This window comes from Apteryx mantelli, chromosome 2 (genome assembly GCF_036417845.1).
Source record: "Apteryx mantelli isolate bAptMan1 chromosome 2, bAptMan1.hap1, whole genome shotgun sequence".
Classification (NCBI taxonomy): domain Eukaryota; kingdom Metazoa; phylum Chordata; class Aves; order Apterygiformes; family Apterygidae; genus Apteryx; species Apteryx mantelli.
Window position 1 is genome coordinate 1,511,801 of NC_089979.1, and position 121,896 is coordinate 1,633,696.

Consider the following 121,896-nt stretch of genomic DNA (forward strand, 5'->3'; position numbering starts at 1 on the left):
TGCTTCCCCTGCGGGAGAGGCTGCAACCCCTGCTAAGGCACCTCCCCACCACCAACAACAACACCCTGCAACGCTCCGGACCCACTGAGCATGTGCCTCCGTGACACCGGCAACACAGGGGCTCACCAGCCACGCCTCTGCCTCTCCAGCAAGACACCAAGCAAGCAAGCGGGCAAGGCGCACAGCCTCACCTCTTGCAGACACGCACAAGGCACCTCCTGCTCTTCTCCCACTTCCTTCCTGGCATCGCCCCTTCTCCTGCTTCCACCGCTCTCCCGCAAATGCACGTGCTCCCAAGGCTAAGACCGTGACGGACCACCTACGAGATACTTCCCCCACGCCCCATGAAGACCTCTGAGCTCTGCCAGTATCCGCTGCGCACAGCCAGGCCACACTGGTGCTCCTCCTACTTCCACCTCACGCCGCCTCCCGGACACTTTCCCATCCTTCCTCTCACTCTTTTCCAGCAATAAACGTCTGCTGCATCCCACATGGAGACGCCTCCTCTGCCTTTCTTCTCACAAGACTCTTCCAGTCTCTCCACACACAAACACAGGGCTCTCGAGGACAGCGGGGTGCCCGCGTGGCTGCCTGCGTGCCTGGCAGACAAGGGGCCTGCCCTCTACCCCCTTCAAGATGGCCACAGCAAGCCCGTCCCAACACAAGCACACCCATGCGCACACACAGCCTGCCAGCGGCCACCAGACACCTGCCCCACCAGCGCCAGCACCTCTCCCTAGAAAAAAATCACCAACAGCCATGCTGGCCTCCACGGTCCCTTCCAGCGCACGACACAACACCCTCCCTTCACCAAACAAGGCCTTGCACACACTAAGGCCCCTCCGCCCAGGGCTCTCACGCAACCCCACCCTGCCTCCACACACTCCACCAACTCTCCGCCTCACCACCACTTTCGAGCCCTCACAAGCAACACTCCCACACAAGCCCAAGGAAACGCTGCACAGTAGGGAAGACAAACAAAGGGCCAATAAAAGAACAAAGCAGCAAACACACCTCATTTCCCCACAACTAGCGGCGTAACTGGCCTCACTTACACAAGGCAATTGACACAGAATCACAGAATCGCTGAGGTTGGAAGGGACCTCTGGAGATCAGCTAGTCCAAGCCCCCTGCTCAAGCAGGGTCACCTCGAGCATGTAGCACAGGATTGCGTCCAGGCGGGTTTTGAATATCTCCAGAGAAGGAGACTCCACAACCTCTCTGCGCAACCTGTTCCAGTGCGCTCTCACCCTCACAGTGAAAAAGTATTTCCTCATGTTCAGATGGAATTGTCTGTGTTTCAGTTGGTGCCCGTTGCCTCGCGTCCTGTCGCTGGGCACCACTCAAAAGAGTCTGCTCCCATCCTCTTGACACCCTCCCTTCAGATATTTGTACACATTAATAAGATCCCCTCTGTCTTCTCTAGACTAAACAGACCCAGCTCTCTCAGCCTTTCCTCAGAACAGAGATGCTCCAGTCCCCCCATCATCTTTGTAGCCCTTCGCTGCACTTGCTCCAGTAGTGCCACATCTCTCTTGTACTGGGCAGCCCAGAACTGGACACACTACTCCAGATGTGGCCTCACCAGCGCTGAGGAGAGGGGGAGGATCACCTCCCTCCACCTGCTGGCAACACTCTTCCTGATGCACCCCAGCAGACCATTGGCCTTCTTGGCCACAAGGCCACATTGCTGCCTCATGCTTCACTTGGTGTCCACCAGCGCTCCCAGATCCTTCTCCGCAGAGCTGCTTTCCAGCAGGGCAACCCACAACCTGTCCTGGTGCATGCCGTTACTCCTCCCTAGGTGCAGGACCCTGCACTTGCCTTTCTTCAACTTCAGGAGGTTCCTCTCCGCCCACCTCTCCAGCCTGGCCAGGTCTCTCTCAATGGCAGCACAGCCTTCTGGTGTATCCGCCACTCCTCCCAGTTTTGCATCGTCAGCAAACTTGCTGAGGGTGCACTCTATCCGTTCATCCAGGTCATTGATGAAGAAGTTGAACAAGACTGCACCCGCTACTGACCCCTGCGGGACACCGCTAGCTACAGGCCTCCAACTAGACTCTGCCCCGCTGAGCACAACCCTCTGAGCTCTGCCATTCAGCCGCTTCTCTAGCCACCTCACTGGCCACTCATCTAAACCACACTTCCTGAGCTTGCCTAGGAGGATGTTATGGGAGACAGTGTCAAAAGCCTTGCTGAAGTCAAGGGAGACAACATCCACTGCTCTCCCCTCAACCAGCCAGCCACTCATTCCATCAGAGAAGGCTATCAGGTTGGTTAAGCATGAGTTCCCCTTGGGGAAGCCATGCCGACTACTCCTGATCACCACCTTTTCCTCCACATGCTCGCACAGGGCCTCCAGGATGAGCTGCTCCATCACCTCTCCAGGGATCGAGGTGAGCCGGACTGGCCTCTACTTTCCCGCGTCCTCCTTATTGCCCTTTTTGAAGACATTGGGCTGACATTGGCTTTCTTCCAGTCTTCAGGCACCTCTCCTCTTCTCCATCACCTTTCAAAGGTGAGGCAGAGTGGCTTAGCAATAACGTCCGCCAGCTCCCTCAGCACTCCTGGGTGCATCCCATCGGGGCCCATGGATTTGGGCGTGTCAGCTTTGCCTAAATCATCTCTAACACCATCCTCCTCAACCAAGGGAAAGTCTTCCATTCCCCACACTCTCTCTCTTGCCTCCAGGGTCTGCCATTCCTCACGGCTGGCCTGAGCAGGAAACACTGAAGCAAAGGCGGCATTCAGCAACTCTGCCTTCTCTGCATCCTTCCTCACCAGGGCACCCGCCCCATCCAGCAGCGCGCCCACATTTTCCCTAGTCTTCCTTTTGCTGCTCATGTATTTGAAGAAGCCCTTCTTGTTGCCCTTGACATCTCTCGCCACATTTAATTCCAAACGGCCCTTGGCCTTCCTCGGCGCATCCCTGCATACTCTGACAACGTTCCTATAGTCCTCCCAAGTGGCCCGTCCGCCTTTCCACATTCCCTATACTTCCTTCTTCTGTCTGAGTTTTGCCAGGAGCTCCTTGCTCATCCATGCAGGTCTCCTGCCTCCTTTGCTTCACTTCCTACTCAGAGGGATGCTCCCACCTTGAGCTTGGAGGAAGTGATGCTTGAATATTAACCAACTCTCTCGCACCCCCCTTCCTTCTAGGGCCCTGTGACGGTGTGCTCCTTCCCCCCCACTGATGTGCTCTCTCCCCCTCAACCTGACCTCCCTGTAAACAGCACGTATGTAGGGGCTGGTTGAGCATGCGCCAGCTAAGGCCCGTCTAGTATGCAAATATGACTAGGAGTCAATCATCTCCCCCCCAGAAAGAGGGGGCAGCCCAGAGCCCATTGAGCTCTCCTGCATGGCAGCGGGCTGCACTGCAGAACCTCCCCTTGAGCAGGGACGCCTCTCAAGGTTACTCCTCGAGGTTGAGAGATTCCTTACCCGCAAAAGATCCTCAATAAGTGATTAATAGCATGCTGAACTTTTGTGAACTTCGGGAAACTTTCCTGAGTTATATCTCTGACTAATTGCGCACACAATCCCTTAGACATAAACCGTTGACCAAGTCTGGGACTAGGACTGGATCCAGCCGCACCTAGGCTCCTCTCCGAAGGAGTTTAGAAAGCAAGGAGGTCCAGTCTGAACCTAGTGACTCAACGGGAGGGTTTCCTTCACACACACTCCTTTAGATATGAACCGTTGACCAAGTCTGGGACTAGGACTGGATCCAGCCGCACCTAGGCTCCTCTCCGAAGGAGTTTAGAAAGCAAGGGGGTCCAGTCTGATCCTTGTGACTCAGTGGGAGGGTCTCCGTTGCACACGCATCTGACCCTGTCCTTCATGCAGTAAATAACTGAGTGAACCTTGCCAATCGAACCTCATTAAATCGTTCTTATTTACGATTGAACTTTGTTAAGTCGCTGTCTTACTGCAATAAACGTAGTGCTGCTTCCCTCTTACGAGTGAAGCGCATCACTCCTTTCGTGACAGGCCCTAACCCATGCGATTCCTCCAAGGAGCTCCCTGAAGAGGACAAAGTTTGCTCTCCCGAAGTCAACGGTTGCGATCCTACTCAGTGCCCTGCCTCCTCCTCGCAGCACCCGGAATTCCACCATCTCATGGGCACTGCAGCCAAGGCTGCCCCCAACCTTCACGTCTTCAACCAGTCCTCCTTTGTTTGGTAGTACGAGGTCCAGCAGCACACCTCTCCTTGGTGCCTCCTCCAACACCTGTGTCAAGAAGTTGTCATCAACGCTCTGCAGGAAACCATGCCCCATGCACGCCTGCGCTTCCCCGCCGCAATGGACAGACGCAAGCCTCTCCCATCCAACACCACTCACAGCACTGCCCTCACCCCTTTGCACTCACCCAGACACCACACCCTAAATGCCCTTGCTCGCCTGCCACACGCCCCATCTCACACTCACACTCCACCTCTGCCTCTCACAACACTCACCACCTCTCCCAAACCTCCACAGCCCTTGCAAGGGCACCCGCATCAACGACTGCCCTGTGACACACAAAGACCACCCTGGCAACGGGCTGCCGGCAGCAAAGGCGACCCCAAGCAGTGGCCAGCACCGCCTTCTCGCCAGAAGCACGCACTACGGCTTGCTAACACAGAACCAGGCCGACGGACAACAACGGCCTTCTCTTGCAAACACCCTTCCTCCCCTTCCTCCATTGCCACTCCCACGCACCGCCACACGACCGCAGAAGACAAAACACGCAGCCTCCTTTCGCACAACTGACACCTTGCACCCAACACACACGGCAACCCACCACCGTAGCCAACCTGACCACAAAGGCAAGGACTAAAGAAGGCAGCCAACATGATCGCAGGGGCAGGGCCGCATGGCCAACACTCCTGGCAACGCCACGCCAGCCTCCCTGCTGGCAGACAAAATCGGGGGCCCTCCTCACAACGCACACCCAAACCACACCACACAACTGCCACACGCTCACCTCACTGACGACACCCGGCCTCTCCTACACTTTGGCAACTACGTCCGCCCGCCCGCCCGCCCTGACACGCACCTGCCACCAAAATCCTACGGCCTTAATAGGCTCCCTTGAAAGGGACCGCTGCCCCATAATGGGCACCTCCGAAACACCAGGAAATGAAAAGGCAGCGTTGCGGCAAGGAAACCAACCCACGCTTCATTACTTGCGAGGGTTTGCGCCTTCAAGAGCACCTGCATCCAAAAGGCCGTCATGCGCAAAGGCCGTCCCATCGCCTCCGGCGCTCCGCCACCAGCATAAAAGCCCAGGCAACGCAGCACTCCCTCACACACTTCTCCTCCCGCCTTCTCCTCCTCCACGAACAAGGTGAGTCGCAACCTCCGGACCCTTCTTCGCCCAACTCCTTTCTCCCCTCACACACACTGCCCGGCACATACTCCCTCCTACGCCCTACTCTCCTTCTCAGCCAAGGGCCAAGCTGCCGCAAGCTCTCGCAGACAGACAGCCTGCCCTTTCCCTCACCTTCCTCGTGGGCTACGCGCTCGCACACAAGCTGCCCTCTGCCTCTGACACACCAACTCCCTCACTGCCTCCTTCCTCTTCGACACCCTCTCACTCGGCCCACACCTCTCACCTCCACCTCTGCCCGCACGCAGCGACAGCACACGAGCCGTCGCGCTACTGCGCACAGCCCCTCCGCCACCTGCCCCACGCACCGAGCAGACAAACCTGCACCCTCTGCACGGGCAACCCTCGGCACGCACCTGCAGCACCCCTTCCGCATCCCAACACCCCTGCTCCACACACACACAGCACAGGCCCCCCACTCCCTTCGCCTCCTCACACGCGCCTCCTCACACTTTCTCAACACCCCCTCTTCCAGGACCCTCTCCACAACACAGACATGGCCTGCTACGACCTCTGCAGCCCCTGCGGACCCACCCCGCTGGCTAACAGCTGCAGCGAGCCCTGCGTCAGGCAGTGCGAGCACTCCCGCATTGCCATCCAGCCTCCCACCCTTCTCGTCACCCTGCCCGGACCCATCCTCACCTCCTTCCCCCAGAACACTGCCCTCGGATCCACCACTGCAGCTGCCTTGGGGAACGCTCTTGCTACTCAGGGAGTGCCCATCTCCTCCGGACGCTTCACCTTCGGCGACCTTAGCTGCTTCCCCTGCGGGAGAGGCTGCAACCCCTGCTAAGGCACCTCCCCACCACCAACAACAACACCCTGCAACGCTCCGGACCCACTGAGCATGTGCCTCCGTGACACCGGCAACACAGGGGCTCACCAGCCACGCCTCTGCCTCTCCAGCAAGACACCAAGCAAGCAAGCGGGCAAGGCGCACAGCCTCACCTCTTGCAGACACGCACAAGGCACCTCCTGCTCTTCTCCCACTTCCTTCCTGGCATCGCCCCTTCTCCTGCTTCCACCGCTCTCCCGCAAATGCACGTGCTCCCAAGGCTAAGACCGTGACGGACCACCTACGAGATACTTCCCCCACGCCCCATGAAGACCTCTGAGCTCTGCCAGTATCCGCTGCGCACAGCCAGGCCACACTGGTGCTCCTCCTACTTCCACCTCACGCCGCCTCCCGGACACTTTCCCATCCTTCCTCTCACTCTTTTCCAGCAATAAACGTCTGCTGCATCCCACATGGAGACGCCTCCTCTGCCTTTCTTCTCACAAGACTCTTCCAGTCTCTCCACACACAAACACAGGGCTCTCGAGGACAGCGGGGTGCCCGCGTGGCTGCCTGCGTGCCTGGCAGACAAGGGGCCTGCCCTCTACCCCCTTCAAGATGGCCACAGCAAGCCCGTCCCAACACAAGCACACCCATGCGCACACACAGCCTGCCAGCGGCCACCAGACACCTGCCCCACCAGCGCCAGCACCTCTCCCTAGAAAAAAATCACCAACAGCCATGCTGGCCTCCACGGTCCCTTCCAGCGCACGACACAACACCCTCCCTTCACCAAACAAGGCCTTGCACACACTAAGGCCCCTCCGCCCAGGGCTCTCACGCAACCCCACCCTGCCTCCACACACTCCACCAACTCTCCGCCTCACCACCACTTTCGAGCCCTCACAAGCAACACTCCCACACAAGCCCAAGGAAACGCTGCACAGTAGGGAAGACAAACAAAGAGCCAATAAAAGAACAAAGCAGCAAACACACCTCATTTCCCCACAACTAGCGGCACAACTGGCCTCACTTACACAAAGCAATTGACACGGACGGCTCTGCCACCTGCCCCAGGGCCACCCGCTCCGCAGGGCCAGGCCAGCTTCCTGGGACGCCACACACGCAAACAAGGCGCTCCAGAAAGCAGCTCACCCTCCAACGACCTACTCTCTTCTGCCACAACAGTTCTTCTCCGCCACCCTTTCGCCTTCCCACCCACACCACACACACACCTGCGCTGCCAACAGGCACTCACCGAATCCTTCAGAACACTGAGCACCACCAACACCGTTCACACGGCCACCAACATCACAAACGCACTGCACCAGCTCCCAGTGCACAAAACGCTGAGAGAGCTGCAACTCTTTAGCCTCCAGAAGAGAAGCCTGAGGACGCAGCTTAGCAGTGCACAGAAGGAGCTCAAGGCAGGCTCTAAAGACCACGGCGATACACTCTTCTCACTGGCGCCCAGGCACAGGCCAAGAGGCAACGGGCACAACCTGAAACACACCACGGTCCCGCTGAATCCACGGGAAACTCTTTTCACTGGGACGCGCACAGAGCTTATGCCTTCCCACAGACCAGGGCTTGCTAACTCAGAGCCAGGCCTAGGGAGGAAAATGGCCTGCTCTTGCAAACACCCTTCCTCGCTCTCCTCCATTGGCACCCCCACAATCCGGCCAGGGCATCTTCCTGGTATGCCACACAAGGAAACGAGGTACTGCAGAAAGTAGCTTACCCTCCAAAGATCTACTGTCTTGCTCCACAACGATTTTTCTGCTCCAGTCTTTCATCCACTCACCCATGGCTTAGGGAGATGTGTGGTTAGAACAAGCAGTGGGGGAATCCTGAGGAAGCTCTCCTGCTGGATGCATCCTAGAGAACATCCCATATAGCAAGGCTTGCAGCCCTCCAAAGGCACACCAGCCTTGATCAAGACCCTCACTAAGGACAACTCCAGGCAGCACCAACAAGGGCTGGCACGCACTGTGCGGCCACAGGCATGGCAAGGCTCAGGCACAGAAGCAGTCACAAGGGCCCCCTGCACAGAGTATGTAGCTCATACTTCACCAGCTCTTCCAAGCCGCCTTCCACCACAAAATAATATCTTCCCTCCCCTCCACTAAGTGACCCACCCAAAACACTCCGGACCACCTGTGCACCATGGCATTGCTCTCGCATGCCTCTTGCCTGACAGGGACTCCCTTACTTATCAACACAGTATTATGGGCCCTCTTTCTACCTCATGTCATTGTCTTCAGTGGTGAGCTGTTTTCTTTAATCTGCTATGGTCCCAGTGATACAGCCCAGGATGCTATTATCCTTCCTTGCCACCAATGCACAATGCTCACTCATGTTTGTAATGTCCCTCAAGAATGCCTGGGTCTTTTTCAGACTGCAGCAGTCTTTTTCAGCTGGTGTCTTCTTTGCACCCTTATGGCAGGCTAGTCTATCCCAGATGCACAGTGCTGCATTTGTCCTTTCTGAATTTCATGACGTTCTTTTCAGCTTATTTCTCCAGCTTCTCTATATCCCTCTCAATGGCTGCCCTGACCTCAAGCAAGATGAGTTGTCTGCAAGCTTGATTAGGTTGCCTTCTGTCTCCTCTTCAGGTAATTGATAAGGGCATGAAACAGGGTATTTCCCAGGATGAGCCCTTTAGAAGCTTTCTTTCCTCCTTCTCAAGAAATCCCTAACTCAATCCTCTTCCACTACTTGAGTTCCTTCCTCCTTTAACCCTATCTTCAGGCACAAACACCTGGGAGACCTTGTCAGTGAAGACAAAGAAGGCATTGAATATCTGTCTTATCTGTCACTGTCACAAATCACTCACCTCATTCAGCAACAGGCCCACTTTTTCCTTGTTTATTCTTTTACTTCTCATGTAGAATTGGAAACTTTTCATGTTGCTCTTCATGCCCCTTTCCAGTTTCGACTCTAGTTGAGCTTTAGCTTTCTTAACAGCATCCCTGCACGCCAGCGTTTTTATATTTCTCCTTTGTAGCTTGCCCATTTCCACTGCCTATAAACTGCCTTTTTGCATTGGAGCTCAGTCATGAATTCCCTGTTTAAACAAGCCTCCTTCCTGCTATGTCTACTCACTTTTCTGTTTATCAGGATGGACAGCTCTTGTACTTAGAGGAGGTTGCTCTTGAAGATCTGTTAACTGTCTTGAGAATCTCCACCTTTCAGGGCTGCCTCCCACAGGATCCCATCTACCAGTTCTCTGAACAAGCCAAAGTCTGCGCTCCTTGAAGTCCAGAGTCCATACTCTGCTACTTGCCTTCCTCACTCTCCTCAGGACTTTGAACTCCACTGATGGTCACTACAACCAAAGCTGCTGCTGATTATCACATCTCCAGCCAGCTCTTCCTTGTTTGTAAGAGATTCAGCTGTGTATCACCCCTGTTAGGCCCATCTAGTATCAGTTAAAAAGTTGCCCCCAATACACTCCAAAAATCTCCTGGATTACTTGTGTCCCACTGTGTTGTTCTCCTAGCAGGCATCAGGGATGTTCAAGTCTCCCATAAGAACCAGGGTTGGCAGTCAAATACCGGACCAAGGGCCCAGAGAGGCTGTGGCCTCTCCATCCTTGGAGGTATTCAAAATGCAGCTGAACAAGTTCCTGAGCAACCTGCTGCAACTGGACTTGCCTTGAGCAGGAGACTGGATTACAGATCCCAGGAGGTACCTTCTAACCTACACGAATCTAGCTGAAGATTTTCTGAAGTTGCTTAAAGAAGACTTCATCCAATTTCTCAGCCTGATCAGGTGGCCTGTAGCAAGTCCCCTGTGTCCTCCCTGCCTGTCTTTCTTCCAGAGCCTCCATCCATCTGTCGCACCTCTCCAGTCATATGAGCTATCCCACCGCGTCACAGTTAATCCAATGATGTCATAGTTCTGTTACCTCACACAGAGCTCTCACTCCTCCTACTTGTTTCCCAGGCTGTGTGTATTTGTGTACAGGCACTTGAAGCAGACCCTCTTTTGACCTGTTTTTGTCCTTCCCAAGTGCTACCTTGCCCCCGTCATCTTACCCCTTCACTTACCACCCAAGCCTCTATTTCCTCACTTGATTGCTAGCTTGCAAGCTCTTGTCATCATCCCCAGCAAACCTTGCTCAAAGTCCCCCTCAACAGGTTTGCAAGCCTGTTGACAAAGATGCTCCTACCCCCCTATGTCAAATATGTCCCAATATGTCAGATGGATCCTGCCTCTCACTGGCAGTCCTTGTTCCTCAAAGAGGCACCTAAAATCCAAAGCGCAGCCTGCAACGCCAGCCACACACCCATGCTGCAGCCAACCCGCGGGACGCGTCCACTCCTCTCCGAGCCTTTCCCTGCCACCAGCAGGATGGAGGAGAACAGGCCTGTGACCTGGAGCCCTGCAATCTGGATTTGCTCCAGGTCTCCCTCAGCAGTGTCACTGGTAGGATAAGCAGCAGCCTGAAGGGCACAAGTCTGAAGGGGCAAACGAGCCGGGACAGTCGCTCTCCAACATCATGGACGGCTCCGACTGCCGCTACGCATCCCCCACGGCGAGGCCACGGCCTCCCCCAGGTCCGAGGCCGGCATCGCAGCAGCCAAACCAGACCCCTTTCAGCCCCCCGGCCCGGTTTCAGCAACGGCCGCCTCAGCCGCAGCGGCCTCACCTCACCTTGCCTCACAGCAGCCCGCTGAGGTGCGGCCCCAGGCCAGCCAATCAGGATGCAGCTAACTATCCAGAGCCGGCCAATCAGGGGCCAGCTAACAGCCCCCCCCCCGGGGGGGGCTGCAGAAGGCCTGAGAAGCTTCCAGAAGCAGCCAGAAGGCACCAGCGCTGCTCCCTCCCCGGGTAAAATAAATAAATAAGCTTCACAAATCAAGCCCCACGGACAACTGCTCGGGGGAGGCAGTGGGAGCGGGGGGAATGAACGGAGCGAAGGAATGAATAGCTGAAAAACAAACAAAATGCCTCACAAAGAAATGGAAATGGGACAAGGGGTAAAAAAAAAAAAGGGGGGGTGAGGGGAGGGGGAAACACCCTAAATAAAAACCTAAACGCTGCATTAAATAAATATGTAACAGGTCCCTCAAGCAACCGCTGCGGGAAGGAGAAATAACCTGCCGAAGAAACAAAACTGCCACCAGTCTTCTCGCTTAAGGAAATTAATAAAACCCCAGCAAAAGAAAAGCCAGCAAGCAAAACAACCCTACAAAACCCAGCTAGGGGAGAAGGGAAAACAGGCTGCCAAAACAAAACAACCCCCCCACCCCCACCTCTTTAAAAAGCCCTGCCTAAATAAGCTGATAAAACCAACCAAAGAGACCGCAAAGAACCTGCCAAAAATGGAAAAGAAGAAAGGAAGCAATCCAAACAAACGGAGAAAAAAAATGGGAAGGAACCACCCCCACAGACTGCCCCAAAAAGAGGGGGGAGGGATACAAAATGCTGAAAAATCAACAACAACAAAAAAACCTCCCCAAACTGAACCGCTGCCACACTGGCTGCTGCAGACCCGTCAGCAGGGCCATTCTGTATCTGTCCCATGTCACCATCCCCCCTCAGTGCAAGGTCCCCGGGCCACCCACATGGGGTCCTGTCACCATCCCCCCCCTTGCTGCGAGGTCCCCAGGCCACCCACGTGGTGTCCTGTCACCATCCCTCCTCGCTGTGAGGTCCCGGGCCACCCACACGGGGTCCTGCCACCATCCCTCCTCACTGCGAGGTCCCTGGGACACCTGCGTGGCATCTCTGCATCACTGTCCCCCTTACTGCATCATCCTTGGGCCACCCACATGGGGTTTTGTCACAGTCCCTCCTCGCTGGGAGGCTCCTGGATCACCCACATGAGTCCCTGTGTCACTGGCGCAAGGTCCCTGGGACACCCATGTAGGTCCCCATGTCACTGTCCCACCTCACTGTGAGGTCCCTGGGCTGCTCACACATGGGGCTCCTGAGCCATCATCCTCTGCTACCGGGTCCCCAAGCCACCATGTGGGGCATTGGGACTGGGTGCAGGAACAGGGCTGGGACCCAGCGCCGCAAGGTGGATGGGGCTACACGGGCAAGGGGCACATCCCCTTGTGCCACTCTCCCACCTCTGTGCTGGGGCCCAGGGTTTCCCCGGACGTGTCCCACATGGTGCTGCGGTGTGTGGGACAGCAGCCCCTGCGCAGCCTGTGCCACTACAATCCTGCAGGAGAAAGGCCCCACTGATCAGGTCCTCAAACCCAGGTCTCTGGACACTCAGTACACCCACAAGCCCCCTGAATTGCCCATTACCCATGCCACTGGTTCTTTCTTTTCTTTTCTTTTCTTTTCTTTTCTTTTCTTTTCTTTTCTTTTCTTTTCTTTTCTTTTCTTTTCTTTTCTTTTTTGCTATCTATAAATCTGGTTGTGCAGGAAGGCTTCTGCAAAACAGGTGAGCTCTGGGGTGAGACAGAAGCTTGCAGTCTCCAGGGCTATTGGCAGCACTGAAATATTCATCAAAAGCAAATTAAGAGAATGTCTTCAGAGCAGCTGGAGTCCAGAGTGCCAGAGAGCCCTGCACACAGCTGGAATCAGGCTCATAGACGAAGCTTTTACCTAGGAACAAAGCCCTTCCCTGAAATCAAAACCAAACATCACCTGCTTTGGAGCCAGGCCAGGATATGGGGAATGGGTTTAAGATTTGTTTGGTCTTTTCATCCAGTGATTCAATGTAAATATTGCATCCCCCACTGCAGATGCTCTTTGTTGGCCTCGAGGGACTTATTTCAGTTCATCTTAAAGTAATCTCTAATCGATATAAGACAAACCCAAATAATACCTGAGTTTATGAGAGATAATTGTTCACCTCGGGAGTTCAGCCAGTTCGACTCCTGAACTGAAATGCAGGTTTTGCATTTTGCGATACAGATTTTACTCTCTGCCGCTCTGCGGATGCCTGAGCAGCCAGCCCCAGCAGGATGCCTGCCTCATGCTTCAGAGGACATCTGAGCCTAGACTTGCTCTGGAGCCACTCTTTTTGGGCACAGTCAGCTCAGACAGCTTCAGGGAGCGCTGCAGGGGAAGCTTATACCCACATCCCCCTGAGTCCAGACCCCCGCACCTCCTTGCTGTGTGGATGGGCCAGCACATCCCTCCTTCGCCTCTGCCTTCTGCCAGCATCCACTGGGGGAGCTAGGGTCCAAGTCTCCCTTGCTGTTCCCTGCCCAGCCCACTGTCTCTGCATCTCATCCTTAGGAGACCCCACAACAGGCTTTGGCCTGGGCCTGGGCCCTGGGCCTCCCCAGCTGCAGGCGAAGCAGAGGGCACCTCTCCCAGCATTTGACTTCCCGTGACTCCCAGCAACCCAGCCAGGACCCTGCTCTCAGAGCCCCCAGACCTGTTGCTGATAGGTCATGGCTTGCAGCCATGTGTGGCCCGTTCCCTTGTCTCCTTCCTTCAAGAGCATTGGATTCAGCAGGGCAAACGCAGAGCAATGGCTGCAGGGACATTATTGCGTCCCATGAGCTGGGTGTCTGCAAGGAGTCAGATTTCTTTCTTTCCCAACCCAAGTCAGAAATTTTGCATTTGAAGTGTTAATGGTTCGCATTTTATACACTGAGAAATGTCACATCACTGGCAAGAGCAAGGGTGTCCAGGAAAAGACGTGGCCTGTGCTCCTGTTCCTGCACCAATCTTCCCCACTGCATGGCTGGGCAATCCTACCACGTGCTTTTGGGCAACTCTCCCATCGCCAAGGGGCTGCACATTGGTGGGGAGCAAACCGTGATCTAATCCCGTGGAAACTAGTGAAAGCTCGGCTGGTTGGAATAAAACGCGCTTCAACCAGCTGAAATTATGCACAGAGAGAGTCAAAGGCTGTCCTGCATGATATGACCTGGAAAAGGACTTTGCTACCGATGTGCTCTCTACCTCAGAGCATATAAAGGTGCAGCAAGGAGGCCCCAAACCAAAATGCAAGAAGGAGAGCGATGCTTAGAGCTAGAGTGTCTCACCTGAGCTTGGCCGCAGCCACGCAGTGTCGCTAGCCGGCTTCCACGCTGGGGTTGCCACATCTGAGCAGCTCATATCCATCCACCCCACTTTCCTGGGAGAAGGGAGAAGGGCAGCGCAGGGACCAAGGCTGGAACTGAAAACAGACCAACTCCAGAGAGAAATAGGTCGCTCACAAGGAAGTTTCATCACGGAAACAAAGCACCAAACGAAGCGGTGGTTCTCCATCTGGGACTGCGTCCGGATCTGGCCAAGCAGCTCTTCTGGGCAGAGCTTTATCCGGCCTGGCTACCAGGCTGAGTGCAAGGTACTGACAAGTACTCTGGTTTGTATTACACAGAACTGTCTGCTTGAGCTAATGGGTCTCTTCCAGGCTTTGATCCTTAACTCAAAAGAAAGAGTTTGCTAGAATATACCGAAAGCCTGGATTATATTTCAGTAATGAGAAAGTCCTGCCCCATCCCATGCAGTCACTGCAGGTTTACACCTCTGCCTGTGATCTTCCCTCCTGTCCTAACACTTCTTTGGTAATTGGCTCCAGAATTACAATATTTAAAGACAGCATCATGGTTATTCAGCTGCTGCCACACCAGGAAGGCGGCAGCATGCTGGGCAGCTCTGCAGTCCAGCCCAGGCTGTGATTACAGGGCGCCTGTCTGCAGCTCTGGCTGCGTGGCCTCCTGAGCACTCAGCCCGGCAACTCCTTGGTGGGAACTGCAGCTACCTGCAATTAGTCTCCAAGGTGCCCAGGATACAGCAGGAAGCTGTTATCCTCCCACAGACACCTGGAAGATCTCCTTTAGCCTTTGCATTTCCCCAGCTTGGCTAATTTTACTGTGAGCCTGACGCCAGGTCCTCCCTGGCAGCCGACTTCCCGGCCGGCTCAGCTCTACAACCGTCACAGATTAAGGGCAGTGGGTCGGATGGGGACGGGTGGACGTGCATTGGGGTTCAGCCTAGGGGAAGCTTACCCAAGCTGGGTCACCGGCTGCAGCCAACTGGAAGCATCAGTGCAGCCAGGGTTGCAATTCATCCCCCTGCCTGGGGAGCAAAGCGGAGGGGCTAATCCCCAAACCTCCTGCTCTATGAAGGGACACCGCTGCTTAGGGACAAGCTATGGGACCTCTTGGGGCTCCTTCCCCTGGAAATCCCTGTCCCCAGGGGACATGGAGCCTCCGTAACCCCAGGTTCACTGGGGTGCCCTGTGGGGCTGGGACACAGCCATGGCAGTGTCACCTTTGAACAGCAGGGCCCCAGGGCTGCAGTTATAGGACATGTTGGGACTCACCCAGCAGGTAGAAAGGCCAGGTGCCTCCATGGGATCCAGCCAGCCACACAACACCCAGCACAAGTTGAAATATTTTTGATACACAGGGTAGGGGGAAATGACCCATTTCACCTCATTGCAGCTGAGCTGCTTGTAAAGGCCACTGTGGTCTCTGCTCCATCACTCAGAAATGGTCTTGCTTTTATTTTCACCATAGGAGTGGAAGTCTCAAAAGAAATGTTCCTTCTCCTTCCAGCTCTGCCTGCGAGAAGTTTGGTGACATCGGCGTTTCCCCAGAGCAGCAGTCTCTAGTTGCAAACGCTTCAGCGCCAGCTGCCCATCTTGCACATGGAGCATTTTAATTCTCAGTGCCACCAGAAGCCACTCAGCGCTTCAGGGAGCCCTGGATTTAATGCAAGGGGCACTGCTCCTGGGGATATTTGCTGGCACCGGTGACCTTCCCGAGGCGAGCCCCCTGACCAGTGCAAACCACGCTCCTCTGTGCTTGATGGAGCAGGGTGCTTCTTGGCCAAGTAATTATGTGCGGCGAGGAGCGGTCGATCCAATTTGCTGCCAAATGTCACTTTGCACCGAGCAGGAGGGGTTGACGTCCCCTGGACACGGAGTGCCGGAGAAGCTTCAGAAATGGGGTGCATTTCAGGGAGGAAACGAGAGGGTAGAAAAGGGCAGACGGGAGAGGATGGATGACACCCACGTGGGACCCTCTGGTTCCAGCTCTCCCAAACTGGCTGCTAAGACCAGCCAGCCCCAGTCTGGCACTGCACCAGCACCACACCACGTCCTGCTTTGCCTCACACTGCGCAAGCATCAACAAGACCTCAGAGATGTGAAGGATCACAAGAGCATTTATTTGGTCCCAGCTGGGATCCATGTTGCTTCTCCTACCCTACGCAAGCCCCCAGGTGATGGGATGGGAGATGGTGATAAGCTCCAGGAGGTCAATCCCTGCATCATGCTGTCTCCCCTCTGCCCACCTGGACAGGACCCAGCTGGGTTGTTCCAGGGACAGGACACCGCTGGGGTCCTCCTCATCAACATGAAACCCCAAAGGAGGTTTTTCCTGAGGGAAGACCTTTGGGAAATTGCTTTTTCTAAGACTTTCTCAAAGGGAAAGAGCCTGTTTCTCTTCCAGGTCTCACCCAGGAGAAAGGAGGAGGGAGAAAGAGAGAGAAAAGCCATAATATCCTATTACTCCTCAACAATGGGAATGCCATGTCTCTTTGGGGGGAGAAGGTGGAATTCCTGACCAGCCCTCCCTTAATCCCATCCTTTATCATTTTAATTTAGAGCAGCACAAGGCCCTGCCTTTGCTTAGCAGAAATCCCAGAGAAAAAGCCAGCTGGAGGGTTTTTGAAACCTTCCCCCACCCACTGGAAAGCCCCACTCATTTTTAATCTCAGATTAAAGTGCATTAAAGATCGTTAAGCCTTTTCTCGGTGAAATCCTTTTTAAAGAGCATGGCGAACACTTGCATCCGCGAGGAGGGGATGGGGGCTGTGGGGGATGGCTCTGTGCACCCCTTCACCCCGCATTGCTGCCTGCTGGAAAGCCTGGGACAGGGAGGGCCCGAAACGCAGGGTGCTGCTTGCTCTCATCCTGCGCGTTGCTCGGCTCGTTCTGCCCGGCCTGGTGCAACACCACGCAGCAGTAAGATATGCCTGGTGCTACGGTCCCGGCGCTCTGGTGTTTGGGCAAGGCCTTGCTGCAGCACCGGGAATGGGTCTGGACCAGGCGAAGGGAAGGACAGGTGGTGTCCCTCTTCCAGGAAAACACTGGGACGCTGGAGGAGAGACCTGCCGAGGGTTAGGGGTGTCTCCCAAAGTCTTCAAGGGCCATGCAGCGTAGGCTCTGCAGCATCAGGGCGCCCCGCCGCGGCTCACGGCTCTCTGACCGGCGGCTGTCCTGCGTGCTGCGAGCCCTGAGTGGGCTTTGCGTGGAGCAAGCTCTGGCGTCGCTCCTGCAAACCCTACAGAGCAGACCACCCTGGGGACCGCGACCGAGCCTGGCATCCTCCGTGAGCAGCCGCAGGCCTGGCACAGCAGGGATGGGCACCCTCCCGGTGCAGGGATCCAGCCTGCATGGGGGACACCTCTCCTCCAAAATCAGACGCTCTAGAGTCACCGGTTATTTATGAGCTGGGCCGTTCTCCTCTGCCTCCTCACCTCCATCTCTCAGCTCCACGTGTTGCGGGCAGTAAATCTGCCGGAGCCCCGGCAAGGGCTGCCAAACTGTTCGGCCCATCTGCGGAGCAGGAGCTGGGAGGGAGCCGCGCGACGCTGCTGCGGGGCCGGATGGGCCGGGTACCCCAGCCCTCCCGCCGTCTGCAAGCGGCATCGGGCCGGGGAGCGTGGGAGCCTCTCCATCCACCCACGTGGGGGGTGGCTGGAGGGTACAGACCTCCCGGCAGGAGGCATTTTGGGGTGCAGGGATCCGTGTGTGCAGACCCCCCCCCCCAATGTGGGATTGGCCCAACTACCTGGCACTGGCCCCTCTGGCCCAAGAGCATCCTCGGCTCTCGGAGGGTCACTGGGCCCCCTCCGTGCTGGGGGTGCCTGGCCACCCTGCACCCCGTGACGCCGCGTGGCATCCCGTGGGCTCCGCCGTCCCGGCGGAGCACCTGGCTCAGCTGGAGGGCAGCCAGAGGAGGCGCAGCCTGGGCGCACACGTGCGTGTGTGTGCGCATAGGTACGTGTGTGTGTGCGCGCACATGCGTGTGCACTTGCCCTACGTGTACACATATGTGCGTGGGCGCATGCACACGCCAGGAGCCTGTCCGCGGCGCACATCTGCCCAGCTGTGCACATCTGGGCCGGAGGTTCCTCTCCTGCCGAACCCGGGGGGCCGTACACTGGTCCCGGCCCCCCCCCCCCCACGGTGCCGGTGCCCCCCCCCCGGCGGCGTCCCGGGGCGGCGCGGACTCCATTTCCCGAGGAGCCGAGCGGCGGCGCCCGGTGACGGCGGCGGGGCCGCAGGAAGCGCCGCCGCCGCCGCCGCTACCGACCGCGACCGCCCCGGCCCGCTCCGACCCGCAGCGGCGGCGGCAGGTGGGGCCGCGACGGCGGGAGCCCCACGGCGGGCGGGGACCCGCGTTGGAGGGGGGGGGAGTGGGGGCACTGGGGACCCCCCCCATATGGGGGTGCCCGGGGGTGTCGCACGTGGGGGGGGACGACAGAGGAGCCCCCCCCCCCCATGGGGGTGCCTGGGAGTGGGGGGGGGCCCCCGTGGGGGGCGCGGCGGGTCCGGGGGGCTCCCGGGTGGGGGGGCTCGGACGGGGAAGAAGGGAGCCCCTGGGTGGGGGGTGTGTGTGAGTACATGGGGGGTGCAGACACCTGGGATTTGGGGGTCTCTGATGGAGGAGTGGGGGTGCAGGCGTGGGATTTGGGGGTCCTGGGGGAGCGGGGAGGTGCAGACACCTGGGATTTGGGGATCCCTGAGGGAGGTGTGGGGGTGCAGACGTGGGATTCGGGGGTCCTGGGGGAGCGGGGGGGTGCAGACGCCTGGGATTTGGGGGTCTCTGATGGAGATGCGGGGGTGCAGACTTGGGGTTTGGGGATCCCTGATGGAGGTGTGGGGTGCAGACTTGGGATTTGGGCGTCCTGGGAGAGTGTGGGGGGGTGCAGACTCCTGGGATTTGGGGATCCCTGAGGGAGGTGTGGGGGTGCAGGCGTGGGATTCGGGGTCGGGAGCTGATCCTGCCCCCGCACGCCCGCTCCTCCGGGGGCTCCGGGGCCGGGGAAGCGGCGGGGCGAGGAGGAGGATGCTCGGCGAGGAAGGCCGCGCTGTGGGGCTGGCTCACGGCTCCGAGGCCCCGCGGGGCGCCGGGAGCGAGACAGGCCGCGGAGCCCGGCGCAGCGGGGAGGCCCAGCACCCCTGCGTGGCGCGGGGGCAGGCGCGGGGGGTCCGGCCCCCTTCCCACTTCCGCCGTCGTTCCGGGAGGCCGGGCGGTGCCGTCGGGCGCCGCGTGGCAGAACGGGCGGCGTTTCGCCGCGGCCCCCGTGACCTCCGCGCCGTGGGTTGCAGCTCGCAGGTGGCGGCGCGAGGACGCGGTTTCGGGCTGCTCCCGGCTCCTGCGAGGCCCCACTTTCATTTTCCATTTTGCCTTTGCCAGCTGGCAGAAGCAGGTAAAAACCAGGAAAAAAAAAATCCTTCCTCCTAAGCTTGCAATTTTGGGGAATCTCTTGAAATATTCCCTACCCGAATGACCGAGCAGGGCACAGCGCAGGTACCGCTGCCGGGAACCTGAGTGTTGCCACCGGCTTGGTGCAGGGGGGCTCGGAAAAGGGGGATTAAAGGGATTTAAGCGTTTGCGTTACCCTTAGTGTTGCATTGCCGATTTAGCCTGCCACCGCTTTCGCGCACAGGGGGGATTTTCCTGCTAGGATGATCCCGAGCACCCCGAGGCGGACGTGGCTCCCGTGCCGGCGGCTCCATTACCGCCGGAGCACCAGCACGGCGCTGGCTCAACCCTCTCCCTCCCGCTCCGGCTGCGCAGGTTTTGTGGCCATGACGGAGGCAGCGGAGCCGAGGCCCAAGCGCATCCTGGTGACGGGTGGCACCGGCTTGGTCGGCAGAGCCATCGAGAAGGTGGTGGCTGACGGAGAGGGCCGGCCGGACGAGGAGTGGATCTTCGTGTCCTCCAAAGACGCCGACCTAACGTGAGTTTGCGTCGCGCGGGCGGCCGCCGTTTTGCCTGGGAAGCCCCCGGTCTGCTGAATACGGAGCGGGGGAGGGAAAAAGCGCAAACCTGGGATTTGGGCTGCCCCTTTGAGCCGTGTGCCGCTGAGCCCCGTGTTTTCCCTCCCCGCAGGAACGCCGCGGAGACCAAAGCCCTGTTTGAGAAGCACAAACCCACCCACGTAATCCACCTGGCCGCCATGGTCGGGGGCCTCTTCAAAAACATCCGCTACAACCTGGATTTCTGGGTGAGCACCGGGCGAACGGGCAGCGTCTGGGTCCCTGCGGCTGTTGCGACCCCCCGCCCTTCCCGCGGATGTCCCCCACCGGGTTGGGAGCTGGGGCGAGCTCGGTGGAGGGGACGCGGGGGATCATCCTGCCCTGCTCCTGGAGCTGGAAGGAGCCGCGGTGGTTTTGTGAACAGCCGCGTGGCGTTAATCCCCGCCGGGGCTGCAGGGTTTCGTGGCACCTTGCCGGCGGCGGCTCTGTTTTTTCCGCCGTCGGGTCGCTGCAGCGGCACCAGCTGGGGACTTTCCCTGCGGGGAAGCTGCCCCGCGCTTTGACCCGGCGGCTGCGACGCTGCTCCGACAAATCTCTCTGCCCCCAGAGGAGAAACATCCACATCAACGACAACGTCCTGCACTCGGCGTACGAGTGCGGAGCGCGGAAGGTCGTCTCCTGCCTCTCCACCTGCATCTTCCCGGACAAGACGACGTACCCCATCGACGAGACCATGGTGAGCATCTCCATCGCCCGCTGCCACCCGGGGCTGTCCCTGCCCGGCGCGCAGGGATGCAGCCGGGTCCTGGCATGGCCGCTCTGATCGCCGCCCCCCCCCCTTCATCCGGCCCGTTCGTGGCTGTAACGCGGCGGCGCTTTTGGCCTGTCCGAGCCGTGCGGCGGAGTTAAAGAGGCTCCAGGTCCCCCCGGGTCTGAAACTTTGCCTCAAATCTCTGCTCCTGGGACGCGCAGCCGGAGCGAGGTGCGATCGCTGGGTTGGGACGATCGACGGCCGGTTGATTCACACGTGGTGTCTGTGCTCTGCAGATTCACAACGGACCACCGCACAGCTCCAACTTTGGGTACTCCTACGCCAAGAGGATGATCGACGTCCAGAATAGGTGCGGGCGGCCGCAGGAGAGGCCTGGAGCGAGGAAAGCCCTCGCGGTGCCACAGGGCTGTGAACGCTCCCCTCTTACCCAGGCGGGGGAAACCTTTTGGGCTCCCTGGGGTTAAGTAGAGCTGGGGAGATGCCTTTGCTCAGCAGCTGGAGATGCTCTTGTCCAGGAGCGGGGTGTTTGCCACGCTGGCTGCGCCAATGCACGTCTCCCTGCTCTCGGTTGGGCATCATGCTGGGGACGGCCACCGCCGGCTCACACAGCCGTGCGACGGCCCGGGGACACCGCAGGGCTTGGGGTGGCTGCTGCGTGCCGACACGGCTGGTTTATGCCGACAGCCGTGCCCGGGGAAGCGCCCGCGGTGCCAGGTGCCCGGCGGGCCGCGCCGCCGAGCGGGCCACCCACTCGCCCTCCGCTCTCGCCCAGGGCGTACTTCGAGCAGCACGGCTGCCGCTTCACCGCCGTCGTCCCTACCAACGTCTTCGGGCCGCACGACAACTTCAACGTCGAGGACGGCCACGTCCTGCCGGGGCTCATCCACAAGGTGTACCTGGCCAAACGTGAGTGGCGCAGCTCCCCCGGGCCCTCGGCCCCCTCCTAGCTCCGTGGAAAGGCGAGTGCTGCCAAGCTCCGGCCTCTCGGGGGGGTAAGAAACCATGGGGCTCACTTAGTCGCCCGCAGCGGACTGCTCCGCTCTAGGTTACTTGTCCCTCAGCCGTGGCCCGTCCTGGAGCTGCCACGTTTCGCCCTGGAGCCGGTCGCATTTCTGTAGAGCGGGAGGTGATTCCCTGCTCCCCCTATTTGGCAGGGGCAGAGCCTGATGGACACGATGGGCTTTTATTTATTCTTATTTTTTGGTTTGGGAGGGTTTCTCCCTGCCTGGGTTTTCTTCTGCCCCGGAAGGTAGCTGTGGTTGGGGCGACGTAGCTCATGGCCACGTTCTCCGTCATCCCACAGAGACTGGCTCCGCTCTGACCGTCTGGGGCACGGGAAAACCCAGGAGACAGTTCATCTACTCCCTGGTACGTGCTTCCTCTGGCTGTGATCCAGCATCTGAATCCAGGGTGTGTGCAGGCTGGAAGAGGGCGAACGCTTGTCTTCTGCAGCTTGGGGGGGGCAGCATGGGGGTCTGCAGGGTGGACGTGCTCTGAGCCCGTCGCACCCCTGTGTCAGCCTGGCAGGCGATGACGGTCCTCGGGGATGTGGGGACTCCCCGTTAACGTGGGCCCAGCCCTGCCCTTCGCTCCCGGAGGGCTGGGGGAAAGCGGCCAGCCCCCCCAAAAAGCCCTCTGCCCCTTTGCAGGACCTGGCCCGGCTCTTCCTTTGGGTCCTCCGGGAATATGACGAGGTGGAACCCATCATTTTGTCAGGTAAGACCGAGCTGCCCCCAGGTGCCTTCTAAGGGACAGTGAACCACGGAGGGCTGATGCCGGGGGAGCAACGGCCTTGCCCTTCTCCAACGGTCTCATGCCCTTCTCCGCAGTCGGAGAAGAAGATGAAGTCTCAATCAAGGAGGCAGCGGAGACGATCGTGGAAGCCATGGACTTCAGGGGAGAGCTCGTCGTATCCTTTAAGGCACGCTGGCACCCCTCGCAAGCAGGGGAAGCGGCGTCCCTTTCCTTGGGGCTGCTATGGTGTTTTGGGTGATGGTGTCACTCCAGGGGTGTCTGCCAGTGGACGTGGGGCCAGGGCGCACCGGTGACCTGGGCAAAGCAGCACCTCAAGCATCCCTCTCGCTGTCCCCATGGGGACTCGGTCCTGCAATGTGAGACCTCACTGCCCGGCCTCCATCACCTCCCTGGTTTCCCAGTTCGTTTCCCTTAATACCTCCCGTGGCCAGTTTGATGCGACCAAGTCGGACGGGCAGTTCAAGAAGACGGCCAGCAACGGCAAATTGAGGCGCTACCTGCCCAGCTTCCAGTTCACACCCTTCAGACAAGGTGAGAAGGCAGGTGCATGGCCCCAACAGCACCTCGGGACACCCCAGGAAAAGGGGGAACCCACCAGGGCCCAAGCTGCTGCAGTTAATGGAGCACAACCCCAGGAGATCCTCAGCACCTCCTTGGGGGCATCACTCGGGTCTGTCCTGCATCTCCGGCTTGGCCAGCCCGTTCCTGTCCCCATCCCTGCTGGAAGGAAGGGGCGCTGATGGTCTCTCCTCTTCCTCCCTAGCCGTGAAGGAGACCTGTGCCTGGTTCACCGCCAACTACGCCAGTGCCAGGAAATGACGGGCGCAGCGCGGCCGACGCGGTACCAGCAGCACCCGGCACCCGCATCTTCTTCGACTCAGGGTTGTCCTTTGCTGGGGCAGAGGACGGGGGGCTTGGGGTGATGGTGGTGGTGGGAGCTAGCGGCATTTCCGAAGACGGAGGGGGACTGGGATCCCAGGTACGCTCCATAGCAGTTAGGGTGAGCAGGACAGGGTGCCGTGCAGTTCCTGCATGGGTGCAGAGCATGCCCGGGACATCAGGGCAGCAGCTGTGACAAACCCTGCTTAGGGGGAGGAAAAAAAGTAAAAAAAAAAAGTTAAAAGTAGCATTTTATTTAGAAAAGTAAAGAAAACACCCTGCTCAGGTAGCCCAGAGCCGCCCGGACGTTACTACCCGCTGCTGGACACAGCGCGGGAAGCGCAGCTCGCGGGAGGTGCGCAGCCCCCGCAGTGGGCAGGAGGGGGGGGGAAGGCTGAGGGGGGGGTACCCGGGGGTCCCCAAAGCCACTGGCGGCCCCAGGGGGGACCCTGGGGACAAGGTGGTAGCAACCAAAGCCGCCGTCTGGTCTGAGCCTCACCGGCTGCCTTTGCTGCACCCCTCCGTGGGGCAGAGACTGGCGGCTCCTGCTGAACTCTTAACGGGCTGCGCTGCTAATTACGTGTTATGAGGTGTAATAAATGGGAACGGATGGGGATTCCAGTGCTGGAATCGCAGCGGGGCGTTTGCTATCGCTTTCATCGCATCGGGCGAGCGCCGCCGCCGCCGCCGCCGTCGTCCCCCCCGGCCGGCGCAGCGCGAATAAGGGGAGCGCGTTGCCCCCGCGGGACGTGCCCACGGCGGACACCCAGCGCAGCAGCGGGGGCCCGGGTGAACCCCCAGCTCCCGAGCCGGGCGCAAACAGCTCGGGTCCCTTGGGGGCCTTGAGTCATCCGTGTGCACGCGTGTCCCCGAGACGTCCCCGGAGCGGAGGTGTCGCCCGCGCTCGGCGCTCGCACCTCGCTGCCCGCAGCCTGGCTCGGGCCGCGGGGTTCGGCCACCCGGGGGGGGGGCGGTCACGTGACAGGAGGGCGCGGCCAATGAGGGGGCGGGGACTCGGCGGGGGGCGGGGCCAGCGCGGCTCACCGGCGGTCGGGGGCGGAGCGCGGGGGGGCGTGGCTAGAGGTCACGTGGGTGCGAGGGGGGCGGCGCGCCGCGGCGCCACGTGGGTGCGGGCATGGAGGCGGCGGAGCTGCGCGTCGGGTTCGTGGGCGCCGGGCGGATGGCGGGCGGCGTGGCCCGGGGGTTGCTGCTGGCAGGTAGGGCCCGGGGCAGCCCCCTTGGTCGCTGCCCCACAGAGCGGTGTGGGGGGCACGGGGGCAGCCCCGTCCTGCCTCTCCCCCCCCCCCCGTGTCCCTGCCCCACAGAGCAGCGTGGGGGCACGGGGACAGCCCCAGCCTGCTCCTCCCCCCAGGTCTCTGCCCTATAGAGCTGTGTGGGGCACGGGGACAGCCCCGTCCTGCCCCCCCACCCCCAGGACCCCGCCCTGTAGAGCAGTGTGGGGACATGGGGGCAGCCTCGTCCTGCCCTCCCCCCCCCCCCCCCGTGTCCCTGCCCCACAGAGCAGCGTGGGGGCACGGGGACAGCCCCGTCCTGCCCCCCCACCCCCAGGTCCCCGCTCTGCAGAGCAGTGTGGGGACATGGGGGCAGCCCTGTCCTGTCCCCGCTGGGGGGGTGGTTCCTGCCCCATAGAGCGGTGTGGGGACACAGGAACAGCCCCATCCTGCCTCTCCCCCAGGGTTGTCCCTTCCCCATAGAGCAGCGTGGGGGACGACGACAGCCCTGTCCCTACGCAGAAGCTAGCAGACAGCCCAGACGCTTGGGGTGGAAGGGGGATCTGCAGCCATCCCCGTGGGGTGCCCGTGCTGACCCGTGGGGTGCCCACAGCCAGCAGCAGTGCAGGGACTGGCAGGATCCAGCCCCCGGCTCGCCTTGCTCCACGTCCCCCAGGCTGATCTCACTGGGGTCGGAGGAGAGGAGCGCGGCACTGCCGGGATGGGGGCACCCGCGCTCTCCTGGGGTGCCCCTGCTCCCCTGGGGCTCCCCGGCAGCTATTCACTCTGGGCTCTGCGTTTTCGAAGGGAAGGTGCCAGCCGGCAACATCCTGGCCAGCGCGCCCTCCGACAGAAACCTGGGCGCCTTCCGGGTGAGTGGGGCCGGCTGAGTCTGCTCCTGGGACCCACAGCCGTGGGTCGCGATGAGGCAAGGAGGGGCCGCTTGGGTGGGCGCCTGGGTGACAAACTGCCCCGCTCGGCAGCTTGCAGCGGTGGGAGGCACCAGCACCCAGTGCTGCTCCCCGGCGGGAGGATGCTGGGGTGCCCCACGCTGCGATTTTGGGGTGCCCTTTCCCCCTCACGAGGGTTGGGGTCGTCCTTGCAGGAGTGCAGCCGAAATTTAGGCAAAGCCTTAGTGGCTTTGTGGCTGAAGCAAGTCCCCAACCTGTGTTCAGTGCACGCAGCCGTGCCCAGCATGTGGGGATGGGACGAAGGGGCGAGCAGGGGATGCCTCTTCCGAGGGCTGGTTAAGTTGTTTTCCGAGGGTGTTGTAACACGAGTGAAGCCTGGCCGGCCCCTGTGGCCTGTCACCTCTGACGCGTTTCCGTGCCGCGGGCAGGAGTCCGGCTGCCGGACGACGCACTGCAACCTGGAGGTGCTGCAGGACAGCACCCTGGTGTTCCTGGCCACCAAGCCCCACGTCCTGCCGGGCGTCCTGCAGGAGATCCGTCCCGCCGTCTGCCCGCACCACATCATCGTCTCGCTGGCCGCCGGCGTCACCCTCCAGACCCTGCAGCGGGTGAGCGCACGGCTCGGCTGGCTCTTCCCCCCCCCGCGTCTCCCTGAGGGCTGGGTTTGCCCCCAAGGCCTGCACCTATCCTGCCGGCTGGGTGCCGGGTCAGCGCTCTCCCCCTTTCCCGTGGCCCCAGAGCTTGATGTTTTGCCTTTTTCCTGATCGATTCCTGCTCTAGGGGGGTTTTGAGGGTTGCCTGCAGGGGATGTGCGTCTCCGTCTCCATCCGGGCTGCGTCCCTTGTGGTTCGAGTCCTGCACCGTGCTTCCTCGCCAGCCCTGATGGGTGATACACGGCCGCCACCATGGGGTGCAGCGTGCACCCACTGACGTCTCTCTCCGATGTCCGTCTCTCCCCGCAGTTGCTCCCCGCCGGGACCAAGGTGCTGCGGCTCATGCCCAACCTGCCGTGCGTGGTGCAGGCCGGGGCGATGGTGTTCTCCCGGGGCGACGGTGCCGGCGAGCAGGAGGCCGCCCTGCTCAAGAGCCTGCTCTCCTCCTGCGGGCTCTGCGAGGAGGTGCCCGAGTCCTACATCAACATCCACACGGGCCTCAGCGGCAGCGGGGTGGCCTACGTAAGTGCCCCGGCTCCCGCGCGCTGCTCCCCAAACCCCAGCCGCCGCCTGCCCCTCGCTCGGTGGGCGCCGGGTTTCCGGCAGGCCCCCGGGACGCTGGCAGAAGCCCGGCGCTCGCGGCTGGCTTGGGGTTCCCGCTTGGCTGCGCTCGCCGCCTGAGGCTCCTCTCCCTCGCGGTTCGGCCCCCCCAGGTGTACCTGTTCGCCGAAGCGCTGGCCGAGGGAGCTGTGAAGATGGGCATGCCGGGCCCCTTAGCCAGCAGGATCGCGGCCCAGACGCTGCTGGTGAGTCGGTGCCTTCGCTCGGGGGCTCCCGGCGCTGCCCTGACCCGGGGCACCCAACGGGTCCTCTCCATCCCGCTCTGCGTCTCCCCTCCGGCCCGGGCATCCCTTCGCCGTCCCCGCTCTTCCCTCGGCTTTGCGGTACCTTCTGGCGTCCGATGGAGCCCCGAAGGCCACCGGCTCCCCTGGGGCGCAGAACCATCGACGCAGCCTCGCCGGTGACGGGGCCAGCTGGGAGCGGGACGCTGGTAGAGGGATCGTGGGGAGGGCTGTGCTGTTTCCCAAGTGGAGTTTGGGGCAGAGCCAGGCTGCATGTCCCCCTGCCTCAGTTTCCCCTCTGGAAACCAAAGACGAGGCAGCAAGGAGTCTGCAAGGGCACGTTCGCGGGACAGAGGCTTTGACGCCTTGTGCCCTGCAGAAGGAGGTAGGAGATGGGAGGATGTCACGGCCCGTCCCCGGGTGGAGGGGACGGTTTGGCAGGGCCCCGTCGCCCGCGCTTGCCTCCGACCTGCCCTGCGCTCCCGCAGGGGGCGGCGAAGATGATGCTGGAGACGGGGGAGCACCCGGCCAAGCTGCGCGGCGACGTCTGCACGCCCGGCGGCACCACCATCCACGCGCTGCACCAGCTGGAGAAGGGCGCGCTACGGGCCACCGTCATGAATGCCGTGGAGGCTGCCACCAACCGGGCCTGCGACATGGGCAAGGACTAGCAGCCTGGCTGGCTGCCCACGGGGCAGGAGGGGCGGTGGGGACCAGAGCTGGCCCTCTCTCTGCCGGGGGTTGTCCTCGTGCCGGGGTGCCCCCAGAAAACACTTCTGGGAGGGCGGGAGGCTGGAGGCACCCAGGCTCCTCCAGGAGATCCTGGCTGGAGGTGTCCACGCGTGCGTCCGCGCTGTACGCTCCCCCTCTGCAGGGACAGCACCTAATAAACACCATGGGCAGCATGACCGCGGACTGCAGGCCTGGCTCTTTCGGGAGCACCTCCACGGGGAGGTGACGGCAGCGGCGTTTGGGCCCCCGCGCAACCCTGGGCCAGCGGGGACGGAGCCGAAGCTGCGTTGGCGCCATCCGCTCGCTGGTGCTGCGCTGAGGCTCAGCCGCTTCCCCGGGAGCCTTTACGGGGCGCCCCGAGGAGGCCAACGTCCCTCACCGGGCTCGGCCCGCTCGAGGGGACCGTGAGAAGGGGACCTGACGCAGCTTTGGAAGGTGGCACGAAGCCGGACCGAGCACCGGCCCTTCCCGCTTCTCCTATCTGCTCGCGCGTCCTCCGCTCCGCACCTTCCTTGAAGACGTGGTGACACATCTCCTCGCCCCCTCGGCTCTTCAGTAACCGCGTCCTACTCCCTTCAGCGTCGCCCAGAGGTGCCAGGGGCAGAGGGGAGCTGTGGGCACCCTTTCCCCCGCCACCACCCTGCTTGACGTTCAGCCCTGGGTGCAGAGGGAGGCAAGCGCAGAGAAGGACTTTAGTGGGCAGCAGCGCTCGGTTCTCGGGCTATAAATAAGCATCGTTGCTCGGCTTTTCAAGTAACGTTATTAGACGAACCCCGTTAAGTCAGATGTTCTTCCTGGCATTTCTCTCTCTCTCTCCCCCTCCCCTGCTTTGCTTTCTCATCGGCTTTACGACTCCAGCATTGGAACTAGATGGTGAAACCCCATCCGTCTTCTCAAGGAAGGCCGACGGAGGTGGAGACCTGCAGGCCGTCAGGAAAAAAGCCGCTGCAGCAGGGCCCTGCAGGCAGGTCGCTCTCCCGCAAGGCTGCGACGCGACGGGCTGCCGAGGAGAGCGGCGCTGCGGACGTGGCCGGAGGGGACGCTTCGCTGGCCGCGGCGGCGTCAGCTGGGAGCTCGGGCTCGCTCTCGTCCCCAGGGCGCCGCGCGTCCAGGGAGCTGAAACTCAAACGTGACCATTCGGAGAGGAGCTGGAGCGGTTTCGCAAGCCCTCGTTAAGCTCCGCTTCCTCCTGGCACCCGCACAGATGCAATTAGTGAAGCTTTGGAAAACGCTTTGAAGATGAAATGCTCTTTCCAGGCAACGTAACGCTGCGGAAACAGCCAGGCACTGAGCCTCCGGGTCGTGCGGCTTGGATCCCTTTCCCGGGATGGGAGGGAGTCCATCCGATGGCCGGAGACGCCCCAGCGATGCAGCATTGCCGGGTAGCGCCGAGACGCCCAAAGCCCAGCGTGCTCCTCATCCGTGGGCAGCAACAGCTCGGCTTCTCAAGGCACCGAATTAATTAGTGTAGCTCCATTAAAGCTGGAGATGGCACTCGGACCTGCCAGTCTCTTCCCTCCTCTCATCCCAGTTGGACCGGGAAAGCGGGAAAGGAGGGCAAGGTCCCCCGCGCTGTGGCGGGACACGGTCTCTGCACGCTGCGCATCTCCGCGCCTTCCTGCCCTCCTAAAAGGCTTTCCAGCCTCAAATTTTCAGGCTGCCTCTCATCCTTAGGGGAAGCGGCAAATCCGAGCCAAAGCCCAGGGGTTTTATGCACGTTATCCCGGACACGCGCTAGCCCCCATCCAGATTTTGATCAAGTAAAAGCAACACGAGCAACACGCTGGAAAACCAGGAGACCCGACCTAACAGCAGGGCTTTGCAGAAGCCGTTGTTTTCCCTTAGCTGTTCAATTCGGGGACTGCAGGGCCCAGAGCGCAAATGAAGCCAGATGCTCCTGCAGCAATTTTAAATCGCACAAACCCTATTGAAGCCGAGGCATTTTCCTAAAGCCGTGCACCCTCCTTCGCTCGTTCTTTCCCGGGTCATCACCCAACCCAGGCAGAAGCCTTTAACGTTTTGCTAAGTGCTAGTTTTAACAAAAACTGCTTAAATTCTATTAATAAAAACACGCACGCGCCTTACCGCAGTTAAATTATTGCTACCACCTTCCTGGTTTTGCCACGTTTCCCACTGCTTTTCCACAAGTGCAGTCAAATGCAGCCTGTCCTCATCCACAGGTTCTCATCTCCGAGCGGTTCCCACGCGCTGCCGTCGGCCACGCGGGCCGGATCCAGCCCCGCTTCCAGATTCCAGAGAGCCAGACACGCAGCAAACCCAGAAATGCAACTTTTCACTCACCAGCAGAGCTGGTTTCCTCCCAGTTTGGCAAGCGGCGGGACGGGCATCGCCCCAGCAAGGCCATCTTTGCCCTTGCTTTTTGCAGGCTCGTCTTCCCTTGGCCCTTGACGTTTCAACGGTGGTCGACCAAGCAACCCGAGCACTTTCTGCTAGGCCCAGACTGTCCTAAATCCTAACCCTGACCTTAAAGAAAGATGCTTCGTATCTCAAAATAAGGCCAAAAGGCGCCATTCGCGCACCTAGCCCGATCTGCTGTACCAGAAGCAAAGACCTTCAGCCCGTTTTCCCTTCTGCTGAGCTTGGCAGTCTTCATCTAACACCTAACAACTCATTCGACTAATTCGCAAACGCCAACGCTCAAAGCGAGCCACACCGAGCTCCAGAATGTACTTCCGTTCAAAAAAAAAAAAAGAGTTACAAAACTAAGTAGAAATGGGGTTTTTAAATAATTAAATTCGGTCGGCGGAAGCGCGTCTGAATTCACGCGCGACAGCGTTAAGCTCACGACGCGTTACACCGAGAAAGGCGAAGCCGTCTGAGGGAGAAACAGGCAACGCGTCAGACCACGCGGCGCGCTGGCGCTGAACGCCGGCAGCAACCGAGCAGCAGGAATTACAGGACGGCTGGTCTAGGGGGTGGGAAAAAAAAAAAGAAGAAAAACCACCGAAAGCGTATTCCACCAGTAGTCCGAAGCGTCTGTTGACATCGCTTGCTGTGGGATTTCAAGGCTGGAAAAGGCAGTGTTGTTGCAGCTCCAAACCTGACATTTTGCACATTTTTTTCTTTTTTTTCCTGCTGCTCCTTAAAAATTCCCTGGCAGTCTCGTTTATGAGCTGCTGCCGATAAAGTAAAATCCCGCTTTTAAAAGACGCTCTTTTAAGATGTTTACCCAAATGGAGGAGAAAATGGGGTTTATAAAGCACCCACGTCCGTTTAATTTACTCTTGGTCTCAGCCTACAGGGATTTCCCTTGTTAACTGGGCTCCGAAGCAAAGATCGAGCTACGGTTCGGCTTTTTTCGGGAGCAGCCGCAGCGTTTCCGGCGCCTGCCTGGCCTCGCTAACGCAAACGGGTTTAGGAGAGTCAGGGAACACGACGGAGCAAACCCAAGGGCCGCCCGAGAGGACCCGGCCACGCTGCTCACAAAACACAACCCCTGAAGTGGGAATAAAAATCCGTTTAATCTTCGTAAACTCTGAAGTTATGAGACAAAGACCCGACAGGTAAAAACAGCCGCCTGCCTGCTGACACGGGGTGCTTCAGCACTAACGATTTCTTTTTTATTATTATTATTTTTCCCCCCTCCTTTGAATAATTTGGCTAAATAGACTACAGTTCACTGAAATCCGGCGAAGAGCAAGAGCTGCTAATTCACATTCGACGCCTCGAGTCAGCTCGGCGAGCCCTTCCCGCTCCTGGCCCGCTCGAGACGCACCTCCCACCGGGATGCGCACCTGCAGGGCGCCTCCGCCTCCTCCGCCCGGACCGTTCTGCTTCGCAGGGATGCTCGGATGAAGACGCCCATTCGGCAGGACGCCGCGGTCCGGGCGCCCTTGTGCGCGTGCGCGCGGCCGACACGGGCAGCGGCGCAGGGGACCCTCTCCACGGATCTGTAGCTTACGGGCAGCGACGCAACCCTGGCCCGAGCGGCCCTGTCCCAATCCAGTGCATGGAGAAAAGAAAAAAAAAGGTGTCTGAAACCAGCCCCAAACCTCCCCGGTTTAACAGGGGACGGTTTCGGCGTCGGGAAGGGTATCCCCAGCCCCTTCCGGAGCAGGATATTTGCTTTTTTTCCTTTTTGCTTCTCCCCGCTCCGCTCCGGGATGCGGGGAATTACTTACAGCTGCGGGGCCATGCCGTGCCCCACGCTGCTGGCTCCCGGCGGCGACGCGGAGCGGGGCGGCTCTCTCTCCCTCGCAGGGTCGGAGGGAGGGGGACGAGGCAGCGCGGAGGGCCGTCCGCCCCATCCCGGCGGGGCCCGCGTTACCCATCCTGCTCAGTCTCGGGGGATTAAAAAAAATAGCACCTCCGAAATACACTTAGGGCGAGGAACGGCCCTCGAAGACGCAATGCGCGGAGGGTGTTACACAAAAACCCCCGTTAGCCCTAAATTCGCGCTCCCCTTAGCGATGGGATCCTAAGGGTATCGGGGGCATCCGGAGCCCAGGCTGCCCGTGACGGAGGGGCGAGGGGAGCTGGCACCTCCGCTGCCAGTCCCCCAGGGGAGTCGGGTTGCCCCCAGCGCCACGGGGGTCCGGGTGTCCCCCCCCCCCTTGCCCCAAGCGAGGCGGTGGGTAGCCAAGAGGTCGCAGGCCGCCCCGGCCCTAGGAATCGGGGCTGCCGCCGCGGCGCAACCGCTGGGCCATGCTGATGAGGGAGCGGAGCTGCACCAGCTTGAGCGGCCCCACTTGCCGGGGGTCCTGGCTCTCCAGCCAGCGCAGCGCCGTCTCCAGGCCTCGGATAGCTTCCCGGGCCGTGGGCAGCACGGGATCGCCCCCTTCCCCAGCCTCCCCGCCGCCCCCTCCTCCTCCTCCTCCGCCGCCGCCCCCATCGGCCACCTCCTCCTCTTCCTCCGCCCCGCAGCCACCGGGGCCATCGTCCTCGGCGTCCTCGTCCCCATCGTCCTCCTCCACGCCTGGGGCCGCGTCGTCCAAGTGCAGCCAGTCGGCCACCTCCTCGGGAGCCAAGCGCTTGTAGGCCAGGGCGGCCAGGTGGGTAAGGTCGCTAAAGACTTTGCTGTCCCCGCTCCCTTCCTCCCGGCGCGGTGGGTCTCCTTGCTCTTCCTCCCCGGGCTGGGGCTCGAAGGCGGCGCGCAGGCCCAGCAGCCAGCACTTCTCGATGGAGCCAGGAGGGATGAGGTCCCACGAGAGGCCAGCCAGGTAGAGCATGTCCTTGAGCAGGAAGGACCGCACGAAATCCATGGGGCCGCCCCCGCCGGAGCCGCCGGATGCCCCAGCGCCGCCGGCCGCGCACGACACGGCCAGGCGCAGCAATTCCCGCTTGTAGAGCTGCTTGAAGGCGGACACCACCCCTTGCTCCAGCGGCGCCGGGATTCGGCTTCCTCCGGCGGCACCGCTCCCCGCAGGGCCCTTGGAAAGGAAGAGGGCGCGGATGGCGCCGTCGGGCGTCTGCAGCGGCGGCGTCTCCTCGGCGCCGGCCCCGGAGGGCGGCGGGGGGCAGCCGAGCAGCAGCACGGCCTTCTGCTGCAGGCAGCTGCGGCGCAGGTACCGCTTGACGCCGGGCACGAAGTCCTCGAAGAACCAGGCGCGGAGGAGGGCCAACCCCAGCCTGGCCTCGGGGCTGTAGCGATAGCAAGCGGGGAATTTGTCCTGGTTGTGGTGCCGGAGGCTGGGCGGATCGCGGTGGCCGCCGACCACCAGCGGCTTGAGCTTGTGGGAGCCCGTCAAGTTGGCGGCCAGCAGCACGGTGACGCGCTCGCGGCGGGCCGGCCGCCGGCGTCGGGCCGCCTGCCCCGGCAGCAGCTTCCAGTAGAGGCCGGTGACGTTGGCGTTGTAGATCTGCTCGTCGCCGTAGCCGCCGGCGTCGGGCAGCGGCGGTGGCGGCGGCGGTGGCAGCTCGGGGCAGGCGGCGGGGGCCTGCTCGGGCTCGGCGGGGAGGCCGCCCTCGCCGTAGATGCGCTGGCTGGAGATGCCGTGGCGCTTCTGCCAGCGCCAGAACCAGCCGTGGCTGGCCTTGAAGGTGCACTCGGGCCCATAGATCTGGCGGGCGAAGGCCTCGGCCTGCGCCTGGATGAGCGGCCCGGAGAGGGGCACGCCGTGCTGGCGCAGGGCGAGGAACCAGGCGTAGACGGCGCGGTCGATCTCCTCCTCGTTGGCCAGGCGCATCTTCTTGCGCTGGGTGCCCACCTCGCCGCCCAGCTGCTCCAGGAACCAGCGCAGCTTGGCCTCGTCCTTCAGCCAGCCCCGCAGCGTGCCGCCCGGCACCCCGAAGGCGCGGCACACCGACGCCTGCCGCTCGCCCTTCTTCACCCGCTCGATGGCCTGCAGCTTGTCCTTGATGGAGTAGGCCCGCCGCAGCGCCATCTTCACCGACACCCCCCCGCCCGCCGCCCCCGCGGAGCCGCCGCCGCTGCCACCCCGCCGCCCACCCGCCATGCCGGCCGACCCCCCGCCCGCCTCCGCCTCCGCCTCCCCCCCGGGCATGGAGCCGCCGCCGGAGCCATGGGCCGGCGCGGTACCGGGAGGGGGCGCGTTATAACCGGGGCGGGGCGGGAGGTGGGGGGGGGGGGCGCGGCGCCTTTGTCTCCGCTCCGGCCCCGAGCCGGCCGGGAGGGCGGGGCGGCGCGCAGCGCGCATGCGCCCCTCCTCTCTTCTCCCTCCCTCCTCTCCTCCCCCCTCCCCTCCGCGGGTAGACTAGTCCGCGATCCCTCCCCGCCACGCCGTTGGACTCGCCCCCGCCGCTCCGCGCGGCCGCCGCTGGGATGTACCACGCGCTGCGGAGGACGGGGGGGGAGAGCGTTTGCGCCTCGCTGCCCTTCTCCCCCTCCCCGCTCTAGCTCGGCCGTTCCACCGCTGCGAAGGGGAGGGGGGAGGAAGTGAATCGCGCCCCTTGGGGCGCCGCGCCGCGCCGCGGTCCCCTCCCCTCCCGCCCGCTCTCCCGCCCTTTCCCCGCTCCCCCCCACCCCCCCCGCGGTCGCCGCGCTTGGTCCGCGCCGCGCCCCACAACCCCCCGCGCGCCGGGTGCCACCTCCCTTTGCCTGGCGGTGGCCGAGCGGAGCGGAGCCGCCTGCGGCCTGCCCGGCCCCAGCGCTGCCGGTGAGTGCGGCCGCGCCCGGCGGGGGCTCCGTCCCCCGCCCAAACCTCGGGAGGGGCGTTGAGGGGGCGGTTGCGGTTGTCTGTGGGGTCTTTTCCCCCCCTCACAGGCCTCATGGAAGGGAGGTTGTGGCGCCCCCCCATCCCCCATTGTCCCTGGGGTCCCTTCTCCCCTCACAGGCCTGGGGAGGCGGTTGCGGCCCCCCTCCCCCCCCCCCCGTTATCCGTGGGGTCCCTTTTCCTTTCACAGCCCTGAGGAAGGGGGTTGTGGGGATCCCCCCCCATTATTTGTGGTGCTCCTTCCCCCCTCAGGGCCCTGGGGGTAGGGGTGTGGAGCGCCCCTTCTCCGTGGGATCCCCTTTCTCCTTACAAGCTCTGAGCAATGGGTTGTGTGACAACACCCCCCCCCCCCCCCAAACTATCTATGGGGTCTTTTTCTCCCTCACGTTTTACCCCCTGGGCCTAGGGAAGGGGGTGTGTGGGGTGCTTTGCCCCTCAGAGGCCTACGTTAGCGGTGGTGGGGGCCGCCCATTCATTGCTTGTGGCTTGTCTCCTGTGGCTTTAACAGCTGGTTCCTGCCGCGTTGGGCTGAGCAGACACCGGGAAGTCTCCCTGAACTAAGTGCCTTCCTACAGACTGAGGGGAGCAGGTTTCCTCTCTGGGAAACAGAGGGTTGCAGGGCTGCCCCTACAAGTCTGGGAGATGCAGCTTCTGCCCTGGTGGGGAGGGGGGCTCAGGCAATCCCGCCCTGTCCCCAGCAGCGCTGGGTGCTGAGGCAGGCTGCTCTTCTGCCAGGTGCTCACCTTGGCAAGGGTTTCCTGCCCGGTCGCCTGCTGCAGTTGGTGCAAAGAGAAACCTGAGCTGCTTCTCCGTGCTGAGGCAGAACAGCTGGCAGCTCTCTGTAGCTGAGAAATGGCTTGATCCAACCCTGGCACAGCAGCGCTCTTAGCTGCTGCTCCAAACTTGGTTCAGAGCCGGGAGCCTTGCAGCATCGAGCCTCTCATACCTTCATGCCCTCGCTCTGTAGGGCGCTGGTATGGTTTGGAAAAGATTGTGCTCTGTTAGGGCGCTTTTGGTGCATGTGCTGAAGGCTCTGCACCCCTTCGCTGGCTGTTCCCCGCAGGGGGATCGCTGCTGCCCTGGCCTTCCTCCCCAGCTGGAGCGTAGAGGTGCCCTGCTCCACTTTCCGTGTCAGGGGTGGGAGTGGCCCTCTCCTCCCGGCTCTGCTTGCATCCCTTCACATCTCCCTACCCTCCACATGTCATTCCCACTTCTCCACAGCTTCGGCTGTTCCTTTGGCAGCCTGTCCTGCTCTTACTGCTTTTTTTTTTTTTGTGGTGTATGTGTTTCAGTGACAACTCATTCAGGAAGTTTCTGTTTCAAAACTATTTGGGGAATGGGTAGAGCTGAGGTGGAGTGGTTAAGCAGAGGTTGCTAATGTGCTTTTTGCGTGTTTGAAGAGCTGCAGAGGTAGCTAAAGTCGTGGAGGCTGCTGAGGTCTGTCATTCTTCCCCCTCCCACCCCTCCCGGTGTTCACCAAAACCAATAAGGTTTGGCCCTTTCGTGTCTACATCGTTGCTTGCTGTTTTAGAATTGATCATAATCTGATGTTCAAAAGCCTGTTGTGTTCGTTACGGAGAGGAAAATACTTTGCTTGGCTGGATAGCTGTAATTCTTTGCTCTCCTTTTCTAGGTGTGCGCTCTTTCTTCTCCCTGACTTTGCAGGTATGCCTTTTTTCTCTTCACCCAAGCTATTCTGCTGCTTCTCGACTGCTTTTTTTTTTTTCCCCTTGTGAAGGTGACTTCTTATTTCCTGTCTTCCCCTACCGCTGGTTCCTCTGTCCTTGATTGTCTCTTCATTAACAGTCAGCAGTGTAGCTACTGGGGCAAAACGTCAAGCTTTTAGATGATCGGGGTTGGGTGTCGCTGTCATTTCCCTGGCTAAAGGCTTAGTGTGCAGCTTCGTATTGCAGCTAGGCTGATCTCCTGAGGAAGGTGGTCCCTCTCCCGACTGCGTACTCCTGCTGCTTTGTTCGAGCCAGCCCTGTTGCTCATCTGATTCGGGGGAGAGTCAATTTAGGGAATTAAACCGGCAGGAAAAAAAACAATATTACAAAAAAAAAAAGTTTTCTTTTGCTTTAGCTGCTCGAATTGGCTCAGTGGCAGAACGAGCGTTGAGGAAGGGGTAGGCTTGCTCTCTTCAGTGGCGAGTGGCCAGCAGATCCACAGATGTCTGCTGCAAGGTCAGCCTCAGCTTATTGAACTTGCTTGTGGTCTGAATCACCAAAAAGAAGAAGAAGAAAAAAAAAAAAGGGGAGGGGAGTTGCTGTTTGCCCTTCGTCTGCTTTTAGCGCGAGAAGGTACCAGGCTGATGTGGTTATGTCTAAATGCCCAGCCGAAATGGCTCTCACTTTTGTGAAGACCGCAGTAGCAGCTGCTTTGGGAAGAGGAGGAGAGGCGCTTTGCTAGGACAGCGTGGGTGGTGTAGATGTGTCTGGGTGAGAGCGGCACGTCCCAGGTGCCGGGCCGCGGGAGCGGGGAGGAGCAGATTGGGGCCAGTGGACCTTCTCGCTTCCATCTTTATTACGTCTCTGACATCACATGGGTCCCGGTGGGCTGTCACGCTTTTCCGTCTTTCCGTGTGCTGCCATTTATGTTTCTGGCTGCTGCTGGGATGAGGATTCAGGAGCTTCTGATGGGGAGAGTGGTGTGACATCAGTGATATGACAGAAGTACTAAATATATAATCATTTTGGCCTTGTCTAAGTCAGCTGGGCTGAGCCACGTAACCAAATGTGCAGAATGGAGGATTGGGACGGAGCTTCCAGCAGTGAGAACCCTCCGGGGCTGGCCTGGGGGAAGAGGGGCCGGTTGCTGTTTGGACCTGCAGAAATCGCTGCTTCTCTGCTTTACCCGGTGGGGTTCCATCCCTGTGCTGCATCCGCAGGGTCTGTGTGGAGTCGAGCCAGGTATCCCACAGGGAGCTGCCCCATCCGCAGCCGTCCCATTCTCGCAGCGCCACCTGACACCCGTTTTTGGTGTCGTCTTTCGTCCTCGGAGAGTAAAACTGTGACTGTGATCTTGCACTCTTGGTTATGCGTTGCATAAAGCAGCTGTCGCTTCTCTCCAGAAATTGGTGACGGATGAGAGGGGCTGCTCTTGCTCAACTTTGACTTCTCAAAGCTTTTGGAGCTGGGAGCAGGAGATGGTTTACGCTAGGTTGAATTGTTAAATTATTTCCTGGAGAGCTGCTTTCAAACCACGGCACTCTGACTTGCTATTCCTTGTTGGGATCTGACAGGTCCATCTGACACACAGCTGAGATTAAAATCACAGTCTAGTTCCAGTGTAAGAAGTTGTGAAAGATTTGATACAATTTATTTTGTGCCTTCAGGAGGCTGCAACAAATGTTTGTATAATGTGACTCCAAAAAAAACCCCAGATACATTTATTTTATAGGTTTCTCTGCTGAAGAGAAATGTAACTCTTGGACGGAAGAGGAAGAATGGCTTCTATTAAACTAATAAATGGGGCTGACTTACCTTTCCTTTTTTGGCTGCAGCCTTAGAATAATGTATCATATGCTTGGTATTTAATGACTTCTTGTAAAGTAACCAGATTTAAGGGGATAAGGCAGCCAAATAACTTAAATCCAAAGTTGCTTTTGAATTTACAGAGAGACAATAGAAATAGTTTCATTGCCTATTTTTAACTTTTTGCATTTCCCTGCAGCACTGGAAATCAGGCATAGGTTTGTTCTGGCTGAAATCCCCAGGAAGTAGTGACAAGCAAGAACCGAAGCCAAAGCTGTTGAGCTGCAGATATGATTAAAAATTGTTCTGTTGGATCTTTTGAAAGCTCTCTTTAATGCTTTATGGGAAGCCTAAACATTGACAGTGTTTCAGTATTTGGCACTGAGCAATATTAGTAATAGCATTTGCCTTTCCAATGGCTTTATGCTTCGCAAAATGCCTGATGCGTTGTCTGTACCCTCACTGGAATAGCGAAATTGCTGCCTGTCGCATTTCGTAAGCCACTTCTGTTCAGCAGAGTGGGTATACAAAAGCCAATCTGTGGTGTAAGTATTAAGAGTTTTTACTACATTTTTCTAGCCACAGATTTTTATTTAACGTTTTTCTATAGTGCTTGATGCCGCTGTCTCAAAGTATTAATTCATCTTCGTATTAAATACTAGTTAAATGAAAAACTGCTTTACTGCTGAAAAAAGTTACTAGGCAGCTGGGGAAGCTGGTGAGTGTGTTCCTGAGTATTGATCTGAGTGCAATACCTGATGAACTGCCAGTGTGGTTCGGAATATGACGGCAATGATGTGACCTTGCTCTGCTTTTCCAGTACAGACCGACTGGTTTCCAATTTCATTCTGGCAGCAGTCTGTTTCTGTGCTCTAATTTTTGCCAGTGGAGAGTGGTCGTAAAACAGTAGCGTGTTCTTTTAATTGTAAAACTTTACATTCAAGGAGGTGAAATGGGCAGTTAAGAATACTGCGTGGAAAGCATTGAAACAACCGCTCGGGTTGCCGTTGGGTGAGATGATAAATCGTAGCCGCCTCAGACCAGATTGCCAGCAGTAAGAGCATATGATGCAAAGTGTTTAAAAACAAAAAAAGTCCAAGCTTAAGCAGTTTCAATTCCTTCCAAAACTTTAAAAGGTAAATTTGTCCCTTCTGACTTTGTCGGATCAGGTATTTACTTCAGATCTGATCTGAAGTAAATTTGTACGCTGGGAAAACTGGTAGTACTCAGACCTGGTATTAATGATCTGCAGCTCAGATCTCTTATCAGACCGTCCCCACCAGCTAAGGCGGTGGTTTGTATAATTGAAATCTTACTATATGCCTTTTCTCTGATCTCTGTTGGGAAAACTTATGAATGCAGATTAGAAACTGTGTATCATTTTTTCAATTTTTGCTCGTGTTCGTAAACTTTAATTCATTGAAAATCTGAATCTTTACGTCATGTTTGAACTTAATGAACTCTCATTGAAACAAATGGGTGCTGCAAGTATCTTAGACTTATTTTTGGAAAATGGTATGTCACTTGTGATTGATTCCCTTTTGGAAGATTTGCCCGGGTAATAATCTTAGAAAAAGCACCATTGAAATTCCTTTGAGCCAAACTTTGGTATTGGCTTTAGCACTTTATTTCTGTCTCTTATAAATAAATTATTGTATAGAGTGCTGATTTCTAGTAGAAATAACTGCAGTCGTGTGAGTTTATTTGACACTGCAGTTGTTACTTAAAAGAATTCTGAAAACTCTATTTGCTGTTGGTGCTTAGTTACCTCAATCCGGGGGCTCCAGAACTTCACTCTTGCACCTTCTGAAAGCAGCTGTGAGTAACTTAAAGTGTTCATAGGGCCGGTTGGGAGACCCTGTAACTGGTTCCCATCACGTTGGATGTTTTTGCTTCGGTGTATGTTTGTGTTGCTCATTATTTAAGGGTAAAGATAACTGGGTGTCTGTGGTGTTGGCTGATAAGGACGGTAGTTTGCAGAGTTAACCAGCTGCAAGTTTAATTCAAGGTATTATGCATTTTGGGGGAAGTTAACCGTACAGTAATACTTTTGGCCGTTCTCGATCTGCGTCCTTGTTGACCAGCTGCTGCATCTCTAGAACTTGAAGTTTTTTCTAACTCCATCTTTTTTCTTAATGCTCTCATAGGAACTAAAAAAGTAAGTACTTTCTAGTTGTCCTGTGCTTTTTGCTCTTTCTGGAAAATCAGTGGAATGTGGGCATTATAGCTTCTTATCCCTTCTTATAAACAGATTATTGCACATTTTTCTGAGATCTGCTGGAAATAAGTGCACTGTTACAGGTTTATTTACTAATATATTGGCTATGTCTCACTTTGGTTCCAAACAGTTCTTTGGTTTAACTGAGAATCTCCAGTACAAACCTTGCAATGCTGAGGCTCCTCCGTAGCGCACCCTGCCCTGGAGATTACTGATGTAGTTGCTGCAACTTCAGCGCTTCGGGACTTGGGAGAAACTGTCAATTATTATTTCTTTTTCAGGCAAAAATTTTTGATCTGTTTTTTTTGTCAAGCGGATGTGCCTCTTCTATAGGATACTTTAATGGCGATAATGCAAATTAAATATTTAAAGGTGCTACAGTTTGAGCAGTATTGAGTCACGTCTGAATTTCTTGTGACACCCGTTACAGATACGTTCCCTCCTTTCTGAAAAAGTTTGAACTAACCTGGAGGGTACATACCTCTGCATGGGATTAATGAGGTGTTCTTGATGAAGGATCTCCTTGAAGGCTGTGTTTGTAATCTACATTTTCTCCTTGGGAGAACTCAAATTAATGTGAATCTAAAGCCAAACAGAACATGCTAAGCAGAGGCAATAATCTGATGTTCTGTTCCTGAGTCCTTACTGATTTAAGTAAAATAAAAATTCGAATGTCTTGCCTTCACTCTTTTGTATGTCCTACCTATGTGTAGTTTCAGTTGTGCGTTTTGCTTTTCCTGTGGGTTTTGTACTTTTAGGTTAGTATACCAGATCTAGATGAGCGTTATTTTAAATGTGCACATTGCAACACGGTACCATTTTGAACAGCACTTCCTGCAAAATAATCTTTAATTTGCATCATTTTATCCTTTTCCAATCTTCCAAATTACTGAAATGCAGATGTTGCTCTAGCAAACACGGTCTCCTCTTCACATTAGCGTCCAAGAATCCTGCTTAAATAGGTATATCATCTGTAAAGATTATTTTTTTAAAAGAAATGCAATTTTTACTTGTTAAGATTATAAAAATATCTAAACTATTTGTCCAGCAGCTGAGACTGTTAGGAGGGTGAGGCTGCCTTGATGCTTCTTTTTTTACAGCAAGAACGTGTTGTTATACCACAAAATAATTTGTGCAGCTTCCTCAGTGGCGTTGAAATGTGCTTGTCCTCTACGTGCATGATTCTCATGCGATGTCATTTTTCACTTGCTGATAAACTTGCAGCACACGTGCTTACAGTTGGGGTGGTTTTGGCTTTGTCAGGAACGGGTAGGATTTATCTTTATTGAAAGTGCTAGTTATTTTTTAGTTGTCTGTAGTAAAAAGTGTTTTATTGCCACATAACTGGCAGAGAACGCACTAGAAGAGCATAACATAAAATGAAGACTTGAAAATACATATTATAAACCTTTTTAGCTGTATCCTGGTGTCTTCAGCAGCTGGTGAAGGAGCAGTTTCAGAACTCCAGTAAAGATCTGCTTTTGCTTTGCCTAGTGGTTTTTATAATGTATATGTAGTATTACATTGCTTTAATTTTTTAAACTATGACAATCCTTCAAATAGAGTAAAAATTTAAAAAAGACAAAGGTGTTTTCATGTAGCAAGCGTTTATCCTTTTTTTGTCAGTCAAGCGCTGTAATTGAGGCTTGTAAAAATCTTCCAGAAATTGTTGTGACTGTGAGCCATCGATTCAAGTCTGGGGGATATTTCAGCTGCATGTGAATTTTGTACGGCAACCTATCGCAGATAAATCTGCGGTTATGAAACTGCAGCTGTCAGTAGCTAAAGGGGGAAGCTGACTTACAGGTACTTAGTTTCAGACCTTTTTTTTTACTTCGGGAGAATGAAATATCAGAAGATATTTCAGTAAGCTAAATGAATCATATGAGATCTCCCCCAGCTCTCGGTTGATTCCGTTTGACAGCAACCGGAGTTTTAACCCAAAATCCGGTATTAGTTGTTAAATCAGCTCCCTCTGCTGGCTTTCTAGTAGCAAAACGCAAATGCGTGTGCTGTGTAAGCAACGACCTCTAAAGATGCTCATGAGTCAGGGCACCTTTCTTTTTTTAGCATGTCTTCCCAAATCAGTGCCTAGTTGAGTGTGCTGAACTGGTAATTCAGGGCTAATCTACTAACTTGAAAAATATCTTCTATGTACCAGGGCTTTGAACAAAACCTTAGCAATCTTGTCCTGACAGTTGTCTTCAAAAGTGAGATTTGAAGCATCTTTAGTAAGTGCCTTTATTTTTAAAGGGTGTTATATAATAACGTGGAAAGTAATTGTCAGAACAGAGGTGTTTTAGGAGGAAGCTGATTTTGACTTCAGAAATCAGATGTGTTTGCAGGCAGTTTAATTTCTGTGAGTTAAAATTTATGATACAAAATAGAAATACAGAAATTGAATTAAATGCTTAGGTTCTTTAATGTATATAATAACGGCATGATGGCTTTTGATACCTTTGTATTACTTAAGAAATTCCTGAAGTCTGATGCATGCCCTTGCTTTATTTGGTTTTCTTGCAACTACATTGTTGTGCTTATCTTTTAATGCTGCCACTCTTTGGAAGATGAGGACAAGGAAGCTTCCCTGCCCAGTAGAAAAAGTGTGGGTAGACAAGCACAAATACGATGAAGCAGAGAGACTCCACTATGAAAGAGAAGCTATGCTAGCTGCCGCAGCCCCCGAGGAATGCCAGGAGGTAGATGCTGTAAACGGAGTCTGCAACGATGACTCTGCTGAAAGTGAATGCAAGGGGGACCTGAAAAGAGGAAAAAATGGAAAGAAACAAAGGAAAAGGAAGCGTTCTCCGAAACCCAAAAATGTGGTCTCCAAGGTAGACTTTATTCTGACGGGCTTATTAGCTGATCATGTGTGGTTTGACAAGCCTTTTTATGATCACGCTGAGAATGTGTACAGGAAAAACATAGTGGATTGTCAGAACCAGGAGGCACTTGAGACTGAACTAACTGCTGAGCAGTCTGCTTTAGTGTCCAGGTCAGAAGTTGTCCAAGATGTTTCTAAGCCAAGGATGTTTTCAGCAACCCTGTCCTGCTCCCACGGTAGTCTTGCTGCATGTCACCATATTGTTCAGGACGTCTGGGTCAACAAGTTTGACTTTGATAAAGCCGAGAAGGTGTTCATCGAAAAATCTCAGTTCTTTGTTCCTCCACATGTCCTGACCATTCCGTCTGTGTGGTCAGATGTCGGTAATGTTGGACTGAGAACACCGGATGAAGGTTACGTTACAGCCTTGCCTACTCCTGCTACGCCGAGCTTAGCTCTGGATGTCGTAGCTCATCCTGACGCTTCCTTCGTTACCGGTTTGCCTGGCTCTGTACACCAGACGGTAAACGGTAAGCCGCAGATTTCAAGCTTGCAGGCCCTCATGTCAGAGGTGTGGCTAGAGAAACCTCTCTATGACGATGCTGAGAAGAGCTTCTACGAGAACATGTTCGATGGGCACCCGCCAGGCAAAGCCAGGCTGCAGAACCACGGCTGCCCCGAAGCCTTGAAGAGGGACCCCAAAGACAGGAAGAGTCACAGCGCTGGGAAGCAAACGGACATCGAGCATATGGAGATCACCAACTCTCTGCTTCCCAGTGATGCTGATCGCCCTCCACCTACTTGCTACTTTCTGCATGAGGACAGTGAATCTGTGTGGCTTACCAAGTCGGTGTATGACAGTGCCGAGGCGCGATACTATGCATTGGAGGCTCAGAAAATGTCAAGAACAGGAGAGAGCGTGGGGGTGCCAGAATCCACAGTAGCAAAACCTTCTCAACCAGCTGCTTATGCTTCGAGTGTACCTGCTCTGGAAACTAAGTAGGAGAAGTTTATTCTGGGGTAACACTCACACATGCAAAACTGCTGGATCAGGATTGAGCTGAAAGAATTTGCATGTGTAGAAGATGGGTGTCCTTTGCGTCGGCGGGGTCAAACGTGTGCATGCTGCTGTAGGGAGAAGGTGCTCCTGAGCCATGAGCCTGTTTGTGGGGCAGGGTAACTAGGGGGAAGCTCCTGCGAGGAGTCCCCTCTCTCCTGATGAACGCTCGTGGCTTAAAAGATCCCCATGAAAAGAGGTAGTCATTTGACATGTGTCACCGGAGAGGTTAAACGTTTAAAGTGAGAGCTGGGAGTTGAGCTGGGGTTTGGCCCTCTAGACATGGGGGACTTTGGGGCAAAGCCCTTTTCCATGTTGCTGTTAGATACAAAAAGCTCTAAAAGCGAAAAGTTGGAGGGAACAATTATGTGGTTTAAGCAGGCCTGTTAGGATGATGGAGGATGTCGTGTTTCGTCTTTGAATTTGCTTAAAATGGTGCTTCTTTGCTCTGTATGTCTATTAAAACTGCCACAATGTTCCTCAGAGAAGCAGTTATCCCCGCTTCTCCGGGAGAACTCAGTGCACAGCAGGCTGGCCATTAAACTCCATGCAAGAAGTGACTGTATTTCAGTGTCGCTGCCAGTACCCAGCTTGTCAAAGAGGCTTGGGGGCAGCGGAAACGCTATTTAGGGCAGCAGCCTGGTAGGAGCAGGTGCTTTGTTTGCTTTTGGGTGGGGGAAGGTGGCCTTACTAACCTGTGGGACCATTCTGTCTGGAAGCTGCTGTTAAATTTGGGCCACGGTAGAAAGACTGGCTGGATTACTGCTGATTTGATGCGCATATATTGTGGCTGGGTAGAAGAATTCATTCGAAAATGGTAGATGACCTTTGTAGTTGTAACTCTTGCAGTTATGAATTGGACTAATACCTGCTTAAGGACAGAAACATCTAAAGGATTCTTTTTTTTAAGTCTTTGGAAAGGTGCAGTATGATAAAGTGCTTTCTCTGTTGGATATGTGCTTTTATATACCACTGGCTGAACCCTGAAGTCTGCTGAGTTGAGGACTGTAATGCCTTGGGAGCTTGTCTGAAGGCCAGTGCTTAGATGTTGTTTTGCAGTGCTAAGGTGGAGGCTGTTCTACCTGCAAAAAAGGCTCTTGAAGCACGAGCTCTCGCTTCTGACCCTCTTGGTCCTTAAGTTTGTTAAGATTTGTTGGAAAAGGTTATGTCAAAGGGTGTAGTTTGGGGGAGAGGGTTACAGTCAAGCTTTAGAGTGTGTGTACCTTGTCGTGTCCTATTTGGAGTAGTTTTCAGTTGGCAAGAACTAGATTTTTGGTCATGTTTTTGACCCTTCCCTAGGAAAGTCCATGTGGTTACAAAACATGTGGCATATGTTTGTCTGTAGCTGGGATTCTCTGTTAAACTGGGTGCTTGTATTGGGTGGCAGCTCAAGCAGAGTTGTCTTGTTGGAGAGTTGAGTGCTGGGAAGGGCTTGAATTTGGAGGACGTACATCGTATAGTGGCCTCGGGTCTCTTTTGAACGGGTAGGTGAGGAAGATACAGAGGCTACTTGCATGGAGATGTTTTCCTGGAGAACCTCAGGGCCTGCGGCGTTTTGAGCTGACAAGGAAAAGGTTTGCGGGTTGCTGTTAGTTGCTGTCTTTGTGTCATGTGGTAGAACCTGGCACATGGTGCCGCTTCATTGCGATGCTTGGTCCCTGCTCTTACCACCTTCTTGATCTGGTCTGTAGGTGTCGTCTGGCTTAAAATAATGGCACATCCTCTTTTACCGTTGCGGTGGCCCCATCATTCGCCTTCTAGTTGTGAAATTAAACAACCTTTGGAAGCTGCTGCACTGAAAAAAAATAACTTAAACCTTTTCACAGCAATATTAGAATACTTTATGCTGTCCCTTCCTATCACAGTGATAGGTGTCTGTCTCTTGCAAATGTGGCACTGTTGATGATTTTAACTTCTAAACAATTATGGCAACTTCCAAAAGGGCTTGTATGCAGTTATCCGTGGTGCCGCTGTAAATTGTATATGCATCTGGATTCGGGAGGCTGATCACTGTTGGTGCCAGGCAGTATGCTACACTGGGCCACTTATTACAGGAGGACTCAGTAGTGCACCTCGTGATGCATTGTGTGACCGGGGTAGACACATGTGTACTAGTATTCACTAAGAGACCCAACAGTTGATGTCAACACGGTTTAGATTCATGTTCAAGGAAGACTGAAACTGGTTTAAATTTGTGAGCAACAGTGTCCAGAGCGCCCTGTCACGCACTGAGCGCTCCCTCGTTGACATGCTATAGTGTGGCACGCGCGCTGTTTGGAGCTGCGTGTTCTTCAGTCTTTGGTTTCACTCTGGCCAGGTGTCTTAAGAATGAAAAAACGTTTTTTGCCGCTTGGTTGTCTCACGCGCAGGACATCTTTCTCATCAGCAGGCTCAAATGTGTGTCTAATGTGATCTAGAAAATCCGATTCCAGATGGCGTTTTGTGGAAGCAGGTACAGATCAGCTGATGTATTCTGTCCCCACTGGGTACTCTGTCACTAAATGCAGGCCAGGCAGATGGGAGGGTGATTAAAACGCCCTTCCTTCGTAATAGGATCCCATTTATTTAAAGCTTTCCACCAGAGGGGAAACTGCTGAGTGCGGAATTGCAGTTCTATGGGAGAAGGAAATGCTGTTCTGACAAGAACAAGCTTCTGCAAGCGGCTCACCTTAAATACGTCCAGGAACTCACTTTGTTTCTTCCTCTCTACAGAAAAATGGCAGTCGACTTCCTTTCACATGAGAAGATCTGGTTTGAGAAATTCAAGTATGATGATGCTGAGAGAAGATACTATGAACAGATGAATGGGCCAGTTAGTTCTTCACAGCAGCAGGTAATGTTTGTTTTCTGGTGTGGCTGGTTTAGCAGTGTGCTGCAGCTTAAAGAGCTAGTACAGAGAGGAGGCAAAAGAAGGACCCTATCTGCCTGGACATGTATTTCTGTATTATTTCCACTTTGGGTGCGGCTTTTTCCAAGTTTGAGAGTCTTCTCTTGGGGCTCTCTAAGCCTACATCCCCCGTTATGCCATGGTTTGTCTTTTGACTTACCATCTTCTGTGGACCATGAAGAATTTCTCCAGTATGACCACTGTGTGGTGGAAGAGTAAGGGGTTGGTGTTGGGAGATCAGGTGCCCTTGTCTGAGATGTGGCAGAGTTGAAGAAATAGAGAAACAACAGCTGCATGCTCTGAGAGCTGCTGTTTTATTGATGTGGGTGGGTGGTATGGTAGGCTAAGAATTGACCTGTACCCATTCAAACAGGGGAAACGCTGTTTTGCTCGGGTTTTGGAGCACCTAAGCTTTTCTTGGCAAGGGATATACTGGAGATCAAATGCTTCATGTTTGCGTAGGGCTACCGTGACTCCAAAGAGACCAGGAATTATGTTCCTCTCTTTGTACCCTTTGCAATGTGAAGTGTCCTCCTGTGGAAGATCCTGCATCGGAGTACTGATGAGTGTGTGGGAGCAGGAGGAGGGGAAGCACAGTGCAGTTGCAGCGCACCTGAGCTAAAGTAGTTCACACTTAACTATCAGCCCTAAATTATTACTATTTAAAGCACAGAGATGCTGTAACCTCCTCCTGAAATGTAAAGAACTGTTAACTGTGTGTGCTTTTGATTCTATAGAAAGCTGCTTAGAGTTTTAAATGGCTGTCTTGCGAATGGCAAGTGTTTAAAGGGAAGCTTGTTGCTTAAGTAGCAGCTTCTAGGCATGTTCTGCTCCATTCCTGCTGCCCGTGCTAGCGTAGTGGTAGCACAGCACCTAGGACGCTTGCATAAAAGTTAGAGGCTACAGATAAGCACTTGAAGCAGATGCTAAAGAGCAAATCTCTACAATGCTCTTAGAAGAACGGTTAGACTATTTCATGCCACATAAGAAGCTTTCAATCAAGAAAAAATTCTGCATGTGAGAATTGGCGTGAAGGCTCTGGAGGTTCTGCGGGAGTTTATCACCCGCTTTTCTGCTAAGAAAAAAAGATCCACACTCTGTAAAATCTGCCTCCAGCCTGGAAGTGGACATCCACCTGAATGTGTCCAGGTCATTGCTCTTGAACGGGCTGTATGACATAGACTTTTGGGCTTCTGCTTAATTTCCAGTGGATGGTTTCATGTCTTGGATCTTGTTGATGGGGTTTCAGTCTGGGAGAGGCGAGGAGTGACTGGAGCATGGAAACTGAACTTGTGCCCTAGGAAGGGAATCTTCCAAGTCCAGGTTAAGGCACAGGGCCTGGGGAAAAAACACTTGTGCTGCTGTGCCCTGAGTCGCACCTTGTTGGATAGAAGACTTCAGTTACCAGGGCTGTCACTTTTTGCCTGAATAAAATTACAGGTAATATTAAGGGAAAAAAAAGGGCTGCCTAATGAGATCTCTAAGGATGTGTGGCAATGAGTCCAACCCCCTGCCTGACTGGCGGTCATCCAAACTGTTCGGGATAGTGATAAGGAGAATTTAAAAAGCTCTTGACTGAATGATCTTGTGGACACGTGGTCTGATGTGACCAAGGATTGCAATCCATGCTATTTGGTTTCGAACCAGTCCTTCTTGCGGTTAATTTTGCAGTACTTGCTGAATCATTGGAAGAAAAAAATAATCAAAAAACCCCTAGTCTTCCCCTTTTTTAACTTCCCTGACCAATTTCCCATGTTTCCTATTTTTTTTAAAAAAAATCTTGGTTCTTTCTGCACTGTTTGCAGGAGAACGGAGCCAGCACGATCCTACGCGACATTGCCAGAGCCAGGGAGAATATCCAGAAATCGCTGGCCGGAGTGAGTACCCAAGCTCTCTCACCAGCTGGCTACCCGCAATCATTTTTAGCTGTGGTGCATCTCACAGGACTCCACTGCGACCACTTCATAGATTTTGTGGCTTCTTATTTTTAAGTTAGAGGAGATGACCAAGGTGTGCAGTGCTGTGTACCACCAGCATAGCTCCATCTGATCAAGAGCACCGTTACTGCCAGAGTGCATGCTGCTTACCTGCTTGCCAGACTGTAGTGCCTTCTAAAATAACTGGATTTGGGTTAAAGCTCTTCAGCTGTTCATTTCTTTTTCTCTTAGTGGAATTTGTTCCCACAAGTCTTACATGAGAAGTAACAAGTTACTGCTAAAATCACCTTGCTGAGTAGCCAAGTACTGAGCTGCCAGCGTGGGTATGTTTGTCTCTTGGGGTACACTGAGCTGCCACCTTCTCTTTCCTATTTTGCTTTCAGTTAGGGTATGTGCAAAAAAATGGTATCTTCCATCTGCTGCATCTAGGGAATTCAGCTTGGCTACTAGCTTTAACTCTAGACCATCCCATAAAGGTTCGGGAATGTCCTTTCTAGAGGTGTTTTGGTGCTGGTATGTAAATGAGTCATCAGAGAGCGCTGTTATAACTCTTAATTTTTCAAGAGGAAATAAGTCTTAAACTAATAAGTGGGGTTTTATTGATTTCATGGGTGAGGAAAAAGCAGTCACAGGATGCAGCCCGTGTGCCTTGATTTCTTACCTCTCTAACGGGACTACTACGTACTTGCACATATGTTCCATCTGAGGGTATCTGTCCTTTACACGTAGTGATTTGGCCTCACAACCCCCTCTTGGAGTAGATAACACTGTGCATTTCTGGATCAGTATTCTAACAGAGAATTCAGCCTTTCTCAATGGGAATATCTCCTATTCCTCCTTTCTTAACACAAGGATGCGTATAGCTGGGATGGATGCAGTGGAATTAATCTAATTGCTTTTCCCGTGGTGGTCTCACTGTGCCAGTTGAACTTGACGCTCCGAAAGCAACTTTTACATCTTTGGAATAACTGCAGCTGCTCACGTGAGTGATCCAAGATAGTACAGAACTGGAAACTTGGAAATGGATGCAGGAACAGCAGGGTCGATTTGAAGAAAAGCTGGTGGGAAATAATTAGATTTGCCTTGGTTATTTTCAGTGGTCCTGCATACAGCTTAAACGCTGGAATCAGTGGAGAGTTAGAACAGCTTAGTAATATTATTAAAAAATGTGTTGAGGAAGAAAATATGTGGAAGTAAAATTTTCTAATGTTGGTTTCTGATGTTTAGCATCAGTATTCCAGCCAACAGCTTGGGAAAGTAGGGAAAGATCTTCTGAGCTAGCTAGCTTAAGTTCAGATCTTCAATAACCTGCTTGAGCTTTCAGTAGAAATCATCAGCCCTTGTCTAAGTCTTTCAGCTTGGACTTGAGGCAAATATGTGTGGAAATAAGCCACTGTCCCAGACAGATTTTGAGAACTTTTTGCATGGAAAGCGTTAAAGGTCTTTGAAATGACCTTCTCGAACAGAGTGAAATCTAGGATCAGAGCAAAATGGAGCGTCAGCTGCTTCCTCCAAGACCTGCCCCCTCCAGGAACAGAGGCTAGAGGTGGTGAGAAGGAGCAGGAAACCTGAATTTAGATCACCAGGCAGTGCTGCTGGTCTGCCCTGAAGGTACATTCTCATCTTGGTGAATGGTCTGTGGTTTACCAGATGAGGACCAGCCTGGGGGGGTTTCTTTTACTGGCCTGCAACTCCTGCTGTTCAAAGACTACTTCATGTGAGAAACATGCACGTTTGGGTCAGCCAAAATTGGGAGAGGGTGTTAGCAAAGCACCAGACTAGTGCCAGAACAGAAATTTGAGGATATAAAGTCCCTTGCATCCCTGTGATGCTTTTCTGGGGGTTAATTTTGTTTGCAGAAATTCTCCTGTTGAGTGTTTGTTTCCTGTGAGGAAAGCTCAGCAGGCTTGAGAATTTAAGGTCAGGACTGAGCTGAAGGACCTCAAAATTGGAATAATCTATGACGTTCCCCAAAGTTCATTTCACAGAATGACAGAATGGTTGAGGTTGGAAGGGACCTCTGGAGATCATCTAGTCCAACTCCCCTGCTCAAGCAGGGTCACCTCGAGCACATTGTACAGGATCGCGTCCAGGCGGGTTTTGAATATCTCCAGAGAAGGAGACTCCACAACCTCTCTGCGCAACCTGTTCCAGTGCGCTCTCACCCTCACAGTGAAAAAGTATTTCCTCATGTTCAGATGGAATTGTCTGTGTTTCAGTTGGTGCCCGTTGCCTCGCGTCCTGTCGCTGGGCACCACTCAAAAGAGTCTGCTCCCATCCTCTTGACACCCTCCCTTCAGATATTTGTACACATTAATAAGATCCCCTCTGTCTTCTCTAGACTAAACAGACCCAGCTCTCTCAGCCTTTCCTCAGAAGAGAGATGCTCCAGTCCCCCCATCATCTTTGTGGCCCTTCGCTGCACTTGCTCCAGTAGTGCCACATCTCTCTTGTACTGGGCAGCCCAGAACTGGACACACTGCTCCAGATGTGGCCTCACCAGCGCTGAGGAGAGGGGGAGAATCACCTCCCTCCACCTGCTGGCAACACTCTTCCTGATGCACCCCAGCAGACCATTGGCCTTCTTGGCCACAAGGCCACATTGCTGCCTCATGCTTCACTTGGTGTCCACCAGCGCTCCCAGATCCTTCTCCGCAGAGCTGCTTTCCAGCAGGGCAACCCACAACCTATCCTGGTGCATGCCGTTATTCCTCCCTAGGTGCAGGACCCTGCACTTGCCTTTCTTCAGCTTCAGGAGGTTCCTCTCCGCCCACCTCTCCAGCCTGGCCAGGTCTCTCTCAATGGCAGCACAGCCTTCTGGTGTATCCGCCACTCCTCCCACTTGGGTGTCATCATTTGGACTCTCCAGTGAAAGCTTGAAGGAAAAGCGCTATGTACTGCATTAGGGAAAAACTGTGCACTTTAATCTGCATTGCTGTTAGGGACCCTCTCTAATAATTTAGCCAACCTATAACTGCCTTTCTGTTCCCAAAGCGTGCAGTTGCTTGGATAAGCAGAGCACAGGGTAACAGTGACCTCTTCCTCCTCTTCCTTACTTTTTTGTGATCCCGTTTTACTGTTCTTGCCTTACCCTGGCTTATACAGTATCGCAGAGAGTTTACCTCTTCGGTTTTTCAGATTACCACATCTCTGCCATGAAGCAGTAAAACACAGTAGGATCTTCTGGGTTGGTGTGTGGGTTAGAAAGACTGAGCTGTCGAGAAACAACTCCGAAACAGCGGCTTTTGCAGCTTTCATTTCTGAAGGATTGTTGTTAATCCTGGACAGCTCTGACATGGAGCAGGCTTGATTTTAGAATACATTTAAGCTTCGTTTCCATGTCTCAGAGCAAAATGTATCCTGCTGGATCTGCAGGATAATTCTGGAGCATGTTTTTCTAGCCAGAATTTAGTCTTTCCTTCCACCTAAACGTGCAGAATTGTTAGGAATCGAAGATGAAGCTAGTGAAAAGTTGGCTCTTGTGAGATGGGGAGATGGAAGACTAGTGCTTTTTTGCTTTCTGTGAAATTCATCCAAGGTCTGTTTTAGATGTGCTTCAGCTGGGTAGTGTTGTTTTGAAATGTGTGCTGGGGCATTAGGATTGTTGAAGTAGTGATTTGTATCTCCCAAGGGAGAGTACAAAACTCTCTGATGCCGGAAACATTTGTTTGCACATACCTTTCATCCTGCTTTGCATGGTCATCTCTGCTTTAAACGATCGCTCCGGTTTACATCTACTAGATCACTAATACTTTCCTATGTATAAAGTTTTTAACTTCTGTAGCACTGCAGCTCGTGGCATTGAGACTACAGGTGGTGAGAGATGTCACAGGTGGGGGACGGAGGTGTGGAAAGGATTGACTTGCCTGAGATGGTATAGCAAGTCCAACAGAGCTGGCGACTGAACTTTTAGTTCCTAAAAACTTGTCCGAGGCTGCAAAAAAAAAGGGATGACATTGGGTAGACCACCGGTGTAGGGGTCTGAAACTGTTATTCCGTGCTTTGCCCCAGCTCCCTCTGTTAGAAAAGCTCCCCAAAAAGCTATGCATGCACCTCTGATCCTGCAAGAGTGTTCGGAGGCCATGTTCAGAAACACATCTGCGTGCAGGTAACGGTCACACGTTCTGCAGGAACCCGGTCAGAGTCCATCCCGTTGGTCTCACGTGAGTGAAAGCCTCTTCCAGTTCTTGAGCATCGCCTCCCTAGAGGTCACTGAAGCGTCTCTGAGCATGGCCAAACCTTCCATGTTTCCAGAGCTCAGGCAGACTGACCTGAGGGGAGAGGTGTTGCACCTCTGTGTGCATGAAATGGGGTTAATTTTTGTACAGAGCCATGCGTGCCCTACAAACTTGATATCAGAGAACGTACGCATTTTCATATCTGCAACAAAGTGTGTTTTAAAAAAAGAAATAAAATAAAAAATTGTTCTTCCATAACGGTTAAGTCAAGTTAAGGGAAAGTGTCAATACCTCCAGTTACTTCATGTAGGGAAGGAAGGGCCAACTTTCCAGCTGTGTCAGTTTTAGGCCTGACATAGTAAGGAGCTCTTTGCTGTAGTTGTCCAGACAGAGATTTATCAGTCTGATACAAAAAAGTGTAACCTTTGCCATTTTTTATTTCGTCAGTAGTCAGTGCTCTCGTCTCTAATTTTTAAAGTATGTTTTAGAAAGTCAAACTTAATGCTGGGCCCTCTCCAATTTAAAAAGCCCTTTGGTGAGATTAGGAGACTAGATTCTAATTTCTACCCTTCATAAGCAAAAAAAGTCCCAGGGATCTAATTTGCCTGCCTGATTGAGCTTATGTGTAGTTCTTGGTATGGCTCCAGGCTTGCTGAGCGCTTCTGCTATGCGGAATATTTTGAAAGGGTTGCAGTGCTAGTCAGTGCATTACTGACATGGGATCAGCATAAAAATTGTGGCTTAAGCTTGAAAAAACCCAAAGGTTTTAAGAGCTCTCATCATAAGACAGTGCAGGTAGTAACTAAAAAGTGGAATTCCTAACATTTGGGATTTTGAATTACTGTGCTTGATAAAATTCACGAACATTTGTTTTGAACATCCTCTTGGCCCAGTTGGGTCAGAAGAAGCAACTCTTGCATGCGGGAAAGAACAGACGTTAGGTAACGTGCAGGTTATGTTGGTGACCATATGTTTCTGAAAGCTTAAAACATCCCCAGGGCAAGTCCTCAGTCTCATAAAGGCCACTTTTCTCTAACAGCAGGGCTTGACCATCTTCCAGAGCTGGGATCTTTGTTCAGCGTTGCGCCTTGCGCTCTTGGACCTTCCTTTAGGGCGCTTACAGGTTCCTAAAGAATAGCCAGCCCCGTTTGTCAGGACTTTGCGTCTCCTTTGCTTCATCTTCGGGCAGGCCACCCTCTTTTCTCCCCTGCAAGCGATGGCTGTGTTCAGGCTACCCCTGCCCTGGGGTTGCCTGCTGATAGAAATAATCTCCGAATTCCCTTGCGTGTTCATTTAAAGGTTGCGCTCTGCCTTGCCTGCCGGCACCGCGAGCCCCCTCCCTGTTGTAAACCTCCTTTTTAAACAGACGTGAAAAACGGCACAGCGGAGCAAGCAGATCCTCGTTTAGTAGTCTAGTAGGAAATATGAAGCCTCTACTAATGCCGCAACTTAGCGTATACAGGGACCGCTGCTGCTGAATCGTTTTGTCCACGTGCACAGCACTGAACTGTTTATGTGAGTTTTGCGTGCGTTCGCCCCCTAATTGCATCCAGGTTGTGAATCAATCCTGCTACGCGTACGGCAGCAGCTTTGCAGCTGAGAAGTCCTCCTGGAGGTGAAACGACTCCCCGCAGAGCCGCTGAGCTGTCTGTGCTGCAGCTCCTCCAGCGCTTGTGTTCCCTGCCTAATTGCATACTGATGGGCAGGTGCAAATTAAATGCTCCACTGAGGAAGCTGACTCTCTTCTGGGCTCCGTTATCTATATTTGCATCTTCACCGTGGCCCCACTTTGGATAAGGCGGCAAGGGAGTAATTTATTTGTGCATTGCGGAGCTCTGCAGTTGCTTTGTGCAATTCCCTGGGTTACGTGTGCTGTGCAAACAGCAGCTGATGGCAATATACGGTTAGGTTTTCTTACCTCAGGATTTTATGCTACTGAAAAATAGTCTGTGGTGGTAACAACATATCTTATTTCCATGTCTGCCCTTGTTTAGAATAGCTTCATGTAGAGCAGGGTCTTTCAAAGCCCTCTTGCAAGCCGTACCTACGCTCTTTTCTGGAAGGTGTCAGATTCTTTCTCTTCACACTCGTCACCTGAATGACACTTCCGCGCAAGGCTGGCAGGTTCCTTCTGAACTAGAGGCATCCTGCCAAGCTGTGGATATTCTTGCTGCGTGACTGTGGGGAGGAGCAGTGCTGACCCACCCGGCGCGAGACCCCAGGATGCCAGCTGACGAGTGTAAGCGTAGACAGCGCTATCTCAACTTGGAATTTTTTTTTTGCATCTTTGGGGCGTTCGGTTAGTGACTGTGAGGCTGGCAAGACTTTATGTGGCTTCTTAAATATTACTGACAGGGGAGAGAAATTTGGAGGCGGAACTGAGTTCTGCAGCAAATGGTTCTGCTAAGCCTGAGACAGGGCTTAAAAAGCAGGCTGTTCTGCAGCACCGAAGAGGCTTAGCTGCGTTGCAGCATCTTTAACATCAGCAGTTGTGGGCAGGTTAGCCAGAATTGCACACGCAGATGTGGAGCCTGTTGAAATGCTTCTGCGTTTAGCTTGGAAACGTGCCTAGGGCTTCAAACTGCCGGATGTCTGTAGTGCTTGCTGCTTAGCTGAGCCAGCAGGCATTTTTGGGAAGGAAAAAAAAAAAAAGCTGTATATCTATTTTTGCAGGTGTAATAACTCCTGTGTTTGATTGTAAGGAGAACAGGGGGAAAAAAACAACAGTGTTTTGGGGAAAGGGGGTGTAGGGATGGATGTGACTATTGTGAGAATTCAGGCTTTTCCTTAAATTGACTTAGACCTTGGCCCTGATGATGCAACTGGAACAGGAGAAGGTCAGGTAATGGGTTTTTCTGAAGTTTAAGTTGTCTGTGGTGTTTAAGACTAGGGATGGCCTGATGTGATGGATCCGCCATCACTAGCAGTCTGTCCTTGGTGGTGCGTGAGGAGATGTGTGGATGGAAGCCCGCCTGTGGCTGTCATCAAGTTGCTCAGTGCAGACTGGTTTTGTTGCTCCGTTCCTCTCTAGGAGAGATGCTTCAGTGGCAGTTGGGGACTTCTTAAGAGTCTTGGTAGCCTTGCATGTGTTTGTGTCTGCAGAGCGAATGTTTTAGCTACCGACAGGAGAACTAGCTGAGACCTGCAGTGTGTGCATGTATCTGCTGCACCTCTTATTTTACAGATAGCAAAATGGCTAAGACCATGCTCTAGACATCTTTGGTTCCACCACCCAGCTGCTTGACCCTTCTGCAAGCACTGAGACATGCAGCAAAAAGATGGCAGAGTTCATGGATGACTTTATGCAAGCTTTGTTTGGGGTGTAGCTGGTGTGAAGCTGTTTCTCACTGATTGACAGTCTGTCCTGCATGAGGATCTGCTTCTGGCGCTTGACTGCCTCTTTCAGCATGAGCGAAGTGCTTTTCTCTTTCCTGTTGAACCAAACGCATCCCCCAACCCTTTTGCCCTTTCCAGCAGAAGACAGTTCCGCGTAGTAAAGAAGCTCCCTCTGCCCGTCACAAGAGGCAGTCAGGCCGCTCAACTGTAAGTCATCTGCGCCCGGATGGAGCTGGTTGTGGTGTCTGAGAGGAAGCTGGAGGGCAGCCTCATACTGCGAGAGGCTCTTGCCCTTTGGGACGTAGTCCTGGCTCACGCTGTGTAGCACGTAGGCCTTCGGGTCTCCTAGGCTTGGGGAGCGAGTCTGGGCACTGCAGATCGGCACTTGTGTTCCTGAGCCTGTATCCACCGCGAAGGCTGCGTTCTGTGCCTGAGACTGATTCCCTGGTGCTTTTGACATCTGGCCCCTGCTCCTTTTCGGGTAGGTGAAGGAGGGTCTCTTTGACCTTCCTTCCGGAAGCAGCACGTGCTGCTTTCCTGTGTCCTGTAGACCCTGCTCTCCCAGGGTTGTCTCTCCCAGAACCGGCTTTCCATATGCTCCACGTTTGCCATCTCTTCATCCTAAGTGATTGCCAGGATACCAGGAGCATGTCAAATGCAACCAAGAGTCCCATTAATTATATGCAGGGTGCACTTGGAAGAACATAATTTATCTCCATTGTTTTATTCAGTTATAGGGACACTTGAAGGCCTGTTTTCTCTTTCCTTTTGCAGAATTGATTTATAGGCAAGGGCTTCCTTAAAAAATAAAAATTAAAGCACTTTTTGCTGTTAGAACAAATCCTTTTGAAGCTGGATTGGTATAATTGCCCCCCCTCAGCATGTATTAAAGTAGGTTTCCGTTTTTTTGAGAGGACTTAAACGCTGGAGCAAGGAAGATGGGAGTTAGAAATCCAGGAATCGCTTTCTAGCTTTCACAGTGACTTGCTGAGTGACATTAGGCAGGTCATTTCTGTGCTTTGTGCCTTGGTCTGTCAGACAAGACCAGCTGCCCCGTTGAAGGGGCTTAGTGGGAAACTTTCAAAACCTTTTGCATGTTTAGCGATAGCTCATGATCTGTGACTGCAAAGAATGACTTATCCCGAACTCACCAGTGCCAGCTGAGATTCATGGGATGTGTTTCATGCTTCGTTATATAGAGCTAGTGTATTCTTTTTCAAGGCTTTGGATGAAATGACCTTGTTCTTAGGTAGCTTTTGAAAATCTCTTCTTCCCCAAAGGCTTGACTCTGCTTCGCTTCACTGAACCATTGAGCTTGGGAGTAGGTGAACAGATTTGTTTCAGCTCGGTTTTCCTTGTTGCAGAGTGCAAGCACAACCTCTTCTGGGCCTACTGGTGATCAAAATGAACTCATTTCCAGAATTTCTCACCTGGAGGTAGAAAACCAAAACCTTCGCAGTGGTAAGTGGGAGAACCTTCTGGCATGAAAGCAAATTTGGTGGGGTCCCGCTCCTGCGGAGCATCCACCTTACTGACCTTGTCTGTGGCCAGGTGAGCACATGCCAGTGTGTTTTGATCAGAGCTTTACAGACTTTCCTCTGACTGGGACAGCTGGTATTTGCAAACCTACTTGGAGCAAAAGCGCTCAAGGCCTGACTTGAGAGCTGATGCTGGAGCCTACAAGATAAGTTTCCTTCTCCCCCTGCCCCTCCTTGCAGTTGTTGCAGATCTTCAGCTGGCCATCTTCAAGTTGGAAAGTCGCCTGAATACGCTGGAAAAATCATCTACCTCCCATCAGCCCGCATCGATTCCACCAACCCAGGTGAGCCTCAGCGGAGTGCTGTTCCTGAGTACTTCTTCATAACGAAGTCCCAACTCGCTTCAGAGGTTTCCTCGCTCTGTGCTGAGGATTGAGATGCTCGTGGTTAGGATAAGTTTATTGGAGCTTTTTCAGCAGTTTTGGCGGCTGCCTTGTGATCTGGCCCAAACCAATATCTGTGAGTCCCCAAACTTACATAAATGTATGTATAGGCTCAGGATATCTAGAACATGAGTCTAAGCAGGAGAAGAGTTGGGAAACTGTCCTTACAAGACTTAGCCTTACTGTCCCAATATAGGTATGTATATATATGTCCCCAAAACTATATGTAGGTTTGAGGGCTCCTATATATTTGTTTGGGACTTACATGAGTTCCCAAGTGCTGCTCTGATTTAACTTCAGATTAATTTTCTTTCCTTTTCCCTTAAATCCAACTTCAACGCGTGTCACCCCAATGAAGAAAGTGGAACCATTCAGTGTTCCCTCCAAGAAAGTGGAGCTCCCATCTGCTTCAATTGCAAAGAAAGTTGAGCCAACTGCTGCAGAGGATGATGAGGATGATGACATCGACCTTTTTGGTAGTGATGATGAAGAGGAAGACCAAGAGGCTGCCAAAGTCCGGGAAGAGAGATTGCGTCAGTACGCAGAGAAGAAGGCCAAGAAACCGGGTCTAATTGCCAAGTCTTCTATCCTTCTGGATGTTAAGCCAGTGAGTAACTCTAAAATAGGGGGTGTTCCTGAGTGAAGCTATGTGTCTCATGCTGCAGGAGGTTGCAAATCACTTGCAGATCCGAGCTGTCTGGTGAAGCGAATGTGACTCACAGATTTTTTTTTCAAACAAGGTTTGGAGTTAGGTGGGATACTGCAGCTGGGATCTGCAGTCTTTGTGCTGCTGCTGCCTCCCCTGAACCATGGCAAGTGCAGCCTGTTATTTGATGGGTTCCCCTGACCAGGAGTAGCCCCTGCCTTTGAAGAACGGGCTTTCATCAGTTAAAGCAAAACCACAGACTAACATGCCCTGAAGATGGGAATAAACCAGTCTTGGTTAAACAGATTCTCATGGTAAAACCACCTCTGGGCTGCCTAGTGCTCTGCACAAAAGAGAAATGTCCTTGGTAATGATAAAACTATTTACATACATTTTAAAGTGAGCGCTCCAAAGTAGATGTGTTGCTGCAGGAAGAATTCCCTTTGCGTATGAAGGGTCTGTAGATAGAATTGAAATACATACCATGTAGCATTGCTGCAAAGTCAGGTATTTAGTTTGGCTAAGCCCATCAGCTAATTCTGGTGAGAATGGCAGCCAAGAAAAAGCAGCTTGAATTAGCTGAAAGGTACTGAGAGAGGCAGGATTGAATTTTAGCTGCTAGTGTGGGCATGGGCATGTGTTAAACATGTGAAAGCATGTTGACTAGCCCAGGTTACCCCGTCTGGTTTAGGGGTGCACCTTAATCTTCGTGTGACGGGAGTATTGTCCACCCCCATTCTGTTTGCTGTATATGTGATTGCAGAGTCTTTGGTTGCTGGACGCCTCTCGGGGCTAATGCTGATCTCTAGGAAAACACTGAAGTTCTTATTTCACGCTTTTGCAGTGGGATGATGAGACCGACATGACAAAGATGGAGGAGTGCGTCCGATCCATCCATATGGACGGGCTCGTGTGGGGAGCCTCCAAGCTGGTCCCAGTAGGCTATGGCATTAAGAAGCTCCAGATCCAGTGCGTAGTGGAGGATGACAAAGTTGGGACAGACATCCTGGAGGAGGAGATCACCAAGTTTGAAGACTATGTAAGTCTTTACAGCAAGCTGTATAATGCTGCGTGATGCCTGGCCTGAAGGGTCATTTTTGACTGAATAGGTTCACTTGCAGCTTTGGCACATTTGGATCTTTAGTAGAAACACACATGGAATTCATGGTGTCTCTGCCTGCTGAGACAGATTTTTCATGTTTTCTTTTTTTTTAAGGTTGGCTAATATGCTTCTACATCTTGCAGATATTTTGTAGAGCCATTTTGCAGGCTGTGAGCCCTCTTACTGCTCATCCAGCCCGTTGGCTTTTACCTTGGGGAACCGCTGCTTTTACAGTTAACCTGGGCACCACCAAGGTAGCAAAATGATTGTTTACCCTTGGTGGTTGGGGCTGGAGGAAATGTCTCCAACCCACCCTCCCTTTTTCCATGGAAATAGTAGCAGGAGCTCCAGCTCTGTGCCAGGTAATACGCAGGCTCAGCAGTGCTTCCTGCCCCTCTGCTTGGAGAGGGACGCAGCAGGCCAGAGACCTGGTTTTAATTTTCTTTGCCTGCTCTTTTTCTTGCTTAAATATATACAGCAAATTGGGAACTGCAGCTCTTTAATCTTGCCATGGTGTTACTTGAAATGACACCAAATTATCAGTTGGGGTTATCCTTTGCCCTGAGGGAGGAGAGAGGTGTGGATAGTCCCCAAAGTCCAAGCAGCTTGCACACTAAGCAGTGGTGAGATCATCTTGTGGAACAAGTTAGAAACTGTTTTAATGTGCATGTTCTTCATAGGTTGGACTCCCCAAAGATTCCTACAGTAACTAGCACAGTGGAGTTTCCTGTTGTGACTGGGGTTACTTATGCTTACTAAATAGTCCAAAATAGCACCTAAAAAGCTGCTAAACCACCTAAAAGGAGGCTCTTCCTAGAGCAGGGAAGCTGCCTAAGAGAAATGGGCTCTGCTTGATCTGTTTTGATCTTTCTTTGTCAAGAAATCCCCTGGTGTGAGTACTTCCTTCGTTAGGAATGTCTGAGAAGTACTTGGTGATCTCCAGCTGCTGCTCTTGTTCTGTTTCAGGTGCAGAGCGTTGACATTGCTGCCTTCAACAAGATCTAGAAGCAAACCTGTATCCTCTCTGCAAGTGTAATTAATAAAGGTCCAGATTGGGAGTGCAGATTGTATGATGTCTTTCTTTGCAAAGTGTAACTTGTCTGGAGAGTGATGTGTTGTGAGACTTTGGGATATTTCCCCTCCTTGCCCCCTTCATAAAAGGAAGGGCCGTTGTTCCTGTGCCTTGAGACATGGGGTAACTATGTTTCTGGCTTGGGGTGGCTTCCTGTTTGAGCAGCCTGTGCTAAGGGTATGTGCATTAATCTCTCTCAGGGTAGAAACCTGAATTGATTATCTACAAAATACCCCAGGATGAATGAGCAGGAAGCGTTCAGGAGTTGCTGTTTTGGCATGTGGGGCTGAATTTCCTTCCCTGTTTTCTTTTGCTGCTCTTGCTATCCTGTGCGGGATATTTCAGCTGATCGTTCTGTGCTTTAGGAATGAGGGGACCATCCAGAGCGTGGCCTGCGAAAGGGGAGACTATTTCATGCCATAGGCACAAAAAGGGTGTGTAGTAATGCTGGAGAGTCCAAGGTCCAGGTATGAGTTGCAAAATGCAAACATTGAGCAGTGCAAACGGCGAGCGCCATAGTGTTGCGCCACAGCGTCGCGCCACAAGTGTGGGATGAAGTCGCAGCAGCACCCAGCTCTGGGCTGGCCCATATGCGGCAGCCAACCAGCGAGGAGCTGAATGCCAGCTCTGTGCGATGCTGGTTTTCCTTGCTGTGCCCGTGCTCCACATGCCCATGTTGGTGGGTTCATGCCTGTTGTGACTGGTGTCCTAATGCAGTGTTAGGATGTCCATCATGCATGCTGCACTGGGTGTGTGTGGTGTCCTGTGTGCCCAGTGCTTGGCGTGCATGATGTCCCATGTGCCTGATGCATGGTGTACTGTCTGGTGTGCCCAGTGCCTCATGTGCTTGGGGCCAGGCATGCATGGTGTCTCATGTGCCAAATACACATGGTCACGCTCTGGGTGCCTCCTGTCATGTGCCACATGTGCATGATGTCCCATGTGCCTAGGGTCAGGTGTGTACTGTCCCCTAAGCATGCTGGGCATGCAGTCTCCCCAGTGCCCCCTGGTACATGGTGCCTGCCATCCATGGGGTGCCCCATGTGCCTGGCATGCAGTGTCCAATGTGCCTGGTGTGCACCTGGGGCCACATGTGCCCAACACTGTGCAGTGCCCAGGTGTCCCAGGTGCTGGTGTGCAGTGTCCCATGTGCCTGGCATACGGGGTGCCATGTGCACCCAGTGCATGGTGTGCTGGTGCCCCATGTGCATGGTGTGCCTGGTGCCCCATGCAGCTGGTGGCCTGTGTGCCTGTTCCCTCCTGTGCACAGTGTCCCGGTGTATCTGGTGTCCTGACTGCCTGGTATCCCGGTATATCTGGTGTCCCGGGTGCCTGGTCTACCTGGTATCCCGGTGTACCTGGTGTCCCGGGTGCCTGGTATCCCGGTGTACCTGGTGTCCCGGGTGCCCGGTGTTACCGGTTTACCTGGTGTCCCGCGCCCCACGTGCCGGCGGCGCTGCGCCCGGACTACAACTCCCGGCGTGCCCCGCGGGCGGCGGCGCGGCCCATTGGTGGCGGCGGGTCACGGGGGGCGGCGCGGCGGCCATGGCGCTGCTGACGGACCTCTACCAGGTCACCATGGCGTACGGGTACTGGCGCGCCGGGCGGCACCGCGCCCCCGCCGCCGCCGAGCTGCTCTTCCGCCGCTGCCCCTTCCGCGGCGCCTTCGCGCTGGGCGCCGGCCTGGCCGAGGGGCTCCGCTTCCTCCGCGCCTTCCGCTTCTCCGCCGCCGGTGCGTGCCCGCCCGCCCGCGGGGCGACGTGGAGGGACGGGGGCGTCCCGGGGGGTGGGTGGGGGGCAAGAACATCCCTCGCAGGGACCTAGGGGGCAGGGGGGACCCCGGGGGGGACCCCTGGGGGGCAGGGACATCCCTTAGGGGGACTCAGAGATCCTTCTGGGGGACAGGGGAGCCCCTTGGGGGACCTAGGTGGGGCAGGGGCATCCCTCCGGGGGGTGAGGACACCCCTCAGGGAGACCTGGGGGACATGGGGGACCCCTTGGGGGACCTAGGTGGGACAGGGACATCCCTCCGGGGGGTGAGGACACCCCTCAGGGAGACCTGGGGGACATGGGGGACCCCTTGGGGGACCTAGGTGGGACAGGGACATCCCTCCAAGGGGTGAGGAGACCCCTCAGGGAGACGTGGGGGACATGGGGGACCCCTTGGGGGACCTAGGTGGGACAGGGACATCCCTCCGAGGGGTGAGGAGACCCCTCAGGGAGACCTGGGGGACATGGGGGACCCCTTGGGGGACCTAGGTGGGACAGGGACATCCCTCCGAGGGTTGAGAAGAACCCCCAGGGGGACAGGGAGGACCCTACAGGGGACCCTGGGGGGACAAGGACATCCCTCAGAGGGACCTGGGGGACCCCTTAGGGGGCTCTGGGAGTCCCTCAGAGGAGCCTGGAGGACCTGGGGGAGAGTGGGGCATCCCCCAGAAGATCCCTTGAGGGGCTGGAGGTCAGGGTGGGTCGGGGCCCTGCCGGGCCCTCGCTGCGGCGGTGGCCGCTCCTCCCGGCCCGGGTACTCGGTCCCTTCGGCTCGACCACGGCCGGCCGTACCTGCGTCCTGGCTTCCCTGTGGCACCGCAGTCGTATCCCAACGCGATGTATTGCTGCGGCTTCCATGGTGAGCGAGGCGTTGCGCCAAGCGCTGCCTCGGGGAGCTCTCGCCCCCAATGCGGTTTTGCCCGTCGAAGGTTGCAATCGCGGCTTGGCCTCCGTCGAACCGGGAGCCGGAGCGGGGAATGTGAGCGGCGAGCGCCTGTTCGCGGCGGTACCGGCGCTCCCCGCTCAACGGCCGCTCTCTGCCCCCTGCAGATATCGCCTACCTGCGGTCGGTCCTGCCCAGCACCACGGAGGAAGCCTTCTTCGAGTACCTGTGCACCGTGGACGCCTCGGAGGTGACCATCTCCTCTGTGCCAGAAGGCTCCGTTGTCTTCTCCAGGGTGAGTGTGAGCTGTGCTGGCCCCTGGGGCAAATCCCCCAGGAGCCTCCGTGCTGGCCCGGGTGGCTCTGCCATGGGACCGCGCAGGCTAACGGGTGGCACAGAGTGCTGGCACCTCGGAAAACCAGCTCTCTGCCTGTCGCTGGCTTGTGGTTGTCCCTTGACAAGCTCTTCCCTTCTGCGCCTCAGTTTTCCCACATGGTGACGGCGACGTTTGCTCTGTGCTTGCCCGTGGGTAAAGCGATTTCAGCTCGTTATGTGACAGATGCTCCTCGCTGTCGGGCGCTGTTGGCTCCCGCCTGCGTCCAGCTTGCCTCGCTCAGCCCCGTTACCTGCAGTCGGGGCGGGAGGCCTCACCGCTGCTCGCCCGGCTCTTCCCGCAGGTCCCGCTCCTGCAGGTGAAGGGCCCGCTGCTGGTGGTGCAGCTGCTGGAGACCACGTTGCTGTGCCTGGTCAGCTACGCCAGGTAGGAGCCAGTCCTGCCGTTTTGGGGGTGCCGGGATCCCTCAGCCACAGGGTACGGGGAACGCGTCCACCCCTGCTGTAGCCAGACCCTCGAAATCCCACTTGGCCTCTGCCAAGTCCCCTCACCTCGGCTCCGAGTCAGAGTGGAGCTGAGCTGGTCCGGGAGCCCCCCCGGCGCGTCCGCCTTCGCTGGGTACCATTCCCAGCCCTGGCCCTGATGCCCACTTGGCACGACTAGCGCCTTCCTCTCTCCCAGCCTGGTGGCCACGAACGCTGCCCGCTTCCGGCTCCTCGCTGGCCCTGCCACGAAGCTGATGGAGATGGGGCTGCGTCGCGCTCAGGGTCCGGACGGCGGCCTTTCGGCTTCCAAGTACTCCTACATCGGGGGTGAGTGCGGCCCTGCGAAGCGGCTCCTCCTGGCACTGCGCTGCGCCTCCCGCCTGGCGTCCTCACCCCCCCCTTCCCTCGTTGCAGGCTTTGATTGCACCAGCAACGTCCTGGCGGGGAAGCTCTACGGCATCCCGGTGCAGGGGACCGTGGCGCACTCGTTCGTCATGTCCTTCACGTCGCTGGCGGAGGTGGAGCCCCGGGTGAGTCGTTGTGGGTGGGAGAGGGGGAAGGACGGCACCGTGGTCCCGTGGATGTGGGGTGTGTGGCTGCGACTGAGGGCTGGGCTAGGTCGCGGGGTTGCGGGGATTTCTGGTTCTTCTGATGTGGGACGCGTGGTTGGGAGGGGGGGGTCATCCTGCCGCATCGGGTAGTTCGGGGAGAAATAGGGAACGCTGCGGGACGTTGGGTCGTGGGGTGGGATGTGCGTGGGTCGTGCGAGTGAAGCCCTGCTCCCGCAGCTGGGGCCTGACCCTCGGGCGCTGGGAGCACCCGTGTCCCTCGCGTGGGGCTACCCCGCTGCCTTTTACGGAGCTCCTTTCACCCAGCGAGCGGGACGCTGTCTCTGCCTGGCCTCTCCCCGCTGAGAACCGAGGTGGCGACCTGCAGCTCCTCCCGCAAAGCTGGGAGTTAGGCAGCAGCAGGGACGTCTTGGCTGCAGTGTGGCTGTTGTCCCCGGGCAGGTCCTGACCCCCCTCGCTGGAGGAGAGCCGGCGGATCTCCCGTCCTTGGCCGAGTCGTGGCTGCCGCAGGTGTGCGAGCTGCTGCAGGTCTCCCCGGACAAGGTGAACCGCGGGGAGCTGGCCGCCTTCGTGTCCTACGCCATCAGCTTCCCGTGCAACTTCCAGGGGCTGCTGGACACGTACTGCGTCATGAGGTGAGGACGCCGGGGCTCTCTCGCCGGGGTGCGCTTCGCTCTGCGGGCTCTCCCACCTCCCTGGGAGCCCATGTCTTAGACGTTACAAAGATGGGGAGCGCAGCGGGGCAAATGGGGCCAGGCTGGTCCCTCCTTTCGTGGTGAGACGGAGCTGGGGGACAGGAACGGAGAGGGCAGCTCTTGAAAAGCCTCTGCTGCCGGGCCGCTGTCTTGGGTAGCGTTTACGCCTTGCAGAAGCCCTGCTGCTTCCCCGTTGCCTGACGCAGGACTTCAGCCTGCTGCTAAATCCGTGCTCGGTCCCCGTCTCCTCATCGCTTTGCCCTGATCCTCGCCGTTGCGAGCACGGCATGGAGAGGGGTTGAGGGGTCCCCCGTCTCCTCCAGCGGCAAGAAACAGAGGAACAGGTTTGAAACCCAGAAAAGGAGGAGGCTCCTCCTGCGACGTGCAGCTGAGCTGGGCAACTCGCCGCCTCGGGATGCAGTGGGGGCTCAGGGTTTAGCTGGGCTCAAGGGGAGACCGGACACATCAAATCCATTGAAACAGTCTCTGGCTCAGACAGTTTCTGAACAGCAAATTCCTGGTGCCTGGAAGCAGGCACACTTGTCCGCTTTTATCGCTTTTTCCAGTGCATCCACTGCTGGCCGCAGGTGGAGATGTGTAGCGGGATAGAAGGCCTCGTGTTGCGGCCAGTGCCACAGCTCTGTGCGTGGCCTGCTCCAGCTCTGGGCCCGCCGTGTCCTCACCAGACCAACCCTTCTCCTTGCTCTTGTCAGGAGCGGCCTTCCCAACTTCTGTGCCGTGGCCCTGGCCCTAAACCAGCTGGGCTACCGCGCCGTCGGGGTGCGCCTGGACAGCGGGGACCTGGCCAAGCAGTCCAAGGAGATCCGCCGGGTGTTTCGTGCCTGCGGCGCCCGGTGAGTCCCAGACACCTTCCCGGGTCGGGGATCCTGTGGAGAGCCTGTCGCACCGAACCTCCTCCTGCCCTCTGCACCCGCGTCAGGGTTTTCGCGGGGTGCGGAGGGTGTTCGGCCCTCGCTGCCAGCCCAGCGGTTCGTTGTAAGTTTGGCGCTGTGGGGAAAGCGGCTCCGTCTCGTGTGTGAAGAGCGCTCAGGGAAACTGGGTGAGGTTGGGAGTGCTTGGGCTTGAGTCGCAGAGCTCCAGCCTGGCTTGGCATCTCCTGGCTGGGGTGACCAGGGTGGCAGCAGTCGAACGGCCCTCGCCGCTCTGCCTGGGGTGGTTGCAGCCGCTCGCCTGCTCAGTCCCTCTGTGCCTCGCTTTTCTCTCCAGCTTCCAGGTCCCCTGGTTCGAGACCCTCTCTATTGCCGTGAGCAATGACATCAGCGAACAGAGCCTGGAGGACTTTATCCGAGAGGTGAGGTGGCCACCTCCGAGGTTGGGACATCACCTCCGCCTTTGCTGGAGGCCTCCGAGCTTCGGGGGGGGGGTGGGAAGGGCGGATGTGTGGGGAGTGAATGTGACAGTCGCCTGGCATCTCTCTGCTACTTGGTGTCTCCCTACGTGACAGCAGAGATGAAGGATATCCAGGCTGGAAAAAATGGATTCTGGGTGGGATGGACAGATGGATACCAGGCACCTTTGGGCAGAGCAGCCTCTGACTGCCCCATGGCTCTGGTTTTAGCATGGGCTAAAAACCAGCAGCAGGACTGAGCTGTTGACAGCCGCTGTCTTCTCTGCCGTATCAGGGGAGCGAGATCGACATGATCGGCGTCGGGACGAACCTGGTGACGTGCCCCCGGCAGCCCTCGCTGGGCTGCATTTATAAGGTAACGGCGGCAGGGGCTCAGCTCTCTGCCCCGCTCGGCTCGTGCGGCGTGGGCATTCCCGGCTCCTGCTTGGGCTCGCGCGTCTGGGCCGAATAGCAGAGGGGAGACCAGCTCTGCCGGACACCGCTGCAAGGCAAAAGTCCCGTTTCTTGCAGGTGACGTTCCCAAGAACACCGTAACGAAAAGCTTGTGGGGGGGGGCTGGGTCAGGAGGCGCCAGAATTTCCACCGTTGGGGTTGGTTTGGGGTGTTTTTAATGACTTATTTGGCTGTTTCACATCAGGGGCCTCCCAGCTTGCAGGGTCACATGGAAAGAGGTGACAGATTGGCTCCTTTGGGTTTAGGCCCGGCAGAACGGGGCTGCAGCGCAGGTGTAGAGAGAAGCGCCGGAGCCGCTCTGCCCGGCTAAGAGCGGCCGGCGTGCGCTGGGATCTCCGCACAGTCCCTGGCACCAACGTGAGCTGGTGCTTGCCACCAGCTTGCTAGGTGCCCGTCCCCATAACCTCTTCCTTCGTCCCTCAGCTGGTGAAGGTGAACGGCTTCCCTTGCCTGAAGCTCACGGAGGACGAGGAGAAGATGACGATCCCTGGGACTAAGACGGTGTATCGGCTCTACGATGCTGCTGGTGAGCTCTGCTGCTCGCGGTGCCCATCGTCTGCCCCCGCTGCCCGTCGAGACGGCCTGGTTGGCCCGCTGGCAGCGTTGCAGCCTGGGCAGGCGCGGTGGAGCTCCCTGCGAGGGCAGCTGGGCTGGTGCTGCCAGCTGCACCGCTGGGACTTGGTGTTTCTCCAAACCACGGGCTGGTTTGGTGCCGGGCAAAGGTTTTGGGAGACTCCTCTGGCAGTGCTGCCCTGTAGAGCTGCATCCCCTGACCCCTCCTGCCCCGTAATCCTGCCCGCGGCATTGCAATTTGTCTGCTCGCCCCTAACCCGGCGCCCTCACAGGTCACCCCTTCATGGACCTCATGGCCCTGGAGGAGGAGCCCTCGCCCAGCGCAGGCCAGGAGCTCACGGTCCACGTCCTGGGGAGGAGCGGAGAAGCCAGCCAGGTCAGGCCCGCCACCGTGGAGACCCTGCATCGCACGTACTTCAGAGACGGACAGGTCAGAGCCGGCTCTGCCCTCTCTCCTCCGCGGGCTCAAACCCAGCGCGTGCGGCGCTGGCCAGGGTGCAGCCGACCCCACCGTCGGCGTGGTGTGGCAGGGGCACTGTCCATGCCGTGTGCAGAGCGTGTCCGCCCAAGCGAAGAGGCCAGGGAACGGAGGAGGTGTGGGGCGAGGAGACTCCCCTGGCGATGCTGGCAAGGCGCAGTCCCTCTGGGGTTGGGACGCGTCCCTGGGAAATCCCAGTTCCCTTCCGAACGCCTCAAGGTGGATGCAGCTTTTGCCCCATCCGAGGTGGGTTTCCCTGGAGCCTCAGCAGAGTCTGCTGGGTCTCGGCATGGCCGTGTGGGAGGTGGAGACGTGGGAATTCCCCCGCTGAGCCCTCAAGGGTCTCGCGGCTGCTTTCAGCCACGTGGCGTCATGGCGAAGCTTTGGTCTCTCTCTGGGTGATGTTGCAACTGCGTTGCTAAAACCCAAGGTTTTAGCAAAAAAAACCCCCCAAGAAACTGGCCTTCATGAAGCTCCTACGCTGAGCAGGCATCTGGTGCGGGGACGCCTGCCAGCCGGGAACGCACCGCTGCCAGAGGTGTCCCCTCCGCGGGTGAAGGACGAAGCTGGGTGTGATTTTTTTCCCACTAGCTTTGGTAGGAGCGAAACCTGAGCGCGGAGCTGCCCCCAGCCCCCGGGGCTTGGTGCTGGCTCCTTGTAGGGACGCGGTCGCGTGCCTCCCTCCCGCAGGTGTGCGAGGCGCTGCCCAGCCTGCCGGAGGTGAGGAGCCACGCGCAGGTCTCCCTCGGCCGGCTCAGCCCTGCGCACCGGAGACTCCACGAGCCGGAGCCCTACCCGGTACGGTGACGACCTGCTGGGGGCCAGGAGGTCGCCCCCCACCACCCCTGCTGCAGGAGGTGGGACGAGGGGGCTGTTCCTCACCTCCCTCGGGGTTGGGAAACGCTCACCGTCTTCTCGTGCTCTTGCACCAGGTGGCCATCACGGAGAAGCTGCACCTCCTCTTCGGGGAGCTGCGACAGGCCAGCTAGCGAGTGCCCCGCGCTTGCCCTCCGAGCCGTCCGAACCCGGGCCAGACACAGCCCTTGCCAGGAGCCAGCTCTTCCTACGTGCTCCTTAAAGATCTGGTGACTAATTGGTAATTAATGGCTCTAATGACGTCGTTGCTCTGCGGGTGCTAAGCCGAGGCCCTTCTAGGAGCAACGTCCCCTCCCTGCCCATCCCAGCAGCCCCGTGCCTCCTGCGTTCGCAGCGTCGCCAGCCCCCGGCGGCCTCGCGCGCTCCGTGCCTTCGGCGCCGCCTGCCTCGGTGGCCGTGCTGGCCCCGTGCCTTCCGCGTTCGCAAAGGCGGTGCCGCCGCTCCTGTCGCTGCCCCTGTGCCGCAGCTCTCGCGTGTCTCTGGGACGCAGCCGGCTCCTCGCGCCGCTTGCAGGCACGTTTTAATGCAACTACATCCAAGTCGCGCTGCCCCGTTTCGGGTTGCACTTTGAATCCTAAGCAAGGCCACGGAGAGCGGTCAGAAACGCAGAGCGGAGCGCGAGGGTTTTGGCAGGGAGCATTCGCCAGCCTGCTCCGCGCTGCAGAGCAGCACGCGGCCGCACAAGCTGGGTTTAAACGCCCTGGCAAAGGCACGGCTGCAGCCCGGAGCGTCCCAGCGATGCCTCTGCTGCTGCCACCACCAAACCAGCCCGCTGCAGCGTCGCCGCGGCGGAGGCCGGGGACCGACGCCACGGCCCCAAGCCCACGTTGAGGCTCGCTGTCATCACGAAAGACATGGTTTTAAGTAAAAAAGGGGCCCTGGACATGGAAATTACCCACCCATCTGCCCAGCTCGTGCTTTGCGGGACATCCGTGGCAGGACGCGCTTTGCCCTTTCTGCTCTCAACTTTGACTCTCCGACCACTTTTTTTTAATCTTTCCCTTTTGTATCAGTCCACGAACATGTGCTCTAGAGCATGGAGACTGGTTTCACATTGACACAGGGAATCTTTAACTTGACTGTTATATTGCAAGCGTGTCGCTAATCTCTGCCGTTACTTTGTCCCAAGCACAAAGTGAAATAAATGCCTTAACCCACTAACTGCAAACGCACTTTGTGGCTGTCCTGGTCCTTCAAACAAAACTCCCTCCCTTCAGCTTGAACGTTTAACTCAATGTTCTTCACTTCACGTCATGGTTTAGAATTGAATAAGGCAAAATAAAAAGCGAGCGATTACAGCAAAAGTGCCTGGGCTCTTCCCAGGCAAGCGCGCTACGTCCCCATGTCGTGGCAGCCCATCGCCCTCATTCCTCCTCTGGCTCCTACTTCTTTCGTGGCGCCTTTCAGGGTATGTCTCAAACGTGGGGCAGACAGGACAGCTGAAGCAATGACCGTTCAAAGACTTTATCACAGTGGAATCAACAAAATTTGTTACATGGAATGGAAAAGAAAACCCCACGTCAAAGACTTCCCTTCTGAGATGAACATGTTTTCGCTAATCCGATCTGGATTCGTAAGAGAACGATACCGAATCCTTTCCCCCAAGCTTGTAAAATGTACAACCAAAGAGACCCAAATCGAGCCACACGCTAAAACGTGCAGCGAGGGAGGGCAACACAAATCGCCGGCGAGATTCGCCTGCTGTTCCTTGCAATAGAGACCCAGCTTCAACACTGGGCTCTTCCCGACACCAGCCCCGATGGCAGGAGCCTGGATTTTCACGCTGGTGTTCAGCCTTAACATCCACGCTCCCGTCTCCAGTGAAGGCAGGGAAAGGTGGCTGGATTTGCACATCCTCCCCAGCACCGTCTTGGTAAGAGGTATTTTTGTTGGTTTACATTTTTGGAGCAGGTGTTGATGGGGAAAAAAAAAACCAACCCCCCCACACTAGAAAGTAAGAGCTTAGCAAAGCATTGCCTGATGCTGGTTTTTTTTTTTCTAAAAAAACAGGCTAGGAGAAGCACTGTTGCAGTGCTACAGCTGGGCCCGTCATGGGTAAGGCACTGTATCATGCTTAGTACATTAAGGGGGGGGCAAACAAACCCAAAACTCCAGCTAGGAGGAAGCTGGTTTTCATTTTAACTTAAAAATTTTAGAGCTAAAGTGCCAGAGACACAAAATCCTAGCCCACACTGTACCTGAGTAGAGATGTCCTGAGTTCTTACATGCTACTGAATGAAGAGCGGCTTTCAACAGACGAGGAAAAGATGGTCACAGGCACCAGCAGCATTGGTTGATGCTTCATCTGTCTCTTCTTGTAGAAGTACCTTGCTCCACGGCACAGAAGAGCGCAAGGGAATGAGCCAGAGGAGCTTCATGAGTCAGGTCACAAGAGCAAGCGGGTAAACCCATCCGCAGGCCGATCCTCTGCTAGATTTGCCTCCTGCCCACAGATGGAGAGACAAACTCTTCAAACACTGTCGCTTTGGCATCAGGAATTCAGCTCACCAGGTGAATCATGGCTCCAAAGCAGGGCACAGTCTCTCCCCCCTTGGTCGTGCACTGTCTGCTACGGCTCTCCGACAATGTTCATCCAACGTTTCCAGTGTTATCGTTGAAAATCCGAAACACCCTGCTTGTAGGGCTGGTACGCGTGCAGGAGCTAACAACACACAGAGTTTTACCTGCAACAAGCAGGGCTTTTGGAAGTGGAAGTGCTCAGTGATCCAGTGCGGCACACTCGGAAAGGGCAAGCGCCAAACTGCGTGGCCTGGAGAGACAAAGCCACCAGGGAAATCTCTGAGCGCTCCAGCAGCTTTGAGGTCTCACTGTGTGCCAACCATCCAGGTCTGTTATATGCCAACCATCCTTTGTAGAAACCGCGTACAGAAATAAAGGAGGTATGTGAAAGCTGTCAAGGCCCCAATTAGCCTGGTTACCCTGCTGCCAGCTAAAATGGCCCTAATCCCACGTGCATCGCTGCGTGTCCCAAGCAGACAGGTTCTTCTGACCAACACAAAGCTACAGGTTGCACGTTAACACAGGCTGCAGGAATTATAAAGAGGGGGGGAAAAAAGGAGGAAAAAAAAAAAGAAAAAAAAAAAGAGAGAAGGAAGGTGATTACAGCTGCACGTGCTATGATGTGGCTACTGGATGCACCCCTCAGGTTTCTGGTGTACTGTCAGTCTTAAATCTGAGCAGCCCAATTCTTAGCACAGATTCCCTTAACTGCTTCCTGCGGCCACTGAGAGCACGTGCTTAATGGTAGACAACCCCCAATTTGCAAATGTAAATTATTTAAATTAATAGAATACCAGTTTCCCCAGAGATCCTAAGTCTTATTGCAGTTATGGCAGAAAACCCAACCGTGTTCATTTTTATATTTTTTTCCCCCTCAGAAGTGTGTTACTGCTCTTCAGCATGGATCTCAGAAATCAATGTGGAGATAGGACAGTAAGTGCCAAAATGAGATGGAAGACCTCATTCTGTAGCAATGCTGCAGAATTCAGAAAAAGATGACAGCATAGTGGGGTTGTTCCTCTGCCCCATCTCTTTTCCAGTTTTGTTCTTACAACAATACGTATTTTTAAAGCATATTTCCAGCTCCAAGCATCCAGTTAATCTCATGCTTGAAAATAAGGGATAATGGGTAAAAGTGCCAGAGAGATTAGTGCTGGATAAGGGAAGTCATGACGATTCGGGGACCATGACAGTTGAAGAAAGGTCCCCACCTTATGGGGGGGTCGTATCTCAGACCTCAAGGAAAACCCTCTTCCAGAGGCATCTAACAACACAGGTGCAGCTCACACCTGGTTTTCCCACTCAGCAGGTCCATGTGAGGAAGTGTTACTCAGGGTGAGACCACGGTTTTCTTGTGCTCTTTGCAAATCTGAGGATAACTGCTCATGTTCTGATTAGAGCTGCTGGTCCTGACCTTCAGAGGGAAGAGGTGGTGGGGAGGAAGTTGTGGGAGGACCCTGAGGACAGAGCTGCAGAGAACCTTGGGAAGGAGGAGGGGTGGGAAAGGTGAATGTGTTTGAGTGTAAATAATTCAAAGTTCAGGTCTGCAGAAGTACAAACTATCACTTGGTAAGGCCAGGTACAGGATTTGCAAACCTTGACAGGCTCACGTAGACAGCTTGATACCAGGTGCTGGAAGAGGCAAGAAGAGGCAGAAGTGCAAGGTCAGTGTACACACTCTGGCTGCTTTCACCGATTAACAACTGCAGGTTTGATCCAAGCTCACATTTCCGAAACCTCGCTGCTCTGCATGGCAGCACCAGCCCAAGGCGAAGTCACTTGTAAAGCGCCATCTTCTTGCTCTGGTACATATACATGTAGGCATCGCAGAAGAGGCGTTTGGCCACTCCATCCATGTCCCGGGGTTGCTCCAGAGCCAGCGCAGCCACTGGCAAGTCCAGGTATTTGGCAACTTCAGGGCACAGCGTTACCACGGGAATGTTGAAGCCATTTTCATCTCCTAACCCAGAAAGAGGGAGATAAGTCTGAGTCCCAACCAGGTCCCAAGGGACAAGTATTCACAGCTCAAGCAGATACCATAGCAAGGGACAGTAACATAGTGCCTTGGCTGAGATATCGAGATGCCAAGAACAAATTGAGGCAGGACAGAACTGTCCTTGCCCACACGGCAGCCAGCCCTGTCTGGCTCAAGAAGTCCCTCATCTGAAAACAGCCAGAGGATGAGAGCACTAGAAGGAATTCTCACGTGTGCTCGGCCTGGTCATCCTCTTGCCTAGGCTTTGCTTAATGATCGCTGTTGGAAGCAGGATCCTGAGAGTGCCTAATTCAGGTATGGGGCTTCAGGGGAGAAGGCTATCCCTTGCTAAATAAAGCTGCTATTCCCCAGCACCCCTCATTCACCCTGAGAGCCTCATGCTCCTTTTAGACATGGCACGAAGTCGTTCTGAAACACTGCTGAAACCGTCCACCACTGTGCCTCAAAGCAGACTGACCAGCGCCTACGTGATGTGCGTTACAGACCCTCATAGATGCCCACCAAGCCCGCCACCGTCCTCACCGTGCCTGTCGGCCATGCTGTCAAAGAACATCCAGTGTTCGTTCTCGGGGCCGTATTTCACAAAGGAGACGTAATGGCTGGTCTCGATACAGAGCACTGCAAAGAGCTCCATCTTCTCGCGGGGGACCTGCTGGCTGCCCCGGGGGCTCCTGCTGTGAAACTCTTCGGGGACGTGCAGCCTGGTTGGCTTGTGCGCTTTGCGCCGGTAATGGGAGTGAACCTGAGGAGAGACGGTGGGGTGGCACTGCTGAGCAGGCAGGACTTTATTCTCAGCTGATCTGCCTTCCACGCAGCTGACTCTTCCCCATGTACACCAAAACATCAACATCCTGAAAGCTAGAAGTTGAGATGGGAAGCTGCTACCCTCCACATCTGGAGTAGTGTGTCCAGTTCTGGGCTGCCCAGTACAAGAGGGATGTGGCACTACTGGAGCAAGTGCAGCGAAGGGCTACAAAGATGATGAGGGGACTGGAGCATCTCTCTTCTGAGGAAAGGCTGAGAGAGCTGGGTCTGTTTAGCCTGGAGAAGGCTGAGAGGGGATCTTATCAATGTGTACAAGTATCTGAAGGGAGGGTGTCAAGAGGATGGGAGCAGACTCTTCAGTGGCGCCCAGCAACAGGACGCGAGGCAACAGGCACCAACTGAAACACAGGAAGTTTCATCTGAATATGAGAAAAAACTTGTTCACTGTGAGGGTGAGAGCGCACTGGAACAGGTTGCGCAGAGAGGTTGTGGAGTCTCCTTCTCTGGAGATATTCAAAACCCGCCTGGACACAATCCTGTGCAATGTGCTCTAGGTGACCCTGCTTGAGCAGGGGGGTTGGACTAGATGATCTCCAGAGGTCCCTTCCAATCCCAACCATTCTGTGATTCTGTGAAAGGCCAGAAAGCTGCAGGAGTGCTCCTGGTGAGACAACGCGAAGGGCCCAGCACTCAGTCTGTGCAAAATCAGTGCTTATTTAGTCTCTACGTAAGCAGAGGGCAACGCATGAGAGTTTAGTAACATGCGGCACCTGACCCCGCTCACGTAGCTCATTCAGTCAGCAGAACTGACCGCTCAGGAAAGGGCCCCTCTGTACCCAACCTGAACAGCAGCAGGGACAGCAAGGGAAACGTGGGTATTTCAGAGGTTTTGATCTTTTGTCAGCCACCGAGGCAGATTTTGGAAGCACCCAAAGGAACTGAATACCTGTTTGGAGCAGGAGCTGCAGAACTGCTTCAGGCCCGTAGCTGCGAACATCTTGTCTTTGAAACACTCCGAACACTCCAGGGTGGCGACATCGCCACACACGCAGCACTCCCTGGGACCTGCAGAGGCAACAGGGTAATAGGACGCGTCCTCTCTAGGTCTCACCTGAAATGCACCTTGTCCTGCCAAAACTAGTGTTCAGGGAATAGGAATCACAGTACGATCCCCCCCTCATAACCCAAAGAGACAAGACCTGTCACATGGTTCCTCACAGACCCAGCTGTCAGCTTTACCGTTGCCCAACAACTTACTGTCTAGCAGCAGATCCGTTATATCCAGCTCTAAGGAAGGAATGATTTTGCTGAACATTTTATATTCCTTCCCAAAACGTGGCATTTGGATAATGAAGCAAGATGGGATCTGGGAAAAGAAAGGCAAATGAGTCACCAAGCCAGAAGAGACAAGTCCTAGAGACTCTTCTCTCCTTATTGCTGCTCGGACTAAAGATTTTCTGCTCAAGTTATCCACAGGACACAACAGCAACAGGGGAAAGCAATATCCCTCTTCCTTCATGTTCAGATTTCCCAAGACTTCTCTCAGGTTGTGGCTATGCTGCTGCTTTGCTACGTTAGATATAAGACACACTAGACCCACTGCTGACTAACTAGCAGGCACAGGTATGTTGGAGGAAGAAAGAAAAAGGCAGCAGATAGCGAGGAAGACGGAAGGTAGCTGGGCTCACCTCCACTAGCTTCAGATCGGAGGACAGGAAGGAGTGTTCTACTAACTGCTGCACATCAGGAACCACCAGATCCTCCTGTTTGTCCATAAATATCTGGTAACAGTAACAGTCCTGCTCCTCCTGGCCTCCAGACCTGCAGGGAGTGGTCACAGGGAGCTTGTTTACTTGGTGCCACAGACATCTGAGCTCTCAGAGGACGTATTGTTTTTGTCCTGTGATAGCTTCTGGGTACAAGGCACCAAGGGCTGCTTGCTGTAACACTGACATGAAGCACTTTTTCCACCCAGAAATACTAAATACATGCCATGAGAAGAGGACAAGAGTATCATATTCAGTCTCTTCATCCTACATAGCATCATATCCTGCTCCACAGAGCGTAACTCAGTTTCCCCTCTTCAACGTAAACATTTAAGATGTTTCAATATTTTTCAATCAATCAACTGCTTTACAGCACAATCAGCAAAATCAGCTCCGTTGAAAGATCTATTTATAACTGCACATACAAAAGCTGCAAAGCAAAACTTGGTGCATTCAAAAAGTGAGTTATGTGCAAAAGACGTCCCAGAACCTTTGTGTCCCTGAGCCAGCACAGACAGGATTTCCTTTAGCTGACCCTCCGCAGGGGAGCTGGAGTACAGAGTTGCCTTTGTACTCGGCCTTTCTGAGCAGCTCCAGGATCCAAGGCTTGACTGACATCCCAACAAAGGCACACAGAAATCTAACAATCCCCTTCTATGCTCCTGAACAGCACAGTTATTTTTGGCTTCCTTCAGACCCTCATCTTCTTTGTAGAGTCCTGAAAAACTGGGAGTACACTCCATGGACTCCCTGTTTGACAGACTCTAGGATCTAAGCCAGCTTGACAGTCTGGATACATCTTAACTACATCCAAAGGCCGTCAGATAGTGTTGGCCCTGCACTGAAGGTGGACGCTATGTTTCTCAAACCTCTACCGGCTCTCCCTAAGGATGACACTAGTTTTTTTCCTCATTTTCTGAAGGTGACACATCCAGGAAGAGTTTAGAAGCGTCTTTTCCTGGACTGGCCACCTGGGACAAGATCACAACAAGCTGCACAGGCTGTAATTAATGGACAGCAGAGAGGACCTGTATACAACTCACTGAGCCATGCCTTCAAAGCCTTGATGAAAAAGTGAAATAATTGCAAGGTGGATAACCGGTGAACCAGGTCTGGTTAAACAGCATCACCTAGATACAGAAACTTACTGCAGTTTCAAGAGTGGCTCTATTCCCAGGATCTGCTGCATTATCAGATTGAGGAACTCCTCAGGATCTGGAAATTCAGAGAACAGCGCAAGTCACATCATACCAGGAACATTCCCTTACCCCACTGCATCCAGAAGGCTAAAACTCTCAGATAAACCAGAGCCAGCATTTTGGAATCAGGAATCTTCTCTTTTACTCTAGGTAAGGTGGCGTTTGGAATAGAAGCTGAGGGTATTTGGTTAATGCATAAATCCTCAGGCGAGCATGAAAAAAGCGAACCAGCCCTCTGAAAAGAGACAGCAGAAGAGGAAACGGCCTTCTCTTAGCTGCTTTTTCAAACTCTTGAAAACGGAATGACTTTTTTAGCTGTGTTTGGAAGGAGTCACATGCATGCAGAAAGATATTGCACTCTTCCAAGCTGAGCCAACACAACGACACTCTCAAACAGTGAGACACCTTAATGGACAGTTACTGTTAGCACCAAAAGCATTAACTCAAAGTGAAACAAGGAACAGTTATGGAAGCTCAAGAAACAGAGCAGCAGCTAAACCACCCCTGGCTAAAATACATATACAATAGCACAAAACAAAAGTGCTGTTGAGTGACAAGACACCTGCTGTTTCTGGAAGAATCAATGCCACTTGTTTACTATCCAGGTACTCATAGCTTGTTGCGTGGTATGGGAATAATCCCTAATTTTTCCTTGTTCTAAACTTGTGGGGCCTTGCTACGCATGGACAGGAACATGGTGATTGCAACCAGGGGGAGGTGGGCTTCAGCTGTAGTATTTTCTGTCCTATTTTAACCAAACTACAGTCTTCGAGGAACCTCAAATAACTTGCCAGAACTCAAGGAGAAATTTAGCTTAGCAAAACAATAAATCAAGCTGGATTCTGGCAAGGACATCAGGGACAGACCTGTCAGGGCATAACTCAAAGTATAAATCAAACGTTAGGGAAATTTCCTTCGTTTCAATTCTGTTTACACAGTTCTTCCTCTCCTCTCCCAGCAGCAACTGCCACTAGGAGATATCTAGCAATTCCTATCTTTCCATGAGACTCCGGGGCAACCCTAAGTTACAAACTCTGTAGAGTTTTAAAAACTGAAAATATTTTATATACACATTTTTACATGAATGTAAAATATATAAAACAGGCATTTTAATGCATGCGCATGGGAGAAGTGCAAAACGAAGTTGTCAGCCTGGCACCTGGATGAGGCAGTTCACACCCAAGCAATTCTGGGAAGTCTCCAGAGAGCGTATTACCTTTCTCAGCGGTGGTAAAGCTCGAACATTGGCCCTTCTCAGTTAGCTGCTCCCTAAGGTGCATCACACTCCTGGCCATGACGAAGCCGGTCCTAGAAACAAGAAGCAGCTGCAGATGATCTCTGTAGCGTATTTAAATCTCAGCATCACAAAACATCCCCTGGTTTGCATTCCAGCAACTAGTTCCAGGGCATCGTCCTCCAAGAAGGATGCTAACATCTTACGTACAAGCAGCTCTCAATGCCTCTCTCCCACACCTAGCGAGGGAAGATGAGGAAAGAACTTGGCATCTTTGATACAAAGTCCAGAGAATTTAGCTCTCATGCCATGGTCTGCTCTGTTACAGTGCAACATTGCTTACTGCCTTTGCGTATAGTCAGCACTGTCTTTTAATGGATCGACTGTTCAGCAACCTTTGCTCTTTTTCTCTAGTGATGCCATTGCTTTATCAGCTCCAGGGCTTCCCCACAGAGGTGGTCTCAACCTCAGGAAACCCCTCTTTAGTCCTTTCACTGGGAACTGGAGCTCACAAGGCTTCCTTCTGACTAGGGGAGACCAGACCTGGCTTGACAACCTAAACCCTGTGCAGGAATCAAACCAGAGACAATCTTCTTGCTGGGGCAGAGAGAATCGCCTCCCTGCAGTATTCCCAACTCAGCAGTGGGGGTCAGTGCTGGACCGGCCCTTCTCACACAGATGCCACAAGACCAACGAGCTGAAGGATCAATGTTCTGACTTTTGTAGGCGTTCCTGTGAAATAGGACTATTAACTTTTCACACGCACGCAGTAGGAGTCATGATAGCCTTATGGCAAGGGGAAGGGAACAACCGAAAGACAAATCTGAGAGGAAGACCTTTGGACGGGGCTGGCCCTCCAGGTCACCCTTTCTCTTAGTGACACACATCATCTGGCTGGTGGAAGGCAGAGCAGCAGAGAAGGTACGAAGACAGATGGACGACTTCCAGGATTCCCACATACTGTACTCACTTCCGGAGGGGATTAACAATCTCATCCCGCAGAATGTTTTGGACATTCCTGTCACACAGGGGGAAGGGCTTGAAGAGCATCGAGTCCAGCACGGAGGTACAGGAGAAGAGGCTGTGAAGAGAGCATGCTGCGTAAGTCTGATGGGTTTGCAGCAGTAGTTAGAACCAAACTGCAGTGCCTGGTGACAGTTGCTGGCTTTTATTTTCAACAACCCAAGCGTGCAATTACAGAAATAAAAGTGACAGAGAGCCTCCACAGCGAGATGATAAGCCATATCCGGTTTAATGAACACTTGTAGTAAGCAAGGAAGCAGCTTAGAGAATGAAATCTCATGCTTTGCAGCCAAAACTGCTCATGGGGGGCACCACTGAGTCTTTTGCTCTCCAGTGTTGCATCCTGGCACACCCTGGGCAGTTTCTTTGAAATATGTTTCCAGTCATTACCTCCAGTGACAGGGTCAGCCTGGTCCAGTCCCAGACTATGATCTTTCACTACTCTGCGTGACAGATAACACGAGTACCTTAGGTACTCCCGAGGGTACTTTGAAGCCTGAGAACCTACCAGATGATAAAGGAGATCAAAAAGCAGCAAGCAGTAAGGCTGCATCTCCACACAATTATATCCTGTTTTATCCTGGGTGAATTTCCAGCCGTGCTGGAGATACAGGGAAACATTGCACTTTAGGCTCTGCCCCAAATAAAAAGTTATTATTTGGCAGAAGGGCACTTCCCAAGCAGACTCTTACCTGAAGAGAGCTGCATCCATATAGCAGGAATTACAGTGGCCTTGAATCCCCTTCATCTGCCCACGCAGGACGCGCACTGCCGCCTCGTTCCTGAGGGGAGGAAAATTGACCAGAACCTGTGGAAGAACTTCCTGATCTCCTGCAACACAAGCAACAGAAGCAACTCCCTTTAGCTTCCCACCTCATCTGGGTCACCTCTGCCCTTCCCCACTGCCTCGAAGGTCTGCTCTGCTCAAAGGTCGGCACAGCACTCTCCTGTGCTGCTCTTCCTGGGATAGGAGCACCTTGGGCTGAAGGCTTGTCTCTTTAGTCATTCATCTATTGGAAACAGGACAAAACCTAATCCTCTCTTCCTTATAAGAGTCGAGCCCCACCAATTTGCACTGCCTCTACCATCCTTTTATGCCAAGGATAATGAAGAGAAAAAGAGCTACAAATGAGCTGATGCTGTGTTAGATGCAAGCTTGGGAGCTCTCTGCAGAAAGATCTGTGACGCAAGCCATGAACATCGAGCCTGAGGAAGCAGGCAGAAGCTGGCACAAAACATTACAGCTTGGACTAGTCCATCTGACCCTGCCGTGAATGAGAAGGGCTGAATGTCCTGTCTTACCCTGGTTCCAGAAAGGAACAGAAATGCACGGGATACAGCTGAAGCATCTCTGAGGACATGGAGGTGCTGTGCTGTTATATCGGGAGCGGTTGCTGCGTCCTTAAGGTCTGAAACCTCTGAGCACTCCAGAGACCTTAAGGACACAGCAGCCTTCATAACCCCCTGAATGGCAGGGCCAGAACATGAGCCCAGTAACGAGGGGACAAACAGGCAACTTTGCTTTAATAGCCGGTCCGTACTTGGCTCTCGAACACTGCAAATTACAACTGACGGCATCGCCGTGGAGCAGGCAGGCGTCAATGCAATTTCACAGGAGGAGAAAATTCAGCAGAGAATTTAAGGAACTAAGTTAGTCCACGGCCACAGTGAGACAGCTCCTAGTGTCAAAAAGAGCAGCTGAGTCTCCAGCCCGCTTCCCTTGCTGTCCCTGCTGGAAAGCAGACAGGGCGAGGAGAACCCCAGCTGCATTCTCATCCTCTGGCCCGTCATCTTTTTAACCACTAAGCTTTCTCGAATTGGATCTTTCTGGTTTCTTCTGCATTTTCCCTTTGCACTCCAGTCCCCTGTCTTCAGCATGTCCTTAAATTACCTTTCCTTCTCCCTGCTCCCATTTCTGGGGAGTACCTAAAAGAGTCTTGATGTCTCATTTACAGTTTCTAAACAGCTAGTTCACATGGTCTGCTGAACTCTAGAGGTATTTCTTGCTGTTCAAATGAAAATATTGGCCTGTCCTTCTCTGTACCTTCTCGTGAATGTCTTGTCATCATATCAAGCTCTATGTTAAAATGAATTTAATCCTCTCTCCCTTTCCCAGCTCCCCCTTATTTCTCAGTCACCAGGTACAACACCGTTATCACCTGACATCCTGGCCACGGGCCTGAGTCACCCCTTCCAATTCTCCAGAGCCACGTGTACAATTTACATTGGCGTAACATTTAAGATAGGGCAGCTAGGCTAGGCCCTATAGCTAAAACACTTGTCCACGGTCAGGTCTCATTTATACAAGACCTTTCCTTCTGCCCAGAAAACCACAGGCAGAGGAACCCTGCCTCGCTTGCAGCATTCACCAGGCCTTGCAAAGACTGTTGCTCTAGACCACCGTGTCGCGTCGCCTTCCTACATTTCCTGCCAGCTTCCCCTTCTCCAACACACGCATGCCACGGCGTCCTCACTTTTAGAGCCATTCACAGCACGTTGCCTTGTATTCGCTGCCTAGCCCCCGTAAGTCTAGCCTGTGTTATCCCTGTATTTGATTACTTACTGTCCCTCGCACGTGTGGGGGTATTCCCTATAAATACTACCATGGCAACCTCACTGTCCTTAAAATTGACATCTCTTGCAACACCCAAGGAAAACGATGAATATCAAGCAACTGATACATCAACAGTACTGTCTTAGAGTTTCCTCATACCAACATCTCTGTGTCTGTATCCCCATTCTATGGGCTTATTCTCAAGCTGGAAGATTTTGGGGACTAGGGCTATCTTTTTGTTCCATGTACATAAAGCAATTACTGCACCAGAGTGTTTGCAGCTGATTGGCACTCTTAAGCGTCATAACAAGAGAGCAATACAACTTTGCCAGCGAGTTCTGATGTGCGATGGAAACCGTAAAGAAATATTCAGTTTCTCTGCACAAGGATGCAGATCAGGCCTACATACAGTCCTCTCTGAGGCTGAAAGGGGATTTTGGACTCTCTGGATAATAATTTGACGCATACTGCTCTCAGCACATGGACTAACAGAGACTGCGCACAAGGATTCTCTGTAGCATGCTTTGTCCTCGCATGATACTGTGTCCCCTCTCCCCAGAGAACTTACTATAATCCATAAGATTCAGGTCACTGTTGCGTGAAGACTGGAAGCGAACATCCGGCTGGCACGACTGCAGCTTCACGAAAAGGCCACGCTTTGGAGCACAGTGGAAATAGTATTTGCCCAGCCATTCCCCAGCTGTGACCCCCTTGTCTTCATCCTGGGAAGAGAGCACTGATGAACGACATGAGAGCAGGCACTGTACGAATGAGGTGCGATTCCCCCTATGGCTATTTTGCGTCTTGAGAGCTACGTACGTTTGGTCTTGTTTTGCTAGCTACTTTCATTTATTCTGGTTCTGTTTTAAATCTAGCAATGCCGTTTGCAGGACTTATGATTATTCGGTCCCACGTTCCAATAACATCACTCAAGGTTCTTGAAGGCCTTTGTCAGAACAGCAAATAAAGCCTCATAATCACTCTGCAGGCAATAAAGTGTCCTCAGTGATAACTGGGGTAACAAGGCAGAATGAGACTTGGCTGGTTTCATACAGCACATCAGTAGAAGACCTATATATAACACTTGGGCGTCTTGAACCCCAGTTCCATGCCCTAGGCAATAAACTCGCCATCAGGTGTGCCTGTCCTCACAGTTCAACCTCTGACACGTCAGTGGCCCAACTCTGGTCAGGCTGAGATATATGTGGTCACAAACTGAACGTCTTCAGAGAAAGGACAAAAGCAACCAAGACCTGCCGGTTCTGATTTTCAGTCTCGCAGCAAGAAGTATTTTTGCTCCTTACCAGTTCAACTCCTGCCATTTTGTGCCTAATTTGGGGCAGGTATCCCAACCAGCGGATGATTCCTGAAACCTGATTTCCTTTGTCCAAGGTGATCTGGACCATGGAGTTCACCTCCAGGGATGAATTCCCACTCTCACAATCCTCACCGCTCTCGCTTATCTCTCGTTTCGACTGTTTTGGGTGTCCCAAGCCCATGTCAGGCTCATACGGTAAAAATAAACCTAGTGGGCAAACACAGAATGTCAAGAGAGGTAGGAAGTCAACATCTAATGACAGACACGTCTGGGTCTCACCGCTGTCTTACCAATACCGGTTCTATTTTGAAATTCTAGAGCAAAGGGAAGCAGGAGGCTGAGCACGGGAGACATGAGGTGTGATTCACAGCACAAGTTTCAGCGATGTGGCCAAGCTGGTCTAACAGCTTGCTGATGCTGAAAGAGGATGATCCCACTCCTCATTTTCCGCGTTCAAGACTGCCCAGTCCGACCTTGCTCTGGAGCTTAATCCAGCCCTTTGCAGAGCCATTTCAGGCTACTGAAATGGTGGTGGTGGTGAGTCCACGCTATTTTTCTGCCTTTACTCAGACGAATCAGCTCAGTGAAGAGTCTGATGACTGCTCCCCTTGGGCTGGCCCTGACAGAAACACAGCGTCTTTTGGTGGCGAGAGACAGAGTCCACCAATTTGTTAGTTTACCTAATGACTCACATCATCACTGCTGTCATCCGTGCCTTTCCGAGTCTGTCTGGCATCAGGATGAGGCTACTGCTCCACTTTCTACGACTAAATTAAAGACTCTTTAACCAGTGATATTTTCTTCCCTAGAAAATACTTATGCACAACAATCAGACTCTCTGTTTTTTCCGAAATATTGGGAGACTCGGAGCTCTAGTTGCCTAATGCAAAGAATTCTGTCCAGAACTTGACACATTTTTATTAAACTTTTCTGCCTCCTGATCCTGAGCTAGTCAGGACTAGCTGATGCTTCTGTTGCATTTTCAGCTCATCGGGTGCCCTGCAGAGAAGAAATAAGTGCCTAAATCCGCAGGAAGGTACACAGGGCAGACACATCTCATGATAACCTACTTTGAGAGAGCAAGCTTTCCTTCACAACAGAGTCCATAGGGATTTCTCTGAAAATGTCAGTTGTTCCTTCTTCTTCCTGATAGGAAAGAAGATTGTATCAGCTAAAAGGTCTATCAGACACAGGGCGCTCCTGGAACATGAACCTGTTTTAAAAATGGGCCTGAAAAGTTTGCAGGTAACCCCACGTCCCTTTTGGGTGTTCCTTCCGCTGCTTTTTAAGGCCTCACCACAACATAGGTACAAAACCAACAAACAAACAAAACAAACGAGAAAAGAAGGCAAGGCAAGGCTGCTCTTACCGGACAAACTTTAACGAACCACTGGCTTCCCTCCCTGTAAACCGCCATTGCTATTCCCTTTGTGAGGGCCTCGTCCACGTAGAAACTAACTGCATCTCCCACTTTCACGGGAACCACCTCCTCCGCGTCTGGCTTTGGCTTCTGTTTTGCATAGTCGTTGTCAGGCACAGGAGTAAACTGGACTCTGTTAAATGGCAGGAAGACCCCACAGTTCCGCTTACACTTGAAATACTCAGTGCCGTGGTAAGATCCATCGCTGCGCCCTCTGCTTTCACCTTCACCCTGAAAACATGCCAGAAAGGCACATTACATCCCGAGCCACAGGCAGGTCAGTGGAAAGACACCTAACCGGGAGTGTGGCAACCTAATCTTATTCAAGAGGTGGATTTCTGCAAAACCCAGTGAAAACAACGGGAGCTAGATGCCGGGGAGAAGAGCAATCCTTGCTTTCCCACTGCAAAGTGAGTCACAGGGGACTAAATTTTCTGTTGAGTTATGCAAGGCAAGAGAAGGCGCTGTTAGAAGGGAGGAGCAGTTGCACGGCCCAGATGAGGCCCACACAGCACAAGGGCTATACAATCGGGGCAGGAATCGCACCCTCCTAAGCTACGGCATGGGATCTACACAAAAACAAAGGGGGCAAAACATCTTTCTTCCTTGGCCACTTTACCTGTAACTCCACCCCAAAGAAGAACGGAGAAAGCACAGACGAAGTATTTTTATGAATGCTCCCAATGTAGCGGATGACCCCAGGGAATTGTTGCCGGTCAACCTCCACCATCACTTTTTGGCCCAGCGTAGCCTTCAGAGCCGCTTCAAGGCTCAGCCTCTCCAGGAAGTAGTTCAAACGTTCGTTGTGGCTGCTGACGGCCAGGAGGAAGACGGCTGTCTCCTCGTGCACGGGTTCAAGGATTTCTATGTTTATTGTGACGGTGGAGCTGTCATCCAACATGACGACTTTGAGGAAACAAGCAGGGGGCCTGTCATCGGGGAAGTTGCGCAGGTAACTTCTCTCACTGCAGAAGCACATGTTCCCAGCTTGAAAGTACTTGCTGCCGTAGGTACAGTCATCCGTCAGGATGTAATAGCAATATCCATCCCCTACTGAAGGCAGGACGCCGGTCATCTTCTTTCCCTGGCTTGTGAGAAATGGCAGAGTCACACTAGGGCAAGAAAAATTTTACATGTGACATGTTTATAACAGTGCCGATACTCACGTTATCACAGGATCTCAGAATAACACAGGTAGGAAGAGGCCTCTGGAGGTCTCCAGCCTGCTCAAAGCAGGTCGCTCGAGGCCTCATCCGGTTGAGTTTTGAGTATCTCAGAGGATACAAATCCCACAGCCTCTCTGCTACCCTGTTCCAGTGTCTGACCACTCTCGTGGTGGAAAAGAAACATTCCTTGTACTAACCAGAATCTCCAATATTCCAATCCAATATTCCAGCTTGTCCCTGATGTCTTTCATCCTCTTACTGTGCACCTCTGAGAAGAGTCTGACTCTGTCTCCTCTAACAGACCCTCCCATTAGGTAGCCCCAAAGAGCAGCAAGATCCGTTTTTACCTACTCTTCTCCTGGCTGAACAAACCCATTGCTTTCAGCATCTCCTCATACATCCCGTGCTCCAGCCCCTGACCATCCTGGTGGCCTCCGCTGTACTCACTCCGTCACAGTCTCTTTTGTACAGGGAAGCCCCAAAATGGACACAGCGTCCAGATGAGTCTGTAGTGCCACATGCAGGGACAGAGCCACTTCCCACAATCAGCTGGCTGCACCCGTATGCAGTTGGCCTCCTTTGCTTGCAGAGGCAAGGCTTATTTTTCAGATCTTCATGACACAGCTTTTTCTGTCCCCCTACGTAGCAAAAACCTCGCTTTCAGGCTCTGTCTTAGATTTAAAACCCTGTTTGCCAGATCTTGCTCCTCCATCACACCAACCATGAGCCACTGTTCACTCTCTTGATATCCCTCCCGGTTTATCACTTCTATAGTTCCTTGCTGGGTGCCTAAGTTTGCATCCTGGTTAATCCATAGCATCAGCCTTCGCCATCCACATGCTACATCTCCAAAAAAGGTACCAAGGAGGTAACCCTGATGAAGAGCAGCAAAGCTACATCATCTTCCTTCCAACCTGAGACTCTCCCTTGTTGTGCTGCTTTCTAAGAAAGCTCAACTTAATGGTTAAACCGCTGATTTTGATCTGCCGCATATAAAGACAACCAGCGTTTACATTTTCGTGTCATTTACCCCTCCCCATTTCCTTGCTGACTGATGCCTCTCGCAGACAGGGCCCACGCTTCTTTCCTGTTACAACATAAAAAGAGATGAACACAGAAATTGCTACCTTCTCCAGGTGGATATGACTGGTTGGCCAAACCTGCAAGGTGCCAATATAAAGAACATAAGAGACATGCCGGTTTCCAGGCCAGGAACGAGGCAGCCAGACGTCAAGGAAGGGCAATTAAGAAGATAGACGTCTCCACTACTGGCTACCTGGTAGAAGCTTTTAAAAACTTTAAAGTGGAGAGAGGAAGAATTGGGCAGATGAATTAGGGGAAGTAGAAACACACTCGGGGCATTGTGGCAGGAAGCAGGAATGTAGCCGTTTTTAAGAGCAATAAATGGGGGGGTTGGGAGGAAAACGTAGGCAGAGCTGGAGCAGAAAGGCTACACAAAGCTCAGTATATAGGAGGGCAGAATTACTGGGGACTTCACTGGAGATTAAATGTCACATAGAAAAATCACCTAATGCCCGTTCAGACCCTGGATCTTTCCTTCTGCATTTAGGCCCCGGCCCATCAGCGGCAGCTTCCTCACGAGCTGTTTCCCATCCACGCTTATTTTCCTAACCGCAGCAGTCAGTGAGACGGCTCGGATTGCTCATCTAGATGCTACTGCACCGGCTTTTGGGCAACGCTCCTGTGCTGCTGCTGCTGAAGGCCAGGCCTCAAGAGAGATGATCCCTGTGGTTTGCAAACCGTGGGTCTGCATCTGCTTGAGTCTACCAGGGTACCTAATTTCACGTCAAGAGCAGACGGGCGTTATTCGTATAACCAGAGAGCCGACAACCAGACGCACGGCACCGAGGCAGGGCCCTGCCACACGCCGGCGAGACCGTGAAAACCACACTCGCGCTCTTCCCTGTTTCTGCTGAGGGACTGATGCAAACAGAGTGCCAAATCTGCAGGTAACCCAGCGTGAATCATCCGGGAGCATCCCAAAGCCATCTGGCGCTACGCAGGACGAGAGACGAGCGGCGACAGCGCAAGCCCCCCTCACTTGCAGTTGGGAGGCCATAGCAGACTGGTAAAGAGAAAGAAATCATGTGGTACGCGGGCAGTTCCCTTATTTCATCCGAGCACAGCTCACGCTGACGTTTTATATCTCAGCTCAGGGAACAAACACTTAAGTTTTTGTGACTCTGACGAACCGAATTAAAGAGTAGTTTCATGCGGCTTCATGCACCAAATCCCCCTTACTAAATACTCCATTTTCGGGACCTCCGTTTTATTTTAGTTTTTTCTAAGTTCTCTCTTCACAGGGAAGACAATAAATCTCACTGCATGTTAAATGCTGCCAAGTGCAAAGGGGAAGACGATAACAGAACATTTCCCTAATCTCTTTAATGACAGTGTACTTGCAATTCACTCCCAGGGTAATTGAAATAAATGTGCATTTAGACTGACGTGTGACATTTAGACTTGCGGCCTTTTAAGCAGCGCTGAAAAAAGCAGCAGCTTCCTATGTGAGTGGGAACCTAGAAGGCCCCAAATTAATTAAAACTGAACTAATTTTAAAGCATGAATTGGGAAGAGGACGGGGCTGTCACACAAAGGGGATCCCAGAGGGGATGAAGAAGCCTCGGACGAAGGGGAGCTGAAGAGGGGACGGGGAGGGCAGGGACATCACGGAGGGGAGAGGACGCGCCGTGTCCATGCGGAGGGGACAGGCGCAGGGTGTCACCTGTGGGAGGTGTCACCTGGGGTGTCGCGGGGCTGGCAGGGGAAAGAAAGGGTGTCACGCTGAGACGGGGTGGCACATTGTGCTGTGGCAGGCGCTGGTGGGGGGGGCAGGCAGGGCTCCAGTGGGGAGTCCAGGTGATATCAGGGGTGTCCCAGGGCTCTGGGTGGTACCAGCAATGTCACAAGGCACCCCAAGGTGTCCCAGGCTGGTACTGGGGGTGTCCCAAGGCTCCAGTGGGGCTCAGGGTGCTACCAGGGGTGTCTCAGGCCCCCCAGGGTGTCCCAGGCTGGTACCGGGGGTGTCCCAAAGCTCCAATGGGGCTCAGGGTGCTACTGGGGGTGTCTCAGGGCTCCCCGGGGTCTCTCAGGGAGGTACCGGGAGTGTCACAGACCGGTACTGGGGCCTCTCAGGGTCCCCTGGGGTGTTGCAGGCCGGTACCGGGGTGTTTCAGAGCCTCCCGGGGTGCCTCAGGCTGGTGCCGGGGTCTCTCGGGGCTCCCCGGGGTGTCGCAGGCTGGTACCGGGGTCTCTCGGGGCTCCCCGGGGTGTCGCAGGCCGGTACCGGGGTGTCGCAGGCCGGTACCGGGGTCTCTCGGGGCCCCCCGGGGTGTCGCAGGCCGGTACCGGGGTCTCTCGGGGCCCCCCGGGGTGTCCCAGGCCGGTACCGGGGTATCTCGGGGCTCCCTGGGGTGTCCCAGGCCGGTACCGGGGTCTCTCGGGGCCCCCCGGGGTGTCCCAGGCCGGTACCGGGGTCTCTCGGGGCTCCCCGGGATGTCGCAGGCCGGTACCAGGGCTCGGGCAGCCCCCTCCGCTCTCCCCCCCCCCCCCCGCTCTCACCTGCTCCCGCCGCCGCCGCCTCCTCAGGCCCGTTCTTCCGCCTGAGGGCACCCCACCACCGAGCCGCGGCGGACCCGGCACAGAGCGGCCCCACGCACCTCCACTTCCGGCCCGCCCGCCAGCCGCAGGAACCCCAGCCAATGGGAAGCGGCGGCGGCGGCCCCAGCCATCCAATGCAGGCGAAGGCGGGGGCGGAGCCGCGCTGACGTCGGGAGGCTCCCGCTGCCGGGGTGCGGCGCGCGCCCCCTGCTGGGCGGCGGGGGAGGGGCGGGGCGGGGCGAGGCGCACCGCGTCCCCGGGCCGGTCCCGGGTCCCCCCGGGCCATGTCTGTGTCCCCACGGGCCGGGTCCCGGGTCCGGGGCCCCCCTGGCCGTGTCCTGGCTCCCCGTGGGCTGGGTCCCATGGCCCTATGGCCCTTGTCCTGGGCACCTGTCCCCATGTCCCTGTGGCCTCTGTCCTGTGCCCCATGTCCCCATGGTCCGGGTGCTGGGTACCCAAGTCCCTTGTCCTGTGTCCCCATGGCCATGTCCCGGGTCCCTGTGGGCCACGTCCCATGGCCTGTGTCCCATGTCACTGTGGCTCATGTCCCTATGGCCCATGTCATCCACCCTGTGTCCCCATGTCCCATGTCCCTGTGGGCTGGGTCACATGACCTGTGTCCCATGTCCCTATAGCCCATGTCATCCATCCTGTGTCCCCACGGCCCATGTCACCATGGCCTGTGTTCTGTGTCCCCATGGCTTATGTCCCCATGTCCCCATGGCCTGTGTCCCCATGTCCTGTATCTCCATGGCTCTGTGTCCCCTGTCCTGTCTGCTGTGACCACATTTTCTACATCCCCATGGCCCTGTATCCCCGTGTCTGGCACAGGCCTGTGTCCCCATGTCCCTGTACCCTGCTGCCCCCAATGCCCTCTGTCCCCACGTCCTGGGTCTGTATCCCTGTGTCCCCACGTCTCCATGCCCTGTGGCACTGTGTCCCCATGGTCCTGTGTCATGTCCTACATCCCCACAGCCATGTGTCCCCATGGCCTGTGTCCTGTGTCCCCTCTGGCCTGGGTGGCAGCAGGTTGGGAAAGCATGCGAATCCCAGCCCAAAACCATGCGCCACATGGGTCCTGCTGGGCCAGCCACTACCACCGCTGCTGTGACATGGGTCACTGGGGACAACACTTATGTCCCTCCTCGTGACAAAAAGGGATGGAGACGGCTCTCCTCACAGTGCTTCCCCACCTGTTATTCCACTGTGGTGGCCAGGTGGACCTGGTGGCATTGACAGCGGGGACGAGGGTGACACGTCAGGTCAGGGGACTGGGACTAGCCAGTCCATGAGCCACCAGCCTGGGGACATCATCTGGCCTGGGGACATCTCCCGCGGCTGAGCTTTGAGCCCAGCGCTGGGGACAAAGTGGCGCCGCGAGCTCGGGGAAATCAGACCAAGGCGCCTGTGTATAAATATTGGCTAAATAGATTTATTTTCATACAAAGAATACACGGATCCCCCCGACGGGGCGCCCTCACCTCGGGGGACACCCCGAGATGCCACCGCGCCGCCTGGTCCTTGCCCTCTCGCCCAGGCGCCTGCGGCACCCCGAGGCGCAAGCTCAGCCCGGGGATAAGCGGCACAACCTCCGCTCGCTTTAATGGTTATCCCTGGGCTGGATCCGGCTCGTGGAGACACCCTGGGTCCCTCCCAGCAGCGTCACAGCGCTGGGGACCCAGGCTGGTGTCCGGCCGGATGCGACTTCCCCGGAGGGGACGAATGCCGGTGGCGGGGACCTCGGCCGGCAGCAGGGTTTGCACCCGCCTCCCTCCAGGGAAATCCCTGTCCTGGGGGGCTTTTCTCGCCCTTTGTGCCGGGTCCTTCTCGGGCTCCAACAAAATTCCTCGGCAGGGTTTTGTTCGCTCTCGAATCGCCTAAAAAAACGCTCCCGGCTGCCCCCTCGCTTGAGCCGAAATAGCCGGACTTACCTTCAGGGAGCGGGGCGCTGTCAGGATCCGGCCCCGTCCCTAGGGCCTTGGCTCTGCCGCTGCCCCGCGGCGTCACCTCGGGGACGTCCCTGTCCCTCAGCCTCCGACCCTCCCGGAGATGGGGGGCTGCTTCGTCGCCCACGTTTGCCCCCTGCCCGCTCAGGGCACCCGGTCTCCCGGCACCCTCCCCGCAGGGTGCCCCTATCCCTTGCTCCCTCGCCGTTTGGCCTGGGGCACCCCGGGATATTTCGGGGTTCCCCTGCGCCCTAATACTGCGGCTGGTAACAGACCCCTCCGCGCGCCGTATGTACACACTGAATAAAAGAAGAAAATACAGGTATTTATAGCGGGGGCCCCGTTCTGGGGGGGTGAAATGCTCCCCTTTCCGCTGGTACCCCCCGAGCCGTGCCGTCCCCCGCGTCTCTGTCCCAGCGGGACTGGAGGCTCGGAGCGAGCGGTGCCCCCTCTCCCGTCCCCAACCCCGGGCCGTGGTGGGGAGGACGGTGCGGGTCCAGCCCAAGCGCGCAGGACGGGTCCAGGCGGGGAGGGAGGGCGCAGGACGTGGGGTGGCCGGTCCTGCTCCTTCCCGGGCCGGTTTCGCACCGGGAGACTTTTTCCATGTCTCAGTTTCTCCATCGGGTTGGGGGGCTGGTATTACCCCCCCCGTTCCGGGGGAAGCTGGGGCTGGGGACGCCTTTGCCGTCGCAGGGATGAGCGAAGAGGGGACGGGGCGGCAGCGGGGTGAGCGGGGCCCCGCGCTCCTCTCGCCCTGTGCTCGCTCGGGGCAGCCCTCGAGCCCCCCGCTGTGTCCGCCCCGGCCAGCTCCCGGGCGTGGGGACCACGGCCAATGTCCCGCCTGGCCCTGCGGGAGCACCGAGCCGCAGCCGCCCCTGGGTGCTGCGGCCCAAGCCCTGCCGGGGAGCGAGGCGAGAGGAGGCAGGGAGTTATACGGGGGCGAAGCGGAGCTTCCCTCCTCCTGCCTCGCTGCCGTGCCTCCATCCCTGCCTGCTGCGGTGACGGAGAAACATCATAGACCTACGCAAAGCCCCCTCTTCTCCCCAAATTGGAGATTTTTGACCCCCCTTTGCTGGTATCATCCAGCCCCAGGACCTAGCGGTGCTGGCACCCTTGAGCACCGGGTTGTGTCGATGGTGGCTGGAGCCGGGCCAGCGCGAGTGCGGCTCGGGGGGCACCAGGTCTGGCCATCCCACCCTCTCGCCATCAATTCGTGGCGGGAGAGGAGGTGGCAGGGGGCTGTCCCTGCGGTCTGAGTCCTGGCCAGCACCAGCTCTGGGCGTGGGGGGGACACGGGCGACAGGCAAGGGTATGTCCACAACCAGCTGGTGGCACCGGCCAGGGCTTGTGCAGGCGAGACACCCTGACCACAGGGCCTGGAGAGTCCCAGCTGGCTCAGTTGCGTTTGCTGACCATCTGCCGATCCCTCTTCTTCTTCTCCATCAACCTGGTGTGGGGCGGAGAGGTGGCGTTAGCGACCTCTCTGCCGGCCGCGGGGGCCAAACTGGGGGCTGAGGGCAAGGGTGAGCGCTGGGGCCAGCACGGCGGGGGGACTCACTTGCGGTTGCGCACTTCGGTGAGCTCCATGAGCCGCTCCTGGGCCGCCCGCAGCTCGTCGAGGCGCTGCTGGTAGCGGGAGTCGCAGTTGTTGGTGCGCTCGTAGCTGGAGACCTGGCTGGAGAGCTCGCTGGCGCGGTCGCGCAGCTGCTGAATGGACGAGTACAGGTTCTCCTCATCTTCCTCCTGCTCCAAAACAAGGACATGAGGCTCATGGGACTGGTGTGGGCACCCAGGACCCTGCTCTCCCCTTCCAGGAGGGGAAACTGAGGCACGAGGTTGGACACTGTCCCGCACAGGGAGCTCTGGGTTAAGCCGGTGAGGGAGCAGAGGGGATGTGGGGAGTCCAGGGGATGTCATGGGCCACAGGGCACCCACCTTGGCGTTGATGATCTCAATATGGATGAGGAGGGCGGCGAGCTCCAGGTCCTCTGTGTAGCTGTTCTTCAGCGGCACCGACCGATAACCTGGACGTGACATTGCAGTTGTTGCGACATGGTCCCGTCCCCTCGGCATGGCCGTTGCTGTGGGCCACGAGCGCATCGCCATCCCCAGAGCTGGCCCCCAAGGGGCTGAATTTCAGGTGGACACCCAGCGGGGATGGAGGGACCATACCTGTTTTGAGGCCCTTGACGGGAAAGGTGGCTTGTGCCAAAAAGTTAGGGTCGCTGAACATGTCCTCCTCGTACACCACGAAGCGGAGGAAGGCGAACTCGGGGTTGTTGATGTCGAAGACAAACTGCTTGAAGAGCCACACGGGGTTGAAACCGTTGTCGGCTGGTGGGTGAGGACAGAGCAGGCAGGGATCAGAGCATGGAGCACGTGGGTGTCCATGTGGGCGGCATGTGACCTGAGCTCCCCCAGCTGCTTGTCGTTAGTGGGAGACGCCTTTCCCCCTCTGTCCTCTGGAAACCCCAGCCCCGTTAAACCACATTCCCAAGCTGGGACCCCAAAAGTCATGTTTAGGGGTTGCTGCTTCCCAGAACCGCAGGGCCCAGGCTCTCCGGACATCCCAGTAGTTACCAGTGCCAAGGTGTGAGGGGACCCTGCCACCTCCCTGCCTGGTCCCAGGGTGAAAGGACCCGCTAGGTGCATCGCCTACACGGACCCTCACCTACAACGTCCGTCTTGTTCTTGCTGTTGTCGTACTCGGAGCCGCACACCTCCACCTCCACGAAGGGGCACACGATGCTCCTCCCATTCTTGGGCAGGTGCCGGGCGCCAAGGATCTGGGGGAGGAGGAAGAGGAGGAGGAGGAAGAGGCTGAGGTCCAGCTGCCCTGGCCCTGTGGACTAGGAAGGACTCCTGGAGCAGCCCTATGGCTCAACCCTTTATGGCCTAATAAGCCTCACCAGGCCTTCTTGGACCTATGTATGAATTTGGACCAATTTTAGCTTGATTTTAGCCATGTCTGCAAAATTATTTATGAAACTTGTTTTCTCCGTGACTTGCTCAGGGGTCAGATGACTACGGACTAGCCTGTCCTAGCTGTAACAGCAAAAACACCCAAAGGTGGGGTAACGTGGTTCAGAGCTTGTTTTTCAGCTATTTTATTCTCCAGCTTGCTCTTGCTCAGGATTTGCTCAGCTCCGTGCAATGCCGCACGTGGGGAAGAACCAACAGACCTAAGAGGTCGCGGTACAACAAATCCCGTGGAGCGATGGCAGAGATCAGAGCACATCCCACTAGCAAATATGGGGCTGAAGCATGTAAAATCACCCCAATTGACCCAAGACTGAGGAAGAAGAAAGCCCCCCATCAGCATGGCACCGATGGTGAACACCTCGGGGTGCTGGCGAGTCGCCTGTTCTCTGCTTGTCCTCCCCCACGCCACTGGCCCCCACTTGCCTGCAGCTGCACTGTGATGGGCTCCACGATCTTCAGGCTGTTCTTGTCAAAGGGGTCAAACGTCTCATCCCTCATGATGTCGGGCTGCAGGACGTAGCCGCTGCGGCCTCCGAGCATGAACAGCGCCTGGTTCAGCTGCATCGGCTTGTCTGACAGCCGTGGGGACAGAGCAGCTCTGAGCCATGGGGCTCAGGGTTCCCCCGAGGTCCTCGGGAAGAAGGTCCTGCCCTGGGCACCCCCCCCATAGAGAGCCCCCAACCCCAGGTAGGAGAAGGGATGCAGCCGGGTATCACATGAAGCATCCAAGCATTGAGCGAGGATGTCCCCATCAGGATGGAGACAAGGGCTGGATAGAGCATCCAAGCCACATCCAGCAGCGGGACCAGGTGGGAGAGCCACCAGGGATGGGGAAAATGGGATGACCTGCAAGGGCGAGCCCACCAGCCACCCAAGGAGCAGGATTTACCAGGGGTCTGGAAGTTGAGGGCCACAAGCTGGCTGCCGCAGATCCACATGGGCAGCGGGTCGTAGTTGGAGGAATCCAAGCGCTGGCCTTTGGGGTAGATGCGACTGAGCTGGCGCCGGTTGTACTGCAGGAACTTCTTGCCCTTGCTGCGGTTGGCGTACTTCTCTGCTTTGGTCTCCGGGAAGGAGGACATGTCCCGGTAGCATGCCTTGTCTGTGCCGATCTCTGGAAGTGCAAAGGGCGGCTGTCAGTGGGAGGCTGCGGGGCTTTTGGGCTGGGCTGGTGGCCTGGAGCTCCTCAACTTCTGCCCTGGGGGCATGTGGGGGCAGTGGTGAGGCAGGGGACAAAAGGTGATGCCCCTCAGACCTGTTGTGACCACCCAGTTCCCTGCCTGCCCAGCTTTTTCCCTGATGATACCATCACCCCCCACCCCGGCTCTTACTGTCTTCATCGAACGGCACTGGGCGGCAATAAACGACGAGCTCGGAGAGCTCCAGCGCAATCTTCTTCCTCCGCTCCATGATCTTCCCCTCTTGCATCTGCACAAGGGAAAACAGGAGCTAAAACTATTGCCCCGCTGTGCCCCAGTCTCCCCCCAGGCTCCCACTGTGGGGATGCTCTGCAGATGATGGCGCGGGACCATCCACCAAAACGCAACCCTTATTTTGCCCCATGGTCTGCAGAGACATCGAGGACCAGCCCTCAGGATCCCCTCCCGCTTGGCAAAATTCGGAGGGGCTGCACCAAAAGGCAAGGCAGCGATAACCAGCTGTACACCCAGGATTTCACCCCTCGCCGCAACCAGGGCCAACTTGGCGGGGTGCTGGGATACGTGCTGCCGGGCTTGTGATCCCATGGGAAGGCTGAGCCTCCTTTCTCCCTGCCAGGGAGTGGGTGGTGCTCAGCCTCTCCAGGTCCTGTGGCACCTGGAGTGTTGCCCGGCCCGCAGCGCCCCTCACCCTGGCATCGGCGTTCTGCGTGGCCTCCCGGATCTTGGCCACCCACTCGCTGAGCTCCTCCTGCGTGTCTGCGGCCACGTCCAGTGACTGGGCTGCGTGGGACATCTGCTGGGAATGGATGGTGAAGACAAATGGTTTGGAGCTCCTCCCGTCTTTGGAGATAACTATAAGGACATCAGAGGGGGCTTTACTTGAAGAGATTCCTAACGGACGGCTCTGTGGAGCAAACGAAACCTCAGCGGTCCTGCTTGGCCCACGGCAAAGCATGGGATAGGAGCACGCTGGGGACCGCGGGTTCCCGGGTGCACCCCCTGCACCCCGGCTGACGCCTGCCTCGGCCCCTCTCGCCTGCTCTAGCCCTGCAGCCGGATTTTGGGGGCGGCAGATGGGCACGGGCGTTTGCCGGGGGCAAATCTTCACCGAGGGTGCAGGGCGGAGCGTGCAAATCTTGGCCTCGCCTGCCGCGATGCCGCCTGCAACGCAAGGCAGAGCAGAGGCTGAGTGCCCGCGACCGCCAGCCTGCCCTGCCCGGGACCTCCCGCCAGCAGCTGGCAAGCTGTAGGGATGTTCCCGCCTGAAACTGGAAATCACCAAGAAATACAACTGGGGAGAGGGGATCCGAACTTCCCCCTAAACTCCAGGGAATCGCTGAAAAATCTCTGGAAATGAAAGCAGCAACCAGAAATGCTCTGTTCTGCTGTTTTTGTAATTAAGAGTTTCAGTTTTTTGTGTTGAAATGCATTTTTCCTTCGAGCTGCCTTGTCTTGCAGGGCTAAATATCCCCCAAACTGAACCCAAACTGTTTGGACGTTACAGAATGGGTCACTTTGGCCGAATCCTTCCAAATTCAGCCCTGTTTTTCCCCTGCTGAGCGTGAGGCTGCTTCCCGCCCCCCAGCCGGAGTGAGGGCAGTGATGTTCAGTCCTTCCCTGGCTGCGGCCTTTGTCCAGCTTGGCCAGAGCATCTGCCACCTGGGAGCTGATGGTATCTGCCAGAGAGCAGGTCGACAGCAGCTCTGCAGCTGGCTGGACCCGGATGTGTGGTGAGTTTCAAGAGCCTCAGCTCATTGCATCGAACTTTAGCTTTCCCTGAACACTCCTGTTCCCTCCGTGGGGACGCAGCGGAGACACTCACCTACGTGGCAGGACGGCACGTCGATGAAGCCCTTCAGGAAGTTCCCCAGGGGGCTGTTTTCCGATGACTGCGAGAGAGGAAGGAAGAGGGAGCGGTGAAAGGTTGTTGCGTGGAGCCCATCGCTAGCTGGCTTTGTGCCGCTCGCTTTAGCAGCCTCCCCAACCCCAAAGCCTCCCCGGGCTTTGCCAAGTCTCAGCAAAAGCCAAGAAAACACCCTCTGCCCATTCGAACGCAGCAGCCCTTATGGACGAGGGCTGAGCCTCTCCGTGGGCTTTGCTCTGTGTCCAGAGGCGGGAGCATCCCCGGACTCTGGACAAGGATCCACACTCAAGCAGACTCGACTCCAGGTGCGCGCGTGGAGCCAGCACGGGGACGTCCCACTCACAGCTTCATCCTGCTCCTGCGCCTGCGTGTTCACGATCTCCTCCACGTAGTTGGCCGGGAACCACAGCTGCTTCTTGCCTCCGTAGTCCCCCCGCCACCTAGAAGGGGTGAGAGGATCAAGGCAAGCGGACCGATTCGGGGGGGGGCGGGGGTGTTAACACTGCATGCAACGTCAGGGAACATTCGGAGAGGGGAGGGACAGAAAAGGAGGCAGTTAAAACCTGTCGCAGTAACACCCACCGCCCGTGCAGCCGCTGTGGCGTGGGACAGCGCCCACAGCCCCCGCGCCCCACCGGGTTTGGGCGAGGGAACCCCAGGGGTGCAGCATGCCGTTGGAGCTGCTATCCTGGAGCTTTGGCCCCGGCGCGGCTCAGGGTGGACTTCTCCATCTCCCGGCTGCACCCTGCAAACGGCGGCGCTGGCCCCATCCCGCAGCAGCATCTCTGCTCTGCTTCCAGCCCGCCCGGCGGGGAACGTGAGGGGCCACCTGATACTTGTGCCCACTCGGTAACCGGCAAAATCCCACGCCGGGAGGCTCCCACCAGCCCTGGGCTTGCAAACAAGCCACGCTGTGATGGCACTGGACACGGAGGCTGCCCTGGGCCGCGGGGAGCGGGCTTACCAGCCGCCGTCCTGCTTGTCCACGTTGTGGATGATGGCCTGCTTGCAGAACGACAGCTCATCCTCCCGCTGGGCTTTGTAGTCATAGAGGGCCTTCACTGTGCACTGGGCCGCAGGGGAGAGAAACACGGGCGTCACTGCTTGTCCCTCAGGTGTCCCTGGCTTGGGGACACTGCCCAGGGCCGGTGGTAGTGTTCCCCGCTGAGCCTGGCTCCTCGAGCCCTGACATTTGCACATGGGTACCCTCGCTACCCAGGCTTAGCGTTCCTGGATCCAAATGATGCCCCAAAATAGCCCACGCCAATATTGAGACGTTAGACGGGGTGAAGGGTGGGGAGTTCTGGCGTTCCCGTGCGGTGTCCTCAGGGAGAGCCGCATGGCAGGGCCATGGGGGCTGCTCTGGGAAGCCCCATGTATCTGCTGCACCTCTAGCCTTGTGGTGGAGGAGAGCAAGGCCACGTCCTCTTGTGTCCCAGCTCTGCTGAGGGGACCTGCAGCACATGCTGAAAAGCCCCCGTGCCACCGACAGCAGCTTGAGCGACTGCTCCAGGCACAAGTCAGACAGCCACCATCACTGCCGGGTACCGACCCTGCGACTAACACATTCGGCTGCACCAGCGCAAAGTAGGTTCTACTTTTAAGTTCCCGAATGGTTTCTCTTGTTGCACTAAAGGGATTTGTCTTGAGAAATTCCTGGAAAAAAACTCTTTGGGTTAAGCCTTCCCGTGTTTGGTCTTAGCCTGAGAGCTGGTCTGCTGCAAAGAGAAGTTTAAAGTACAGCAGCATAGGGTTGTGGGATCATATGATCACAGGATAATTCAGGTTGGAAGGGACCTCGGGAGGGCTTTAGTTCAATGTCCTGCTCAAAGCAGCTCAGCTCTGAGACCAGCATGGATTGCTCAGGGCTTTATCCGGTCTGTGCTGGGCAGAGGGTATGGATTAGGCCAAAGAGCTTTGTGCCACATGGGGTCCCAAAGTAAGAAAGACGCTGTGGCAAAGCAGTGAAACGCCGCAGCTTTTCAGGCCCACGGTTTGGCGGGGGGGGAAGCCGGGGAGCTCCAGCTCCAGTGCCGGAATCACCATGTCCCACTGCTCTGTGCCTCCTGGGGAAGCTGGCCCAGCCTCTTACCCTGGCCATCGGCATCTTGTTGGCCTCCACGTAGAAGTGAGGGGTCCGCACCTCGTACAGGGCTCCGTAGTCCAGCTCCTGCGAGGAGAGATGCCGGAGTGGGGTCACCTGGCCTCTCGGTTGCCAGGATGGGCAGGGGACTACAAGGGGATGCTGCTGCATCCAGCTGAGGGGCAGCTAATAGCTCTTTCCGAATAATTGGAGGGGAATTACAAAGGTGACGGAGCCAAACTCTTTGTGGCTGGGGCAGATGATATAACCCAGAGCAACGGCTGCAGACTGCAGCTTGGCCGGGTTGGGTTGGACTTGCAGCAAATCTCCTTCGCCAGGAGGGAGCTGCAGCCCGGGGTTGGGTCCCCAGGTCTCCATCCTGGCGTTTTCCAAGCCTCAACACGGCTGCCCTGGTGCAGCATTGGCAACAGCCCTCTAGGAGGCTGGAGCAGAGACCTTCCCATTCCGAGGAAGCTCGTGACAGGGCCGGATTGCCTGCGGCACAGTGCCTGTGCTGCACAGGTTCAGCCAGCTTGCTGTAACAGTTTGCACAACCCTGCTGAAGCCTGAAGCTGCCATCCCCGCTGCCGGGAACACTCACGGTGGTGCCCATCTTCTCCAGGGTCTCCTCGTTGATGGGGTAGCGCAGCTTCATCTTGCGGTAGAGCGGGTGCTTCTCGTAGTAGCTCACGAGGTCCACGAGGCTCTCGAACTCGGCCGAGCTGCCCAGCATGAAAAGCCGACCTTCCTGCTGGATGCGGCAGTGCTTGATCTTCCCCTCCGCCCTGGTGCCAAGAGAGCCGGGGGCGGACGTGAGGATGGTGTGGGACTCTGGCTCATTGGGGCCATGGTGAGAGGGGAGGCCTGGGCCAGGGTGGGAGGCGACGCAATCACCCCGTCCTCGCCGCCAGCCCTGCTCCGGCGGTAAATTAATGCAGGATGCGGCCAGGATGGCAGCAGGTCACGGGGAATGTGGCTGACCGCCGTGAAGACGCACCTTTACCACCACTGGAGCCAGGGGAGGCCGCACTCACCGGAAGGAGATGGCATAAGAGTTGGGTTCGCTGCGCTTGCGCACCAGGAAGGCTCCATCCCGCGGGACCCTCATCAGCATGTGCTCGGCCTGCAGGCGCGTCAGGTTGGCGTGGTACCACCTGGCCAGGGGAGAGCAAGAGGGCGGTGGGCTGATGCCACCACCCCTACGCCCAGGAGAGCATCCCTCACCCAACACCGGCTCTGCCACGGGGCAATGCCGGAGCCAGGCACAGGGAAAGCAGGCGAGGAGAAGCGGTGAAGCAGGAGGAGGGCAGCAGGGCCGGAGGACTGGGAGGATGGGGCAAGGGATCACCCTCACTCTTTGCTCTCGTGGGCATTGGGCTGGGGCACGGGGTCGGTGAGGCGCATCTCAAACTCGTTGCAGCGGAGCGGCACCTCCCGGTAGTGGCAGATGAGGCTGTAGAGGCTGTCGAAGACCAGGTTGTCCGTCAGGTAGAATTTGGTGGTGCCGGCTTCCTGCCGCGAGTGGATCCGGCAGTGCTGGACGCGGTTGGATCTCCTGCCAGGAGGGGAAGTAGGCGGTAGTAACAGTGCTGGGGTGCAATGAGGGGAAGCCACAGGGGTTGGCTGGTGCCCACGCCTGCATCCCAGGTCTCAGGGGAGATGCCTCCCCCCCACAGCCCCTCCTGTCCCCCCGCATGTGCCGCGACAGGGAGTGTTGGCGTCTGGGCGCTGCGAGTGCTTGAACAGCAGGGAGAAGCCCGCGGGAGACGGATTGGTCTAGAGCAAAGACGGGAGATGGTCTGGGGGTGCAGGTTAAGATGCTTCGAGGGCAGGGCTGAGACCCTCCCTGGCAGCCACTCAACGGGCTGCGGTGGTGCTGAGCGCCCGGAGCTCCTGAGGAGCTGGGTGTCTGCACCCCATCACATCATCTCACATCTCTACTTTCTGCAGGCCAGAGCCTGCCCCTCTCGAATGAGGGGAGACGGCAATAATCCAAATATTATTTACAAGGATCAGTATTAGGCACGTGCTGTGCAGCTCTCGGGTCCAATCCGGGTCAGGGCACCGCTGTGCAAGGTGCCGCACGCCGTGCAAAAACCCAGCGTTTGTCCCAAGACCTCTTACTGGTCATAACTTCTGCCTCTGAACTGGGAATTTGCTGGAAGGCAGCCCCCGATCACCCAGAGGGACGCCCAGACTGGCGGACTCCTGGGGAAGGTCTGAGCCCACCGTCCTCCCCAGATGGCAGAGACGCGGACCGTCTGGGGCGTACGCGCTGGAAAGAGGATGGCGTGGCCACCGGGCTGGAGCTCCTACCAGAAGGAGAGGGTGTAGTCGCCCACGAAGGTCTCGCTCTCCCGCACGAGGAAGGTGCCATCCTTGCCACCTGTCTCGGTGCAGTACTCGTGCAGCAGCTTCTCGGCGATCTGCCGCCCGTCGCGGCCCCCTCCCAGCTTCCCGTGGAACCACTTCTCCGTGAAGTGCAGCTCGTTGTTGTTGAACTCCTGTGAGCGGCCAGAGACACCGGGGGGTTAGCGTCCCCCTGAACCGCGGGGCAGAGCAGCCGGTATCAGCTGGGGCATCGCGAACCTCTCCCCCTCCCCGTGGAGACACTCGGACTCCCCAAATGCCCCCCAGAAGGTCGCGCGCCTGCCCGGCATGCACCTCCTTCTGCTCCACCTCTTCCTCATCCTCATTGAACTGGTAGCGGGATGTCTCCTCCGAGTAGTAGATCTTGTTGCTTGTCAGGACAAAATAATGTGGGCTCCAGGTCTGGGAAAGAGAAAGAGCGTCACCGGGGCAGGGATGAGAGTGGCAGGGAGGCACGGGGCTTTGAGGTCCCCATTCCTGCCCACATCTCCCATGCAATGGCAACGGCGTAGTAGAGCACGTGCCCCATGCCTGCTCCAAACCCCGATGCTCTCCCGTACCAGCATGTCCTGCGTCTCCATCCGACTGACCCCACTCACCCCTGACCATGGCCCTCAGCAGGAAAGGCTCTTACATGATCAATGGGGTCTTCGAGGTAGAGGATGCCATTTTTGATGGAGTTGCTGATGTCGTTCTCGGAGTAGCTGGCCGTGGAGACCTCCTCGTACAGGTTCCCTTCAACCAGCTTCTTGTGCTGGGGAAGGAACCCAGAGAGAGGAGCTCAGCAAGGGGGACGGTCACCCCATCACTCCGTGGCACTCGCCAAGCTCCCAGCTCTCAAAGCGATGCTTGGGAAGTGAAGGTGGAGCCCTGCAGATCCCCCCATGGCTGTTTGCATCGTGGTGCCCATCTCCTGCGTACTTCTGCACTATCACCACCACCTGCAATGTGCCAGGGGGTCCTGGAGCACCTGTTCCCAAGCCCCGCAGGTCTCTCCTTGCACAGACAGATCCCTAGCATCCTATTATTTGGGATTTGGGGAAATCCCCATCCCTTTCAGCCCAATGTTGTCCTTGCCCCTCCCGCTCCTGCAAGGAAAGAGGAGCTTCAGGGAGGTGCCAGGCTCTGCACCTTGATAAGGATCTTCTTCTTGAGCTGCGTGGGTGACGGCAGCTCGTCGGCATTGATGTCCACTGGCTTGGTGAGCAACATGTCCCCAAAGACCTTCTTGAAGTGGGAGGCCATGTTCCTCTGCTGGACGATGCTGCAGTGGTCTTCGATGGAGAGGATGATGGGGAACCTGGAGGAAGCAGGCAGGAAAGGTGGCTCAGAGCGTCAGCTCACTTGCACTCCCAGCAGGGCTGAGCCAGAGCCTGAGGGAGCAAATGGGGAACTGTTGGCTGGGCCACAGGCAGAAGAAGTAGAGGGGAATTTGTGCAATATTCTCCTGCATGGACCAGATTTGGGGGCATTGTGTGGTGAGCACAGCCTGGGAGCTCGGAGCGGGATTGGTGCAGGGACTGGGAGCTCTTACTCGGAGGTGACGAACGCGTGCTCCTTGATGGTGTGCAGGACATCCAGGAACTTGATCTTCGAAGTGAGCGTGTGGCCATGATAGATGATTGGCAGGTCATCCGGGCCATCCCAGCAGTCCACTGAGCGGGGGGACACCATAGTTAATGTGTGCTGGTCTCCAACCCCGCTTCCTAACCTTGTTCCTGGCCCCCTCTTCCATCATGCAGATGCGCCATGCACTGCTCCGTGCACCGTGGAGGATGCTTTTGGGCCCCCGGGGGATGCAAGAAGGCCACCCCCACCCCAGTGCCACGGGATGTGCCTGGGGGACAGTCTGTCTGATGTGCTGCTGGGTGCTGGGGGGAGGGGGGGGGTTCACCATTGCCACGGGGTCCCAGCAATTGAGATGCCCAGCAGGGATGGGGTCACTCACGCTCGATGCAGCGGCAGCCCATGCGGAGGCAGCGGGCGTATGCCTCCAGGGAGGACTCGCTGGAGAACTGGTCCCCCGTCAGGTACCTGTAGAGGAGCAAGAGGAGCCGTCAGTGGGCTGCCTTTGCCAGGGGTAAAAGCAGGGAGGCTCCACGCAAGCACTGAGGTCAATGGGGACGGCCTGGGGGCGAGGGGATGCTTGTGGGGCCCCAGATGCTGGGCGCTAGGAAGATGGCTCCGGAGGACAGGCTGGGGGTCCCCAAGGCGAGCCCTTCCTCTGGCTTACGTGTTGTGGGAGGAGGAGATCCAGTACTGGGAGAGGGGGTGGTTCATCTCCTCAGGCACCACGCGCTCATATTTTGAGTCCATCACCATGTTCTCCTTGGAGAAGAGGTACGTAAGGAACTGGGGAGGAAGCAGAGAGGTTAGAGCCCACCGGGGCTGGGGATCCCTGCAGGGGCTGTCACCACGGGGGGCCCACACACCTCGTCCAGCTGGAAGGAGGGGTCTGCTGCCTCGCTGGAGCAGTCCTTGAGGTAGGTGCACATGTAGTCCCGCACCGTGCCCACGTCGCTGGCCCAGGACTCCTAGGGCAGAAATGCGCCACACGGTTTGGGAGGAGCTGGAGGCAATGTGGCAGCCAGGAAGGGGTATCCTACTGGGGTCTCCGTGGCTGGGTCGTGAGGGAACGCAGGAGGGTTTCCAAGACTGGGTCTGGGAGGGATCCCTCAAGGGTCTCCAAGACTGAGGCCAGGAGGAATCTCTGAGGGATCTCTTAAGCCAGGGTCAGGAGGGATCTCCAAGGGTTCTCCAAGGCTGGGGCCAGGAGGGATTCCTAAGAGATCTCTAAAGCAGGACCAGAAGGGATCTCTAAGGGGCCTCTAAAGCCAGAGCCAGGAGGATCCCTGAGGGATCTTTAAGGCTGGGGCCAGGAGGGATCTGAAGTAGATCTCTAAGTTTGGGACCAGCAGGATCTCAAAGGGATCTCTAAGGTTGGGGCCAGGAGGGATCTCTAAGGTACCCCCAAGACTGGAGCCAGGAAGATCCCTGAGGGATATCTAAGGCAGGTCCGGAAGGGATCTCAATCTTAAAAGGATCTCCAAGATTGGGACCAGGATGATTCCTAAGAGACCTGTAAGGCTGGGCCAGGAGGATCCCTGAGGGATCCGGAAGGCTTAGGACCCAACTGGATCTCTAACATGTCCTGCCCCCCACTGCCTGAGGACAGATCACCACTGCCATGTGCTGGCAGATCTCTTTGGCCCCAGGGCTCCAGGCAGGGCTGCTCTGTACCTAGCAGTGCTACCCCATTGCGTCCCCAGGCTGCTGGCCTTGTGCTCAGCCACGACCCATGCCAGGGGCAGATCCGTTCACGTGGCCAGCAGCACCCTCTCCTGCATGGGTGCTGTTGGGGTCCTACCCTGTTGAAACCAGCCCATTTTTCCCGGCCCCTATCCCTGGTCTGCGGGGACCCAGTGCTGGCTGCAATCTTTCCCCAAGGTGTGGCACTTGCCAGGGGAAATGCCAGAGTGAGACAAACTGCAGTTTTCTAATAAAAAATGTTTTCCTTTGAAACCAGTGTTGGAGATGCTGCTAGTTCCCTACAAGGAATGGGATTGTTCGAGGAGGCTGGGAGAGAGCCTGATAACTGGGAAAAGGAAGTCTCAAATTAGAAAGGAATAAACTGTTCCCTGGGACAGAATGAGAAATCACAGCCTGGCCTGGGTGGGGAGATTTGGGTTAAGCACTGGGAATGTGTCTGCATGCTGCGGCTGGGTGCTTAGCGCTGGGATGCATGGCCAGGTGGTGCAAGCAGCTGTGAGGCTTAGGGGCAGGAAGGAGCCACAGCTGGGCAGAGGTGACCCCTCTGGGGATGACACTGTGCTGCGAAGACCTCGGACATGGAGGGTCGCGTGGGCACCCACCTTCTGGTCATGCAGCAGGAACTTCTGGAAGTCGTAGAGAGAGATCTGGCACAGCTCTGGCCGGTCCACGTTCCTGGGGTATGGAGGGGGCATCAGGAGGGGAGGCAGGGAAGTTTCCCAGGGGAAAATGAGGGTGGCTTGCACCAACCCATGGCTTGTATTCCCGAGACCCCCCTTCTCCTGCCACGCTCCCCTGCCTTTCCACGGCAGCGTGCAATGTGCTTGGGGAGCGGAGACACCACAGGGAGGCTGGAGGCACCCAAGGCTGTTACATGGGGCTGCAGTAAAGACTCCCAACTGCAGCCAGGTTGATTCGGAAGACGCAGGATCCCGGGGCTGCACCCGTTGCATTTCCAGGGGTGATGTGGAAAAGGGCAGTGCACCACCTCCCGGCCTGCCTGGCACGTATCCGGAATAACATCCCCGCACGTCACCCTAAAACCTGTGCTGACATCCCACTAACATCTGGGCCAACATACCGCTTGTTGCCCCACCACGTCCCCCCTCACGTCCCCCCTCACATCTCCCCTCACCTCCCCCTCACATCCCCCTCACATCTCCCCTCACGTCCCCCTCACATCCCCCCTCAAATCTCCCTCATGTCCCCCTCTCATCCCCCTTACATCCCCCTCACGTCCCCCTCACATCCCCCCTCATGTCCCCCCTCACATCCCCCCTCACATTCCCCTCACATCTCCCTCACATCCACCTCACATCTCCCTCACATCCCCCTCACATCTCCCTCACGTCCCCCCTCATGTCCCCCTCACATCCCCCTCACGTCCCCCCTCATGTCCCCCTCACGTCCCCCCTCACGTCCCCCTCACGTCCCCCCTCACATCTCCCTCACATCCACCTCACATCCCCCTCACATCCCCCTCACGTCCCCCTCACGTCCCCCTCACATCCCCCCTCACGTCCCCCCTCACATCCCCCCTCACATCTCCCTCACATCTCCCTCACATCCACCTCACATCCCCCTCACATCTCCCTCACATCCCCCTCACATCTTCCTCACGTCCCCCTCACATCCCCCTCACGTCCCCCTCACGTCCCCCCTCATGTCCCCCTCACGTCCCCCTCACGTCCCCCTCACGTCCCCCTCTCATCCCCCTCTCATCCCCCTCACGTCCCCCTCACATCTCCCTCACATCCACCTCACATCCCCCTCACATCCCCCTCTCATCCCCCTCTCATCTCCCTCACATCTCCCTCACATCTCCCTCACGTCCCCCTCACATCCCCCTCACATCCACCTCACATCCCCCTCACATCTCCCTCACATCCCCCTCACGTCCCCCTCTCATCCCCCTCACGTCCCCCTCACATCTCCCTCACATCCACCTCACATCCCCCTCACATCTCCCTCACGTCCCCCTCACATCTCCCTCACGTCCCCCTCTCATCCCCCTCACGTCCCCCCTCATGTCCCCCTCATGTCCCCCTCACGTCCCCCCTCACATCCCCCTCACATCCACCTCACATCCCCCTCACGTCCCCCCTCACGTCCCCCCTCACATCTCCCTCACATCCACCTCACATCCCCCTCACATCCCCCTCACGTCCCCCTCACGTCCCCCCTCACGTCCCCCCTCACATCTCCCTCACATCCTCCTCACATCTCCCTCACGTCCCCCTCACGTCCCCCCTCATGTCCCCCTAACATCCCCCTCTCATCCCCCTCACATCCCCCTCACGTCCCCCTCTCATCCCCCTCACATCTCCCTGACATCCCCCTCACATCTCCCTCACGTCCCCCTCACATCCCCCTCACATCCCCTCTTACATCCCCCTCATGTCCCCCCTCAGTTTCCCCCTCACGTCCCCCTCACATCCCCACTCGTAACCCCACTCACATCTCACCCTCATCCACCTTATATCTCCCTCACATCTCTGCTCATATCCCTCCTCACGGAGCATATCTGCCACCCTGACCTTGCCTCTGCCGTCCAGCCTGGTCCCACGTCAAGACAGCCAACGTTGGGGACGTCACATGATACCCACGCTCCCCTATCCCACCTCCCTCCGCTGTGCTCTGCCCCCATCCCGGCCCCTCGTGCCCAGCCGCGCAGAGGGTGCCTGCGGTGTCCTAGGGGTCCGCGAGCGCCGCGGGGCTCCCGGCTACTCACCGCAAGGGGAAGGAGAGCTCCAGCTGCTCGATGACCTGCGAGGCAAAGGAGACACTGGGGTTAGCTAGCTGGGGACTTGATGTGACCAGCTGGGGATGCTCGGGTGGACGGGCAACAGCCACGTCTCTTACCGACTTCTGCGTGTCGAACATCAGGTTCTTGTAGAACTGGATGAAGTGGGAGAAAGTCATCTCATTCCTGGCTTCCACCTCCTGCGGCGCCGGGGAGAGGACAGCACATGAGATTGGGGCTGGCATGGGGGACCACAGTGGGAGGGTGGCCGTGCACCAGGGCACGCAGCGGGAGAGCAGTCTGCACCCCCGGACACGATGGGGATGCCCCACAGGAGCCTGCTCCAGCCTCCTGCTCCATGTCCCTGCGAAGGTGCCAAGCCCTCCCTCCCCACGTCCCTGTGCTGCATGGCCAGGTTGGCCAGGGCACTCGAGGGGCCTTACCACGAGCTTGTCCCGCAGGAACCTCATGTTGGGCACGCGGTAGTTCACCTGGGGCAGCATGGCCTTCAGGTCCTTCACTGTTACGCTGCAGGATGGTGAGCTGGTGTCAGGGCCTCGGCCAGATCCTGCAGGACCTTCAGGGGACCCCCAGGGACCAGGCAGAGGCCAGACCTTCCCCAGATGGGTCTCCATGCTGGGCCTGGAGCTTCCAACTTGGAGGCCAGCTCCTGGCCGCCACGGAGGGGAGCTGAGCCAGGGGAATGGAGCTGGCACTGCGGGAAGCCTGGCAGAACGGGCTGTCTCCCTCCGTGGGGTCACCCCAAGCCCCCCGACGTCTCCCAATCTTTTCTGATCTCCCCAGTCTCTCACAGTCTCCTCGATCCCCCTGATCTCCCCTGATCCTGTCCATCTCCACAGATCCCCCCCAATCTTCCCTGATCCCCCACACCCAGTCTTCCTGGTCTCTCTCAATCTCCCCTGAGTCCACATGATATCCCAAATCTCTCCAGATCCCCCTAATGTCCCCTGATCTTCCCTGATCCCCAGTCTCCCCTGATCTCCCCAAACCCCCCAATCACCCCGACACCCTGCTCCCGCAATTCCGCCAATCTTCCTCAACTCCCTGATCCCCCCAGTCTCTCTTGACTCCCCCAATTTCCCCAATTTCCTCTGACTCTCCAGTCTCCCCTGACCTCCAATCTTCCCTGCTCCCCAATCCTCCCTAACTGCCCCAGTCTCCCCACTCTCCCTTGATCTCTCTGCTCCAGCACTTTTCCATCCTCAACAACTCAGCACCCTCTGCTTGATCCCCTCCAAGTGGAGAGGATGCTGGTGAGGCTGAAGGCCAGCCAAGACCACCTGGGCAGCCCTGTGGCACAGAGCCTCCGCACCGGGGTCCCAGCACACACCTTGCTTGGCCTTGCTGGAGCCAGCCTGGTCGCTGGCTTGGGGTCCCCGACCCCAGCCAGGCTGTGGGCCATGGACCTGGGGCCTGCAGTGAAACAGCCAGCCCCAAAACACCAGCAACTAGTTCCCAAATATTCTGGAGGAGAAGAAAAATTGCCAAGCACACAGAGAGAGATGCTTACAGCATCACTCACAGCTGCTCCCTTAAAATCCCCCTGGACTGGCATGGCACTGTTGGATTTGCCCCAGAAGCATTTTTGCCTTTTTTTCCTTGTAATTAACATTGGATCGGTGCGACTATGAGAGCCCTGAGCAGAGGGGTGGGGAAAGGAAGTGCATCCAGGTGCCCCAAGCTGGCCTGTCCCATCTGGAGGTGATGCCAGCCTGTCCCCATGTTTACAGTCTGAATTAACTTGCTTTGGGTTTTTTAGTTTCTCAGGGAGACATTTATGGGGTGCATTGACGGACCATCCACTTTCCTCCTTGTGCTGGTGGAAAAGCTGTGTGCAGGCTGTGGAGCTGGTGGGCACAGGGGCATTTGGGTCCCCGTGGTCCCTTTCAGCTCCACAGGGACCTGCCGGTGGCTCACCTGCCTTCCCGCGACCTGTCCATGGCGTCAAACTGTTTCCGCAGCCACCTGGGGAAGGAAGTAAGAGATGGTGCTCAGCCCAGGGGATCGAACCCTACAGGTGTTCATCTCCCTAGACTCCCATATGGGGCATCAGGGAGCGGCACCATTGGGGTCACAGGTCTCTCCTCACCTCTCGATCTGCAGCGGGGTCTGGGCTTTCTGGGTGTCCGCCACCAGCCAATTGAGGCCGGTTATCCACAGGTTGATGTCTTCCTCACAGAAAGCTGGAGGTGGAAGAGGAGGGCAGTGAGGCTGGGATGGGGAGAGATGAGTGGAAACAGGGCAAGGGTTGTGCTGGGGCTGAGCAAGGCCAAGATGCCTGATCCCAGGTATCGCTAACCCAGCCCCCAGGGCAGATGTCCCAAAAGCAGGGACCTCTCCCGGCCTCTTCCCGTTGCCACGTCCCAGGCCAGAGGCTGGAGATGGATGAGGAAACCTGAGGTCGGTAGGAAAGAAGCCACGAACCGGCCACGCTGAGTGTCCGCAGCCTGAAGTCCATCCCATAGAGGATGATGAAGCACATGGTGAAGTCGAGCTTGCGAGCATCCTCCGGGTAGCGTTCGAAGTCCCGCGAGTTCTTCCCCAGGCGGATCTCCTTTATCTCCCGAATGTCGACTGCAGGGAGAGAAGGACATGGGACCGTCCCCTTCAACCCTGCCACCCGGGAAGGTGAGAGCAGGACAGGGGGCTGAGGCAGTGCCAGGACACCCATGCGCTCGGGGCTCTGGGATGTTGTTGGGAAGTGGGATGCTGCCAGTAGAGGGGATGCAAAGAGGGATGCTCTGGGATGGGGGACAGCAATGGGGTGGCCGGCACACAGGGCAGAGAGGGACATCAGTGGGGTGCAGAAACTACAGGATGGGATGGTCTGGTGCCCACGGGGCAGGACCTCGGCCCTTTGCGGTGCTGCTGGCGTCAGCATCTGGGGCAGGAAAGAGTGGAGCACATTTGGAGCTGGGTTTGGGGAAAAGGAGCCCGGGGCAATGCGCAGGGCAAAGCCACAGCGTGTGCACAGGGTCCAAGGAGAAAGGGAAGAGAAAAAAAGGGACAAAAAGAGAGAGAGAGAAAGATGAAAAAGAAAAGGGAAAGGGAAAGGGAAAGGGAAAAGGAAAAAGAAAGGGAAAGGGAAAAGGAAAGGGAAAAGGAAAAGGAAAAGGAAAAAAAGGAAGGAAGAAGAAGGAGAGAGAAAGAAAAAGAAAGAAAAAAGACAGACAAAGACAGAAAGAAAGAAAGCAGAAAAAATGAAAAGAGAGAAAAAAGAAAGAAAAAAGAAAGAAAGAAAAAGAAAGAAGAAAGAAAGAAGGAAGGAGGGAAAAGAAAAGAAAAAAGTGAAGTGAAGTGAAGTGAAGTGAAGGAAGGGAAGGGAAGGGAAGGGAAGGGAAGGGAAGGGAAGGGAAGGGAAGGGAAGGGAAGGGAAGGGAAGGGAAGGGAAGGGAGAAAAATGGGAAAAGATTTTGTCGGTGAAGAAGGAGGGACACGTATGAAGGGGCAGGGAAGGCTCCTGCCAAATTGCCCAGGGTGGGAGATGCCCACACGGAGCCAACACAGCCCAGCAGGGCACAGCAGAGCACAGCACGGCACAACACGGCACAACACAATGTCTCCATGGCCCTGCAGCAGCATGTCCACCAGTGTGACAGCATCACGGGTGCTGCATGTCCTCTGCGGAGCCATGTCCCCAAGATGGGGCATCCCCACGGCACTGCCTGTGGGTGCATGATGGCACCATGGGTGCCACGTGTCCTCTGGGGAGCCATGTCCCCAAGATGGGGCATCCCCATGGCACTGCCTGTGGGTGCATGATGGCACCACGGGTGCCACGTGTCCTCTGGGGAGCCATGTCCCCAAGATGGGGCATCCCCATGCCACTGCCCATGGGTGCGAGATAGCACCATGGGTGCCACGTGTCCTCTGGGGAGCCATGTCCCCAAGACAGGGCATCCCCATGGCACTGCCTGTGGGTGCATGATGGCACCGCGGGTGCTGCGTGTCCTCCAGGGAGCCATGTCCCCGCGGCCCAGCAGCAGGATGTCCCCGTGCGCAGGTGGACATGCTGTAGGCCAGGGCAGTCGGGTGCTGCTCAGCTGGCTTCATCCGAGCTCTGTGCGGTCCCGCCAGCGCATCTCTGGGCGCTCTCGCTTGCCTTCTCTGCTCAAAAGCGAATCCTGCTCCAGGACGGTCTGAGCTCATCGTTTAATTGAAGACATCTGCCCAAAGGTGGCAATTTCGAACCCCGGGAGCCTCGACCGCAGGGCGTTGCTTTCCTGCCCGCCCTGCACTCTCATTATCCTCGCTATATAAAGTCCTCGCCGGCGGGGCAGGAGGGCTGGGTTTCCGGGCCGGACTCTTCCTCAGGGCTGCGACGCTGGAGGATATTTCCAGCCGCTGGTTTTACAGAGCAGGCCCATCCCACTGTGCTGGAAAGTGGCAGCATGATAATAATCATGATATTAGGAATATTAGTGATAATAGCCGATGTCGGCCCCCTTACGCAGGGCATCACGCCTGTGCAGCTCTGTCCTCCAGGGAGCAAGGGCTGAGGGCCACCACCGGAAAGGGCTTTGTGCAGCCAAGGTTGAGCTAACGAACATGCGTCTGTGCGTGGTGGGGAGAGACAGCCGGAGCAGGTTATTGTGATGCAGGAAATGGGTCATTTCCCGGAGATTTTCCAGCAAAGCTCCGGCTGGGTTTCCTACGCCACCGGCGGGGAAGGGCGCAGGGGTGCAGGACCGGCCGAGGGCTGCTCCCAGGCGCCGATGCTCGGGGCCGTCTGCCAGCGCTGGAAACGCTCTCCGGTTCCAAGGCACCGACTCCTGCCCAGGCGAAGGTGGGAGAAGGAAAGACCGAGCGCATGGAAGAATAAGGGATAGGGAAGAAATCAGGCTGCTTTAGCAGGCTAAGTGGCAAGCAAGGATGGGGAGCCGAGTAGTTTCGCTTGGAGGAAGGGCTCCAGAAAACACTGGCGACTTTATAAAACCTTCCCTCGCTGCATGAATGCAAGGCAGCTTTCCAGAAACCAGAGAGGTTTTTTATCACTTTACGGAGAACTGAGGCACGGAGGAGTTTGCACCCGCGCGTGCACTTTTTCTTTGGAAACAAATCACAGGCAGGGAAGCGAAATCCACCCATGCTGTCGCCATACCCGGAGCGTAACCCCTGCGCCGGGGCTGCTCCAGGGCTGTACCGCGGCCCTGGAGCAAAGCCGCATTTGTGTCCTGAGCGTAAATGGGCAGGTACTTGGGACTGACTGAGTTTCCGTAGGTTGGAGGACGGCGGCTCGTGACCGAACCTGCCTGCCTGCAGAGGCAGAGCCTTCTCCTGGCGAGAAGCCGGTGCCCGGCAGCGCCTGGGGCTCTGCCGATGCTCAGGGGTACCTTGGGGGGCGACCAGCCTGCACGTCCCACCTAGGGAAAGAAAACCATCCCCATGGCCCGGCGCTGCCGGGATCCGGCCTCAGGCAAAGTCTCTGGGCGCCGCGAGGACCAAAACGCCCGGCGAGACGAGCCACGGGCGAGGGAGCGGAGCTGGAAGGCGCCTCCTTTCTCCGCGCCGAGCGGCGCGTGCGGCACAATACGACGCGCTGGCGGCTTCCTGGAAACAACATCTGCAGCGGATTTGCAGCGATCATGTCAGAACTATGTCTCCAAACTCCTCCCCGCATTGTCTCAGGGGTCCCAGCTATTAAAACACTCTGGAATCCAGTTCCAGCTGCGAAAATCCCTTTTCCCTTCTCATGCAAAGGGAGCATCTAGCGTGTTACAAAGAGCGCTTTAAACACGCGGGCAGCGTGGCCTGCGTGGGAAGGCAACGTAGGGCCAGCTGCTGGAAGGGGTCTGGCCTGCAGCTTTTCCCAGCGCTGAAGGAGCCCGGGCGCTTCCTTCGTGCGTTAGGAGAAGAGCGAAGCAAAGTGGCCGAGAGGGAATTGCCGTGCTCGGAAATGGCGCTGCCCCCAGGGCAGAGCCGGAGGGGCCGGCGGGAGACACGCGCTGCCTCCCCCCAGGTTCGCCTCGGCCTCCTTGCCTTCTCGCGGGATGCCGGGGAGCCCGGGGACGCCGCTCGGACCCCCCTGTCCAGGGGGCCGCATCCCAGAGGGCTCCCTTGCGCTGTTGCGAAGCCGATTTCAGATCCCAAAATGAAACACTTCCTGCCCGTCCGGCGGCGTTAAACCACATCTGTGTTTTCTCCTCCACCCCAAACAGTCCTATCTATAATTGTCAAGACTTAGCGAGGACGGAGGTGCAAGTCCCAATTCTCCATCGCCATTGCAAAACCGGAATAATCCTTCCCGATGCGCCAGGGCTCAGCCTGCGGCGCATTCATCCCACCACGGGCTGCAAACGGCATCTCCGAAACGCCGGGAGCGGGGCAGGGGAGGGCACGACTTAAAACCCAGGCTCCGAAGCCGGGCCGGGCCCTGCTAACCGAGCCGGCCTTTTCCAGGCGCTCTCCTACCGCAGCCCAGGAGATTTTCCAAGCGCAGATTGGAAACCGCTCTATTTTTAGCGAGGGTTTTCCTGTGCCCTTTTCCCCACGCCGGGAGACGAGCAGAGGCCTGCTTTTGCGTACGCCGCGCGCGCCAGAGCCTCCCCTGCCCCAGCCGAGCACCCGCGTGTGGCCACTGCCTGATGCCCACCCTTGGGTTTGCCCCCGCTGCCTTCACCCCTATTTCTTTTGTTTCTTGCAAAGATCCCTTTTTGGCAGTTTTCGGCATGCCACTAGATTCCCTCCTCGCGCTGGGCTGCTGGGGGACAGGGTCTGCCGAGGGCACCTGGATGGGAACCTTTTGGGTGGGAAGAGTTTAATTTTGGGGGCAATGCAGGACAACACGTTAGCTTAGCTCCTCGCTAGCTTGGCTCCTAACCTTGGCTGCTGCCCCAGCCGGCGTTTTGGAGCGTCTCCTTGCCGTTCGGCGGAAAGGGACCCCTCTGCGTGGACGGGTACGAGGACGCGCGCCTGTCGTCCCGTTAACAAACCGCGAAATTAGCCTCCGACAGCACGGGGGCTTCCCTAGGGTGGATTTAAAATGGCCCGGGCAGGCGTGAGGTCGGGCAGCGGGGCAGGAATGAGACCCTGGTCAAAGCTGGCTGTGGGATGAGACAGAGGGATTATGGCATTTCCGGAGAGATTTTCCTTTTTTCCCCTCCTGGATGACCTCAGAGGAGACTCACTAGGTCCCAAACGGCGATTTGGGCCGTCGCGTGGGAGAAACCAGACCCTGAGGACACCGGCTGGGTCCGGAGGCTGGGATGCTCCGCTGTGCCGGTGGAGAAACTGAGGCAGGGCCTTGGGGTGCCGTGTCTGCTGCGAGCCCGCGGCAGAGGGGAAAGCAATGCCAAGCCCCCGACCAAGCCCTGCACAAATAAAAGCAAGGAGCCGGAAACATGCTATTTCCGTGAGCGGAGCGTGAGCTTTCTCTCTGCGAGGGCCGCAGGGTCCCAGCCAGCAGGTTGGGGACCGGCAGGCCGATGTCCTCGCTCCCTGGAGGCCCTGGGGCTCGTTGTCCTCGGCTTAGAGGAGATGCCCTGCCAGGCTGCAGCGGCTGCCAGTGCCGGGGCTCATCCCAAACGCAGCCAGTGCCAGCAGGACCATATTTCCAGCATCCTCAAATCTCCTTGCTCGGTGCGTGACACCGCCTCTCGGAAAAAGCCCGCCGGGTGCAGGTGCCCCAGCCTTCCTCCCCTCCCCTTTCCCTCCTCCTCCTCCTCCGCACACGAAGCTCTGCCGCGGCATGGCGGGGGGATCTACTTCGCCAGAGGGTTCGCGGCGAGCCTGCCTCCCGCGCCGAGCAGGTACGGGCAAGCGCGGATCCTGCTCGACGCTAATCCGGGCGCGCCACCCTCCTTCCCGGCTCGCCGCCCGCCTCGAAGCCTCGCGACGGCTCGCAGCCCGCTTTGCCGAGAGCCCGCAAAAAACGGAGCAACCTCGCAGCCACGGGAGGCACGTGGGAGCCGCAGGCCGGGGCGAAAGTCTCCCCGGCTTCGCCGCGTTGGGATTGCGCTCCACCGCGCGCATCCGGCAGTGCAAAAATTAGCGGCGCTTTGGAAAATGTAGGCCGAAATCTTTCCGTAGCTCAGTTTTGGCAACTTGGGTTGAAAGCGTGTCCCGCCAGCCCGGCGATGCCTGCCCCGTGCTTTGCAGGGGGGAAGCACTGCGGGCCTGCAGCGGCGTTTTGCGATGCTCCAGACGGCTGCTAAAAGACATCGCGAAGCTGAAAACCCCCCTGGCAAAAGGTACCTGTATCTATCATCTTCCAAACCACCCCCCGGCAGATTCTGCCTTTGTCCAAGGGAAAAGATGGATCAGAACTGGTTTCCCGTCCACGTGGGGCTTATTTGTACAGCTCTGTGTCACCTCCCCGCCTGCATTTTTTTAATCTGCTGGCTGTTTTCGGCTGAATTCAAGGGGACGTCTCAAGGTGACAAGTTTCTACGTAGTTAGCAAAAATACAGAGCTGGGGACAGTGCAGAGGCCCCACCAAAGCCTGGCTGGAGGAGAAACCGTAGTACACACCGACAGCCTACTAGACACCAGCGAATCCACAACGAAGGGTGATTTTTACGGATGCTCCGACCAGGCTTAAGTGGGGACTTCTCTCGTGTCGGACTCCAGTGCCGATTAGCCACCAGCTCAGGTGCTCTCTAAATTTTGCGTTGAAAACGCGCGCTGGGACGGTTTGGCCGCTCCAAGGGCTACCCGAGGGCTCGCGCAGCCGGCACACGGCGACGGTCCGGGTTTACCCGCCGCGCTCCGCACGTAGCGCTTGCTCTGCTGGGACGGCGCAGGGTTTACGGCGGCACCCCGGAGCCTGCAGGGCCGAGGGATGGGATCGGAGGCACGGCAGCCTCATGGGGCTCGGCGTGGTGGAAAGAAAGAGCAGAAGGGAGCGGCTCTCCCAATCCGACCCTGAGAAATGGGGAAAACGGGTCGAGCCAGGATGCTCGTCGGGGAGCTGCGGTAATCACAGCATTGCCCACCGGCTGGGGTCTCCCAACGATGCAACGGCAGCGTCCGCCCAGCCCGTCCAACGCCCCACGGGGAGTCACCGGCCGAGCGCGCCGGGGCGGACGAGGTGAGCGTCGCTCCGTGCCCGCCCGCTCCGGCCGCTTTCTCCTCCCGCGTTTGCGTCGGGTGCGCGGGCACGGGCATCCCACGGCCGCTTCCACCTCCCGCTGATACTCACTGTCGCCCTCCACCTTCTCGGGTGTGCGGCTCCAGATGATCTGCCGGGTCTCCAGCTTCACCTGGAAGGTCCTTCGCTCCGGCCGCTGCGACTTCTTCTGGTAGAACAAGGTGAGGACGGTGCCCATCTCCAGGCAGCGGAGGATCCTGCCCATGTCGCCCGCCTCCATCCTGCCCTCCTCCAGAAACCCATTGACGCCGTTGAGCCTGGACGCCGACATCTTCAGCGCGTGGCCATCGCCTGGCGGAGCCGCGGAGCCGGGGCCGCGTCGCGCATGAGGGCGCGAGCCCCGGCGGAGCGAAAAAGCCGAATCCGCCCGGCGCCTTTTCTCCGGTGGCCGCCGACACGGCTTCCCCGCGCCGCGGCAGCCGGCGCCGACTTCCCCGCGTCCTAGCGGAGCCGGCCTCGGAGACGGGGAGGAAGGGGTGGGCTCGGGCGATGCCGCCGGGGGGGTGAGTCCGGCTCCGTTAGCGCCCGGCGGTGGGAGGAGATGGGCAGCGTTGGCGACGGCTTTTCGGATCGGAGCTGGAGGAGGGAAAAAAAATAAAAAATAAAAAAATAAATCACGGCCGGCGCAGGCCTGGGGAGACGGAGCTCGCGGCGGCTCCTTTGCGGCAGCGGGGTGGGAGGGCGGCAAAGCCCCTCGCCGGCCGCCCCGGCAGCCGAGCAGAAAAGCAAAAATCCCTGCCCGAGCCGCAGGCCGGAGCCGGCAGGTCCCTCCGCCTCCGTCCCCCCGCGGGGCTGGCGCTGGACGGGACGGGCTCGGCACCGGGAAGTCCAGTGGGCCGGGGGGAACCGGCCCCGGTGTGCCCAGCCCCGGGGAAGCCCAAGGGCGCCCTGGCCTCCGCCGCGCCGAGCCGAGCCGAGCCGAGCCGAGCCGGCGGCTCGCCGGGGTGCCGATCGCCGGGGCGGGAGGCGGATGGCAAGGTTTCGGGGCGGGGGGCGGCTGCCCCCCTCGCCGCCCGGCGGCCCCGCTCCGCCGCTTAATTTCGGGCTGATGAAATGGACGCCCAGAGGAAACTGCAATCACACATGGCCGGAAAGAGATCAGAAAGGAATTTAAAAAAAAAAAAAAAAAAAAAAGCAGGATCTTGGAGAAAGGGAAAAATCGGAGCGACGGAAAAAGGCGGATGAGGGTGACATCTAGAGGAAGCCAGCCCTGGCTCGGGCGGCGATTTCGGGGGGCTCCCCAGGCCCAGGCCCCGCCGCCCGGCTTTGGGGGCACCCCAGGGACGCCCCCCCGCTGCGCCCGGGGACGCGACGGGATGGGGACGACCCCGCGCCCGGCCCAGGGTGGCCTCGGGTTTGGAAACGTGAAATTGCACCGGGGGCCGGAGGGGCAACAGGGGGGCTGCAGAGGGCGCAGGAGCCACCCGGATGCGTGCGGGGAGGGCATTTTTCCGGGATGCCACTACCGAATTAACCCCTCGTGTCCCCATTTCATCCTTCTGCCGCCTACGGGCCGGGCGCCGGACGGGTGAAGACCCGCTGATGCAATGGGGGCTGCATCCCTTGTGCTTCGAAAGGGGAAAAGCAGGCAGATCCGGGGGCAAAGCAGCCCATTAAAGGGGGAAAAGCAGGCAGATCCGGGGGCAAAGCAGCCCTCCGGTCGGTGGCAAATGCTCACCCACCCCCTGCCCACCACACACCTTGGGGCTGGCTTCGTTCGCCGGTTTATCCGGAGAAGAGAAGCTTCCACCAGCTTTCCAGATGTCCTTGCTTTCCTGGGAAGTGCATCACTTACGTTTAATCCCCAGGTTTCCCTTTCTCCATAGCTGTACGCTGCTCCCTCTTGCTCTTATTGCTGGGAATGGTCTCACCATGGTTTCACCTCGGCTCGGTGTTTTTGCCCCTCATGCCATAAGTTACACCGTGAGCAGCTCTGGACCGGCATCACTTGGCGTTTTGCACCGCTTTGGTGCAAATGCTCTGCCAAGATGAGCGTACGGTCACGGTCCCACGGTGCTGAGCCTCTTCTCGCTGGCAGCAAGACACACACCACTAAGGGGCTTTCCTGCATCCCAGCCTCAGACATTGTCCATAACCGCTATCGCCAGTTAAATACCCCCTGCCCGAAGCAGAGGGACGTGGTGGTTTGAGGCCACCCTGACGTGGCTTTGATGTCTCTAAGTTTGTCTCCTGGTTTTGGTCCAGATTTCCTCATCCCTTGGGGACTGCTGACCCCATTTCCAGTCACCTCTGGGCATTTCTTTCTCATTTCACGACAGGACAAGCACCAAGGGTCAAATCTTACTGCATTATGCAGCTGGCCCCTCCAGGACCACAGTGATGGACCCAGCTCCACTCCAGGGCATCAGAGGGAGCGTCATTACTGTCTGCAGGACCTGGAGGGGTATCGTGAGCAATCCGCTTTGGGGACATGGGGTTTATGCATCCCTCTCTGCCCGGGAAGCCACACAATGCTCATTAGTGTCTCTGTTTCAAGGCTCTGTACCGTTGCCCCCTTCTACCTGCTGGAGAAGTCGCTTCGGGACAAGGCCACTCTGAATCCAGTGGGAAGGTGGTGAAGCATCATCTCCTGGCTCTGATCATCCTGTCCCCATGGCTCCTTCCCCAGGAGGCCATGTGTGCTGGGCTGCTGTAATACCAACGGGGTGATGGGGACGTGGCCAGATGGTGCCGTGAAGCTGGCTGGAGGGACCGCTGGTCAGGGCTGCGTGGTCTTGCTGAGGGCAGGACGAGGACATCCTCTCGATGTCGTGTACCGGGCCATCAGTTGCGCGGGGTTGGCTCCCAGCACACCCCTGAATTGCGCAGGGCAGACCAGGGGTACGAGGCAGGGGATGGGCAGGCAGGTCCCTTCCCAGCTCCATGTGTTGATGCTGTCGGGCTCCTACGGGATTTGCACCAGGCTGGGACACTGCAACACTGGTGTCTGTGGCTCCCAGAACACCCAGGAGACCCGGTGATGAAGGTTGGGGCACCCAGGAGTCCCGGTGATGAAGGCTCAGCACAGCAAGGGGTCTGTCTCCAGCCCCAGCAGCTGAGGGGATGCGGGAGCCGACGTGACCGGGGAGCTCTGCAAACTGCTTCAGGCCTCGTTAAAGCTCCTGAAGAGCCCCCCATTTCCATGCGGCAGCTAAACGTGGGAAGAGCGTGACCCATTTAGAGCCGTTCATCTGTCAGTCTGAGCCCTGTAAAAGCCTCATTCCTATCCCCTAAGTGTTTGCCAAGATCTTCCCAGCTTGCAGGTTCTCTACCTACTTATGGGAGCCATTAATTTCTCTCCTACATGGAGAAAAAAAAATCTTACTTTTATTTTAGCTTTCATCTGTGCTCCCTTGTCTGAAAGCCTGTTAAGAGCTCTGCTCCCATCCCTCTCCTGTAACCATATTTGATATTCTTGTCCCAGAGGAGCCCAGAGCCAGGCAGTGAAGCAGGAGAAATTCAGCAAAGCTCACTTCGCACCAGCGCTGCCTCCGCAGTCACTCCAAGGGGCATTTCCTGGGGCTGGGGGGAAGGAGGATCTGCAGAGATGTCCCATGCATGTGCACATCCTTCCGAATCGCAGGGATTAGAGATGAGGGGGAGCAACTGCCTCGAATCTACCTGGTGCTGGCCAAGAGAGATGTATTCCATTCTGTGCTGCAGGCTAATT

The 121,896-nt window shown here is 56.3% G+C and overlaps 9 protein-coding genes across 17 annotated transcripts in view; 6 read left to right on the forward strand and 3 right to left on the reverse strand.

Annotated features, from left to right (window-relative positions):
* The window catches only part of LOC136991458 (feather beta keratin-like), a 297-nt gene extending 261 nt beyond the window's left edge, over nucleotides 1–36 (forward strand). Inside the window, exon 1 of the mRNA XM_067292591.1 lies at nucleotides 1–36. This exon is cut by the window's left edge and continues 261 nt beyond it. Coding sequence (XP_067148692.1) covers nucleotides 1–36 — 36 coding nt within the window.
* Nucleotides 37–5,866: 5,830 nt separating this feature from the next.
* Nucleotides 5,867–6,163, forward strand: LOC136991459 (feather beta keratin-like). Its single transcript, XM_067292592.1, has one exon. The coding sequence runs from the start codon at nucleotides 5,867–5,869 to the stop codon at nucleotides 6,161–6,163; it is 297 nt and encodes a 98-aa protein (XP_067148693.1).
* A 12,199-nt stretch (nucleotides 6,164–18,362) lies between these two features.
* GFUS (GDP-L-fucose synthase) lies at nucleotides 18,363–24,113 on the forward strand. 3 transcript variants are annotated; one of them, XM_067292255.1, is made up of 12 exons: nucleotides 18,363–18,442; nucleotides 19,419–19,519; nucleotides 19,891–20,053; nucleotides 20,206–20,320; nucleotides 20,680–20,808; nucleotides 21,120–21,193; nucleotides 21,617–21,750; nucleotides 22,148–22,212; nucleotides 22,494–22,560; nucleotides 22,674–22,753; nucleotides 23,031–23,130; nucleotides 23,363–24,113. In XM_067292255.1, exons 3-12 carry the CDS (start codon nucleotides 19,902–19,904, stop codon nucleotides 23,416–23,418), a joined length of 972 nt encoding a protein of 323 aa, XP_067148356.1. In that variant the 5' UTR covers nucleotides 18,363–18,442; nucleotides 19,419–19,519; nucleotides 19,891–19,901; the 3' UTR covers nucleotides 23,419–24,113. The 3 variants fall into 3 exon arrangements, with proteins under 3 accessions (XP_067148356.1, XP_067148355.1, XP_013812431.2); XM_067292254.1 differs by lacking the exon at nucleotides 19,419–19,519 and having other exon boundaries at nucleotides 18,367–18,442; XM_013956977.2 differs by lacking the exon at nucleotides 18,363–18,442 and having other exon boundaries at nucleotides 19,444–19,519.
* A 475-nt stretch (nucleotides 24,114–24,588) lies between these two features.
* Nucleotides 24,589–28,024, forward strand: PYCR3 (pyrroline-5-carboxylate reductase 3). The gene is made up of 6 exons (XM_067292256.1): nucleotides 24,589–24,695; nucleotides 25,518–25,582; nucleotides 26,050–26,229; nucleotides 26,584–26,796; nucleotides 26,988–27,080; nucleotides 27,605–28,024. The coding sequence occupies exons 1-6, from the start codon at nucleotides 24,614–24,616 to the stop codon at nucleotides 27,785–27,787; spliced, it is 816 nt and encodes a 271-aa protein (XP_067148357.1). The 5' UTR covers nucleotides 24,589–24,613; the 3' UTR covers nucleotides 27,788–28,024.
* Nucleotides 28,025–31,308: 3,284 nt separating this feature from the next.
* TIGD5 (tigger transposable element derived 5) lies at nucleotides 31,309–34,339 on the reverse strand. Its single transcript, XM_067292257.1, has one exon. It carries the CDS (start codon nucleotides 34,310–34,312, stop codon nucleotides 32,474–32,476), a length of 1,839 nt encoding a protein of 612 aa, XP_067148358.1. The 5' UTR covers nucleotides 34,313–34,339; the 3' UTR covers nucleotides 31,309–32,473.
* A 487-nt stretch (nucleotides 34,340–34,826) lies between these two features.
* EEF1D (eukaryotic translation elongation factor 1 delta) lies at nucleotides 34,827–61,623 on the forward strand. Of its 3 annotated transcripts, XM_067290092.1 has the most exons (10): nucleotides 34,859–34,924; nucleotides 36,615–36,646; nucleotides 47,266–47,386; nucleotides 49,246–49,317; nucleotides 57,030–57,098; nucleotides 58,256–58,352; nucleotides 58,610–58,713; nucleotides 59,171–59,419; nucleotides 60,303–60,497; nucleotides 61,527–61,623. In XM_067290092.1, the coding sequence occupies exons 3-10, from the start codon at nucleotides 47,270–47,272 to the stop codon at nucleotides 61,563–61,565; spliced, it is 942 nt and encodes a 313-aa protein (XP_067146193.1). In that variant the 5' UTR covers nucleotides 34,859–34,924; nucleotides 36,615–36,646; nucleotides 47,266–47,269; the 3' UTR covers nucleotides 61,566–61,623. The 3 variants fall into 3 exon arrangements, with proteins under 3 accessions (XP_067146192.1, XP_067146194.1, XP_067146193.1); XM_067290091.1 differs by lacking the exon at nucleotides 36,615–36,646 and having other exon boundaries at nucleotides 34,827–34,924; XM_067290093.1 differs by lacking the exons at nucleotides 36,615–36,646; nucleotides 57,030–57,098 and having other exon boundaries at nucleotides 34,827–34,924.
* Nucleotides 61,624–63,159: 1,536 nt separating this feature from the next.
* On the forward strand, nucleotides 63,160–72,211 carry NAPRT (nicotinate phosphoribosyltransferase). The gene is made up of 13 exons (XM_067290101.1): nucleotides 63,160–63,364; nucleotides 64,453–64,580; nucleotides 64,963–65,045; nucleotides 65,301–65,431; nucleotides 65,519–65,634; nucleotides 66,115–66,308; nucleotides 67,082–67,222; nucleotides 67,596–67,680; nucleotides 68,012–68,092; nucleotides 68,614–68,716; nucleotides 69,036–69,193; nucleotides 69,932–70,039; nucleotides 70,174–72,211. Exons 1-13 carry the CDS (start codon nucleotides 63,178–63,180, stop codon nucleotides 70,228–70,230), a joined length of 1,572 nt encoding a protein of 523 aa, XP_067146202.1. The 5' UTR covers nucleotides 63,160–63,177; the 3' UTR covers nucleotides 70,231–72,211.
* On the reverse strand, nucleotides 71,566–90,733 carry LOC106494803 (ubiquitin carboxyl-terminal hydrolase CYLD-like). Of its 5 annotated transcripts, XM_067290094.1 has the most exons (16): nucleotides 88,607–89,673; nucleotides 87,079–88,165; nucleotides 86,532–86,996; nucleotides 85,862–86,143; nucleotides 85,563–85,638; nucleotides 84,479–84,699; nucleotides 83,743–83,896; nucleotides 81,313–81,451; nucleotides 80,568–80,678; nucleotides 79,580–79,671; nucleotides 78,313–78,379; nucleotides 77,087–77,219; nucleotides 76,656–76,764; nucleotides 76,345–76,463; nucleotides 75,156–75,375; nucleotides 71,566–74,597 (listed from the first exon to the last, which is right to left on the reverse strand). In XM_067290094.1, exons 2-16 carry the CDS (start codon nucleotides 87,163–87,165, stop codon nucleotides 74,413–74,415), a joined length of 2,460 nt encoding a protein of 819 aa, XP_067146195.1. In that variant the 5' UTR covers nucleotides 87,166–88,165; nucleotides 88,607–89,673; the 3' UTR covers nucleotides 71,566–74,412. The 5 variants fall into 5 exon arrangements, with proteins under 5 accessions (XP_067146195.1, XP_067146197.1, XP_067146200.1 ...); XM_067290096.1 differs by lacking the exons at nucleotides 87,079–88,165; nucleotides 88,607–89,673 and adding an exon at nucleotides 90,661–90,733 and having other exon boundaries at nucleotides 86,532–87,000; XM_067290099.1 differs by lacking the exon at nucleotides 87,079–88,165 and having other exon boundaries at nucleotides 86,532–87,000.
* Nucleotides 90,734–92,109: 1,376 nt separating this feature from the next.
* Nucleotides 92,110–118,828, reverse strand: LOC106494802 (1-phosphatidylinositol 4,5-bisphosphate phosphodiesterase gamma-1-like). The gene is made up of 32 exons (XM_067290102.1): nucleotides 118,278–118,828; nucleotides 111,563–111,712; nucleotides 111,228–111,321; nucleotides 111,056–111,103; nucleotides 109,561–109,645; nucleotides 109,237–109,317; nucleotides 109,106–109,140; nucleotides 106,977–107,049; nucleotides 105,537–105,638; nucleotides 105,338–105,456; nucleotides 105,053–105,138; nucleotides 104,639–104,759; nucleotides 104,236–104,404; nucleotides 103,739–103,858; nucleotides 103,399–103,506; nucleotides 103,051–103,238; nucleotides 102,089–102,289; nucleotides 101,769–101,888; nucleotides 101,336–101,519; nucleotides 100,744–100,821; nucleotides 99,616–99,719; nucleotides 98,995–99,091; nucleotides 98,610–98,676; nucleotides 97,476–97,639; nucleotides 96,959–97,055; nucleotides 96,517–96,741; nucleotides 96,051–96,199; nucleotides 95,317–95,431; nucleotides 94,818–94,979; nucleotides 94,581–94,669; nucleotides 94,204–94,388; nucleotides 92,110–94,092 (listed from the first exon to the last, which is right to left on the reverse strand). Exons 1-32 carry the CDS (start codon nucleotides 118,495–118,497, stop codon nucleotides 94,041–94,043), a joined length of 3,888 nt encoding a protein of 1,295 aa, XP_067146203.1. The 5' UTR covers nucleotides 118,498–118,828; the 3' UTR covers nucleotides 92,110–94,040.
* Nucleotides 118,829–121,896: the final 3,068 nt, after the last annotated feature.

Coding starts and splice junctions, on each gene's coding strand:
- LOC136991459 (XM_067292592.1), top strand. CDS start 5,867: ATGGCCTGCTACGACCTCTGCAGCCCCTGCGGACCCACCCCGCTGGCT.
- GFUS (XM_067292255.1), top strand. CDS start 19,902: ATGACGGAGGCAGCGGAGCCGAGGCCCAAGCGCATCCTGGTGACGGGT. Junction 20,054..20,205: donor TCCAAAGACGCCGACCTAAC/GTGAGTTTGCGT, acceptor CCCTCCCCGCAG/GAACGCCGCGGAGACCAAAG. Junction 22,213..22,493: donor GACAGTTCATCTACTCCCTG/GTACGTGCTTCC, acceptor GCCCCTTTGCAG/GACCTGGCCCGGCTCTTCCT.
- PYCR3 (XM_067292256.1), top strand. CDS start 24,614: ATGGAGGCGGCGGAGCTGCGCGTCGGGTTCGTGGGCGCCGGGCGGATG. Junction 25,583..26,049: donor GAAACCTGGGCGCCTTCCGG/GTGAGTGGGGCC, acceptor TGCCGCGGGCAG/GAGTCCGGCTGCCGGACGAC. Junction 27,081..27,604: donor TCGCGGCCCAGACGCTGCTG/GTGAGTCGGTGC, acceptor GCGCTCCCGCAG/GGGGCGGCGAAGATGATGCT.
- TIGD5 (XM_067292257.1), bottom strand. CDS start 34,312: ATGCCCGGGGGGGAGGCGGAGGCGGAGGCGGGCGGGGGGTCGGCCGGC.
- EEF1D (XM_067290091.1), top strand. CDS start 47,270: ATGGCAGTCGACTTCCTTTCACATGAGAAGATCTGGTTTGAGAAATTC. Junction 58,714..59,170: donor CATCGATTCCACCAACCCAG/GTGAGCCTCAGC, acceptor ACCCCAATGAAG/AAAGTGGAACCATTCAGTGT. Junction 59,420..60,302: donor TCCTTCTGGATGTTAAGCCA/GTGAGTAACTCT, acceptor ACGCTTTTGCAG/TGGGATGATGAGACCGACAT.
- NAPRT (XM_067290101.1), top strand. CDS start 63,178: ATGGCGCTGCTGACGGACCTCTACCAGGTCACCATGGCGTACGGGTAC. Junction 65,046..65,300: donor TGCCTGGTCAGCTACGCCAG/GTAGGAGCCAGT, acceptor CCTCTCTCCCAG/CCTGGTGGCCACGAACGCTG. Junction 66,309..67,081: donor GACACGTACTGCGTCATGAG/GTGAGGACGCCG, acceptor TGCTCTTGTCAG/GAGCGGCCTTCCCAACTTCT.
- LOC106494803 (XM_067290094.1), bottom strand. CDS start 87,165: ATGAGGCCTCGAGCGACCTGCTTTGAGCAGGCTGGAGACCTCCAGAGG. Junction 76,464..76,655: donor AACGGATCTGCTGCTAGACA/GTAAGTTGTTGG, acceptor TTGCCTCTGCAG/GTCCCAGGGAGTGCTGCGTG. Junction 75,376..76,344: donor GCAGCTCCTGCTCCAAACAG/GTATTCAGTTCC, acceptor GTCTCTCCTCAG/GTTCACTCCCATTACCGGCG.
- LOC106494802 (XM_067290102.1), bottom strand. CDS start 118,497: ATGTCGGCGTCCAGGCTCAACGGCGTCAATGGGTTTCTGGAGGAGGGC. Junction 100,822..101,335: donor TGGAGAAGATGGGCACCACC/GTGAGTGTTCCC, acceptor CTCTCCTCGCAG/GAGCTGGACTACGGAGCCCT. Junction 99,720..100,743: donor ACAAGATGCCGATGGCCAGG/GTAAGAGGCTGG, acceptor CCTGCGGCCCAG/TGCACAGTGAAGGCCCTCTA.